The sequence below is a fragment of the Perognathus longimembris genome, chromosome 19 (genome assembly GCF_023159225.1).
Source record: "Perognathus longimembris pacificus isolate PPM17 chromosome 19, ASM2315922v1, whole genome shotgun sequence".
Lineage (NCBI taxonomy): Eukaryota > Metazoa > Chordata > Mammalia > Rodentia > Heteromyidae > Perognathus > Perognathus longimembris.
The window spans coordinates 20,001,677-20,123,572 of NC_063179.1; the positions used below are offsets into that span (position 1 = coordinate 20,001,677).

General features: G+C 40.2%; 4 protein-coding genes and 1 pseudogene across 7 annotated transcripts in view; 3 read left to right on the forward strand and 2 right to left on the reverse strand.

Annotated features, from left to right (window-relative positions):
* Positions 1–994, forward strand: part of Il7r (interleukin 7 receptor) — an 18,174-nt gene extending 17,180 nt beyond the window's left edge. Inside the window, exon 8 of the mRNA XM_048368430.1 lies at positions 326–994. Within this exon, the coding sequence (XP_048224387.1) occupies positions 326–829 (504 nt within the window). The 3' untranslated portion in view covers positions 830–994. The remainder of the gene's footprint in view (positions 1–325) is intronic.
* Positions 995–8,407: 7,413 nt separating this feature from the next.
* Positions 8,408–9,630, forward strand: LOC125367676 (eukaryotic translation initiation factor 4E-binding protein 1). Its single transcript, XM_048368359.1, has one exon. It carries the CDS (start codon positions 8,457–8,459, stop codon positions 8,811–8,813), a length of 357 nt encoding a protein of 118 aa, XP_048224316.1. The 5' UTR covers positions 8,408–8,456; the 3' UTR covers positions 8,814–9,630.
* Positions 9,631–25,077: 15,447 nt separating this feature from the next.
* On the reverse strand, positions 25,078–53,339 carry Capsl (calcyphosine like). Of its 2 annotated transcripts, XM_048368508.1 has the most exons (5): positions 53,278–53,339; positions 35,256–35,392; positions 29,913–30,090; positions 29,422–29,631; positions 25,078–25,730 (listed from the first exon to the last, which is right to left on the reverse strand). In XM_048368508.1, the coding sequence occupies exons 2-5, from the start codon at positions 35,390–35,392 to the stop codon at positions 25,629–25,631; spliced, it is 627 nt and encodes a 208-aa protein (XP_048224465.1). In that variant the 5' UTR covers positions 53,278–53,339; the 3' UTR covers positions 25,078–25,628. The 2 variants fall into 2 exon arrangements, with proteins under 2 accessions (XP_048224465.1, XP_048224464.1); XM_048368507.1 differs by lacking the exon at positions 53,278–53,339 and having other exon boundaries at positions 35,256–35,982.
* Positions 53,340–57,160: 3,821 nt separating this feature from the next.
* Positions 57,161–57,780, forward strand: LOC125367554 (annotated as a pseudogene).
* Positions 57,781–67,391: 9,611 nt separating this feature from the next.
* On the reverse strand, positions 67,392–118,410 carry Ugt3a1 (UDP glycosyltransferase family 3 member A1). Of its 3 annotated transcripts, XM_048368506.1 has the most exons (7): positions 118,039–118,410; positions 84,687–84,801; positions 72,395–72,654; positions 72,120–72,304; positions 70,402–70,633; positions 68,896–69,115; positions 67,392–67,780 (listed from the first exon to the last, which is right to left on the reverse strand). In XM_048368506.1, exons 1-7 carry the CDS (start codon positions 118,130–118,132, stop codon positions 67,504–67,506), a joined length of 1,383 nt encoding a protein of 460 aa, XP_048224463.1. In that variant the 5' UTR covers positions 118,133–118,410; the 3' UTR covers positions 67,392–67,503. The 3 variants fall into 3 exon arrangements, with proteins under 3 accessions (XP_048224463.1, XP_048224461.1, XP_048224462.1); XM_048368504.1 differs by having other exon boundaries at positions 72,120–72,654; positions 118,039–118,409; XM_048368505.1 differs by lacking the exon at positions 118,039–118,410 and adding an exon at positions 87,719–87,943 and having other exon boundaries at positions 72,120–72,654.
* Between the last annotated feature and the right edge of the window lie 3,486 nt (positions 118,411–121,896).

Here is a 121,896-nt window from a genome sequence, read left to right on the forward strand (position 1 = left end):
AAAGAAAACTAGATGTAGGTCAATGGAGAAAGGGAATTGAAATAAGATGCAAGTCTCAGGGACTCTAGGCTTCTCAGGAATGGAGAGTATAGCAGTGGTCACATCAAACCCAGCAGCACTGGAGAACATGTAGGCGATTCTTTGACATTCCCAGGAAAACCCATCAGAAAATCCTTTAGATTTTTTTCTGAATGAATGCTTGTCCACACCTCTCTGAAGACATCTTAATACCCCCCCCCCTCTCTCTCTCTCTCTCTCTCTCTCTCTCTCTCTCTCTCTCTCTCTCTCTCTCTCTCTCTCTCTCTCTCTCTCTCTCTGTGCACAGAATTTAAATGCGAGCTTCAATCCTGAGAGTTTTCTGGACTACCAGATTCATGAGGTGGATGGAATTCAAACTAGAGATGAAGTCGAAGGTTTCCTGCAGGACATTCTGCCTCGGCAACTAGCAGAATCTGAGGTGCAGGAGATTGGAGGGAGTGTTGGCTGCCCCAGCAGGCCTTCTGAGAATACAAGCATCACTCCAGAAGCTTCCAGAGGAGAATCACCCCACAGCAACCAGGCTGGAAATGTCAGTGCATGTGATAGCCTTATTACCGCCTCTCCCAACTCCGCAAACTATGGGGAAGGTGACAAGAATGGACCTCATGTGTACCAGGACTTGATACTTAGTCCCGGAACTACAAATAGCATCCTGTCCCCACCATTTCCCTTCCAATCAGGAGTCCTGACATTGAACCCAGGTGTTCCGGGACTGCCCATCCATACTTCCCTGGGGCCGAGTCAAGAAGAAGCTTATGTCACAATGTCCAGCTTTTACCAAAACCAGTGAATTGTACAAAATCCAAGACCATGTACATTGCAATCAACAAATCCAGCTAAGAGAAGAGTCTCTCTCTTAGAGCAAAACAAAGAGAGTCATTACAACCCCACTATCCACTCTTCAGGACTCTGAGCCATCACTTTGACATTCTGATTCAGAAGCATTCAAAACAAGACAAGAGGGCTGGGAATATGGCCTAGTGGCAAGAGTGCTTGCCTCGTATACTTGAAGCCCTGGGTTCAATTCCTCAGCATCACATATATACAAAAAGGCCAGAGGTGGCACTGTGGCTCAAGTGGTAGAGCGCTAGCCTTGAGCAAGAAGCCAGGGACAGTGCTCAGGGCCTGAGTCCAAGCCCCAGGACTGGCAAACACACACACACACACACACACACACACAAAACAAGACAAGAACATTCTGCTTTTATCATTTTGATTTTGTCTTAAGGATTGGAATGACAGAAGGAAGAAAAAAACATAGGTAAAAAATGAAGAAAATAGTGGAAGAAGAAAAGATGGATGGATATGTGCAATGGAGTAACAGAAGAAAGAAGAAAAGATTACTAATGAAAATTTATTTTATCAGGACTTGCATAGCCATTGCTGTGCAAATCCTCCTCACAGTTTGTCCCACAGATGTAGGTCAATTATAACTATTATTCTTTTTTTATAGATAATAACATTAAGGATGAAGGGTAAATCACTTTTCCAAGTTTCCCACTCAGTTGGGTTTGGGTATTGTAGAATCCATGTTCAGTCTACCTATTTCTGGACCTTTCTCTTAACTATGAGAAGTGAAGCTTGAGCACCAAGCTTCACTAATGACTGGGTAATGATATCACTTATTATCCAAATAGAGTCACTTTTGAGAGTCGAAAGGGGGAGTTCTCATCACTCCAGAATGACCAGCATAAACTGGGACTGTCCTAGAAAAATATAGACATATGTTTATTGAAAGAATACCAAAATGAGGAAGAAAATAGAGACAAGTGGATTCAAAAGGGTAAGCATCATGGTTAGCCGTGCCAAAGAAATAGGAAGAAGTCAAGAGACAGTCTCCAAACAGATTTTATTTTATTTTGCTGAACTTGAGTAGTTATCAAGAGTGTTCTCCCTTTGCTGCTACTCCCTTCATCTGCCTCTTGCATAATCAGAGAAGAACCTGTCACCAGCCCTGGACAGTGGAACAGTTGACAAAGAAATGTGGCGGGAGGTGCCTCTTATGTGTGTAGATATTACCCCTGAATTGTCCTTGGATGCTGCTACAAACTTCAGGAAGAATGGATTATGGCACTGCAGTAAGCAACCAGATTAGGCTATACTCGTGAAGCTATGGAAAAGATATATATTCTGGATATTTAACATTTGTCCTTTTACTTTCATTAGTCTAAATAAATGTCCAATTATTAGGTCAGACTAATTCAAGGCAGCTAGGCAATGTCAGCCAACCCTTAGCACAGGCAGTTAATAGAATCATCCCGGGTAGAGATGGCACAGGGAAACAAAGAATGATATATGTTCAAGGCTGTGTTTGGCATTTGTTGCTGTTAATGTTTAGCATTTCATCTTGTTAAGGGAAACTAAGTGATTTTAGTTGTCATGTTTCCTTTGTGCTATGAATGGGGATTTGAGCTGTGGTCTGATGGAGCCTGCCTATTGGCTTAACGCTTAGTCATAAGCAGACTATTTTACTTGAGGATAAATGTTTTACTTTTCAAAGTGCTTTTCCTCTACATCAGAAGTAGTGAATACAGTGCCCTAACCCCTTACATTTGCTTAGTGCTTTCGTGATTTTTTTTTTCAAAGCACTTCTGTAAACACTCTCATCTCTTTGACAGAGATTTATACAAAGCCTGCCAGACGCCATCCATAATGCTAGGCATAGGACATCAGAAGACAAATAACAATGGAATCCTACCTCAGAAAGTACAAAATTCAACAAAGTGACAGCTTGTAAACAAATTACCATAATACTTCAAGATGTTATAACAGAAGTATGTCAATTAGCGATAAAATACTGGAAGAATGACAGAAATTTGCATGCAAAAAAATAGAATCTACCAAGTATAGAAATAGGAAAGATATTTTCCATTAGGAAGGCAGATTTTTTTTTTTTTTTTTTTTGGCCAGTCCTGGGCCTTGGACTCAGGGCCTGAGCACTGTCCCTGGCTTCTTCCCGCTCAAGGATAGCACTCTGCCACTTGAGCCACAGCGCCGCTTCTGGCCGTTTTCTGTATATGTGGTGCTGGGGAATCGAACCTAGGGCCTCGTGTATCCGAGGCAGGCACTCTTGCCACTAGGCTATATCCCCAGCCCGGCAGATATTTTTTTATCTATATTTGAGATGGGAGTCAAACCTCAAAGAGAATATCACACAAAAATCTCATACCCAATCTAAATCTCAGAGCCCTGATCCACTGAGGTTGTTTGAGGGATTTATTTTTATTATCTTTGACTCATGGAGAAATTGGGACACAGAGAGGACACATAATTACTCACACTCACATGTCAAGTCAGAACTGGGAGCTCCAATTTTATAGCCTTCATGTACATAATCTCCTGAAGAAAGGAGAAATAACTCCAGGGCCACACTGAGGTCCCTCCCCGTCTCTGAAATCCTATGTTTCCGTATTGTTCCACAATTGTTATCATCTGATTTGGTATCTGTCTGTAATGTTTATTGAAGAAACTGAAAATCCATGTATTATAATCTATTTTTTACTTATTAACGGTTCCTGCTGCTATGCTTGATTATATATCCGGGAACAACATAAGATTGCTAACTGGTCCCCATCCATCCCCTTCTTGGGATTCATTAAGAAAGAAAAAGACTCTTGATTAGAGACAATGTGTAAATCAGAGATGTGAAACTGCTAGTTCCATGTAACATGAAATGAAAGGAGACATGAAATAAAGAAAAACAAAGGAGTCATTTGGTCAAACAACTATGCCTGGATCCAGAGGACCCACAGTTATTCAGTGGATTTCCTGTAAGGCTTTGCCTCTTAAGTATTACGGTTTCCATGGGAATTGGCCCCAAAACTCCAAGTAAGGGCAATTTCAGATGAATGTACTTATGTATTTTGCTCTTCAGGAGTTTCTGCAAGGCTTGGAACTGGCAGGGAAAATGGTAAGAAGATGTAGGTGGCTGGACATGTCTCAGAAGACATTATTTTTGTCTAACTCAGTAGTTTTCTTTGGAATTAATCGTAAATAGATCCAATGTTCACTACAGTGAAGGTCTCTGAACCAGCTGTGTTCTTTTCACATGCATTATTGACATTTGCAGAGCTGCTACCACGGATATAAAATACAGTGTTTGGCACCATCTCATATTAAATGCTATGGGACTTTTCATGGCTGTTTTGTCTTCTGTAACAATTTCAGATAGAAGGAAACTTACAACAGATCTGTCATTTTAGGGGTCTGGGTTCCTAGGAAAAAAATATAACTACTAGCACTTTGTTGAGACTCCACTGTGCACTATGCTAGGTTAGAGCAATGGTGCTGAAGTTAGAGCAATGAAATGGGTCGTCTTCAGTTACGATAACATGGGACCAAAGACACATAGGAACATTATAATATCATATCCTTGCTTTACCCAAAAGATCAGTCAGAATTCTTGGCTTTAAAAAATAAACACTCATCTCCCTGTGTGCATGACTAACTCCAAGTTCCACCAATCATACTGGACCCTTTTCCATAGGCTCTGGGTATAATCCCAACAAGTCTGATTTAATTGATCTGACATAGATTCTGTATCTACATTAATTTTACCATCAGGTGATTAAATGTTCAACTGCCAGAATTAAGAACCACTTTAACCAAATACCAAGAATTTCCTGCCATTTGAGAATATGTTTGGATTTTTCAGCATAACTCTCGAGTTTATGAAGATGCGAGGAAGATGCTTAGTTCAAATGCTGGAGTTCTATGGGCATAGAAAACAAACACTGAGGAAACACAATCAATGATTCTGTTCATAATTAATAAAATATGAACTGTTCATCAAGTACCAACATTTCTTCTTCACTACCAAATGGGGCACAGTCCACAGTGATGACTCAAACTCTGTCCTGCATAAAAATCACCTCTTACTCTTAAGTATTAATAGGGTTCCCAAACACAGGCCCATTGTTTTCTCTGTCTTAAATAATTCTCTGGATTTCTGTGGCTGGCTCCTTATATTGTGCGTTATTGAGTCCTCCTCTCAGAAGAGGCTCATCCTGTGAAACATGACCTCTTCTCTTCCCACTATTCTCAATCATGTCTTCTTTTCTCCTCTAAAACTCCTTTATGATTCTCATTACCTTGTATATGTTTTGTGATTGTTTTCATTTTTTGTCTCAATTCTGAAATTCAAGTAAAAGGCAAATTCTTCCATCCATTTTAAAATGAGCCTCTAGTAACAGCAGTGGATGAAAATGAAGAGAATAAATGTTTCTGATAAGGAGAACTTGGCACAAATACTTAGTTTCCTTGACTTAGACTCATTCTGGCCCTGTTTGTAGCATCCCTTAGGTCTAGCTCTCATATGACTTACTCTCCAACTCCACATAGGAGAATATTCTAAACAGAAATCTGATCAAGTCACTCCTCCAGCTAAAACCTTTAAATGGCTTCTCAGAATGGCATATGAGCCCTCAATACTGAAGTGTCTTCATGTCCCATGACTACTCAAGTGTTCACCAACTTAATGGCTTTCAACAACACAAATTATGCTCCTAAAGATGAGGCAATCTGATGTCCAAAATGATTTCAATGAGGCTAACATCCAGGTCAGTAGAGTTGCATACTTTTGGAGGCTTACAAAGAGAATCTATTTCTTGCTTTTCCCCTTAATAAAATCCAAATACATTCTCTCTAAGTCAAGGCCTCTTCTTCCATCTTTACAATGGTTTTGCTACCATAATACTTTCTCTCACCGTGGTATTCTTGCATCCCTCCTTTTGTTGAAATTCTTGTTATTATATTGGATGTACTCTAATAATGCAAAGGTAATCTCTCCATCTCTAGATCTTTAACATAGTCTTCCCTGCAAAGTCCCTTTGGGCTCCTGAGATTAATAGATAGAAATCTTTATGGTGCCATCTATTAGTTCCTGCCTGCCTCTTGTGTTTATTTGCCATCTTCATTTCTCTCAATCACTGGCCTTTCTAGTTACCATTCCCACAACCCATGCAGTTCATATTAATCTCTGAAGATTTACTTCAGGCATGGCCCTTTCTAGGAAGCCTCCTCTTATAAGCCAGGATACGGCTCTTCTCTGTCCATCTCTGTCATACCCTGTGCTTACTTCGCTTGCTGTCTCCCTTGTCTATAATTACTTAACCATCTAACTCTTTCATGTTTTACAGCCTAGAAGACCATGGTTGTTTGTGTTTATACCTCTTGCAAAACACAGTACCTAAAATCCAGCAGGCATTTGGTCATAAACAAGGAATGCTGGAATCAGGGAATGAATAAACATATTCGTGCATATTGTCATTCGAGAAAGAAGAACAGAAAGTTAGACAGACTCTTCAGAGAGAGTCAGGCACACCACATCCCTGAGAAGCAGAACATCTGGGCAGCCACGTGCAAGGAGTCAGTTGCCTTCTCCATCCACACTTCTCTCCCCAGCTGTGCTTTTAACCACTGTAACCACAGACATGGGGAAATTACAGAAACTGGGGAGGAGAATGGGGCGAGAACTTTCCAAATTTCATTTCTCTGAAGATTATCTGCAATTAATTTTGTTTGGATATGTATTTCTTTTAGATCCACATTGATTTCTTCCTTAACTCAGGATTTTAATGACTGGTGTGGGCATTCATGTAGAGCTTGTGATAAGAAGAAGAAAGTGTAATGTCTAAACCTTGAAAGGACTTAGGAACACACCAAGATTCCTTAAGACACTGTTAAAAACCAAACACAAAACAACAGGCAAACCTCCTGAGGATTGAAAAACAGTTTAACTATTGAATTGTGCTGAAACACTCGAGTTGATCTGGAAGATTCACGTGTAAATTTTTCTCTATTCTAGAACTTTTAAATCCAAAATCTCATGATTAACATTGTTCATTAGACACTGGTGAAGATGAGCTATACAACTTATGGGGAGGGTTGTCAGGAGGGGGAACATGAAGGAAAAGGTGACACTGTTCAAAACAAAATGTACCCATTACTTGACTTAAGTTACTGTAACTCCTCTGTATATCATCTTTACAATAACAATTAAAAAATCATCAAGAAGAAGGACAGCAGGACTTGTAGACCGAAAAGGCATTTTTATTCGAAATTTGTCCCTGTAGAGTAGTAACTACACTCAGCATTTGGTCAAAAAAATTATATAAAATAATCAGAAGCTATTTTACTATTAAGCATATCGACTGACTAACTTCTAAAGCCAAAGGAATTATTAGTTTAATTACACAAAAGTTACACAAATGCTATACTTATAAGCATATCATAAAATCCATAGTTATACAGTAATGTTTTAAAGAACTCAAGTATGGAGTTGCAAATATAGGTGCAACTGGTGATTAGAATCTTGTTTTTAAATAAAAGCTTCAGTAAAATGTAATCATTAATCTTTATTGCCAATAAGATTACTAAAGCACACCTATGGATTTGTGTCCAGAGAGAATTAAATGGAGGAGTGCTGTAACCTAATGAATGATTAAATGTGTTGGTGGACTAATAATATGTTAGCATTATTAAGAGGTGACGAAAGGTGAGAGATGGGGCCTAGTTTGAGGAAGAAGGTCAATGGGGCCAAGTCCTTGGTTGCTGTACATCCCTGACACCTTCCCATATATTTTCTCTTAGTCACCATGATGTAAACTGTTCTGCTCTGCCAGGTTCCCCCTCCTCCCCCCCCACCATGAGAGATTAGCATTTCTCAAATTGCAATCCAAAGTAAATTCACCTTCCTTTAAGTCATTTATATGAGGCATTCTGCAACAGCAATGAGAAAGTTTACACGTAAAATGTCAATAAAATGTAAACCACCATCAAATCAGTGGTTAATGATTAGAAGCACCCCACTAAGATCTTATGCCATCACTACATTTAAGATTGTTCTTAAAATGCAATTTGAGAATAAAACAAAATAAGGAACCTACATAGTGAATGGAAAAAAACTAAATTGTAATTATTGGCAGATAACATAGTATATTGAAATTTTTTTAATTAAAAGCTATTTTATTGCCATATATTTCTTTATATCTTTAACGTTGTATTGGAATTTCACTATTTAATATTTATCAGGGCTCCTAAATTCAAAATATAAATATGTATAACTATATTATGAATATATTATAGCTATTGCTCTTACATGAACCACTATATTTAAAAACTAACATGTAATCTTCCATATTATTTTATGTACAAATCCTATTTTTTGAGTATAAATAATATGGGGGATTTTTGTGACATGGAGAAATTTAAGGGTAGCATGTACAATTCCACTGAAGCAAACAATTCAGAAGAAACTAATCTTATAAGTGATTTTAAAATCTGGTTTAATACAAATTGACAGAATACTCAGTGGTATAGAAAAAAGAACCTGTATCAAGATTAAAGTAATTACAAAAATTTTATGTGTGGTGGCGCGGGCGGGCCGAAGGCGGGTCGCAGGGCCGCGTGCGGGAGACATGTCCGGGGGCAGCAGCTGCAGCCAGACCCCGAGCCGGGCCATCCCCGCCACCCGCCGGGTGGTCCTCGGCGATGGCGTGCAGCTGCCGCCCGGGGACTACAGCACCACCCCCGGCGGCACGCTCTTCAGCACCACCCCGGGAGGAACCAGGATCATCTATGACCGCAAATTCCTGATGGAGTGTCGGAACTCACCTGTGGCCAAAACGCCCCCGAGGGACCTGCCAACCATTCCTGGGGTCACCAGTCCTACCAGTGATGAGCCGCCCGTGGAAGCCAGCCAAACCCACCTGCCCAGCAGCCCAGAAGAAAAGCGGGTGACCGGAGAAGAGTCACAGTTTGAGATGGACATTTAAGGGACCAGCCGTCGAATGGAGCGGTGCTTCTGAGCCCCTCAGGCCCTTCTCAGGAGGAGAGTTCCGTTGTGGGGTCGGCCACCCAGCCTTGCCCTCTCACTCAGGGCACCCGCTCCCCTTCCTCTTTGTGAACACCAGCACATACCTCCTTTTGCCTCCGTTGGTGCAGGAGCTGCTACCCCAAAGGGGTAGCCTACACCCTGCAACCACCTGCCAGGAATTAGACACAGAGGAGCTCTTCTGAATGATCATCTGGCTCTTCCAGTCCCATCCTCTGGGTGTACCCCTTCTTAAGTTGGGGCACCTGGGAAAGTTCCCATCTACTTCTTTCCCTGAGATAGGAAATAAATTCCCCCTTTACTACTGGGCCAAGTGACTTGGCCCTGTCTGAGCTCTTTGCAACTCCACGTGATAACACCAGTTGCCTACTGTATGTTCAGTGCTTGTAACGTACTTTACATTCATTTCACTTGGGTCTCACACTGATCCTCATTTGCAGCTGAGAAGACTGGCTCAGGAGAAACCACAACACTTGGGACTTGAGCTCTGTTACTCTCCATCTTACTTTTCAGTGGCAAGTTCTACCTCTCTGTCAGGTGATACTGCTTCCAGCTCATTGCAAATGAGAGAAAGGGAGAAGCTAGTCATGGCCGGTGGGAGTCTTTTTGGTCTACACATACCTGATCTTCACTGAGTGATTCCTTTGTGTGAGCTCTTGTGTAGTGCCAAGATGAGGCAAGCTTTCTGCCTTAAGGATTTCACTGAAATGTAAGATTTATTTTCCCATCTTTTTAAATAAAAATTTAAAAAAAAATTTTATGTGTTTCTAATTGGTTGAAAAAGGTAGATTATTTAAACAATAAATTTGAGGCAATATATTAGAAATGTTTAAACAAAAAAGAATGGCCCCTTATTTCAAAATAAATACAATATAGATTCAAATTATGAGTTATTTTAAAGATGAAAATAAACATGGTGGAAGACATGAATGAATCATTGTAGGCTTTTCAGATATGGAAAACATTTCTAACAAAAACAGGAACCACAGAAGCCAAAAAGGTTGATATATTACATAAGTTTATGAACTTTTTATTACAAATAATATTTGTAATTTCCTTTTTGAATTTTAAAATACCCATGGCAATAAGAAGAGATAGAGTAATCTGCGGAAAATGTGATATTATGACAGAAAAGAACAAGAGCTAATGTCCTTGACACTTAAAGAGTCATGCAAAATGAAGAGTCCAAGGAAGAGAAAAACAAAACTACATTAATAGCAATCAAGCTCACAGAAGAAATCAAAGTAATTTTAAGATATGAAAATATGTTCAATTGCTTCAAGAATAAAACCACTCAAATGAAATGGATGTGATGTTTTTTTCTTTTTATACTACATCTGAAAGGAGATGCAAGTCAGTTCTGTTCAAATGAGTTTCTGCACCATGAGTTTTATCTTTCTTCTGAAAGTAGCATCCTACCCTTGCTTGAATTTTCAGACGAGATCGGGCGTGTTCAGGGTGGTATGGCCATAGATTTGCTTGAATTTTCACAACAAAGAAAAAAGAAGGAACTAAGAAGGCAAAGTGCCAGAGTTAAGATAACTATCCATAACACTTCAATCTATTAGCCAAGTAGATCATATGAATGAACTTAGAATCAAAGATGGAAAAGACATATTCCTTCCTGTACAGAAAGTCCAACTCACTTGACAAAGTAGGGTATCTATAGGAAGAGGTGAGGCCTCAAAGTCATTCATGCCATCTGCTATACATGCCATTTCCTATAGATAGATAGATATGAGGACCACTAAAGCCACATTCACCAGACACCACAAGCACTACCAAGGAAATTCTTCCTGTCTAATCCACACTGCAGTGGGAACACCATCATCTTCTTCCTCTCATTTAGTGAATGACTGTTGTCTATATTTGTCTGTACAGTAGTACGAAACTTCGGGAAAGAAATAAGTGGTTAGGTAATGAAAAGATTTCAATACTTGTAGATTTCTTAGTCTAATATCAAAAATGCATGCACATTTCCTACTGAAATTATCAAATGAAAAAAATAAAACCCATTTCTTTCCTTATCATGAAATGAAGGGGTTTCTTTTTAATGTGATAGATCCAACTGAAATGTGTGCTGTACTTTCCTCGACCAGTGGTGATCACTAAGAGAATGTCATGCTGCAATTAACCTGGAGTTGGCTCAGCATCTGTGCGGCCAGGAACAAGATGGGTACTTAGTGGTAAAGGAGGCATGGTAAAAGAGGAAAGAAATCAAGGATGTTGGAAAGTCAAGCAAAAATGTCTACTCTAAGAAGGATATTTTAATTATAAGAGAGAGACACAGAGAGAAAGCCAGGGAGAGAGAGAAAGAGAAAGAGAGAGAGACTGAGAGAGAGAGAGACTGAGAGACTGAGACAGAGAATATCAGAATGAGAATATACCTAGAAAAAAGGTCTAGAAAGCAGTGTATCAAGATGTTTAACAGTGGTAGTTTTGGGGAAAATGAATGAGATAGATACATGAACATGGAAGACTCCCATGGCTTCTTTGTCTTCTCTGACTTTCTTGAATTTGGGGGAGGGATCATTGTGTATTATGAATATTGCTGTTGTTATTATTATTATTATCATTATTAAAACAATACATTTTCAATGTAATTCTTAGTTGGAACTACCCTTTTCATTTTGCTGCAAAACAAAAAGAAATAATCTTTATAGTGATTTATTTGATTTTAAAAATGAGATTTTTTCCTAGAATCATACTGACATGATATTTTCTTTGTGACTTGGACAGTACAATAGTCTACTTGAAGTGAAATTGTAAAAGTTTAACATCTTCCAAAATTCTGAGAATTGTTCTACCAGATTACTGGATCTGAGTAGATTGTAGAAACCTGCACAATGAACAAACCATTTACAAAATCACAGCTGCAGCATAGAGACCTTGCCTGAGTTTCCATCTTGCTTAACCTTTCTTTGCAGAGTTCATTATCGAAATTGCAATAGTCACACCTACCTGAGTTTTCATCCTGCTGACTTGCTGTACAGACTTTTCACACTTTACCCATCTTCACAACCATATGAACCAATTCCTTCAAATCTCTCTTATTTTGCTTCTACACCCCCCCCCCCAGTTCTTCCTCTGAAGAATACTAATGTAGATAGCCTGGGACCCACAAAGTAAGCAGACAGTGTCTAAAGTAAAGGTACTTTAGTAACAGATGGTCTGTTGTAACTTGGGGAGTCTCCCAAAACTCTGCGTGGTTAGTATCAGAATTGAAATGTGCTAAATCCATTTTGGCTTAAAACAAAGTAATTGACATAACTGACTATGAAAAATGGGAAAAGGACATAAGAGATGTTTCTGAAAATACAGATGGGGGAAGTCTTAGATGCATTAATTGCCCAATAAGATGACCAGACTTTTCAGTAAAGACAAGGGAGCTGATGAATGTTTTCAGAAATGAAATGGACTTGAGGATCAGAATAAGTCCTTCTGGAATCACCATGAACAATAAATAAAAAGGTGCAAGACAGGGCAAACCTTGGGGAACTATTTCCATATTTGAAATAACATGAACTGTAAAATGCAAAGAAAAGAGAAATAGCACACAAATATATTATTAAAGTGCCTTTAAATAAGAGTGAATTTCTGTAGTTCCCAGATATAGTCTAAGAGCTTTACCAGTATGAACTCTTTTAATCCTTACCCTATAATATAGTGACTATTGTCATCTCCACTTACATGAGGAAACTACGATTTAAGAAGTGAAATGCTTTCCCTACTCACATTTAAATCGTCCAGACTGGCTCTCATCCACTCTCTTAACCAGTGATCTTCTGCTTGTTTTTTTTTTGTTTTCTTTTGTGTATTTTTTTTTGCAAGATAAATAACAAAGGTCCTTGGTTCCTACTCCAGAGAGTTGGAAGATGGTGCTCAGCTAGCTTGCTCCGTAGAACATGAGGATGGGGTGGGTTAGCAGAAGACAGGAAAGAATGTTTCATTTTTATTTTGAATGCAATGAGTAAGATATATAAATGTTTATGAGCCGAGCTCCTGCAATCAAAGAAAGATGGATCTTCTATTGCAGCTTTTCTGATAACTGGCATTATGTATTAGATATAATATCCTATTGATGTTTTGCTTTTTAGTGCGTTTTGCTTCTAAACTTTTTCCTACAGCCTCCATTTACTCACACTCGTTTTTTATTATCAGTTTGGTACATTTCCAAATCCACAAGTCTCCTTCTTCAAGTTTATTAGAAAATCTGATTAGCACTTCTAATTAATGGCTTCCAAATTACTGACCTCCAAATCAAATTGATCTTTTTGGACTGAATTTTACCCTTTAATATGATCATAAGAAAGCTCATTTAGGCTACATTAATGTAGCCTAAATTATATGGAAATAAGCAGCATTCAGAGAAGCAAAATTGCTGTGATAATTTATACCCAGTAAATTAGAAAAGAAGTATGCTACCCTTTTCAGGCTTTTATAACAAAATACCATAGACTGAGTAGCCCATGAACAACAACACAAATATGTTTCTGTAATTCTGAACTCCAGAAGTCAAGTTCAAGGCACTCAAAGATTTCATCAGGCTCAGATCTAGGTCTGTTTCCTAGTTGACATTTTCTCATATCCTTCCAAAGTTAATACAGTGAACAAACCCTATTCAGCCTACTCCATTTATGGGCATAATCTCTGCATGAGTTAAGCATTTATCAAAATACAGCTTCTCAATTCCATCACTGTGGGGAATAGTAGTTTAACATACTAATTTTGTGAGGACACAAAGTTCAGATCATAGCAAAAGATATATAAAACACTTGAAAGATACAAACATGCCCCCCACCCTTCAGTAGACAACTTAGGGTAGCCCCTTAGCGATTTCATTAACTTGTTTAATTAACAAACCTAAAGTGAAGGGAGTTTCTCTCTTACAGGCAGCTACTTAGCTTTGTGGTATCAAAATATAAAGGTCCAAGAGACTATTTTTGTTAATCCCCTCCAGGGACTTGTGAATAAGTATCATGGTCATTCTGGAAAAAATGAACACATTAAATTGTCAGCCTAATTTTATTCAATATTTTCTACTTCAGACCCATTGTTTTGATTCCTAATGACCGGGTAACTTCATGATTATTATTCATATTCCAATAAGGGATCTTGCTCTAGGACAAAACATGTTTTATTTGCGAACATGAATAACTACTTTCTTTCTAGTATATGTGATAGGATATATTTCCCCCAAAGAAATCACCTAAGCTTATATATATGAAGAATTCTATGCCTTTGTTATAAAGACAGATAAAGAATATGGTTCAAGATTTGGAAGATGATGAGAATTGGGTGACAAGTCTCACTGAGTCAAAAAGTAGCTTCTATGATTACATAAGATTTTTGTTTCTTTTTGCTTATTTGTTAAAATTACTAAGGGTAGATATGTTTTAGTTCTATACTTCTGGGAGAGATCTCACTCCTTATCTGATACAGAGACCGCCAAACATGCCTCCATAATCAAATGAAAAGCAATAAGGACTGTGATTTTTGAGAGGGAGAGACGGCTAACTTTCCACTAAAATTGTACTCTTCTCCCATGAACTAGAATTTCAGTGCCAAGAAGTTAACTTACAAGGACTACATTCCCCACTCTCCTGTATTCCTTTCACATATTGATATAATCATTTGAGTAGTGATCATTAAATGAAGTCCAACTGTAACTGATGTGTAAGACTTTCAGGCCAAGGCTTTTCAGAAAGCCACTTAACATTATCAGGAGCTCTCCTCCTGTTCAGTTGCTTAGGTTGTCATTGACTATGGTCCTCTAGAAAATGCCAGAACCACACAAAAAGGAAGCCTGCCACACAAATGGCAGAACAATTAAAAAGAAAAGCTTGTTTGCTGATGATGAGTATATATATACATATATATAGTGTTTCTTTTTCAAATGTGACAAAACTTTTTTTTATTCAAGAATATCATATAGTCTCTTCCTTGCTTCCTACTGAGAGCTAAGCTGTTATTCTCTCCCATCTTCCTACCCATCCTAGTCTTTGATCAGGTCAGGAAACATGAGGGTTCTATTTTCCATAGCAGATCAGTGGCATAACATTCCTATTTTAGCACTAAATGCTGCGAGCCTGTCAAATGTGAATCTCTTGAGACCTAGACCTGGTCTGACAAATTCAAATCTCTGAAGCTAGGAGTCAACAGGATTCAGTCCTGGACTATGAACAATGCTTTGATGAAGGTACATGGTCACTTATACAGGCCTGAAAAGTATAGATGTTATGTTGTCTTTATAAATTTCAGGACTCTCAAAACAAAGGAAGAATAACCATCAGTCAAAATTCACAAACTGTGATGGACAACTAGAGGGAGACCAATAATAAGTCAAACACTGAAAAAAAAATCGGAATCAAAATTTTATCAGGAGACCAAAGACAACAGCATCATAGGGAAGGTTGCTAAGCAGACAGAACGTGAGAGTCCACTCCAGGCTTCTGATTTGAAAATACCATGTTAGCAATATCCACAGTGGTTAGTGTGCCCAGGAAAGGCTGAGAAGAGCAGCTTCATCCTTCCATGGCCTCTCTCACTCTCACTTCTAGCACTTCTTTCTCCAACACGAAGAGCCTACAGGTATGCATAATCAACCTACAGCCACGTTTGTAACCTGAGAAGCAGTTACTAAAGGACAAAAGAACCCTGTTTTTGTGTAGGAGACTACAAGTGACTTCAAAAAAACTCCCCAAACAGGTTCAAAATGTATCTCTACAGTTTCCCCTAAAGCTCAAAAATCCACCATGGCAGCAGCCAGCCTTCCCCTTGTTCTCCCTTTCATCCTGTGAGACTGATCTAGTAAGTGAATCCATGCCATGCAAGCCTGGCAATCAACCCAGTGGGCCATCCAAACTCACTTCCTTTCTTCACTTAAGTCTCCTGTTCATACAATTCAGTATGTGTAAATCCCTACACTCAAATATGAAAGTAGAAAAATTCATACAATTCAGAATAAAGTGGTCTTATTTGGAGTGTATTCACCAAGAGACACAGCAAAATAAGTACACTCAGAAAATTTCACACAGTGAGATGTCCCTTTAATTCTTTAATTATCACCTTCACCCATAGAGTGCCATGACATCAAATGAGGAAAAGCTTTGGGGAAAGTCTACATTTACACCTACATGTGTAATATTCATTTTTAAAACTAAAAACCACTTCCCATTGTCAATTTCTGGTTCCATTTGCTTCTTTCTTCCTGTCCTTTTTCTTTAAAACTATATCAGCAGGCATTTGTAGAAATAAACACATTCCAGGTAACCAAGAAGGATTGTCAAAAGATCTATTGCTTTTAAACTTTCAGATCTTTCAGATAATTCATTTTACACTTGGTCAAAATCCTTCATACTAGACTTCTTTAAAGTTCATTCCCCTCACTGAGAGTTCATCATTTTTCAAAGAATGCTTAGACAAAATTCATAATCTCCAGGATTTTGTCATCATCAAAATGAAATAGGCATCAGTGTCAATGGAAGCACTAACACCTGCATAATAGTTCAAAAAGTCTTCTTTCGAAACCTGAAAGCATGTAAAGGGGGGAAGAAATAATATCAAATTATTTGATAATGGTTAAAAAAAATAAAAGAAAAGTCACTTTTTTTTAGATATTTTCTACTGAGTATAATTTGCAACCAGTGATCAAGTATGGTTGAGTCATTCAAGGAGAACCTGCTTTACTTTTGCCCTCTAAGGTGGCTTTCTGGCATGGGTGCATTTACAAAGACAGCCAAAGATTCTCCTACACCCTGGCCAACTGTAGTTCTCTACTCACTCATCACTTTTTTGCAGTAAAATATGATCTCTAGCTTTCTATTATACTATCCAAACCCTTAGCTAAAGGTGGCTATTTAAACCTGTAGTAATTAAAATTAAATATAATGAAAAACTCAACAATAAGTTGTACTAACAGTATTTTAACTGTACATTACCCACATGTTCTAAGCAGTGGGCATCCTACAGAGTGTAAAGAATATTTCCATCATCTCGTCAAGTTATATTGGGTAGCAAACGTTATTGAGTGTATGCTGTACAATCACACTGTGGTCAGCAATCTGTGTCTGTGGCTTCTGAATCTGTGGCTTCAACCAGCCTCCAATGGAATATACTCAGCAAATCAAAATTAGGTTTCTACTGGACATATAGCAATGGAAGAACATCATGCACAAAATTCTGTTATTTTATATAAAGGATTTGAGCATCTAGGAACTTAGTTACCTGTGTGGAGTCCTGGAATGAATTCTCTGTAGATTAAAAAGGAGGATTGTATTTTAGGGTACAAATGTTAAGCAATTTATAGCACAAATAAAGAGATAAGATGCACTTTAGGGAGAGGTAGTCTAGATATGTAGATAATAACAGAACTAGAGAAAAGGCCCTTGACAGAATCTTTTACTCTTAAGAATATAGAATCCATGATGTTCAATGGCCAGCATCAATTTGGGCAGAATATGTGTATTCTTTTAACTCGTGCTTTCTTTAATTTTTTTTATTGTAAAGGGGTTACAGTTACATAAGTAAGGTAATGAGTACATTTCTTTCCAAATAGTGTTACTCTCTTGTTTTCTCTCCCTCCCCCGTCCCACCCTCCCCCCAAGTTCATTTCCAACAGTGTCTACTGAGTATCACTATTGCACTGTTAGCCTGTGTTTTCTATGCTAGGCAAAGACATTAAGAACAAAGATACAGGTCTTTCTCACTCTGGAGATTACCCATTTTTTTGGTCTACTGAGAGTTTACTTCTTTCCCATCACTTTCACTTAAAAAAAAAAAAAGATAACAAATAGCTAGGTGCTGGAAGCTTATGCCAGTGAACCTATTTACTACTCAAGAGGCTGAGATCTGAGAATTATGGTTTGAAGACAGCTCAGGCAGGAAATTCCAGGAGACTCTTATCTCTATTTACCACCAAATAAAAGCCAGAAGCAGAGCTGTGGCTCAAGTGGTAGAGTGCTAGTCTTGAGCAAAAAAGCTCAAGGACAGAATCCAGGCGCTGAGTTCAGACTCCAAGACGGGAACACACACACACACACACACACACACACACACACACACACAGAGAGAGAGAGAGAGAGAGAGAGAGAGAGAGAGAGAGAGAGAGAACAAATGTAGCTGGAATCAGTCTTTGAGACTTCTCTTCCCCTCTAGTCCATCCTATTCCTAAAACAAGCAATAATTACACTATCCCCATGATCCTAGAAGCCCTCAGGTCGGCCTGCTGGAAACTTGATGGTTTGCTCCATGGGTACAGCCCATCCCTGGAAGAAAAGGAAAGCACATTTTCAAGGACTCACTTTGGGCTGTCAAAATAGTGATTTATAAGTAGGTATGTTGTGTCTTTTGTAAATCATGAGAGATTACAATGTGAATAGGGTCTTATTGTTTTCAAAGAAGATATTTCAACACTTGTAACTAAAATATCATTCCAACAGCATCTTTCAAAGGTCAAAATGCATCATTAGGGAAGTAAATTCTAAAAGAAAGCAAGACATGTAATGCGTTAAGAAGAAATATAAGAGGAAATACTTTAAATACTTTAAATGTTTGTTTTTTCCAATCTTAAGCTGAAGGGGTTCTATTAAATCAGAATCAGGTTAACTGCGAAACATAGTCTGAAAATATGAGGAAATGGTAGGTTGCATTTTATCAATTAAAACATATCTGAACTGGGTGGGGGTAATTCATGCCTGTAATCCCAGCACTGCAGATACTGAGGAAGGAGGATTGTGAGTTTGATGCTGGCCTAAAAAAAAGAAAGAAAGAAAAAATAGCAGCAGACACATTTCTCAGTCTCTGATTCCTAAAAATGATATCCCATTTCAACTAAGACAAGTTCTATACATAGAACTAGACATAGAACTAGATAAATTGAGGGGACAGGTAGGGCCTGAGATTGAGGTAGATAAGGAAAGGAATGATATTGATTAAGATACATTGTGCTCAAAATGTTCAATATGTTGAAGTTTCTGAAATCCCCTTATGCAACTAAAGGTAATTAAAAATTCTTGCTCTCACTGCAAATATAGCTCACCATTAGAATTATTTATCACTTACATCTTAAGTTCTATGAAATTTATTAACCAAGCAAAATACAGGTTTGAAATAGATTTTTATTCAACTTCTGCTTTGAAATACTATGAGGATAGGATTTACATATGGGAATATTTCACTGTGCAGAAAATAACTTGCACTACAATTATATAATAAAATATCACTATTGAGATGTGGTTTTACTTTAAAGGAATGTAGGAACATTTACATTGATTATGCAAACAGATATCTCCAAAGACCTGTAAAATATATGAAAAGGGAGAAACAGTCCTATACATTGTTTTTACTTTATTGAGTTACTTAGCAACTTGCTTTCCTTTTAGTTTTGAGTTTCAATTAAATAAAAGGGAATTTTCACTCAAGCATTTTCCAAATGACTTCAATTAATGGAACAGAATTCTCAGTGATTTACAGTATACACTTTTCAGCTTCAATAATCATCGTAAGTAAATGGATTTAAATGTTATTGCTAAAAGAGATTTTTGCCATGACTAAGTATGAAACTTGTGGAATGGTATTTTACTGCCCAGTTCCCTTGGAAACGAAAAGAATGGTCTAGGTTTGGTAAGGTAATGTCAGGCATTTGATAATAACCGGAGTCTGCGTCGCATTTTATCCCATCAACCTGGAAAACCTGCGACTCATGAAAGCCCTGGAGGAAACAAGCCACTCTGTCATCTGTCATTTTCTCTCTCTATTTCATGTCCCCATTCTGTGCTAAGGCTCACAGAGTGCTGTCATCAGTTTCTACATGGAGCCTGGGTGTTTCCAGATTTGTCATCAGCCCTTTCATGTTGAAGAGCAAGATGTTCCCAAATCAATACAACTTTCTGAGTGTCAAGTGCTAAGTTCAGTAAATTCTGTTATAAAGAATTAGAAGAATCGGATACAAACGGTAAAGGCCACCTCATTTTCAAGTTATGTTTTCCTGATGGAAGATGGAAGATCCATATCAAAACTTTAACCGATGGTTGGCTTATATTTTCAGAAGTTTCCATGCCTGGGAAGAAACTACCACTTCAGTTTTCAAAGGGAAACCAACTGGCTCTGGAGAGGCAGGTGTGAGAACTAAAACAAGAAGGACATGCTATTCTCAGAGAGGAAGAGCTGTTTCACCACAACCTCCTACCACACCAACCAAGACAGCAGAAAGAATTCTCACACAATCTTTCAGAAGCCCCATAAATCATTTGTTTATATAGCCTTTAACAGATTTCACCTATCATCTGTTTTAGACACATAACTTTAGACATTAACTTAGTGAGATTTTCTTATTTGAATACATCTTTCAAAAGTACGTAGTTTCTGTAGAAGCAACTTAGAGGAGAAAAATAGCACTAAAGAATACAGTTGTAGGGCTGGGAATGTGGCTTAGTGGTAGAGTGCTAGCATGCATGAATCCCTGGGTTCGATTCCTCAGAGCTACATATACAGAAAAAGCTGGAAGTGGAGCTATGGCTCAAGAGGTAGAATGCTATTTTGGGCAAAAAGAAGCCAGGGACAGTGCTCAGGCCCTGAGTCCAAGGCCCAGGATTGGCAAAAAAGGAAGAGAGGGAGAGAGAGGGTGGGGGACAGAGGGAGAGGAAGAGGGAAAGAAAGAAAGAAGGAAGGAAGGAAGGAAAGGAAAGGAAGGAAGGAAGGAAGGAAGGAAGGAAGGAAGGAAGGAAGGAAAGAAGGAAGGAAGGAAGGAAGGAAACAAGTTGTCAAATAGACCAATTACATGGTAATCTGCCAAACTCTAGACAAATTTATTTTTACTTTGAGTCATATTATTTTTAAGACTTAGAAATGTTGCCACATTTAATAAGCTCTTAACTTAAAGACCCTTGACACTTTTTTTCAAGTTAAACACTTCTAAGACTTAAAACATTGCTGTCTTACTCAATACATCCTTAATTTCAAAAAATACAGAATTAGTCTCAAGAATAGTCAGTAATTTCCAGTTTGGAAAATAGGGATTCGTATATTTTCATATATTTAGGTAATGAAAGTAGATATGCAGAAATCCACAATCTGTACAAAGGAAAGGGTGTAAATAGGATTTCATGAAACAGGAGTAAGAAGGTACCCACACACATCATCTAACAATACGTTTATTTAATACGATCTCTGTACTTAATTAAGTATCCACATAACTGACTGTATTTATAGATAGACTCATGCTTGTTCTCTCCTGGTTCAGTGAGACAATCTACATTGGCCAAGATAATTGGAGGGTTAAGAGAACTATTTGCCATCAATAATAGGAGGTGATTGTGTTTGTGTTGGCTTGATAGAATGTGTATGTTCATCAAATTTAATATGAAGTTACTCAACATGGGGCCATATAAAAGTTTCCAACTTTCCTGGCTTCAGGGGCTGGATGACACTTAGGGAAGAGAATTTTAACACCCATGATATTCTACCCCCTTTCTGCCTTCTTACATTTATTAACAGCTACAGGTTGTTAGGTTTAGCTTGAAAACCATTGATTTTGTATTTCTTCTAATTCACTGCTCTATCCTCATAAACTAGAAAGAAAGAGTATGTAAGCCAATAAATAGTTATATATAGGATGGATTTCAGTCTTTAAACCATGATACAAGCCAAGTGAATCACGTCCACAGCACTGTTGAGGTATGAAACATGACTTCCAAATAACACGGGGCAAGTACATTGCCATCTGGCCAAGTTACAACCCATCAGAGAGATGATGCTAGTGCAAACCAGCTCCATTGACTGGTCAAAGAATCCTTTCTCACTTTATAATTCAGCACGTGTTGGGTTTCTTATTTGTACTGTGAATGGACTTCAGGTAAAACATGCACCAGTTTTCCCTGGTGGCCCATTCTCTGGTATTCTTACAAAGGCTTGCCTTGAGTAAAGTTAGAAAGTGTTATACATGGTATGTTCTCATAGATTCTGACTTTTATCTTGGCTTATTTACTTAATTTCCTATAGGGAATCTAAGACCAACAAGAAGTGTTCCTGAGTGATGTTTCGTTTTCCCTTATATGTGGAAGCTACATTTTGACTATTAACCTGTAAGTAAATACGTTGGGTGGTAAGCAAGTACATGCAAATGTATTAACTGAAATACAATAGAGTCAAGGGAGATCTCAAAAGTGTAACTGCTTAGAAAGCCAAAAATCAAAGTTTAGCAAAATAAAACACCAGAAAGTGAGTATTGGAAAGGAATAGAGTAAGGTCAAAGGGAAAGAGGTAGATGAATGAAGACGAGGAGAAGCAAGGATAGATGCACTCAAAAATCCAATACATAAGCTACAAAATTAAGAAATTGGGAAAGTATGGAATATTGAAAGGGGTGACATTGGTCAAGCTATGTTATGTTCATAAACTGCTTTGTGAAGTAGCAATTCCTTTATATAACTACTTTAAAATGATTTTTTTCAAATTTAAAAAAAGACTTTTTTGTGTTTCATCTTATCACCAAAGAGGTTAGTTTTTAGATTGTGAATGGAATAATGTTTTAAAAATGAGTTGTACAGAAAGAGAAAATATAGGGGCTGGGGATATAGCCTAGTGGCAAGAGTGCCTGCCTCAGATACACGAGGCCCTAGGTTCGATTCCCCAGCACCACATATACAGAAAACGGCCAGAAGCGGCGCTGTGGCTCAAGTGGCAGAGTGCTAGCCTTGAGCAAAAAGAAGCCAGGGACAGTGCTCAGGCCCTGAGGTCCAAGGCCCAGGACTGGCCAAAAAAAAAAAAAAAAGAAAAGAAAAAGAAAGAAAGAGAAAATATAGCCATTCATTTGTTCACAAATATTTTGCAAGTGATTCTTCTCTCTTCCATGGCTACTAGAAGTAGAACTAAATAATGATCTGCCTCTGGTGATGCCATTTATCAAAGCTCAGATTGATTTGAAGTGACCCTTGGCCATCAGATTCTTAAGAAATCTTGTTTCTGGAAGGTAAGCCTTGATGGAATCTCACTCCTGGGCCCAAACCCCAAACAGCAAGAAGCAATTGCTAAAGGCAATTAGACATGACCAAATCCACTGTGGCACAGGTTATCTGTACCAGAATCACTCTGCCCCATGCCCACATGGAACAGGAAGCAAAGTACCACTGGGGGAAACAAAGCTGATAGCAGTAGCCCAGGCTCTGCTCAGAATCACATGCTCCCTCTCCAGTCCCAGTTCAACCAAACATGAGTCATACCAGAATCAGTCACAAATCTCTCTAGAACTGCAGGCTTACAATCAACCGTCTATGCTCAGCAAGCAGGAGATGGCTCCTGAGCCACAATTCCACATGTGGGTATTTTTTCCCACATATTTCTTCACCATTTCTTTTGGCTTTCTATATAATTTCCACATATGTCTTCATAGCATTTGGTGTTGCTTGGCCTACTAAACTCTATAGAAGCCTAATAAGTCCAAAGGAAAAGCAGATATGTACAACCCAATTATAATGCCCTGCTAGGGGCCCGTGCCCACCCTTGTAATCCTAACTACTCAGAAGGCTGAGACCTGAGATTAGCAGTTTAAAGTCTGAGGAGGAAAGTCCATGAGACTCTTGTTTTCAAATAACAACCAGAAAACCAGAAGTGGCACTATACCTCAAAGTGGTAGAGCATAGCCATGATCGAAAGAGCTCAGAAACAGTGCCCAGGCCCCAAGTTCAAACTCATGACCAAAATAAATAAATAAATGAAAAAAGAATAAAAGAAACAGGTACTCTATTAAATAATTGCTATAATTCTCATCTAGCAGTACTTGCTTTCCCAACTCTTAATTTAATATGTGTCTTGATCTCAACTTCCAAATCAATAAATTAAAATGTAAATAAATGAATAGCATAGAAATGGCAAGTGAGTTATGATCTTAAATCCAGAGCCACTTAAACACGTAAGATCTATTATGATTATGATTATGATTATGATTATGATTAATTGTAACCATTTGGTATAGGTATCAGGGCTTGAATTCAGTGCCTCATTTCCTGCTCAGCTTTGTTGATCATGCCTGGTGTTCTACCACTTGATCCACATCTCCATTCTGGCTTTTTTTCTTATTGTTTTGGAGATAGATCCTAGCAGCCTTTACTGTCTAGGCTGGCTTTGAGCCATGATCTTCCAGGTCTCAACTTCATGAGGAGCTAGGATCCTATGTGTGAACCACAGGTGCCCAGCTTAAATACACAGGATTATAAAGGAGAGCATTAACTCAATCCATCTCCCTGCAGCAGGGGTGAGCGCAGCCAGGACCACAGGCATGAGGAACAAGACAGGTGGCTGTCACCTTCAGCACTACAACCAGAGGCTGTGCACTGATTCTCTCCACAGCCCCAGAAGACACAAAACATGTGGAGAAAGAGCCATAGTATGAATATCTATTGAATAGTTGCTAAATAGTATTTAATAGCATTTTTTTATTCTTTTTTTTTTGCCAGTCCTGGGCCTTGGACTCAGGGCCTGAGCACTGACCCTGGCTTTTTTTTTTGCTCAAGGCCACTTGAACCACAACGCCACTTCTGGCCATTTTCTATATGTATGTGGTGCTGGGGAATTGGACCCAGGGCTTCATGTATATAAGGCAAGCACTCTTGCCACTAAGCCATATTCCCAGCCCTATTTAATAGCTTTTAAGTATGTATTTGGACTTTAAAGACAGTTAGGACTGCCCTAACATGTCTATGTGCCTTTCATGGGAAGATTCCCACGTGTCAACAATGGGACACTAGAGTTTATTGCTTCATGGCTTTAGTCCATGAAGTGTCAAAATGGAAAATCTGCCTCAGAATATGCTTCCATGCTAGTCCCAGTCACACCTAGCATCTTTGTGCTAATGGAAACACCAACATGGTTGCCAAAAACATGGAGAAGAGAGGCCAACATTCCATCAATGTCACAGGACAAGATGTTCCACATAAAACCTGAGCTTACAGCCCAGAAACCAGAGTGATTGTTTAACCACAGGAATGTTTTAAGTAGTCCTGGATCTACTGCTCAAACAAACTTCCACTGCTCTCACATCAATCTTTAATTAAGAAGAAGAAGAAAGAAAGAAAGAAAGAAAGAAAGAAAGAAAGAAAGAAAGAAAGAAAGAAAGAAAGAAAGAAAGAAAGAAAGAAAGAAAGAGAGAAAGAAAGAAGAGAAAGAAGAGAGAGAGAGAGAGAGAGAGAGAGAGGAGAGGGAGGGAGGGAGGGAGGGAGGGAGGGAGGGAGGGAGGGAGGGAGGGAGAAATCATCTTTTATCTATTGGCCAAACTAACAAACTAAGATTTACATGGGTGGTAAACAAAGAGAAAATACTCAGTTTGGTAACTGAATAAGGTGGCTTACGATGCAGATGCAAGAACGGAAGCTAACACATCGTCTTCTCTGGTCCCCAAATTGGGACTGAAACATATAAACCAAGGTATTCTCTCACCTAGAAATAGATGATCTAAAAGGAGGTTAAGATATACAATAGGAACCAGGGTAATGTTTTTCTTAATTAAAACATTTGAATTTTCCTTAATGACCAAAGAGAAAATTCAAAGTTGATTAGACACCTGCATGAGTCATCTATAACTCTAGGAGCTTTCTAGATATGATCTTTTTAATCCCCCTTTCTAGACCTAAGAAAACAGTTTTTCCTGAGTCCTAGAAAATGCTATCTGTCCACAAGGTAGAAACACTGGAATGAGCATGACAGGCAAATACGACCCTGGTTTGTGAGCTGGGGTTGAATCATGGGCTCCAGGGTCTTGCATTTAGAGCTTCCAGGCAGTTGTCATCATGATGATGAAGTACACGTCTGTGTCGATGGATGCACTCACGCCTGCATAGTAGTTCATGAATTCCTCAGGAGTCACCTGCAGGGGAAATGTTTGACACAGAAAGGAAACTTTGCTTCCCGCTCTTTCAAGGGAGGCCATCTTTCCCCTGTAAAGAGAAGTGGCACCGTTGCCATCCAGGAGGCTTCATGTGGGTGTGATCTTGCGTGAGCAAAGGTAAGAACACACAAAGCTGAAGATGCTAAGAAGAGTGACTCAGAGGAGGAGAGGAAGAAAGTCTTGAAAACATCCAAACAGGCCTACATGGAAAGAGAGGCATGAAGGGTTAGCTTTTCTTTAAAGGAAAGAGTCATTTGGTTAGGATGCCTGAGCCTGCAACTCAGAAAAGGGAGGCTATGTTTTAAAATTGTACTTAATACTGTCTTTCTGGGGCATTCCAGAAACATGCCCTGTGTCAGATAAGTCATATGTCACCTTTCAGACAATGGAGTTCTGCCCTGTGGGTAGTGAAACAAATTTCTAGTAAATATGCCTGGCTTATAAGTGTTTCTAAGATACAAATTACTCATTCATGGCTCAGAATGAGCAAAAATTTTATTTTCCATCCCTAATCTCCAAGCCTACCCCGGGTTATCTCTTCACCATATGCCTATTACTGTCTCAAACAATGTGCTTATGCATAATAGGATTTTATAAGGGATAAAATAGTATCTGTCTCACGTGTTAATGGGAGAAAGATGGTGTGTGTACTGTAATGCAAGCATGTTTTCTGATGCAAGTAGTTGAGCCAGAATGATCATTGTCTTCCTGGTTAACAGACCTAGATGGCTAGTTAATTTACCCAAAGCAATACATCATCTATTATGAAAGGATGAAGAAAAGTGATGGCAGCTATTTGGAAAATTCATTTTCTCTGGTTAACACAATTATTGGCACTCACAGGGGACCCAAAATATTATAAGACAGGAAACCCATAAGTAACTAAAAGCTTTCAAGCCTGTGGCAGCACAGTTTTCTCTCTCCAAGTCCTTGGAAATGTGCCTCTCTTCTAAAATCATAAGTCTTGCCAGGGCCTAGTGGTTCATGCCTGTAATTCTAGCTACTCAGATGTTGATATCTGAAGCTCAAGGCTCAAAGCCAGCCTGGACAAAAAAATTTGTGAGATTCTCATCTACAACTAATCAACAAAAAGACACAAATGGAACTTAGGGGAGAGAGAGAGAGAGAGAGAGAGAGAGAGAGAGAGAGAGAGAGAGAGAGAGAGAGAGAGAGAGAGAACTAGCTTTCAACTAAAACAATCCAAGTGAGATCATGAGGTTGTGAGTTCAAGCCCTAATACTGGGCACCAAACAAGCAAAAAGAAATCATAGGTGCTTACTGGCCTTCTTTGCTGAGATTATTACTGCAAAGATAAAAGAAGTCAAAAAGTCACAGGAGGGGCTGGGGATATGGCCTAGTGGCAAGAGTGCCTGCCTCATATACATGAGGACCTGGGTTCGATTCCCCAGCACCACATATACAGAAAATGGCCAGAAGTGGCACTGTGGCTCAAGTGGCAGAGTGCTAGCCTTGAGCAAAAAGAAGCCAGGGACAGTGCTCAGGCCCTGAGTCCAAGCCCCAGGACTGACCAAAAAAAAAAAGTCACAGGAGTCACAGATGTTTCCTTCATGACATTTTCCAGCCCCGCCTGGTAAAACAAGGGAAAACTTTAGGGGAAAAAAAAGGCATTGAATTGAATCAATAGTGACAATGGGTTTATCAGGGGTCTATAACTACAAATAAATAATATATGCACAGAAAGTAATTGTGCTCTATTTAAAAGAATTTTTCAATTCCTCTATATCAACAATTCCTGGTGCACTTGAAATCTGATTCAAAAATACAAATGTTTGAATCACTTTTCATAAGCATTTTCATTATGTCCTTTAATTGAGACAGCCCTGTAAAGTCATATGACTTTGCAAAGTTTCATCATCATGCTATATGAGACTATTGCATTTAGTCATTAAAACAACCATTTCTGAATATTTTAATGCTAAAGATCTCAAATATGATTGTGTATAAAAGTCAACGGGCTTATGTGCTAAATATGCAAAATATTAGGTTTTGTGGCTGCGAGGCAGCCATCTGAGTTATCAATATATGCTGCTGCTGATGATTGTAAAGAGTTGGATATTATTATAAGGTGTTTGATGTTCAGATGACATCAAATGCTGTAACTGCGAAAACCTCAGTAAAATTTGTAAGTAGTGAAGAGGTCATTGTGGCTGATTAAGATAAATGTCAAATGGCAGAACTGGAAACTTGAGTCAGACAGGGCTACTCTGACTGGAGTTAGAAGAACAACTGAGGTTTCCCCAGGCAACAAGGAGGAACCACCTGCAGAAAGAAGCAAGACACTCAGGGTCCATGGAGAATTGGGCGAGTTAGAGGAAGTGGCAGTTGGCTATTTTTCCAGTGACATCTTAAACATCAAAGGCCAGCTTCACAAAAAGAAACACACAGTCCTGTTATTTTTATATGAAGTATTTAACTTCCCTACAAAATCTAGGCTCTCTTTATTTTTACCTGCCTCCACAGCCTATAATAGTGAATACTTCTCCATCCTTGACTGGAAAAGAAAGGTCCCCTTTCTTTCCCACCTCTAATGACAAGCCTACTCATAAACTTCTATAGAAAATACAGAGGGAAATTCCATTTAGAAGGGGAAGGCTCATTTCTTCTTCCCAGAACCATGTCCCTTTCCCATCTACTGTTCCACTTACTCTGACAAGTGTGCCCAAAGGGTTAAAAGGTCACACACCCCAAGGTATTATTGCTGTCAAAGGAAGCCAAAAAAAGAACCCCACCACAATCATCATAACAGCAGACATGGATTTATTTATATTACGGATGTTGGTAAAAGTTTACATTTTCGGGCTGGGAATATGGCTTACTGGTAGAGTGTTTGCCTTGCATGCATAAAGCCCTGGGTTTGACTCCTCAGCACCACATACACAGAAAAAACCAGAAATGGCACTGTGGCTCAAGTGGTAGAGTGTTAGCCTTGAGCAAAAGGAAGCTCAGGACAGTGCTCAAGCCCTGAGTTCAAGCCCCCAGGACTGAAAAAAAAATTTTTTTTAAATTACATTTTCATTTTAGACAAAATAGTGGATCTATAATCCCCCAAAATCCTAAAATTTTTATTATCTTAAAGGTAATGACTAATGAAAATAGGGTAGTTGTTTTTATTTTCAAGTTCTCTGTAACTTAAAAATGAAAGTTAACTTTAAAGCATATAAACAAAGAATCAAGGTATATTTTTGTCTCTGGCATTCCTTTTACCAGAAGCTTCCTTTCAAAGGTATTTGCATAGATGCTCAAATAAGGAGACAAATGATGCCAGGTGGAAAAATGTAGAAGGCACCAAACATTTAGAAAGTCCTGTGATACTGTTTCCCAAAATTGAATTAGAGTCTCATTTTAAAACTCAGCATGTTGGATTGTAGTCTAGCCATGGGAATATAACTAGGTGACCTGGGCAAATCCACTAACTGCGAAGTAAGTGGAGAATCTAGTCAAAATACCACATAGGGACTCCCTAGAAAACATATGTGTCTGAGTCTGTGTGTTTGATATATGTGTTTTCTTACTTTAGTTTTCAACTTTCTGGATATTTTCTACAGAAATATATTCTTCTCTTCTTAACCAATTCAGTATCAATGTATTAAGATGGATAAAATATCTTGAACCAACAATTTATCCATTTAAATTTCATGAATAAACTTACCAATCCATCTTTGTCATAAGGTGAGTCAAAGTTATCCAGAAATTTCCTGAAGACTTGTTCTTCTGTCCATTCTCCATTTTGGTACTTTGGATGGTGTTTTACATTATATACCTCACGAAGATCTTCAATTGTTATAACACCATCTCCAGTCTTGTCTAGCTTTCTAAAAGCTTTCATAATTACCTCTTTCCTGGCTCTGGACATTGGAGGCTAGATAAATAGGAAATCACATTTGTATACATGCAAATGAGCTCTTCATGTATAATATGTGAAAGAGTATATTATTCCATTCAATAATATAAACTTATTCCTAAGCCTCTGAATAGAAATGCATTATAATTGCTTCAGAAAATCCTTCCGCTTATTCAGTCTTCTGCCCACCCCCTCCACAATGTATTCACAACTTCCGAAACACGAAACCTCAAAGTAGCCAAATCAAACCATGTGAAAGCCAAGCGTGACAGCTAACACTGATTCACAGAGCCACTTACTCTTAGTGTGAGAAGAAATTCATTGAAGTCTATTGTTCCATTTCCATCTTTATCAAATCGCCGGAAAAGTTCTTCAGCTTCTTCCTTTTCCATGACTACAGCATAATCATTTAACCCTTTCAAAAATTCTTTGAAATCAAGGGTTCGGTTGTTATTGTCATCCATAATTCTAAACACTCTGGAAAACATAGACACACATGAGAAAGGAAAATAAATAACCCCCACATGGAGTAAATACATGAACACTCTACAGATTTTGTTTTTATTTCGTGTGTGTGTGTGTGTGTGTGTGTGTGTGTGTGTGTGTCAGTACTAGCACTTGAACTCAAGAACCTGGACACTATGTATCCAAGACTGGTTCTCTGCCACTTGGGTCACAGTTCCATTTCTGGCTTTTGGTTGGTTTATTGGAGATAAGAGTCTCATGGACTGTCCTGTCCAGGCTGGCTTTGAACTGGGATCCTCAGATCTCAGCCTCCAGTGTAGTTGGGATTACAGGCCTGAGCCACCTGTGCCTGGTTGAATTTTTGCTTTTGTTGTTTGTTTGTTTGGGTTTTGTTTGGTTTGGTTTGATTCTTTTTTTTTTCATGTAAAATACAGACGTCTTAGACTCTTCTCTGTTCTCTCCTGCCAAAGGCTCTTATAAAGAAAAACATGCCTCTAAAACACACACACACACACACACACACACACACACACACACACACACACACACACACACATTCAATTGCACCATATAATTCTAATTGCATGGGGTATGCAATCGTTTTGATCTTGCCTGTGGCCTAAGGACCAGGAGCTGAGGTCTTGATCCCTAGCTGGTGACGCTAGGGGAAGGTGACAGAGCCTTTAGGAGGTAGGCTTAGTGCAACAAAGTTATGTCCTGAAGGGTTTGTCCTTGAAAGGAACACTGGAACCTTGGCCCCTTCCTGGTTTTCCTCCTCGCTTCCTAGTTGCCCTAAGAGAAATGGATTTTCCCCACTGCACACTTCTTTGCTGTTCTGCTTTCCCACAAGCCCAAACTCCATGCAGCAAATAGACTATTGAAGGAAACCTCTGAAACAATGAACCAAATAAACTTTTCTTCCAAGTATTATTATTATATTATATCAAGTATTTGGGGTTTTTTGTACAAACCTGGAGAAATAATAACACATGGAATGTTTTTTTCAAGCATCTCTCTTTGTTCATAAATCCCAAATTTCCCCATCTCCCAATGAAAGGGAAACAGAAAAGATAGGTAAGCCTTTTTAAAACCCTCTGTTACCATGTTCCAGAACCTAGAATAGAATGTAAACATGGTTTCTCATTTTCTAAAACATATTTCTATAAAGCACATAAAATGTATTGATGGTGTTTTAGCTAAAGGAAACCTCACTTAGAAACATTCCTCATGATATCCAAATATGCCTGACTGCCTTCAAATGTATGGTACCTGTATAACTATGTTCTGTGTTTAATTTTAATTCCTCAGGTCATTCCATCAATCTTGTCCTACCCTGCTAGGGTAGGACAAACTTGTCCTACCCTGCTATATATTTCCTTCTCCTCCACCATCTACCACCACCCTTATCACAGCTCTGAGGATTTTCTGTTTTCCTGGCATTCTAATAGGTAGAAAGATGTTTCAATTAAGATGCATAAGATACACCTTGATTTCAAGATCTACTGCTAAAATTGGTTGTAATCTTGCACATGGCTTTTGATTTTTCTAAATCTCTCTCACTTTTGTACAAAAGAGAACCGTTAATCTTTAGTTCCCTAACATCAATAATGGGTAATTTTTAGTCACAATTTATACTTTTTTCTGTTAGTTATATATCAAAATGACAGATTCATACATCATTTCATTTCAAACTTCATTTTTAAAAAGCACTCTTTGAATATATGCATTAAGCAGACTAAAACATAGCACCCACATGGGCAAAGACCATGACTGTTTAGTTACTGCTCAGTGTTTCCTATGTAGCAGTCATTTTGCCAATACCAATAGCTGGATGAATGAATGAATAAACCGACAAGTAAACAGCACTACTACAGGAAACAAGCTGATTAGTTTCATGTACAACGGATTAAAATCATACATTAGTAAAGCTCCTTGTATAATTCAACAAAATTAAACATTGATTTAGTGCCAAAATTGGACTAAGCTCTGTGAGAAGGAATAGATAGGTGAAGAAGTCAGCCTCTGACCTAAAGGAATTTGTTGTAGGAAGAAAAAGGAAGGAAGGAGGGTGGGGAGGGGGTGAGAGAGAAAGGGGGGGAGAAAATGAAGCTAAAAAATTAAAAAGAATGATCAGTAGCTTTGTGTGAAGAGAGAGGGATGAAGTTCAGGGCAACAGCAGTGTCAATGATTCATTGGGACATCTGGGAAAACTAGGGGATAGATACTGAGGAAGAAATAAGTAGAACTCACATGGAAAATTAAGTCCACAGAAAAATCTAAAGAATATTTAATGTCCTTAAATTCTAAAAAATTTGAGCTTTAGTATTGAGTTTTTCAAACAAAAATCACTCCCTGGTTTTCATAAGCAGTGACATTACCAAAGTAAAAGCTAAGAAACCCCTAGACATGCAAATTTGAATGAGTTGGAAAACCAAAGCAATGGAACCCATAAGAATACTATAGTAAGAGTCCAGGAAATGATACTGGGTGTTTTAGCATGAGCAACTGAGATAAACATTTTAAATGAGATCACAAGATAATGTAAATATACAGTCATCAGTGTGGTGGGTTGATGAAGATAATTCTCAAGTTTTCAGTCTGGAGATCTCTAAGAGTGGTAATTCCATTGAAAGCTGAGGAGCTGTCCAGGGAGCTCTGTTTCCAGGAAGGGACAATGGATTTTGATTTGTAAGGCAACTATTGAAGGTATTAACTGCATAGCTGAGGAGTTAACTTATTAGCTAGTGTCCTTTTGAGTTAAGAAGACGCAAAATCTGAAATTAGTGTAGAGATCAAAAGAAAACATAATGTCAAGACTACAACCCAGATGCCCCTCTACAGATGAATGGATCCAAAAAATATGGTACCTATACACAATGGAATACTACATAGCGATTAGAAATTATAACAAATTGGTATTCACAGGGAAATGGTCAGAACTTGAATAAATAATGTTGAGCCAGACAAGCCTAGAACACAGAAAACAAAGGGGCATGGTCTCCTTGATATATGACTGTTAAGGAGGGCGGGGGGCACAGTAGAGACCAGGCCTGCGAAACAATAAACTTCTTGTCAAATGGTATTTCCCACAGGTTTGGGTCAGCGACCTTACATTATGTATCTAAAACCAAACAACTACTAAACATAAAAAGGTCTAAAATAGACCTCTCAGTGGATAACCTCAATAGCTATGTACGTATGATCATATAAGAAAAGCAAACTCTATCATATAAGCAAACTCTATTGTTGATGTTATATTTAAAGTTCTAGGTGAATTTCCTTTGGCATATGCCAAGTGGCTACTGTATATGTTTTTCTTACACTGGGTATTGTATATATGCCTACCTGATCTAGGGAAGGGAAAGAAAACAAGGGTATAAGATATCACAAGAAATGTACTCACTGCCCTATTATGTAACTGTACCCCTTTTGCACAACACCTTGTCAACAAAATTTAATTCATAAATTAAAAAAAGAATAAAATTTTTAAAAATCTGAAATGACTGCCAATAATAAAATGTTCACATCTATGGAATAGGATTGTCTCAAGTTTTTCACATAAGTGTCATCATCATCTTTCACATTAAAAAAAAAAAAAAGACTACAAAAGGAGCCAGGGTAAAGATGAGCTACATCAAAGTGGGCAAAATGTCTGAAGAATTAAAGATGCTAGGTACAGAGTCTGGGGAAATACCTATATTTCTCAGACAATTGGAAATGACTGAGAAAGAATATGTACTGTGGAATACCACCAAATATCAAAATGAAAAAAATGATGAAGGTGCAAAAATAACAATTTCGGTCATCCTAATCTTGGCCAGAATGAAGTCTTAAGAGAATGTGGGAAGACTGTAATATGAGCCAATATTTCCCAGAAGAATGAGTGTCCTAAGGGTTGTCAGTTGGGAGTATGCAGCCTGAAGGCATGTTCTTCAAAGATAGATTTGGCTAGAAGCACAGAAATGAACAGGATCTTAGGGTTACACTGAAACAGTATTTACCTCTCAATAGCCCTAAAGGTAGGGACAGAGAAAAATAGATGTCCTCACTTGAGTTGAGGAGAGACTTAGGGAAACAGAGGCCAGTAAGACAAAAGGAGACAGACAGAATATTTCACAAAAAGGCTATGGACGAGATGATATCTACTTATGGTGGAACTGCTAAGACTCTATGAGGGTACACTAGTACCAGCGAGTAAAGAAGGATTTGATTGCATGCATCAGGCAGTGAAGGGCAAAGTGTGGATTCTCAGAGTTACAGCAAGGATGATTAAGGATGAAAGAGGTAGAATTTGGGGTGATACAATGTTGAAAGGATGTAAGATGATCTTCCCATTGGACGACAGCTTGGCTCCTAGAGTCTATGCATACATAGCCTAGGCCCCTGCCGGATAGAGCCAAGCTTAGTCTGGGAAGTGGGACTATTAAAAGAGGTATCCAATGTGCTTGTTAGCCTCTGGCTGGATGTGAAGCTTTTCACCGCTCTGGGTCAAGTTTGGAGAACCCAGCCATTGACATGCTATAGGTCTCTTGAATACAGCTTCTCACGAGGCCCATTTATTAGATGTTTACTTTCCTTACCTCTTAGTCCTCCATGGGGCCTGGAGAAGCTTGCTCGCTCAGGAAGCTATCAAAATGTGTACAAGGCCTGCTCTGGGGCAGACACTTGATTTAGTAGGCTCAAATGCCCAGGTTCTGTTCCCTAGACTCATGTTGTCTTCTCTCTTGCATTTCTCAATCCTGACAACTATTCACACTATCAGAGAGCACGATGATGGGACTCACTCCCGTGAGAGCCCTGCAAGCAGTGAGCTGTCCATCATCCCACAGGCAATCCATGACTCTTAGGGGTGAGGATGATTGTGCAGGGGAACTCAAACTCAGTCATCATGGCTGCCCTGCTGTTCCTTCCATCCTCTTCCACCCCAGCTTCAGGGATGACCTCTCTCATGTCATGTCAGGTGTCTCTACTACATAGACATGGTTCTCCTTTTATCTCAGACTGTCCTAGGGCCCCCCCCTCTTGTCACAAACACAAGCTTTACTAAATCAGAGACTGAAAACAAAAAGATAGTCATAAGAGACATGATTTGTCCAAACTCATGGAGGTGATATTAGCCTCTCCTAGATGTCTTCATTTTTTACTTCTTCTGCCACCCTCCCCCACCCCCATCCTACCTGCCAAGCCCTTTGATCCCTGCAGAGCCTCTGGCCAGGCACTGCAGCCGCAGTCTTTCGATGGGATCCGTGGCTGTTGTGAGCTTTCTCTTGGACTGGATTGCCATCTCTCGGTCGTGGCGTGCTGTCCCAGCCATCTGGAAGGAGAACCCACAGCGCATGAGTGGAGCTCAGCTCTGGGGCCTGCAGGCGAAGCAGCCTCTCTAAGGAAGACATGTGCCGTTCTCTTTGTCATAAATTATCTCCTATCTCCAAGAATTCTCATTTTGTTACTATGCTAATTGTGGGACTGGCATATTTATTAGTTACTTAGTCCTGAGAATACCTGTGTTCCCTAGCTGGGGCAACAGGTTTAAATGAATAGCTATTTCCCAATATGCTTTCATATTTCGGAAGTCCTCCTCCCTCCATACAAAAAAATAATAATAAGTATAATAGGGAAGGAAAGGGGAGCAGGTGACAAGGAGACAGAGGATGGCAAGAGGCCATATTAGACAGAGAAAATTAGAACAAAGCATGGCATGCACATATAACAGAAGTGACATATAAACTCCTTATTCTGTATAATTAATATGAGTTAATAATACAAAATAAGTTTCTAACTTCTTTGCACTCTCACTTAGTATATCTCTTTATTTAGAATTCTCTATATTCCTTTGCCCTATTTCTTCCTTTCTCTAAACTCTGTTTTGATGAATCTGCTTCACTGAAACTCTCAACACTTGCTTAGACATGGATGATCTTTACTAGTAACCATGACACTGTTATGTCCACCTGGGTTGGCAGGTTAATGTATATTAACACCTAACAAGGTTCAAGGATAGGAAAAAATTAACCAAAACTATCTCTCTGTCTCTTTCTTCCTGTCTCTGCCCAACTCTCTCTTTTTCCTTCCTTCCTTCCTTCCTTCCTTTCTTCCTTCCTTCCTTCTTCCTTCTTTATTCTCTCTCTCTTTCATTCTCTCTCTCTCTCACAAACACACACACGGTATTTTTTTTGCTATAGTTTGCTTGTTGTATTAGAACTATTCTGAAATAAGGGTGAGTGTGAGAGAAGTAAAATTCTGTTTCCCCAGAACTATTGCAGCAGTGGGGAAAAAAAAACGAGACAAGGAAGCTGGAGAGCTGAGTTCTAATCCTGCCTCTTTAACCCACCCCTGCTAACATCGGAGTCAGTCTACAAACCACTTGTCTCCTAGACAATGGATTAGATGGTCTTTAAATTGCTCCCAAACCTACTAGTCCCATGAATGTGTCCACTGATTGAATTAGAAAGACCTAGAGAAACCAGGTAATTTGAGTCAGCCAGACAACACTATGGATCCAAGGACTTCAGAGTGTTGAGAACACAAAACTTTTAAAGATCACCGGTGACCACATCATCATTTTGCACAGCTGGAAACTGAGCATGGCATAAATACGTGTGTGGCTCCTGGCAAGGCCTTCTCACTATGCCGTCAGCAGAATAGAGACAGCAGAGCACCCTGCACCACAGCAAGGGTGATGACACAGGTAGAGCTCTCTTTCTGTGCTTCTGAAACTACACTGCTGCCATCATAGCAGTCCCAATACCAGGAACAATGGAAATTGACATTTCAACTTCTAACGTGTGAACTTTGGGAGACACGTCTAATCAGACAAGAACAGAGGTTTGTTTTGTGAAATAGGCCCAAATGGGCTTTTGATTCCCAAGCAGGATTCTTTCTATTCCACTAGCTCTCTGACATAGTATAGGAGAGGTCCAAAGTACAACCTAATCATGCTCTGTAGTAAGTCAACAATGTAGAATCCAGGCAGACAAGTCACTGAGAGTCCAGTGTGCTGACCTGCTCTGCTTCCTGACATTGAGACCACCCAGTAGTGATGTAGCCTATTCCTATACAATCTAATTTGATAAATTCAAAAAAATTACATAGTTAACTGTCAGCCTACCATAGAACTTGAAATGCCCATTTAACCATGACGTTAAATCATTTACTCACTCAATTCATCAACAAAAAGAACTACTATGTTTTGTATACTGTCAAGGCAAGGTGCTGGAGCAAAAGCTGGCAGTGTGAAGGAATAGGCAGAGAAGCAAAGTCTTGCATAGCTTGGATTGTTGATCCTTCTGGGCCCAAAAGATTGTAAGAACCAAGAGGGACTTTAGACGAAGTAAAATCTCTGGTTAAGGAAAATACTCAAACCTCTACATTTGCATAATGTGACAGGATATGGGACAGAAATATGTCCCCAAATGCGTCACTAACATCACAGCACTGCTCAGCAGAAGAGTCTGACATTTGTGGTGTGGAGTCTGCCCAGCCAGGCTTGTGCAAGTCTGAAAAGGGGCTCCCAGCCTGATACTCGTGGCTGCAGCGCCACCAAGTGTTCACTCAGTGTCTGCACATGTCTGAGACTAAACATTTTCTGAATACTGCACACAGAGGTACCGGGCAAAGAGAATACAGCATTAGCAGCCTAGGGAGAATGTTGAACCTTGTTATTGAGTTGCAACAAATCACAAAATTAGAACTAATATGGCTTTGGAGTGCAGCTTTCTGGCAGTGTCATTTAGCATTACGGCCAATGGATGATAGTAGTTACTGGAGTGCCGGCTGTGACAGTTAACAGAAAAAAAGCGCCGCATATTTTAGACAACAGATGCGCCAAAGGCTTAGGCTAGTATAACTGGAGAAATGCAAAGATTTTGGTATGGAGACTAGGAGCACAAGGGAAGGGAGATGAATAGTTATGGAGATTGGGATGGAGAATGGGAAGCAGAAGCAAAAATCTTGTGGAAGGAGGAAACAGGCCCAACATCACAAAGAGCCTGAGGCAAGGGGTTGTGTGGGTAGACCACAATGGTTCTTAAAAAGGACAGGGCTGGACAACAGACAAAGGCCTAATATTCGTCATCTACAGAGAACTCAAAAAACTAACCCCCTCCAAGCCCAGTAAACCAATTATTAAATGGGCAAAGGAGCTAAAGAGAGACTTCACAAGAGAAGAGATAAAAATGGCAAAGAAACATATGAGGAAATGTAAAGGAATTGCAAATAAAAACAACCCTGAGATACCACCTCACTCCAGTTAGAATGGCCTATACTCTGAACTCAGGCAACAACAAATGCTGGAGGGGGTGCGGGGAAAGAGGAACCCTTCTCCACTGTTGGTGGGAGTGCAAATTAGTACAACCACTTTGGACAACAGTATGGAGGTTCCTCAAAAAGCTCAACATAGACCTACCCTATGACCCAGCCATACCATTCCTAGGCATGTATCCTGAACAACAGATCTCAGGATATCAAAAAGACGTCTACACATACATGTTTATCGCGGCACAATTCACAATAGCCAAAATATGGAAACAACCCAGATGGCCCTCTACAGATGAATGGATCCAAAAAAATATGGTACCTATACACAATGGAATACTACATAGCGATTAGAAATGATTAAATATTGGTATTCGCAGGGAAATGGTCAGAACTTGAATAAATAATGTTGAGCCAGACAAGCCTAGAACACAGAGAACAAAGGGGCATGGTCTCCTTGATATATGACTGTTAAGGGGGGGGGGGGGGGCACAGTAGAGACCAGGTCTGTGAAACAATAAACTTCTTGTCAAATGGTATTTCCCACAGGTTTGGGTCAGCGACCTTACATTATGTATCTAAAACCAAGCAACTACTAAACATAAAAAGGTCTAAAATAGACCTCTCAGTGGATCACAGTAGCTCAATAGCTATGTACGTATGATCATAAAAGACAAGGATAAGCAAACTCTATTGTTGACGGTATACTTAAGGTTCTAGCTGAATTTCCTTTGGCGTACGCCACGTGGCTACTGTATATGATTTTGGTACACTGGGTATTGTATATATGCCTACCTGATCTAGGGAAGGGAAAGAAAAACGAGGGGGTAAGATATCACAAGAAATGTACTCACTGCCCTATTATGTAACTGTACCCCTTTTGCACACCTTGTCAACAAAATTTAATTAATAAAAAAAAAAAAGGACAGGGCTGGAGCTGGGACTGGGGCTGGGAATATGGCCTAGTGGCAAGAGTGCTTGCCCCGTATGCATGAAGCCCTGGGTTCGATTCTCCAGCACCACATATGTAGAAAATGGCCAGAAGTGGTGCTGTGGTTCATGTTGGCCGAGTGATAGCCTTGAGCAAAAGGAAGCCAGGGACAGTGCTCAGGCCCTGAGTTCAAGGCCCACAACTGGCAAAAAAAAATTTAATTTTGCTTTTAAGTACCATGAAGCTATTCAAGAGCCCTTGCAGGATGGAATGTGAAATGCTGAAAATACACAAATGTCTGTCACTTCATGATTTAAGCTAATCCTTGGAAGAGGAGAGAAACAGTAAAACTGAGGTCTGTATTTTATTGGCTTGTCTTTGGTTCCTCCTAGTGGTGAAAAGAAAACTAAAACTATTCTCTCCTCTCCTCTCTCTCTCTCTCTCTGTCTCTCTCTCTGTCTCTCTCTCTGTCTCTCTCTCTCTGTCTCTCTCTCCACGCCCCCCCCCGTCTTGTCTAATTACTGAAGAGGCCACATGAGGAATCATAGATCCACACACCAGAAACACCAAACCAAACTCTTCCACAAGCTCTTATTGTAAAAATATAAAGGAAATGCTTTATCCTAATCTCTCAAACAGCTCATCCCTTTTTGTTTTTCTGATACTATACTTCTGCTTCGCCTCTTCCAGAAAATACACAGTGCTCAAAGGCACGGAGGAAATAGAAGCACAATGAACTTGAAGCGTAAGCACTGACCCTGTGTGGATGACGAGAGGGAGGGAAGCACAGAAAAGGCTACCCTGGAGGCAGAAGGGAAGTGATGGAGGGAAGGGCTTCTTCTGACTGACCTATTGAGGGTCACATAAGCTCCTCTAGAGCAGTAAATTCCTGCCAAACAGTGTGATTTTTTTCCAAAGGATTCCTTTGCCTCTTAATGTGATCAAGCCCACTTTCCTCGCAGCTAGACTATGTGATGAAATCTATTTTTAGGCATTTCTATAATTGTTAAATACAAGTACCACTATATTGGCCATTTGCAATAAAGAGGGACTATAATAGTGTCATGTAATTTACAACAGTCTACTATGTGAAAAGGAGAAGGGAAGAAGACAATGCAGAGAGCAAGCTGCTGACTCCACTAGGAGGGCCTCAAACTAGTTCTGGGAAAGTGGAAAATGTTTTCTTCCCCGCCAGCCCTCATCTGAGCCCCAGCTCTCCCATCTCTGCTGGCTCAGCCTTGATTCTGAGCTTCGTAACACTTTCTCTGGAGGAAGGTGGCCTGAAGGGAAACCTTACACTTTTATGTCGCATCAGTATCCATTATGAATACAAGTATAAATTTCTCCTACCATGTCACACCTGAAAGAGGTTCCAGCTGTATATCACACTCCAATGGTTTGAGCCAGGGCCAGAGATGCTAGTTTACAGCTATCTGCCTTCTCTCTCTTTAGCAGCCTGGGCTTGCTTCATTTAAAGGACCAATCCAGATGTTGTCTTGAAGTGTCTTATACCTACCTATTCCTTTATACATACTACTGGTCCTCTTCCATTCTTCCTCTTCTCTTCCCTCCTCTTCCTGCCACTCTTCCTCCTCATTCTCTTCCTCTTCCTTCTTTTTTCTTTTTTCTCCTTCTTCCTTCCTCTTCCTCCTCCTCCTCCTCTTCTTCCTTCTCCTCTTGCCTCTTCCTTCTCCTCTTCCTCCTCCCCTGCTCTGTCTCCCCAAGACTTGGCTCTCACTTCTGCCTCTTCTCAGCCTCTCAGTAGCACAGCCCTCCTGGTTCCTTACACTTTCCTTGCTCATGACCTATAAGTAATAAACCTTAAATGTGTTCCTATTGTGACACTGTCCATTTTGCCTCTCTCAATTACAGCACCGCAGCCTTCCTCGGGTTTTCTCAGGAAGTGAAGGAGAATACCGTCACACGGTAGAAATTCATTCCTTGCAGTCCTAGGGGCCAGATGTCCAATCCAAGACATGATTAGGGTTAGTGTTTGTTGAGAGCTGCTCTATCTGATTTCAAGGTGGTGTCTTGAGTGCTGTGTCCTCCATGGGGGACAAATGATAGGCTCTTCACATGACGGAAGGCATGGAGGGGAAGGAAGAGGCTCAATTTTGTTCAAGCTCATTCCTTAAGGTGGAAATTTCATTTGTAGAGAGGAACCTTTCTGATGTAGCTCCACTTGTTCATGTTATTGCCTCAGGGAGTAAGTTTCAAATCATAGCTCCAGACGCTGAGGGTGGCCTAGCATGTGGTTACAGAGTGAATGAATAGTGATGTCCCACCTCTGAAACTGAAATGAAAGACTGGACATGGAAACCCCAGTGAACCCCAGTGAACACCCAGCCAGGGTGAACGTTACTTCATCAAAGCAATCTGAGCTAAAGCAACTAAACAGGCCTTCAGCATTCTAGAAAACATTACTATGAGCCCTGCACTCATTTTTATCATTAGGGGGTATTATCGTAGTTCAGTGATTCTCAGTCAGAGATGATCTCACAACCTAGGCAACATTTGATGATTTCTGGAGACATTTTTGGTTGTTCCAATGAAATTGAAGAGAGTGATGGAATCTAGTGGGATGCTTCCAAACCTTCAATACACAAGACACATCCTGGCAACTAAGAAACATTCAGTACAAAATGGCAGTAATCCTGATTTTTTGAAGTCCTGCATAGGAAAAGGCTTAAGATGACCAGGGGAACTGTTGAAATCTGAAGTTGACCACATCCCTCACCAACTATAGGAAATTGATTGTGAGGAGGTGTGTTTCAATGTTTGCAAATGATTTAACACACGTCTTTAGAACCTAAGCTATAAGAAATCCAAAGACAGACACCCTTAAGTTAAAAAGAGTAGGACCTTGTAAGGAAAAATTCTAACAGTAGAGATAAAATAAAGACATGAAGACAGGGGGTATATAAACAAATATAGTTATTGCTGGCCATAATAATACATGCTTAGCCAAGTGCTTTCCATACATCAACCCATCACCTCATGTCATAGAAACTACTGGATATGATCATCCTATTACAGGAAGCCAGCAGACACCAGGAAGCCTAGTTACCAGCCTGAAACTGTGTCACAATAGAGACCAACAGATTCAGGGCTAGAAAGCCTATGTGGAGATACAGATAAACAGCTTTGAGAACTCAGAGAAAATCTGTGAAATTAGATGAAGGAAAGATATTTCTTTAGAGTAGTAATGGGATTCCAATGCAGTCAAGGAAAGAGACAGCTAGGCCCCTCATGAGTCCTTACTAAGAAGCCACAAACCCACTTCAGGTCCTCACTTGGGTTTTCTATATTTGCAACTCTGTGCAAACTTGTGGTTGAGATGAATATTTTTATATAGTCTTTTTTCTGGTTTCTTTATTTCATTCAAGTGATATGAGAAGAGGGCTTATATTGTTCACTAAACTCAAAATTATTTTATTGGTTCTCCCGAATCAATTAGTACATTACTACATACATAAGGATTTTTATTTGCTATTTTTCAACACTTTTTAAAAATTATTTCAATGTATGAAGCATATTTGCATTTAGATTGCATGCTTCTTCATGCCACTTACACACACTGGGAAAATAATCAAGCCTGGCATATTCCCAAATCTCCCCTGCCTAAGATTACGCATTTATACTAGATATTTAAGATTTGTGCTAAAAAATCTCTCAATAAGCATGATGTAGTTCATGTCAGCTACATCACAGCTTTGTATTCTTTCTACTGGTAACTCTTTCTACTTCTAAATCTTTACCTTACTGTCTCTGATAGATGCATTTAAAAATAATATTTCATAAGTACCATTGTCTTCTTGATATTTCATTTTAGTCATCCAACCAGGCCTGGTTCTCCTACTACAAAGTGAGGGAGAATTCTGTAAGGAGGTGCTAGAACCTGAGACACAATGTTTAAGATGATGCTCAATCTCAGGACCATGTCAACCCTGCACTTTCCCAAACCTGAAAATTAAAACCTTCTTATGTATTTTGTCAGTCACCCATTTTGCCCTACCCTGGTGCTGGTCCTGTATTCAATATACTTATTGAACATCTATTATAAGTCACACAATAGTGATTGATGCAACAGTAAAATTTCCAACCCTTAGAATGTCACATTCTTCTCTGTTACATATATATATATATATATTTTTTAATTAGCATCATTTAGTTGTACAAAGGAAGGACACGTCCAAATATACATACAATGTACTTTGACCAGACTTACCCACTCACTCTCCTTAATCCCTCCTCCCCACTTCCAAAACCAATCTCAAGAAGCTTCACTGTTCCCTTTCCACACATGTATAGAAAGTATTCTGATACTCTTCACCATCCTTCTTATCTGTTCATCCCCTTCCCCACTAGCACACATATTCCAGGCCTGTTTCCCTTTCCTACTGTTCATTTGTGTGACAGTGCGTGCTAATGGTTCAAAGGGCTCTGCCATGGTACCACCCTTTCATCCGCCTCACCCTTCCCCTGCTCCCACTTTCCCCAACCTTCCACCCTCTCTCATTCACCCAACAGCACTTAGCAAGTTCGTTTTTGCCATCCTCATTCAATGTATTTTGATCTCACTCCCTCTCGCTAACATTCACTCCCCCAACTCTAATCCCTTCAAGCATCCGTGCATCTGCCTAATTCATAAACGGACAAATTAACTCCTTGGAAGAAGTATAAGTGGCCAGTAAGCACATAAAGAAATTCTTGTTCAACATCTGAAAGGATCTGCAAATGCAAACAAGGCTGAAATTTCATCTTATTCCAGTCAGGATGAAAGAAGATTACATTCTAAGAGATCATTTTAATGAAGAGCCAGACTAAAGCCATTTTGAAGTCAGGCCCCACTTTACCACGCGAACCTGAGATAAGCAGGCCCTGTGAGCAAACCCAGGACAAGCTTATTAGGGCCCAGCCGGTCAAGAACTCTAACCGCCCCCGGAATGCCTCAAGCCCTGAGCCAATCAAATTTGTACCCGTGTCCTAATCTTGCTTGAATACCTGATTGCTGTAACTTTGTTTTTTGCCTTTATAAGCTCTGTAAAATCGCAACTCGGGGCTTCCTCCTAACCTCCGCTGTGTCGGAGTGTAGGACGAGGCCCGAGCAGCGGACCACTTGAATAAAGCTTGCTTTTGCATTTCGGAATGTCTGGCTCTTGGTGGTCTTCTTTGTGGTCTTCTCACGACTTCGGCATAACAGTTGGGGGCTTGTCCGGGATAACCCCAGAGACCCCCGAGACCCCAGACTCCGAAGGTAAGAAAACAGCGCTATTCATCTGTCTTGTCCTGTAATTTGTCTGTTTGTCTGTCTGCTTTGCTTCCTTTTTGAGGATGGCCATTCCGACTCGTATTTCTTGAAGGGGTTGTTGAAGCAGACATGCTTATTCGGCAATCCTGGGGAAACTGGGGGATGCCCCAGACTCTCCACCTTTGAAGGGGTACCCTTGGAACCCTGCCTTGATACTTATAGCGTGCGAGTCAGTTCAGTTTTTGGCCGGAACTGACCGGGAGGGCCTCCTAACCGAGACTCAACCCGGCCACCTTGTACTTGGGTCTACTCCTTCTGATTCTAGTTTACAGGAGACAGCGGGCCAACTTGGGAGATCTCCAACTCATAGCTTTTCTTTTTCTCAGGCCTGTGTGTTTTCCTCCTTTTGTATTAATTGTTTTGGGTTTTTTTAGCCTTTTGAACTGAACATCTGATCAGAGCTATGGGTAACATTCTATCTTGGGAACCTCCATCTAGCCCCCTAGACTTGATCCTAGCTCACTGGAAGGAGGTTAAGGAGATAGCTCAGTACCAAGGTGTGGCCCTTAAGAAGGAAAAGTGGGGGCTGGGGATATAGCCTAGTGGCAAGAGTGCCTGCCTTGGATACACGAGGCCCTAGGTTCGATTCCCCAGCACCACATATACAGAAAACGGCCAGAAGCGGCACTGTGGCTCAAGTGGCGGAGTGCTAGCCTTGAGCGGGAAGAAGCCAGGGACAGTGCTCAGGCCCTGAGTCCAAGGCCCAGGACTGGCCAAAAAAAAAAACAAGAAGGAAAAGTGGATCACCCTGTGCAAGTCAGAATGGCCCACCTTTAAGGGAACTAATTGGCCACCCGAGGGGAGCTTTGACATAGGTAAGATCAGGACTTTGCAATGCCTAATCTACACCCCTCATTTGGGCCATCCAGAAAAGAGAGAAACCAAGAAGGAATAGAAGAAATTGTACCCACCTGTCCTCCAGAGAGAAAGCACAGAGGAGGAAATGTTTCCCCTGCCATACTCCCCAACCCAGTTACAAGAAGAAGACTCTGAGGAAAATGTTTGAGCTGTGCCCTTCACTCGGGAGGGTACCGCCCAGTCAATTCCCCGATGCCGGCAGCCCAGGACACAGATGTGTCAGCCCTGAGTCCTGACCCGCAGCTGCCCAGGGGTGGACACGGGGCCAGCTCAAGCCACCCGCAGGCGGCGGGGAGTGATCCCACCATGCAGCGCTGTTATCTGTGTTGTTTGTGATTCTGACAGTCTCTTCTGTGTCAAACCTGCATAAGATGTACAGGCGACAGCTCACAATTAGTGTGAGTGTGCGCAAAAAGAAATCTGGGGGACCCCCACCCAGCCTTCTTCAGCAGAAAATTATTTGGTGTGCTAAAATGTTTTACTAAGACTACAAATATTTTACTAAGACCATCAAGCCCTGGAAAATGAGGCTGGAGAATGCTAAAATCATTTGTTAAAGGTTTTGTCTTAAAATATAGATGTTGCAGGAGTAAGATTGACAAAAATACCTCTTGCCACTGGAAAATGTACAGCCGATGCTTATTTTGCATGCTTTAAGATCTTTTGAATATGTATGTGTGTGTGTGCATGTGTGAGTGTGAACATGTTCAAGACTGTAGTATGATGCAAAATTAAGTTTAAGTTTAAATTCAAATGGTCAAGTTCGGCATTAAAAATGTTTTAAAAGATTAGTGCATTGTTTTTTAAAAAAAAAAAAACAGGAACTAGAGTTAAAAAAGGATTTCTCAGGGTTCTTTAACAGTCAAAAAGAAAAGTGGGTATCTTAATAAATTAAGACTTTCATTTAACAAAAGGCGAGATGGCGTGAATTCATCAGGCCCTATGGAGTCAGGATGGAGCCAAGAGAGGGCTTTCTTTCATCTTTGTTTTCAGGTGAACTTTGGAAACCTGGTGGTAAAAATGAATGATTTTACTGGAATTTCTAAACTGCCCCTTGAGAGGTACTAAGAATTGGAAAAGATTTTTTTAATTATTGAGAAGTTTATTTATCTGATGTGATCCGATTCCTGTGCTATTTTTGTAATTTGGATTTTAAAGGATATATATTAAACTAATGGGGATAGAAGTAAACTCTCATTAACTCTATGTATGTAGGAAGAAATGGCAAAATGGGCTAACGTTTCTCACTAATTTATTGAAAAGCTGAATGGATAAGTATTTCTTATTCTGTAATTGTAATTCTTGCATTAAGGAAAATTTGTCATTTGAGTTAAAAGGTCTTCATGCCATGCAGTAACTGGGACTGAAGAAAAAGAAAGGCTTCTTTTAAAACAAGCAGCCTGGAGGCAAAGGATGGCACCTGGTTTCAGAATGCCTGTGAGCTTCAGAGTTTTTACAATGCAGATAAAAGCTAAAGTGTTAGTGTTAAAGCAGAGGTTAGTAAAAAGGCTTTGGAAATCAAGAATACATTTCTAGATAAGAAATTTGGAAGTAAAATTGTCCTAAATGATTATTGCAAAGTGAGAAAAGGAGAATTATGGCTACCAAAATGTTTAATTGCCATTCCAGTTTCTTTGTAGGTTTTTTGTAACAGTTTCCAGCAGGCTCACAGAGGACAGGTGATTCCTACAAGTTTGTCAAGATGCAACAGTGGCCCTTAATAAGTTCCAGGTAAGAGCGTGCTGAAAAACTACTTCTGTGTGGACCACCTTGTTGCTTTTAATTGGAGTAAAGTGGCCTCTTGTAAGACTCATTGATCTGAAATGTGCAATTCAAAGCCAGCCCGGGCAAAGAAAGGTCCCTGTGAGAGTCTTCATCTCTAATCAGCCAGCAGAGTGCTGGGAACAGAGTCGTGAGTCAATTTGAGGCTCAAAGTGGTAGGGAGCTAGTCTTGAGCTGGAGAGCTGAGGGACAGCACTCAGGCCTGAGTCCAAGTCCAGTGGAAAGTCACTCATGGGACAAAAGTGATGGAGCATCCAGAGGCAGTAAGCCACTGCTTGGATGGCAGAGATGTTGTCAGATCCTAGAGTCACTCCTGTTTGGCCTTTCAAAAGTTAATCAGAGCCGGGAGGTCCTAGAAGAATAGTTCGTAAGCATGCCTTTCTAATGCCCATGTCTGTCTACTGGGCAGGAACTTGCCAGTCATCTGTGGTAGAGGGTAGTAAGAGGGTAAGAGGTTTATCAAATGGGAGGAGAGTTTAAAATCCCAACCCCATGCATCTACTCAAAGCCCTGACTGGCAGTGAGAATTTTAAGCTGGTACACCTGTTCAGGAAAGAAAGCTTGTAGACCTGAGATTGTGTCCTTATTGAGATCTGTTAAAGGCCTGCAAAGGTAAGGTAGGCATTTTTTTAGGTCATCAGAAATCAGTTCCCCAGCCCGTCAGGAAAAAGCTTTTACAAAATAGAATGTTAAAAGGCACAAATTTGTAAACCTGAAGTCACCTATCTGGGCTTCATATTAAAAGAGGGCAAGCGTTGGCTGTCAGATGCACGTAAAGAGACTGTGGTAAAAATCCCTGTTCCGAAGTCAGCCAGACAAGCCAGGGAGTTCCTGGGAACAGCAGGCTTTTGCCGGCTGTGGATACCTGGGTTCGCTCAGATGGCCAAGCCTCTATATGAAGCCACCAAAAACCTCCGAGAGTTTCATTGGACTGAGCAGTTGAAAAAAGCCTTTGAGGCAATCAAGACCTTCTAGAAGTCCCTGCCTTAGGGGCTTATTCACCGGACGTGAATAAACCATTCACAATATTTGTGGCTGAAAATAAAGGAATAGCAAAAGAGGTGCTCACCCAACCAATTGGACCTTGGAAACGGCCAGTCACCTATTTGTCAAAGAAATTGGATCCTGCCACCGCTGGGTGGCCTCCATGCTTAAGAATAATAGCTGCAGTAGCCCTCTTGGTAAAAGATGCAGATAAGTTGACTCTGGGACAGAACCTTACTGTGGCCACTCCACACGCTCTAGAGGGGGTGCTAAAACAACCACCTGACCAGTGGATGAACAATGCCCGTATGGTCCATTACCAGACCTTGTTACTTAACCCCACACATATCAGCTTCAGCGTACCTACAGCATTAAACCCAGCAACTCTGCTGCCGGATCCAGATCTTCAAGGGCCCCTGCATGATTGTGAGCAGATCCTGGCCCAAGCACATAGCCTCCGGCCAGACTTGCTGGATTCGCTGCTATCACATGCCCAGCACACCTGGTTCACCGATGGCAGCAGCTTCACCAATGGCAGCAGCTTCATTCGGGATGGAAAAAGGTATGCAGGTGCGGCGGTCACCACGGACATTGAGATAATGTGGGCAGAGGCACTCCCTCAGGGAACTTCTGCACAAAGAGCAGAACTAGTGGCACTAACAAAAGCCTTACAGATGGGAAAAGGAAAGACATTAAATATCTACACGGACAGCCGGTACACTTTTGCTACCGTGCATGTCCATGGAGCCATCTACCAAGAGAGGGGGCTACTGACAGCCGAAGGAAAGGAAAAACAAGCAGGATATTTTAAACCTCATCCGGGCCCTATGGGAACCAGCAAAGATTGCCATTATGCACTGTCCGGGTCATCAAAAGGGAGTTGATTCGGTGACTAGAGGGAATAACCTGGCCGACCAGGCAGTCAAGGAAGCAGCCCTCCAGCCCAGAGCAGAAGTATTGACTCTAGTAGACCCAGGGCCACGAGCTTTGCCTCCTGTGCCCCAGTATTCCCAAGAAGACTTGGAGTGGATAAAGAAAATTCTCATGGCCCACAAACCCCGGACAGAGAAGGAAACAATGACTGGTTGAAAACTTGTGAAGGGACACTTATCTTGCCACAAGGGCTGGGTAAGGGGAACCTTAAAAGAATCCACTGAACTTCTCACATGGGAACCTGAAGAATGCAGGACTTGCTCCGACACTCCAAAGTGAAAATTAGACAAGGAGATCAACTTATTGAAGATATTGTTAAAAATTGTAAGGCATGTCAGCTCACCAATGCCCAATCAACAAATATACTAAAAGTGCTCGCCTCTGTGTGGATAGGCCAGGCATGTATTGGGAAGTATATTTCACAGAAATTAAACCTGGAAAATTTGGATACAAATATTTGCTAGTTTTTGTAGACACCATTTCAGGATGGGTTGAAGCCTATCCGACAAAGCATGGGACTGCAAATGTAGTGGCTAAGAAGATCCTGGAAGAAATCCTACCCAGGTATGGCCTCCCACCACCATTGGGTCGAACAACTCACTGGCCTTCGTCTCAAAAGTAAGTCAGGGGGCTGGGGATATAGCCTAGTGGCAAGAGTGCCTGCCTCGGATACACGAGGCCCTAGGTTCGATTCCCCAGCACCACATATACAGAAAACGGCCAGAAGCGGCGCTGTGGCTCAAGTGGCAGAGTGCTAGCCTTGAGTGGGAAGAAGCCAGGGACGGTGCTCGGGCCCTGAGTCCAAGGCCCAGGACTGGCCAAAAAAAAAAAAAAAAAAAAAGTAAGTCAGGGAATAGCCGCTGCACTGGGGACAGATTGGAAATTGCATTGTGCTTATAGACCCCAGAGTTCAGGACAGGTAGAAAGAATGAATCGGACTCTAAAAGAGACCTTAACTAAATTGGCCTTAGAGACTGGCGCAAACTGGGTGTCATTCCTTCCTTTTTCTCTCTTAGAGTAAGAAATTCTCCCTATCAGCTTGGCTTTACTCCTTTTGAAATAATGTACAGGTACCCCCTGCTCATTATCCCTAGCCTTCAGACTGAATTGCTTGCTGATTTGGATGATACTGAATTTTTCTGTAAACTTGATTATTTGCAGCTCGCGCACAATAATATGTGGTCCCAACTTAAGGCATTATATGTGTCCACTTCTGTACCTACCCCCCATTTATTCAGACCAGGGGACTGGCTGTTCGTATGGAGGCATAACCCCAAATCCTTAGAACCACGGTGGAAGGGACCCTACATGGTGCTACTGACTACTCCCACCGCCCTCAAGGTAGACGGCATCGCTACTTGGGTCCATTACTCCCACGCCAGGCCAGCTGACCCCTTTGCCCTGGACGAAGACTACTGTGGTGGAACATGGGAGGTCTCCAAGCACCCGATTCAGCCGCTTTGCCTTCGCCTCAAGAAAAGAAAGTTAGACTGAATATTGTTATAATTTTCTTTTTGCCTTCTTTCCTTGCTACCCTGGCTAATGTTGATGCTATTTTGGCAGCTCACTCCAAAGTGGGGTGACCCCCTTATTTTAGCAAGTAGCAGGAGTCCTGTAAAGTCCCATGCAAGCAAGAAGGCATTGGTAGTTTTGGGCTTGCTCAGGAATATGGGTATAGCTACCCTACCCTTAGAGCACAGCTGAGAAGTTTACCATTCTATGTATTATTTTGTTGCTGACATTTGGATCCTAACACTATACAGCTAATGGTAAGTCTGTATAGCTGAAAGTTAATTTCCAGTTTGAAGTAATCCTGCAATCCCTTGGTAAAGTAGACTAAGGTTATAGGTTCCTGGCTAGGTAAGGTCAACATCCCTTTGTCAGCCTGAAGAAGCTAAAGAAGATGGATGATCTTCACCCATCAGCCCCCCTTTAAAAACAAGGGACCAGAGTTGTTTTTGGTTACTACTTTGGGCTCTATTGGCCCATGCCTTCTCTCTATATCATCCCCTAGACATGCAAGCCATTGAAATAGACAGAAGGGAAACATGATTGGCTCCCAAGTTACCAAAGAGAAAAGGGGAAAAATAAAGAGCCAGACTAAAGCCATTTTGAAGTCAGGCCCCACTTTACCACGTGAACCTGAGATAAGCAGGCCCTGTGAGCAAACCCAGGACAAGCTTATCAGGGCCCAGCCAGTCAAGAACTCTAACCACTGGGAATGCTTAACTCTAACCGCCCCCGGAATGCCTCAAGCCCTGAGCCAATCAGATTTGTACCCGTGTCCTAATCTTGCTTGAACACCTGATTGCTGTAACTTTGCTTTTTGCCTTTATAAACTCTGAAAAATCGCAGCTCCGGGCTTCCTCCTAATCTCCGCTGTGTCAGAGTGTAGGACGAGTCCCGAGCTGCGGCCCGCTTGAATAAAGCCTTGCTTTTGCATTTCCGAACATCTGGCTCTCGGTGGTCTTCTTCGTGGTCTTCTCGCGACTTAGGCATAACACTTAACTTTGTTGAGTTGGAATTACAAGTGATTTTCTAGGCTGTGAAAACTGGCTGGTTCAAAGGTCATTTTACTCACCCTTTTCTCTGCTCTATTAATCTTCCAGTTAGATGGTCATGAGAACAATTTCTCATGAAGAGAGTCCCAAACAGAAATATGGAAGAAAGTTCTGGAATAGTTCTCCTGTGCCCTTTGTCCTCCCCCTGCCTAGAGTTAATATGTGACAGCTGGACCTGTAGCAGTCATATGTAATTATAAAAGGAAGAGACAAGAGAATCACAAATCTACCACATCAAAGTCCAAACAAAACTCAGTCACTGAAACAATGTGACCAACCAACTGCCAGTTCTGTCATGTGAAAAACATAATACTTTTGTACTTCTTGTACCATTCTTGGTTAGAGCTTTGATACTTGCAGAAAAAAGGTGTTTCTAACTGATACAACTAGAAAATTCTTATTCCTGTAGCAATTCTAGAGCTTGACCCTAGATATTAACTTTTTCCTGAGTACATAAACTAAGCAATCCTGTATGAACAGATACTTGGCCTCTCAGAACTCAGGATGAATGATCACATCCCTCCATTAGAACCTCCTCTCTCAGTAGAATTTTTTTTGTCAATTATCAGCCTCTCTAGCACTTTCAATGAGGAGTGAGAACATTTGTCAGCAAATGCAAATTCAATGTGAACACTCAAGCTTAGTAAAACACAGGATCACAGGTTCTCCTGATAATAAGCATCCCTGGGAATGCTGGTAGCTCGGAAGCTATCTGGAACAATCACTTTACTTTCCTTCCCTAAGTCACTTTCCCCGTGGGGATTTTACCAGGAAATTACTGGCAGTCTATTTAGAGTTGGGTCAGCCTACCTACCACAGACAACATCTTAAAGAAGCAGAGAAAACAAAATGCTATATGAAAGCTAAGTAGAGACCTGAGTGCAAAACGCTAAATAAATCAATAAAACAATGAAAACAGAAAAAGGAAACAGCTCATTTCCAAATTCCCCTGTTTTCAATGACTACACTCTTGGAAATAACCAAGTTACTTCAAAATATTCCATTATTCAAAGGCAGAAAGACTACCAAGTCTGACTGTGATTTCAAAGCCTGTTTCTTATAGATGCAGGTAAAGCCACAGCTCTGCTAGCATAATGCCCCTTTGCCACCATTAGTCACTAAATGCACTTGCTCAGTAACTATTTCTCAATCTCTTGTGTTTCATTTGGAGTCATTGTCTACTTGATGATTTTATGGCTACTTAGAAATCCAGTGAATTCTTTGCATCCTATGTGCTCTTTTACTCATAGTTCCAGAAAGCCGAGAAGAATCTGTGGTTAGAAATCTAATGTCATACTGCTAATATGCCTGTTGGTGGCATATCAACTACTCATAACAGAAACAAGTCACAGACTCTGAAAATGAGTCATTCTCTTATGCAAAAGAAGTCTAGAGGTGTTCCAAACAACCATCAGAGTCTCAAACCACTAGACTGTTGACCCTACCTCCATTTTTACCTTCAAAGGCCAAGAACTCTCATCCATGTTTAGGTTTTGTTTTAGAGAGTAGCCATCTACTGCCTACTTAGTTAAAATAAGATAAAAGTGATCAAGTCAGCAGAATAATTTTTTTAAATATTGAATTACCTTCAGTGCTAACCTGTTGCCACGAGTTGCTTCAAACTGAAACTATGGACGCTGCAGTCTCCTGCTCCTGGGGAATCTGGTCCCCTCCCAGGCCCTGTGCTTCTGCTTTTACCTGCCTTTCTCAGGTGTGCTTGCTGCCCCCTGTGCCAATTGGATGGACTGAGAAGCCTGGTGCAGACTCAAAACCTAACTGGCTAAGCTCACTGTCAATCACTACTGTTGTCCTTCCCTTTGTTCAAGTTTATGCTGTTGTTGCCTAGTGAATCACTGTGACTGTGAAAACCTATGCCATTCGCTCTGAGAGTGAAACCAGCCAGAAGTTCTGCTTTCAATGGATTGATTTCTAGAATAGCACCAATTCTTGCTTTCCTGTGTTTCATAAAATAATTTTCCATCTTCTACGCAGTTCCTTCCTAACCTTTCTATTGTCTCCAGACAGTTTACTGCTACTGTAGGGTATCGCCAAATGGGACAAAAATCAAATTCTCAGGAGCAGCCAACAGTAATTATATGTAATCCAATGCCTTCCTATTTTCTCTCTCTGCACACACTGACAAGATGACTTTCCCCTGTTTCTTGGCTTCTGCTCTTTTCTTTTTACTTCTCTTTTGTTACATCTGTTCCATGGCAGGAAGTTTGCTAAATAAAAAACAGTCAAGTGGCCCTCTGCAAGGGAAACTTTCTATATTACACTTCCTTTCCTTATATCTATGGAATTCTTCCTCCCTTCACTACCTGCTTCCATGCTCCCTTCCACTGGGAGGTAATGACATAAAAACAGAGACCAGAACTACAAAGACCTGCGTACCACCATTTTACCTTATGGATAGCCTCAGGCAAGGGTGCTATTTGATTTCTAAATCACTAAAAAGGATAATATGTCTTCCTGTCAGCTTCTCAGTCATCCCTGGAGGTTAATAAAGAAAAAAGGAATATCCCTGGGCTTAATAAACATATTGGTTGAGGAGATTTATGACAGAGTGTATAAGTTTGAGGGCAAAAGAAGATCACTTGTTCAAAACTATGATTTTCTTGGTCTCTATTTTGAGGTTGGATGTGATTCTCAGAGGTCCTTGTCTACTGCAAGTGGCATCCACAAAACAATGAGAAAGTGTAAACACGGGGGGATCCAAAGAAGTTCTGTGTGTCTTCCCCACATATGCTTTTTTATTTATTTAATTGGTCAATTAAGAGCTTTTGATGTCACTATAAACAACACATGAATATGAGTCCATCTCAGTGATTGATTCTCTTCTTAATGCCTAAACAAGAGGCTCCCTGGGAAATCTTCCTCCAATTTCAGGTCTCATAACTACAGCAAAATGTAACTTATGAGCTGGGTGGGGCAACACATATTGGCAGTCCTAACATTTAGGGAAGCTAAGGTAGAGGGAGCACAAGTTTAGGGTCATCTCAGCCAACAAAATATTGAGAAAGAAAGTGACCTTTGAGATAGGAGAACAGCTGTTATTACAAAACAGATATAACAAAATGGTTCTTTCTAATACTAGCTTAACCTAGACAGATCATAAAGTAGTGATTCTTGAAATTGCCAATGATACTATATAAATGTTTCCCAATAGAGTCATAGTTTCAGCAGCAGAGGTCTGGTCTACTGAATCTAACATGATATCCAACAACTAACATAAGCATACCCTCTATATTGTGTATATGACTTGTGTGTGTTATGGTGTGTTGACTTCTGAAAGCAAACAGCAACAACAACAAAAACACCTTTTCTAGCTGGAGAGAAACTGCCTCTTTCCAGACTAGCCAGTTACTAGATATCAAATGTCCTCGCTGGGAGAATACTTTTGCTATACAAACTGAACAATCCAGAACCTTGCCCTCCTCCACCTCGCACGAATGCTCCAAGAGAAAATATGCCATTGCCTTCTTCTTTCCAGAGCCAGGTGCCAACCAACTGCTCTCGAAACCATAGCCCAATGGAATAGTTCAAGCTACCCAATCCTGAACTATCCACATTGCCCTGCCTTTCCATTAGAGACACCAATTAAAAACTCTGTCCTACATGTTTTCCCTTGAGTCCTATCTTCTGCCTGGAGATCACATTCGTGTCATTCCCACGTGGCTCTACCTAACATATCTCCTGTCTCTAGGACTTGTGAGAAAACAAACTTTGTTTATCTGATTCTGTCCTATGTCTTCATCTATGGACATACCTCACTGCTCATCTCATAAAACGCACACATACACACACAGTGAGAGAGAAAGAGAGAGAGGGGAAGATATAAATGCACTAACCAGTTTCAAAACCAATGTTTGCTGTTCTATGCATAAGTTACTGTGTTCTTTGTTGGAAAATATGAGTTCAATAATTAACTAAAGCAAAAGTAAACACAAAATCTTTCTCCCATGCCTGTACATCTACAGATAATTGACTATTGACCAAAGTTCTAAGAAGATACATTTGAGGAAGGACAGTCCTTTCAGTAAATAATGCTGGGAAAAAATGGTTATCCACACATAGAAAACTAAAACTCCTCAGTCCTACAAAAAGTTACAAAACTCAAACTCGGATGGATTAAATACCAAAGTACAAGCCCTGAAACTATGAAACTACTAGAAGAAATGAGGGGAAAAAATTTAGAAAATTGGAATAGGCAAGGATACTTTGAACATTAATCCAAAAGCACAAAAAACAAAAGTTGAAATAGACAAACTAGAAGGTCTCTGAAGCAAATGAACCAAAAAAAAAATCTGATGATGGGTCATATATAGAATATATACAAGTATAGGAAAGGGTTTCCATTCGACTAGTCTAGATTTCTAAAATCTTTCTCTTTAATACCATATGTTATTATAGGAAATAGAAATATGGGAACTCAAAGGAGAATCCTAAAAGCAGTCATTAGAGGGAAAAGCATGTATGAATCAATAACCCAAAAACCCAATCCTTCAGTTTGAAATGTATTTGACAAGACTTTAAGTCCTGAATTTTAAACAAGATTTAATTGAGATTTGAAGGAAAACCATGAGAGATTTGTGACAGCGTATATTCTAGAACAATCTTGGTGTCCTAAGGGAGGAGAAGCTTGCTTCTCCAAAGAACTACAAACCACACCATTCTCTTATCCTAGACCAAGATCCCAAAATGGGGCATTTTCTTCACTTTAAATGTCTTGGCAGCAACAATCCAGTAAGTAAAGAGTATATAACAATCTTAAACTATTAGGAGGCAGACTAATTTATGAGCTCAAGATTACATGGCAATCAAATTAAAGTGAAGACTCCTTAGCAACTGCTGTATGTAATGAAGAACTGCTTATTTATTACACATGTCTCACACAAAATACAAATAAAAATATCAACATTGATTGAATGACTTCTCTGACCTTTGACCAGGAGTGGAATGAGGCAAGAGAGCTCTCAGTAGCAAGTTAGAGGAAGCCAAACACTGTACTTGTACTACCTTTGAACACTGTGCCCTAAAGGCCTCCTGGCTTCAGTTTTCTTCATTCCAAGCAACCTTCCAGGCAGTCATAACCTATTCTCTAATGTCCTCTGAATGAAATCTAACCAGAGTGCTAAGGTTTTTCTTTGTGGCACTGGATTACCGGGTTTGTCTTTTCAACCTCCAGTAAAAACAGTATTTGGAAGGCAGAGGCCAAGCAACTTCAAAGGCAAAGTCAGAGTTTACAAACCAGAGCTTGGCTTTCTGTAGAAGATGAGACAAAAACTGACCTAGAGGCTTCACCAAGAGCTACTTGATTGCCATGTCAAACAAGGACAGAATTTTCCTTTGTCTCAAGGAGAAAGAAAGGCTATTAGAAAGTTCCACACTCTTGCTACAGAACTCCATTTGGTCATTTAGGTAGGAACCATAAGCTAGAACATAAGACAAAGGTTTTGGTATTTCCAAATGCCAAATGTTGGTTTTCCAAGCTTTTCAGCAATCAGCGAAAAGCTGAGATCTAATTCATCAAAATATGTTGGCTCTAGGAGACTTCAGCTTGGAAGTCAGGCTGCGAGCAAGGCCTGGGCTCGGGGTCTGCTCCACATCGCGTGGAGAGCACTGTCCAAGGAGGTGAAGGAGCATGTGGGCACCGACCACTTCGGGAACAAGTACTACTATATCCCGGAGTACAAGAACTGAAGAGGACAAACTATCCGAGAGAAAAGGATTATAGAAGCAGCAAATAAAAATGAAGTAGACTATGAAGTAGGGACCATCCCAACAGAATGGGAAGCTTGGATTAGAAAGACAAGAAAGACTCCACCAACTATGGAGGAAATACTAAAGAATGAAAAATATAGAGAAGAAATAAAAAGAAAAGGCCAAGATTTTTATGAGAAAGAAAAACTGCTTGGAAAGAGAGGAAGGAAGAGCTCTTGCCTTGGCCCATGCCAACTAAGCTGAAAGGCCAGGCCTCTGCTCCACACTTGGGAAAGGAAGAACCCTCGGTGGCGCCCACCAGCACTGGGAAAACCTTCCAGCCAGGATCCTGGATGCCACAAGGGGACAAGAGGCACAGCCAATGAATGCACTGTGGAAAACGCACTCACTTCCATGGATGTGACTATTTTAACAAATGAAAGCAGTAAAAAGTCCACTACTTTGTATTTCTCTTATGCAGTAACTGTACTCCATGCAGCTTAAGAGGTCACTTTTCGCATGGCCTAACTCCTTTTAGACTTGAATCCTACCCAGGACTTAGTCATTTTTATGTGTTATAAATTTGCTTACAGTTATTTCCCTTCTTTGATTTTAACCTTTGAGGTGTGTCCTGTACCTGTGAAGACCTAACAGGACACATCTTAGTAGCACTAAACAGCGGGCTCTCCCACAAGTGAATCAGGGTCTCAGAAGATTCCAAAGGACTAAACCATGAACATAGACATATTAATGTGTAAACATAAAATTTAGATAATAAAGAAACCATAGAGAGCTTAATGCAAAGATAAGACAAATGCAGCTTTTGAAAGAAATCAAATTAACAGGAGAAAATCAATCATGAAAACCTGAAAGCACAGCAAGGAGAGAAATGGGATGGTAATTGGAGTTCATGAGAAAATTACACTGAAAAGAAAAAAATGGGAGAGTTCTCAAAGCAAAAAGAAATTCCACTTATAATTGAGACTTAGTGGCTTGTATATTAAAGAAAAATATGGATGTCATATACAAAATTTACTTTTCGCCTGGAACTGCTAGCCCATGTCTATAATACTAACTACTCTAGAGTCTGAGATTCATGTGCTTGAGGTTTGTAACCAACCTAAAGAAGGAAAGTCCACAAGACTGCATGCCCAATTTCCCAGCAAAAAGCTGGGCTGGAGTATGGCTCAAGTGGTAAAGAGCCTGCCAAGCAAGTGCAAGGCCCTGAATTCAAACCCTGATGCTGGCAAAAAAAAAAATAAAAATATTTTGGAAGGTTTATATGTTTCCTAGATTTGGACAGTTAGGTTTTTATTATTTTAATATAGAGATATTTTTCAGTGTTTAACCTACAAGTGCTCAACAAACATTAAATCAATTAACCAATTTTTTATGCTCTCAGCAACGTAAGGAAATCCTTGGCTTCCTAATTCACACATGCATTAATTCCCCCACCCTTTTTTTGGTGGTTGTGTGGCTTAAACACAGGGCCCAAGTGCTGTCCCTGAGTTTTTTTGCTCACAGCTAGCACTCTACCACTCTGAGCCACAGCACCACTTCCAGTTTTCTGATAGTTAATTGGAGATAAGAGTCTCATGGCCTTTGCTGTCTGGGTTGGATTTGAACTATAGTCGTCAGGACTGAGCTTCCTGACTAGCTAGGATTACAGGCATGAACCAACAGTGCCTGGCTATATTGAAATTTTTACTTAAGAGCAAGCAAAGAGCAAGCAAATCGTCTAAGAAATACAAAACAGAAAAATATAACTTTTAGAAAATATTTACATTAAAGTAATCAAATGACAAAATCAGCATAAAATACTGATTGACACTGTTCCAGCCCTCTTAATAGTAAACAAAACACTCTGACTTGCTATATCATTACAAAGCAATAGCATGTTTTATCATAGAGGCAAAACAAGAAGTAGCCACTAGATAATATAAAAGGAAGTATACTTTGTAGTACAATTGGTTTATGATTTGAGTTTAAGATATTCTTAAAATCTTATCGTGCAAGGAAAATTATGTATGTTTTGTTGTACTAGTGCATTTCTATCAGCTTATTAACTGCATTCTAGAGACATCTTTTGCAAATGTTTGTCATGTAGTCTGTTTTCAAATATCTTAGCATATGGCAAAATTTACATTAAAAAATGTTCGCTCTAATGCTAACAAAAAATAATTATGCACACATACAGCATGTATATTGACATACCGGTAATTTTAATGTCATTATTTCTCCACATTTACCATTAGGTATTAGTTATAAAGAGCCTTGCCCTCATGCTCATTTATCTGTGTGTAGATCCTTACTGTTAGTAATGAAGCCTACTTTTATTTTCAGTAAGACAAACAAACGCATTACTATCACTACTTGCTGAATTGGCTCCAGAGGAAGTTTCATTGTTTTTAACCAAGTTCCACTTACGTATTCCTGGGTCAGGGCTGGGGATGTGGCTTCGGGGTAGAGTACTTGCCTAGCATGCACAAAGCTCTGGGTTTGATTCCTCAGTACCACATAAACATAAAAATCCAGAAGTGGTACTGTGGCTCAAGTGGTAGAATGCTAGCGTTGAGCAACAAGAAGCCAGGGACAGTGCTCAGGCCTTGAGTCCAAGCTCCAGGACTGGCAAAAAAATAAAAAAGAGAAAGAAAGAAAGAGATAAAGAAAGAGAGAAAGAAAGAAAGAAAGAAAGAAAGAAAGAAAGAAAGAAAGAAAGAAAGAAAGAAAGAAAGAAAGAAAGGAAGGAAGGAAGGAAGGAAGGAAGGAAGGAAGGAAGGAAGAAAGAAAGAAAGAAAGAAAGAAAGAAAGAAAGAAAGAAAGAAAGAAAGGAAGGAAGGAAGGAAGAAAGAAAGATATTCCCCTGTCCTAGTCTTAAATCTTAAATTCGTACAAAGAATTGTGGTTCCTTCTCATTGGAAATGGTGCTGAGAAACCACAATACAGGTTTCTTCCTTGCTAATGAAGTACAATGAATTTTTATTTATTCAATAGACAGATTTAAATAATATGTAGAGATATATAATTGTTAGGTTTTTTAAAGTAGGTAGCCAGTAAAGAAGAACGCCACACGGTATTCAGGCAGGAGAGAAAGTTTATTACCGAACTGCCGGCCTGTGGCCAAGGTGATCCCTGGCCTGAGAGAAGGGAGAGAAAGGAGAGAAGGGTCCACCCCACCAAGCCCTGCCTTATCTAGGGCAGGGGCAAGGGGTGTGGCCAGGTGGATTAGGATGTGACCTCAGGGAAAGGTTAGCTAACTGCCTCCAGGTCTGCTGGTTACACAGGTAACTAACTGGGTAGAGACTTAATGAGGTGGGGGCATCTACATGGAGCCTTCCAGGGACAGACCTTACAATAATGATCCAATATTTGTATCTCTATCTAAACCAAGCCTCTTATTTTTATATGAGATTATGAATTCATACTGATACCTTCAGCTAAAAAGTAACACCAATTGTTTTGTTGTTTTATTAATTTCTATAGTTCTCTTTCAAAACTAGAAGCCTGACTTTCTACCAAATGATTTACACACTTTCTCAATCCTGTGCTCTGAATGTAAATTCTGGTATGCCAATTCAAACAACTGTGAATTACAAACTTACTCAATAAACTGCAAGCTTATTTTGTAGCTCTTTTTTTTTTTGCAGGGGTGCGGGGGCAGGGAGATTGGTCTCATGGGGCTTGAACTCAGGGCCCAGACACTGTCCTTGAGTTCTTTTGCTCAAGGCTAGTGCTCTACCACTTTGATCATCAGCACCATTTCCAGTTTTCTGGAAATGGTTAATTAGAGATAAGAGTCTCCCATACAGGGTTTGAACCACAATTCTCACATCTCAACCTTCTGAGTAGCTAGCATTACAGGGAACCACCAGCACAGAGATTTTATAGCTCTTTATTGTGAAGATAATAGTTAAGACTTTTGTTCAAGAGTTGATTAATTTTTATGTTTTTGCTATATTTAGCATTTGAAAAAAAAGATGAACTTCATTTCTTTCTGTGCACATTTCATTGTGTTAGGTTTTTAAATTAGGTAGCCGGTAAAGGAGAATGCCACGCGGTATTCAGGCAGGAGAAAGTTTATTACCGAACTGCTGGCCTGTGGCCAAGATGATACATGGCCTGAGAGAAAGGAGAGAGAGAGAGAGAGAGAGAGAGAAAGCGACCCCCACCCAGCCCTGCCTTATATCTAGGGCAGGGGCAAGGGGTGTGGCCAGGTAGATTAGGATGTGACCTCAGGGAAAGGGGAGGTAACTGCCTCCAGGTCTGCAGGTTACCCAGGTAACTGGGTGGAGACTTAATGAGGTGGGGGCAGCTACATGGAGCCCTCAGGGAGAGGACCTAACATTCCAGCCTTTTAATAGTTATGAAAAAGGACGAAGACTCTCTCTGGCTGCTTCCTGCTGGCAAGGGGCGTCGGCATTAGGGGTAAAAGGCAGAAATGTGGCCCCTCCTGGAGAAGGCGAGCAGCAGGGTCCCTTGGTGGTAGATGCCAGTCCTTGAAGCCTGGAAGAAGTCTCATGAGGCAGGGGCTGGGAAAAAAAATATTAAGGCAAAAGGAAGGGCTTAGGGCACAAAATTAAAAACTGGGTGACTTGGCTAGTTCTTATACTCAGGTATGGACATTAGATGGACAAGCTACTATCTCTTGATCCCCCGGTTCTGGTTAATTTTGAAAGGGTGAGACAAAGTGACTCCATTTTGGATGCAATCATTTTCCTCTTACTCCACTCCATGATACTTATTCCCGGAACTGGCTGAGTCCCAGTGGCCTAGGTGCTTGTTGCTGGGATGGCTTGACCTCGTTGGCATTCACAGGATTTGAACTCAGGGCCTGGGCACTGTCCTTGAGTACTTCTGCTCGAGGCTAGTACTCTACCACTTGAGCTCCACTTCCAGCATTTGGCTGGTAAGAGATAAGTCTCTTGAGCCATGCTTCCAGCCTGGCTCTTCACTGATTAATTGGGAGATGGAGTTTGAGAGAGATTTTCTGCCCGGGCTGGCTTCAAACTGCAATCCAAGGCGTCTTTGCCACAAAAGCCCTTTTTGATTTCCAATTAAAACAACAAGGAGACCAAGGGGACTAGAGCTTACCTGTACCTTGTCAAGAATTGGCCAAATACTTGCCAGAATTCTGCAATGACAAAACTCAGTAGATGTGATGAGTTTTAGCACAGATATATAGCTAGATGGACATACTAACAAATGACATTTACACGGACATACACACTGTGCACATAGGTTTTACAGCATGCAAAAATGAATTTCAGCAGTAGACTCTTTTGGAATTCCAATAGTAAATGACATTTTTTTTTTGCCCAATGTTTTAAAACCACGTGGTCAGTTAGAAAAACAATTTTGCTAGCAAACAATGATTTTCAGATTATAAAATGGACAAACCATATTTTGATAAACTCCAGTGGGGTGCCATGTTGAGGGGGGTGGCAGGAGGACACAAACACACTAATAGAGAACAGGTAGCATGGCATATGGTGCCTGAGCTGGTGGTGCCTGTTATACCCAATATCCACCACATGGTCAATGCTAGAGAAAAGAACTTTTAGATATCTTTGCTGACAAAGCACAAAGCACAAAGCAGACATAGGGGCAGAGAACTGGAGCAGCAGCAGTTTCACTCACCAGGGTAGACAAGTGGTGTGGAGGTGGAGGTGGATGTGGAGGCCAGCAATGGTATTAGTGAAAAGTGCTGCATGGCGACTGGCAGCAGTTTGGTTCGCGGAAAAAGGGCTGTCAGGACTGGGGATACTCCCAGAAAAAGAAGAAAAATAGATGGGAATTCCGCCTGTCCTGACTCTTAAGCCCCATCCGAGTCACGGCACCATATATGTTAGGTTTTTAAAAGTAGGTAGCCGGTAAAAGAGAACGCCACACGGTATTCAGGCAGGAGAGAAAGTTTATTACTGAAATGCTGGCCTGTGGCCAAGATGACCCATGGCCGGAGAGAAAGGAGAGAGAGAGGTAGAGAAAGGAGAGAGAGAGAGAGAGAGAGAGAGAGAGAGAGAGAGAGAGAGACCCACCCAGCCCTGACATATCTAGGGCAGGGGTAAGGGGTGTGGCCAGGTAGATTAGGATGTGACCTCAGGGAAAGGGAGGTAACTGCCTCCAGGTCTGCAGGTTACCCAGGTAACTGGGTGGAGACTTAATGAGGTGGGGGCAACAACATGGAGCCCTCAGGGAGAGGACCTAACAGTAAGGGTCTCACATATTATTTTACTGATTTAAATATGGATCTGGTGTGTAACAAACTGACATTACCACTGCAACAAATACTATCTAAAGAAGAAAATCACAGACAGCTCATCCGCTTCCCTGTGTCCCCGCACCATGATTTCTGCATTCAATACATCCTCTTTCACAGGATTCTCTGCTTTATGCTTCCTGTAAGAATACCTGTGGAGGGCTGGGAATATGGCCTAGTGCCAAGGGTACATGCCTCATATACATGTGAAGTGCCAGACTTAGAAGTCAGGCCCCACTTTACCACGCGAACCCCACTTTACCAAGTGAACCTGAGATAAGCAGGCCCTGTGAGCAAACCCAGGACAAGCTTATTAGGGCCCAGCCGGTCAAGAACTCTAACCACTGGGAATGCTTAACTTTAACCACCCCTAGAATGCCTCGAGCCCTGAGCCAATCAGATTTGTACCCATGTCCTAATCTTGCTTGCTTGAATACCTGATGGCTGTAACTTTGTTTTTTGCCTTTATAAGTCCTGTGCAATTGCAGCTCGGGGCTTCCTCCTACCCTCTGCTATGTCGGTGGGTAGGACGTGGCCCAAGTTGCAGCTCGCTTAACTAAAGCCTTGCCTTGCTTTTACATTTCGGAACATCTGAGTCTCATGGCCTTCTTGGTGGTCATTTCCCGACTTGGCATAACACATGAAGCCCTGGGTTCAATTCCTCAGCACAACATATATAGAAAAATCCAGAAGTGGCGCTGTGGCTCAAGGGGTAGAGTGGCCTCCTTGAGCAAAAAGAACAGGAATAGTGCTCAGGCCCTGAGTTCAAGCCCCAGGACTGGCAAAAACATTGAAGGAAAAGAATAACTGTGGAGTCTCTAAAAAACACAGGGTACATTCTTTGCTCCTTAAATCCCTTCAATTTCACAAATACTTGGCATACTATGTTAATTCTTTTGCTTTTTTTTTTTACACAACACTATTCAACTTCGCTCTGTGTCAGTTTTTCTCTAGCTCACTCTATTTGAGGCAAAAAATTACTCCAAAGTGTAAATACTCTATAATTCCTTTAATCTCATTAAATATTAGGGAAATTCATTTCAGTTACATATTCATTTCCTTCTCTTCCTCCATTTCATGAATTTTCTTCTGACTTTTTACCAAGTAAACGTGGTTATTATGTTCTTTTCTATTTGACCATTTAATTAAACCTTTTTCTATGGCAGAGGCTTCTACCTGAGTGGAGGGGAACAGAGGAGGCTGGATGGAAGAAAGATAGCCTCTTTAACAAATGGTGCTGGCAAAACTGGTTCAACACATGCAACAAACTAAAACTAGATCCTTATGTATCACCATGCACCAAAATCAATTCCAAATGGATCAAAGACCTTGAAATTAAAACAGATGCCCTGAAAACACTAAAAGAAGGAGTAGGAGAAACAACTGGGCTCCTTGGCACAAGACAGAACTTCCTTAACAAAGACCCAGAAAGGCTACAAATCAAAGAAAGGTTGGACAAATGGGACTGCATCAAACTTCAGAGCTTTTGCATGGCAAAGAACATAGCTCGCAAGATAAACAGAAAGCCCACAGATTGGGAAAAGATCTTTACTGGCCATACAACGGACAAAGGCCTCATATCTAAAATATATGCAGAACTAAAAAACTTGCCTTCTTCCAAAACAAAACAGCAAAGAACCAATAGCCCCCTCAACAAGTGGGCTAAAGATTTAAAAAGAGACTTCTCTGATGAGGAAATGAGAATGGCCAAGAGACATAGGAAAAAGTGCTCTACATCACTGGACATAAAAGAAATGCAATTAAAACAACATTGAGATTCCATCTGTGCTGAAGCCAGTCTGCAGCAAAAGGAATTCCTGATTGAGGGGTGAGGATAAAAGAAAAAGAAAAGCACAAGAGTAAAGACAAAAGACAAAACATGGGGTTCGGGAGGTCTGCAGCTCAAGACTGTAGCTCAAGACTGCAGCTCCGTTTATTCTTAACTTCCAGCTTCTATACAGTTTAGGAATGAGGGAATGGCATAGAGTTAACTAAAGTTTAAGAAAACTAGAAGGCCCTGAAGTTGGTAAATAACAAGAGGCAGTAAAACAACATAAGGTTGAATGGTTAACATAAAACAGACTCTTGTGGACAAAATAAAACATCTCCGATTAGTGCTGTCCTTCAAGTAAGCCATGACCTTGCACGTCCTTGAGATAACAACATAGCCAGAGGTAAGGATGAACTTTGCTGCTGACTCCCTACACATCTCACCCCAGTAAGAATGTCCTATATCAAGAAAACTAACAATAATAAATGTTGAGGGGGATGTGGCCAAAAGGGAACCCTACTTCTTTGTTGGTGGGAATGTAAACTGGTGCAGCAACTCTGGAAAGCAGTATAGAGATTCCTCAGAAAGCTAAACATAGAGCTACCCTATGACCCAGCAGCCCCACTTTTGAGCATCTACCCAAAAGACCACAAACAAGAACACACTAAAGCCACCAGCACAACAATGTTCATCGCAGCACAATTTGTCATAGGTAAAATATGGAACCAACCAATATGACCCTCAGTAGATGAATGGATCAGGAAAATGTGGTACATATACACAATGGAATTTTATGCCTCTATCAGAAAGAATGACATTGCCCCATTTGTAAGGAAGTGGAAGGACTTGGAAAAAATTATACTAAGTGAAGTGAGCCAGATCCAAAGAAACATGGACTCTATGGTCTCCCTCATAGGGAATAATTAGCACAGGTTTAGGCTAGTCACAGCAGAGGATCACAACAGCCCAATAGCTATGCCCTTATGACAACATAACATGATGCTACGTGAAATGAACTCCATGTGATGGAAACGACTGACTGTTATATCACTGTTGTAATTACTTTCAACATGCCATGTGAAACTGTAGCTTCTATTGTTGATGATCCTCTTGTATCCCCTTCCTGTGATTGTACCTGCACTATCTCTGTATCTTATCTGAGTACATTGGAAACTGTGTATACTGGTATCAGAACTAGGAAAGTGAAAGGGAATACCAAAATCAAGAGATACAGGATAAAAAGACAAACGACCACATAAGCAATACTTGCAAAACTGTTTGGTGTGAACCAACTGAACAACTCATGGGGGGGAGAGGGAAAGGGGGAGGGAGAAGGGAGGAATGAGGGAGGAGGTAACAAACAGTACAAGAAATGTATCCAATGAAAATGTAACCTCTCTGTACATCAGTTTGACAATTTAAAAAAAGAGAGGCCACAAGTAGGAATAAAATGTAAGAATGTGCTCATCTTTTATATAAAGTGATAGAAGGAGAAAAGGAGAGAGACTTCAAAGTTGTGTGCAAGGGGAATGAAGTTGTCAGAACATATGTCAGCCAGGTACTGGGAAGATGAGAGCTGAGAATCCTATTTTGAAAGCAGCTCCAGCAGAAAAGTCCAAGACACCCTTAACTCCAATTAGCTAGCAAAAAGCCGTAAGTACAATTGTGGCTCAAATAGAAGAGCAGCAGTCTTGAGCAGGGAGGCAGGCTCTGAGTTCAAGCCTTAGTGTCAGCACACACACATACAGAGAGAGAGAGAGAGAGAGAGAGAGAGAGAGAGAGAATGCACAACAACAATAGCTATCAAAAAATAAGTTCACTTTGCCATGAAGGAGGGAATGCACGGGGTGGCAGGGCGGGCAGAGGAATATCTGTGTCTGCACAGAGAGGTCCAAATCAAAAGGAGCAACCCAAGATGTCCATGTGGTGCACAAAGATTTCTTTTAAAGAAGAAGATAATAATGAGGAGACAAATGCAGAGTAGATGGAGGGAAGGAGAGAACACCAGAGGACCCCAGGCTGGAAAAGGGGAAGCCTGCAAAGACCCAAAGAATCTCCAGCCCACTGGGCGGATACTAAGTATCACATCTTCTTCAGTTTCCAAGGCCCCTTCAGCCACTGGGTTAGCAGGCTCAGCAGCTTCCCACAAAGCCACAGGGTACCCAGAGTGAACCCCAGTAGGAACAGGAAGATGATGAGCAGATGAAACTCAGTCCACGGCTGCTGGAAAGCATAAGGCCTGAGGTGCTCTGCACCCTTTGTCTGAAGGATGTGATGAATCCAACCCACCAGGCGCTGCTCAGGGGTCAAGGGCTGGGAGAGCCTGATGATGCTTGCAGCCACCGCCGCAGACTTGTACCTGGTTGGCAGAAACAGATAGGGGAGCATCACTGTGGGTGACCATGAGACACAAACATACACACACACACACACACACATACACACATGTTTACCCTTCTAATTTCATAAGTTGCCATCAAAAAATATTTTTGGTGTGGCCTTGACACATTCAATGAAACTTTTATACAATGATCTATCATTAATTCATTCAGAAAGTGCAACACTATACAAAAGTGACTTCATCTGCAAAGACCAGGCCCTGCTCAAGGAATCTTCTACACAATGAGAAAATTATATTTAATGTAATATGTGTAAAATATATGTAAGAACTTAACTTTGCTAGACCTAAGAACTTCAAGCTATGTGTTCATATTTCATTCGTTATAACAAGACTTCCTTAATACTCCTGTGTGCAGGGTAGCATGTGAACCTTTGAGATCTGTATCAGGGTTGTGCTCTCGAAACTCTGGTGAGTTTTCTAATTTCCCTTAGTTATTTGGTTCATGTGCAGTCACTGTTCTGGGTTGGCAGTAATTTGCCTTGCATGTTACTGGGCCTCTTTTATGGCATCACCCAACCTAAATTCACTACCTACTTGGTACCAAACTTGGTGTTGGAACTGGGAACAAAGTGTTAAGGCAAAAGAACAACACTGTTGTCCTCAAGGAAATTGTTCTCTGCTTGTTAATGTTGGGGGACATTATCATTTAACCATGAAGTAGCTGTGAGCCTGAAGAAACATTAACAAAACTGTGATGTCATTGTGTTGTTAGAAGAGGAAACAACTGCACTGTCATAGATGAGTTCTCTAAGAAGGTGACATTGGATATGGGAGCTGAATATCATGAAGGATCCAGACCCCGCAGACCAAAATTTGATAGAGGATCTCAAGAATAAGTGATCTCTAAGAGACTCTGGATGTGTAGTTTGGGATTCTCAAAGCCACAATGTAGAAAATTATTCTCAATACTTCACCCAAATTGTTCTAGTATTACTCTCAGAGGATACAAGTCAATGTTTTCCATCATACACATGTATAACAATGAACGGGAAAACTCGGCTTACCAAAAAGTAGACACATATCATTACCCTAAGTGCTAGAAAAGCATCTAGCCTCAGTGATCAGCTGCTCACCTCTTGTCTTCTATAACTTGTTTCACTTTCAGAGCCAGTGTTTCTGCCGTGATGTTGATTACAGGAAGGGAGATGCCCAGTTGTTTTGCTTCTACATGGAACATGTTTGTGGGCTGGTCTCCATTAACTGGAATTCCCACGATGGGTACACCATGCTGGATAGCCTCATTAACACTATTTATTCCACCATGAGTAACAAACACACAGATGCCAGGGTGAGCTGTTGTAAATAAGAAAAAGAGAGTAGAACATTTTAGAATGTTTATTTTTCAATTACACAGGAAAGAAGAATAGAGAAATAACATAGTGACTTTTTGCATGAGAAATACACAAGAGTAGTATCAAATGAATAAAGGCTGTAAATAAATTCAGCCTCCTTCAGTAAAGAGACTCATCACCTTACCTCTGAGATCCAGAATTGTTGGGAAATCACCAAAAAAGCATGGCAAATTAAATATGTTCCTCAGTCTTTCCTCTGATCTTTTTGTTCTTTATTCTATCTTGTATTTTACCTTCCTCACTACTATTTATCCTCTCTGTTGCATTTATCACTGATCTCTCATAAAATTTATACTGCTTGGGTGGTTTCTTCTATTATGAATTCAGGGAATAACAGAATAAACACTTCTCTGTTTCCAATTTCTCTCTGTCTGCTTTATACATATTTAGAGAAATCTAAAATACTTATTACCACAAATTGATCCCAAACGGTGTCTCTTAAAGAATCCACTTGTGTCCTAGAAAATGAACATCTTTTCCAGAATAAACAAATAAATCTATAAACAGCATTGTTATTTAAAGGTATATAAGTTGATATTTAGGCCCTGATTTTGAGCTATAATCTGTACTTCATAAACTGTCACCCAGACATTGAGTGTACCTGTGAAAGATCTCTAAAAGGCACTATGACAAAGAACTCCTGTTGGAGTGTAAGAAGTTCTTGAGTACCAAAGAACTCAGTGGACGTAATAAGGTACCATAGTTACTCAAATAGCCTAGCAAACCTTCCAAACTTTTGAGATCAGTGTTGGGACAGTGTGCATTCATTACTTACTTTGTGGATTAAAATCATATGTACATGCATGTGAACATGGTGCCTCATGCTAAATAGTTACACAAGAACCCATTGAAAGACTGACAACACGCCACTGCGTTTATATTCTTGCAGTTCACATAGTGTCTTGAATTGTACTGGAGTGGCCATTCAGTGCCAAATACAGTAGGGCCAAGGTCACATGACAAATGGTTATTTCCATTTGGAAACTGGAGGACTGACTGGTCTAGGTTGGTAAACAAGAGGAAATGGCTGTTGAATCCCATGTAGAAGAATACCCCCAGCCCCAAGAACTCCAACAGCTGCTCCCATTCTCTTGCCCTCTGGAGGCTTGTCTTCATCTGTTAACATCTCCTTCTGTGCTTGATCAAGTGCCCTGCTGCACCAGAGTGAAGTGGTGCCTCCAAATCCATGTCAATGAAACAAGGGAAGCAAGCCTGGGCAGCTCTTACCCAAGAGGTCATTCTGAGGAATCCAATCCATAATTTTGACATTTGTAGCCAATTTCAACTCCTTGGGCCAAAGAGAACTCTGAAAACTCCATATCACTCCTTGAGGAAGGAGAGAAAAGCCATTGTTCATCTCCTCCAGTAATGTCTGGCTCTGAAAACTGCTCAATATTGAGCCCAGAGACACAAGAACAAAACCAGATTTTTCAAACTTAGCAATGAAGTCCTCCAATTCCTGGAACAAGAGAAAAACACAAAATGAGGTTACTAAGTTATTAGTGAAAGTTGATAGGGCTGATATGAAATGAAATTAGACAGTTTACTAAATATACCCAACTATTAGTGCCTTGGACTTACTCTCCTGAAATTTTTTTCAGAGCCTATTTCATAGGCCACTCACATGGTATGCACTGTGCTCATGTTCATAGTGTCTGGATTTCTTACAAGTTATTTTTCTAACACTGTTTACTCATTTTGTCATATAAATATGTTAACTAAGCAAGAATGAGTATGGAGAGGGATTTAGGTTATTATTCACCCCACAGTTTTTATTGTGCACAAGGAGGTATTTATGGCATAATGCAGCAACAACTGCTATAGGTGCTGAATGCTTTTGTCTTTTGGTATTTTCTGGAATGAAGTCAGGATGGTGAGAGGTATCGTTTACTGAAATCCTGAACCTAGGACATGCTTCCTTCTCATTGTACACTCCAGGACCTGAGACGTATGAATTTTTCAAGGGCTGGACCAGAAATGCTAATGGCTAGTGGAACATAGATGGGTAAGTTAGAAATGCTGGGAGGACATTACTGTCATAAGAATTGGAAGCAGGACAAGGTCAAGTTCTTTGACATTGCATCTAAACTTGCCTCTCCAATTCAGAAACTCCTTCCAGCAAAGACAACTTTCTTATCCATGTATCATCTCCATGTCCTTATATCCACTCAATACAAAATCAGGGGACAAAGAGAAGTCATTTGGTTCCTGGAAAATCCAGACCCTCTCATTGTGAGCTGAAAGGTAATATGAATTCCTCCTGTATCACCTGAGAATTTAAGTCATCCCTTTATAAAATTGTTTATATAAAATAATTATATAAAAAGATGAGTAAATAAAAAAATGGTTATATCTCCCAAGAAGTGGAAGAATAAATATTGTACAATTTCTGTGAAGTTGAACCTCAGTGCAGACAAGCAACCGTTGTAGCCAACGAACCTGACCTAACCACACTTGTAACCGCTCAGAGGTGCTGCTTCTGAGTCCAGGCCGTGCAGTGCATGACTTGGTCAGCTTTGACCATTCACTTTAGCTAGAGCTACCCCAGATAATGTCGTGAGCAAGTGAGAGGCAAGAGTTCTGCAGGATGGGGAGCCCTAACAGTGCTGTCCATTTCACTGTGATGAACTCAGATCCTTAGCAATTGTTTCATGTAACTGAAGCTCGCTGATATTTTATGTATACATATAAATACAAATAAAAATATCATCTTCAACTTAATGGCTCACTTAGTCAACTGCACTAGACAGTGGCTAACAAGACTTAAATGTCAGAGTCAGGGAAGACCCCGCACTCACTTGTACAATGGTGAACATGGGTGTCCTAAAAGCCTCTTGTGTCTCAGCCTACATCATTCCCAGGATCCCTTTGTCACATGGTGGTCCCCAATTGAGCACTGAAAGCTTCTGCCTAAAGTCCAGCCCAACTGCTACTGTTTGACTTACCTGTGGTAGTGGCATTACAGGTTTGTCTAGTAAGCCTCCAATGTGAATGGTATTAGGAAAGAGGGGGCACACAAAATCCAAGGCAAAATCCGAGTTCACAAACCAAATCTCTGCTTTATGTGGAAGACGAGACAAAACCGGCCTAGAGCCTTCTGCAAAATGCTGCTTGATGGTATTGTCAAAGGTAGAGTATATTTTCTTTTGCTTCATCGAGAAAGCCACAGACTTTAGAATGTTCTTGATGAGGCTCCAGAAGCCCCCTTCCCCATTCAGCAGTAGATAGTACACTGAAACATGAGACAAGGGACTTGCCAAGCCTAATTTACCACTATTATCTAATGCTACAGGAAATAAGCACACAAATGGTTTTCCAAGCTTCTCAGCAATCAGCAAGGAACAGAAATCTACTGAATCCAAAATTATCAGGTCCGTGTTCTCATTCCTTAAGGAGTCCAGGATGCCCTCTGAGCTTAGCAAGTCACTGCATAAAGTTCCAAGGCTTTCATAAAGCTTTACATAATGGTTGAAGTTTTCCCTGTAAATAGAAAAGCCATAGCAAATAGTTAAGGACATGTCTATTTCATAGTACTGGGAAGAATCTGAGACTCAAAGAGAATATACTAGATAGGTAACAGTATAGCTAGCATCCATACATATAATTTATCACTGTAGAGCAAATACTTCACAGTCCAGTTCTGGATATTTCTGTTCCCGAAAATGTTCCTTCTTCTTATCTTCCCATTTTCTCCACGGATTTAAACCCTCTGATGATTTAAATAGCAACTGCAAAATTTCTTCTACCCTGGTTGCCATCACTGACTATAATATTCTATATGCTCTTAATCATCCTATTATGTGATAGGCTGTTTAACTCTCATTATATAATGATGTTGCTTGGTTATACCATCTTCCTGACAATATATGTAAGCAATTTGTTAATAGCTTCTGTAATCATCAATGGCTAGTTTTTTCTAATCCTGTGTGTCTTGTATTTGACTGTTACCTCACACATAGCTTCCTGATTAAAAAAAATAATAGAACCCCAAATATTAGGTAAGCATGAGATTTTCATCTCTCTTGGCTAGAAGTCATGCAAATGAAACTGGCTCTAGCAGGCAAAGATAATGGTTAAGTTCACTCATAGCTAAGATTCTTGTCTATGGCACTATTTGAGGGGCCATAGAAAATAACCTTGGAAAGAGAAGAAGAATTTCTGAAGTCGGGTAGTAGGCCGTGGTGGTCTGAAGATAAGGCACCTTTTGTCTCAAGAAGGAATGAGAGGCCACACTTGTAGAGAGATCAGCCAAGAAGGAGATTGCTTGACATCCTCTGGCATTCTCTTCTTCACAGACACATCCAATTGAACTACCACTCCTACTCCAATTCTCTACAAATGTCTAGTAAGTACTGGGGAGAAAACGGTGTCTATTTTTTCAACATTTTGGAAGATACAGGTAACGCTGAGGGAAAAGGATCCCCAGACCACCTGGCATAGCGGCCTTAATCAAAAATGCCTAATCTGCAGGTTCCACTGCCGCACAAAGCCCTCAACAGTGCAGGGCAGCAGCCAAACTATAGTACACACACATGAGAAATATAACACTATGGTAAAATCCTTTTGTAGAGTTAACATATACTAAAAAATGAAAACATGAGGCAGCATCAGAGCCTCACACCTGTAATCCTAGCTATTGAGGAGATGAGATCTGAGGATCACAATTTGAACCCAGCCCAAGGGAAGAAAAGTCCATGAGACTCTTATCTCCAATTTATTACAGAAAAAGCCTAAGCATGCAGCTCAACTGGTAGAGTGCTAGCAGTGAACAAAAGAACTCAGGGACAGTGCCCAAGTCCTGAGTTCAACCCCCGGGAATGGCAAAAAAAAAAAAAAAAAAAAAAAAAAAGAATGATGTGAAAATAAAGAGAGTTGGCGGGGGGGGGGGGTGTCGGTGGAGCTACCAGCAAGATTGGAGAGAGCCAGTGGAAGGGTGAACAAAGGTCAATATGGTAAAGTTATTTTTTATTTTATTTTTTGGCTGGACCTGGGGCTTGAACTCTAGATCTGGGCACTGACTCTGAGCTACTTCTGCTTAAGGCTAGCACTCTACCATTTGAGCTACAGCTTCACTTCCAGATTTTTCTGTGATTAATTGGAGGGAGATAGGAGTCTCAGGGACTCTCCTGTCCGGCTGGCTTGGAGCAGCACTCCTTAGATCTCATCCTCCTGAGTAATTTGGTCGAAATATTTTATATTCATATATGAAAATAAAACAATGAAACTCATTGAAATTGTTTTAAGAGGAGAGGAAAGGGGATGAAGGAGAGTGATAGGAATGAGTGGGTTTGCTTGGGGGTACTTTTTATCCATGTATAGAGCTCCCTGTTAGAGCTAATAGATGGTAACATAAAGATTTATTTTAAAAAGAGGCTATGAGATAATGAATAGCTCAGCAAGCCTGTACTTCTATACCCCTGAACCCTATTACCATATATATGGAAGGATCACAGACTTAGAAACATTCCTTTTGCTGCATGAACTTTGGAATAAATTTTGTTACAAAGGGAGTTCTGCAATGGTTTAAATTGGGTTTGTTTCAGCTGTTCATGTACTGGGTGCTTCATTCTCTTTGAGGCTGTAAGGAAATCATGGGAATTATTCGCAGTAGGCCTCAATGACAAGTCAGGGGAGGCTCTACTCTCAGAAGAGATGCATGTAGTTCTCATGGAACCCCAATAGTTCTGTGTGAGAGTTATTGCAAATAACAAAAAAGAAAAACTAGCCCATTTCTTGCTCTGGTACTCTCAATTCCTGCTATCTTCCTCCTCAGATGTATTCCCACTGATGTGATTCTATTTGCTATAGTCTTCAAGAAATTCAAGTAGATACTGAATTTTTATTTGAAACAAATAAGTTGTAACTATATCCCAGAAGACACTATTGTCCACAACTCAAACCATAATTAAGCAAAGAAGCTATGATGAAGAGACAAAAACTGTGCTTTAAAAATGTGTAACCTATAACACAAGATGACACACATTAAGATGTCAGGTGAGTTTCTATGAGAACGATGGAGAAGAGATTGTGGTCTTGAAGCTTAAGTAAGAAAAAACTGTTTTGCCAGTGGCAGTGGCTCATGCCTGTAATGCTAGCTATTCAGGAGGCTGAGATCTGAGGATTGAGGTTCAAGGCCAGCCAGGGCAGGAAAGTCTGTGAGACTCTTATCTCCAATTAACCACCAGAAACCTGGAAGTAGCACTGTGGCTCAAGTGGTAGGGCACTAGCCTTGAGCTGAAGAGCTCAGGGACAGTGCACTGGCCCAGAGTATATGACCCATGACTTACAACATCAACAACAGTAACAACTCTATTTTGAAATTTCTGTTGGGCTTCACCTTGATAGGCAACTAGAAGTCCCTGCATTTAACAAAGATGGCATAGATTTGTGCCTGTCCTCTGTGGGAGATGAAAAAGAAACCATACCCTCAAAATGAGGGGAGAAAAGAAACAGGTCATCTAGCATTGCATATTATTAGGCTACTTTAATTTTTATAGTATTTTAAAAGTAAAGTTCATAAGCAAGAAAAATGTGTGTGTGTAAGCATTTTCTCCACTGGTAACTTTTTGTCAAGAAAAGTAGACAAAAAAATGATGAAAAACTGGTCTTTTTTCTCTTCAATAAATTGTCAGAGTCTAACCTTACTTCTTTCTTCAGTTTATAGTTGAAGCATAGCAAGAAAGAGACTGAAGAAGCAACTCTGTTTCTCCAAACTAGAAAGCACAAAGGAGAGCACACAAATGGAGAGAAGAAGAGATGAGAGAGAGAGTGCAGTTACAATATTCAATGCATATTCTAGGAAACTAGGAAAACGGAAGGGCTCTATGAATTCAGGAGGGATCAGAGAAACCTTCAAAAGAAGAGATATTGATCAGGGACTTCCGGGAAGACGGCGGAGGAGCAGCAGAACCCTAGCTGAGCTCCCTTCAACATCGCAGTTTTCTCACCCCATAGAAACTTTTACTCCTAGAAAGACATCCAGAGTAAGTTCTAACAGTACAGGGAATCTGGCCAGGAAGGAAAAGTCCACTTAGCTTGTCTGAAAACACAGATTTGAGCTCCAGGCAGAGTCCTGCAGCCGCGCCAGTGCCAGCGCCGGCACAGCGCCCTGCACAGCGCCCAGCACAGTGACCCCGCACTCCGAGTGGCTAAAGCACACAGCATGGACCAGGGAGAAATCCTCCAGACAGCGGCTGAACATGGACTGGCTGAAATCTCAGAGAAAGCGTGAGTACGGCATGAAAGATATTCTCACTCGTGCCCACAGAGCAGCTTCTGGAAAGTAGCCCTTCCTCCACCGCCAGAGCAAAGCGCCATCTTTGCCACTGGCATAGGGTCAGACCAGATTGGAACTAAAGCGGGCCTGGGGAAAGCGAGGACAAAGAAGCCATCTTTGAAAAGGGCAAGTGGGACTGACGAGTGAGAGCCAGCTCCGCCCAGGTGAATGACCCCTGCCCAGGCAGGAAGCTTGTCCTGGGCCGCTGCTTAGCCAGAGGTGCCTAGCACTGCCCGCCGGAATTTCTAAATTTAAAGCAAAAGCGGCAAACAGCTACCTGCGGCAGGGAAACACCAGATGGGGAAACAAACAGTTCCTGAGACAGATAAATGGTCCCATCACAGAGGAAGCCCTATTCCCAGCCCGAAATGGAGCTGAATTCCATAGCCAGCTTCGCCCAGGAGGCCGCCCCGCCCACGAGGGAGGAGCCTCCCCCAGGCAAGCAACTCCCAGCCAGGTAAACCAGGCCAGAGGTGCCCCGCCCTGCTGAGCCCACAGCCTATTCAAAGCCAGGCATTAAAGGCCAAGGCCCCACAGCAGACAGAGGAGCCACGGTTCCTGAGACTGCTCACGTCCCCATCTACAGAGGACGCCCAAGGCCTACCTGCAAGCTGTGCGAACCACAGAGACCCAGAATTGCACCAACAGGGGAGAAGGGTCAGAACAGATCCACCCCCTGCAAACTGAAAGCAAGTCAAACCAGCCAATCAGGAAAATAGACTGCAGACCATCGCAAGGAAACCAGAGACTGGAAAGACCTCCCAAACAAGGAGGACTCCATTTTTTTTTCAAACATTTTTTAAACATTTATTTATTTATTTATTTATTTTTGCCAGTCCTGGAACTTGGACTCAGGGCCTGAGCACTGTCCCTGGCTTCTTTTTGCTCAAGGCTAGCACTCTGCCACTTGAGCCACAGCGCCACTTCTGGCCATTTTCTGTATATGTGGTGCTGGGGAATCGAACCCAGGGCTTCATGTATATGAGACAAGCACTCTTGCCACTAGGTCATATTTCCAACCCCTTCAAAGTTGTTATTTTTTTAAATTTTGTTTCTTTTAATTTTTTCACTTCTGAAATGTCGTTGGTTTTTTTGTTTTCCATTTTTACCTGTTTGTTTTATCAAGTTTTTTTGGGGGGGGTTGTTCGTTTTTCTGGTTTTTTTCCTTTTTATTTTTTTCTTTTTAAAATAATTTTTCTCTGTTTTGTGCATCTGTCTTCCAGTATATTTTCTGTATTTCTCTCGGTGTTCTCTTTCTTTAAAAATTACTTTCCTATGAATAACACCTCCACTCTTTTCTGCTAACTCTCCATTGTCTATCATTTTAACCTTGTTCTTTCTACTGGTTCTACTCTTCTCCATATTTCCACGTCCCAGAAACTAAACCAACCCCCCCCCCCAATACATTTCACTCTATTCCCTTTACTACTTCTAACTTTCCCTCCTGACTTACTGCCAGGACCTCCAGGTTCCATTGACTCCTGGTCATTGGATAGAGGGTATCCCTGCTTAATCCGATTGAATCAAAGGGGTTCATACAGAAAGCCAGTCCTAAAAGAACTTAATATAAGAACAAGAATTGCTCATAGGGTTGTAACAGTAAATAAGTAACTACTGAATACAGGGCCCAGGATCGGTTGTTATATTGAAATTGTATTCTTTAGGAACACCAAATCTAATTTTAAAGACAGGTATACAAGATATCTGTATATAATTGTGAACTTATAAGATTTACACAACAGTGTTTGGTAAGGGCTGCTTTGGGTCGTAAACAGTGCTCACAGGTGCTTGTAGATTGGCATTCCCAATCCAAATGGGCAGAAGAAACACAAGAAAGATGGCAAACAATGGAGTCTTTTCTCCCACTCAAAACAAGCAGGAAACAGAGCAGTCAATCAAGGACATAGAAGAGAACCCTCAAAATGCTCTACAAAGTCTACTGATAAACATGTTAAATGAAAAGTTTGAATCAATACAGCAATCCTTCCATAAAGTAATAGATGATTTCATGGCCCCACAAATAGAAAGATAAATGAAATTCAAGAGTCAAATGAAAAGATAGCTACCCAGGTAAAAGATTTGAGAGACAGCACTCAAAACCAAATTAATGAAGCAAAAAAATCCATGCAAGACCTAAGAGATGACATGGAAATCATCAGGAAAGACCAGTCAGAAGGAAAAGAGATTCAAAATCAAATAGCTAGCCTACAGTCCTGACTAACTGAAGCAGAGGATCGAATCTCAGGAGCTGAAGATTCCCTAGAATCTATGGAGAAAGATAAAAAATCAATAAAAATCCAGTCCAATCAACAAAACAGATTGCTACAGGAGATTCAAGACACAATCAGGAAGCCCAATTTGAGGATAACAGTTATTGAGGAAAACTTGGAGAAAGAAGTTAATGGGATAGGCAACCTATTTAACAGAATATTAGCTGAGAACTTCCCAAATATCCAGAAGGAAAGGCCTATACAGATACAAGAAGCATTTAGAACCCCAAACTGACCAGACCAGAATAGGACATCCCACCAACACATTGTGATCCAAACAGGATCAGTAGAGTACAAGGAAAAAAATCCTTAAAGCTGTTAGGGAGAAGAAAACAATCACATATAAAGGAAAAGCAATCAGAATTACCCCAGACTTCTCAGCAGAGACCAGGAAAGCAAGGAGAGCCTGGAATGAGGTATACCAAACACTAAATAAAAATAACTACCAACCAAGAATACTGTACCCAGCCAAACTCTCATTCATAGCCGAGGGTCAAATAAAAGTCTTCCACAGTAAGGAAAAACAGAAACAACATATCTCCACCTAACCAGCTTTACAAAAAAATACTCAAACATGTTCTATACAGAGAACGTAATCAAGATCCCAGTGCAGACAGAGAAACGAACCCTAAATAGTAAACCAGAATAACAGATCAACAAATGGGAAGACTCAGCCTTGAACAAAATAGGGATAATGAAAGGAACAAATGATCAGCTCTCAATCCTAACTCTCAACATTAATGGACTTAATTCTCCAATCAAACGAGATAGGCTCATAAGTTGGATAAAAAATCAAGACCCATCTTTCTGCTGCCTCCAAGAGACTCATCTATCCAGAAAAAGTAATCATCTTCTAAAAGTGAAAGGCTAGAATCAAATCTATCAAGCAAATGGCCCCCATAAGCAGGCCGGAGTTGCAATCCTAGTATCAGACAAAATTGACTTCAAATTAAAAAAGGTAAGAAGAGACAAAGAAGGTTACTACATACTAATAAAGGGATCTCTCCTACAGGAAGATATAACCATCCTAAATATCTACACAAAAATACAGGAGCACCCAACTTCATCAAACAAACACTACTGACTATAAAAACACTCATAGACCCAAACACATTGATAGTTGGGGACTTTAACACTCCACTATCACCTCTGGACAGATCAACACGCCAAAAACTGAACAAAGAAACCACAGAACTAAACAATTGCATAGTCCAACTAGACTTAATCGACATCTTGAGAATATCCACCCTGCAACAACAAGATACACATTCTTCTTAGCGGCACATGGAACATTCTCCAAAATAGATCACACCTTAGGGCACAAAGAAAATCTGTACAGATTCAAAAGTATCAAAACCATTCCCTGCATTCTCTCAGACCACAATGGAATAAAATTAGAGCTTAACTCAAACAGCCACCACAGAAAATCCTACAATTCATGGAGACTAAACAACACACTGCTGAACCATCAGTGGGTCATTGAAGAAATTAAAACGGAAATTCAAATGTTTATGGAATTCAACCAAGATGAGGACACAAAGTACCAGCTCCTTTGGGACACAGCAACGGCAGGACTCAGAGGAAAATTTATATCTCTGAGTGCATATACCAACAAACTGGAGAAACAGCAAGTCAATAATTTAAAGAAGCACCTTAATTTCCTTGAAAGACAACAACAAGCCAAACCCCAAGTCAATAGACGGAAGCAAATAATTAAAATCAAATCAGAATTAAATCAATTAGAGACGAAAAAAACCATCGAAAGAATCAACAAAACAGAGTTGTTCTTTGAAAAAATCAACAAGATAGACAGACCCCTGGCAAACCTGACCAAAAAACGAAGTTCAGCACACCCAAATAAACAAGATCAGAGATGAAACAGGTAACATCACCACAGACATAACCGAAATTCAGAAAATAATAAGGGACTATTTTGCAAACCTTTATGCCAACAAATTCGAGAACTTGGAAGAAATGGATGATTTCCTAGAAAAAATTCATATCCCCAAACTCAACCATGAAGATTTAAACCTTCTAAACAGACCCATATCCAATATTGAAATAGAAATGGCAATAAATTATCTCCCATCCAAGAAAAGCCCAGGTCCAGACGGATTCACTGCAGAATTCTACAAGGCCTTCAAAACAGAACTCACACCAATATTTCTCAAACTCTTCAATGAAATTGAAAGAGAACGTTCACTACCAGACACATTCTATGAAGCCAGTATAACCCTCATCCCAAAACCAGGCAGAGACTCATCACAGAAAGAGGACTATAGACCGATTTCCCTGATGAACATAGACGCAAAAATTCTCAACAAGGGCTGGGGATATAGCCTAGTGGCAAGAGTGCCTGCCTCGGATACACAAGGCCCTAGGTTCGATTCCCCAGCACCACATATACAGAAAATGGCCAGAAGCGGCGCTGTGGCTCAAGTGGCAGAGTGCTAGCCTTGAGCGGGAAGAAGCCAGGGACGGTGCTCAGGCCCTGAGTCCAAGGCCCAGGACTGGCCAAAAAAAAAAAAAAATTCTCAACAAAATTCTGGCCAATCGACTTCAACAGGTCATCAAAAACATCATACACCACGATCAAGCTAGAGTCATGCCAGGGATGCAAAGTTGGTTTAATATACGCAAGTCAATTAATGTAATCCACCACATCAACCGGAGCAAGCTAAAGAACCACATGTTTTTATCTCTGGATGTGGAAAAAGTGTTCGATAAAATCCAGCACCCATTTATGCTAAAAGCCCTGGAAAAACTGGGATTCCAGGGAACATTCCTGAATATAATCAAGGCAGTTTATTACAAACCAACAGCACGCATAACTCTAAATGGTGAAAAACTAAACCCATTCCCTTTAAAATCAGGGACAAGGCAGGGATGTCCACTCTGCTCTTCAACATAGTACTAGAATTCATAGACAGACCAAATAGGCAAAAAGAAAATATAAAGGGTATCCAAATAGGAAAAGAGGAAGTTAAACTTTCTCTCTTCGCCAATGACATGATCCTATACCTAAAGAATCCCATAAACTCTACCCCCAAGCTACTAGAGCTGATCCAAAACTTTGGCAAAGTTACAGGATATAAAATAAACCCTCAAAAATCAATGGCCTTTCTCTATGCTAATGACCTGAAGATCGAGGCTGAAATCAGGAAAGCAACTCCTTTTGCAATAGCCCCCCAAAAACCATAAAATACCTAGGAATAACCTTAACCAAAGAAGTGAAAGACCGCTTTGATGAGAACTTTAAAAGCTTAAAAAACAAAATTAACTCAGAACTAAGGAAATGAAAAACCCTCCTATGCTCTTGTATTGGGAGGATTAATATAATCAAAATGGCAATATTGCCAAAGGCAATCTACAAATTCAATGCAAAACCCATTACTATTCCAACACCATTTTTTAGTGAAATAGAAGAAGCAATCCAGAAATTCATATGGAACAATAAAAGACCTAGCATAGCAAAAACAATCCTAAGCAGAAAGAACAGTGCTGGAGGAATTACAATACCCAACTTCAAGCTGTATTATAAAGCTATAGTAATAAAAACAGCTTGTTATTGGCACTGGAACAGGCCTGAAGACCAATGGAACAGAATTGAAGACCCAAAAATGAACCCACAGAACTATGCCTACTTAATCTTTGATAAAGGAGCTAAAACAATAGTTTGGAAGAAAGATGGCCTCTTTAACAAATGGTGCTGGCAAAACTGGTTCAAGACATACAACAAACTAAAACTAGATCCTTACATATCACCCTGCACCAAAATCAATTCCAAATGGATCAAAGACGTAGAAATCAAAACAGACACCCTGAAAACACTAAAGGAAGGAGTAGGAGAAACACTTGGGCTCCTTGGCGCAGGACAGAACTTCCTTAACAAAGACCCAGAAAGGCTACAAATCAAAGAAAGGTTGGACAAATGGGACTGCATCAAACTGCAGAGCTTCTGCATGGCGAAGGACATAGCTCGCAAGATAAACAGCAAGTCCACAGACTGGAAGAAGATCTGTACCGGCCATACGATGGACAAAGGCCTCATATCTAAAATATATGCAGAACTAAAAAAATTATTTTCCTCCAAAACAAAACTGCAAAGAACCAATAGCCACCTAATCAAGTGGGCTAAAGATTTAAAAAGAGACTTCTCTGATGAGGAAATGAGAATGGCCAAGAGACATATGAAAAAGTGCTCTACATCACTGGCCATAAAAGAAATGCAAATCAAAACAACATTGAGATTCTATCTCACCCCAATAAGAATGTCCTATATCAAGAAAACTAACAATAACAATTGTTGGAGGGGATGTGGCCAAAAGGGAACCCTACTTCATTGTTGATGGGAATGTAAACTGGTTCAGCCACTCTGGCAAGCAGTATGGAGATTCCTCAGAAGGCTAAATATAGAACTCCCCTATGACCCAGCAGCCCCACTTTTGGGTATCTATCCAAAAGACCACAAACAAAATCACACTAAAGCCACCAGCACAACAATGTTCATCGCAGCACAATTTGTCAGAGCTAGAATCTGGAACCAACCCAGATGCCCCTCAGTAGATGAATGGATCAGGAAAATGTGGCACATATACACAATGGAATTTTATGCCTCTATCAGGAAGAATGACATTGCCCCATTTGTAAGGAAATGGAAGGACTTGGAAAAAATTATACTAAGTGAAGTGAGCCAGACCCAAAGAAACATGGACTCTATGGTCTCCCTTATTGGGAATAATTAGTACAGGTTTAGGCAAGTCACAGCAGAGGACCACAAGAGCCCAACAGCTATACCCTTATGAACACATAAGATGATACTAAGTGAAAAGAACTCCATGTTATGTAAACGATTGTTATATCACAGTTGTATCTACTTTCAACGTCCCATGTGTATCTGTAGCGTCTATTATTGAGGATGTTCTTGTATCACCTTCCTGTGGTTGTACCTACACTATCTCTGTAATCGTATCTGAGTATATTGGAAACCGTGTATACTGGTATTAGAAGTAGGAAATTGAAAGGGAATACCAAAATTGAGAGACACATGGTAACAAAAGACAAACAACTACAAAAGCAATACTTGCAAAACTGTTTGGTGCAAGTGAACTGAACACCTCGTGGGGGGAAAGGGAAAGGGGGAGGAGGGGGGGGTATGAGTGACGAGTTAACAAACAGTACAAGAAATGTATCCAATGCCTAACGTATGAAACTGTAACCTCTCTGTGCATCAGTTTGTTAATAAAAATTAAAAAAAATAAATGAAGCTAATAAAAATGAACTCAAGATATGTAACAAAAAAAGAAGAGATATTGATCAAGATGCATCGTACTCATAAACTGAACATAATCCTTTAATATAAGTATTTAAAGTCAATAAAACTAAATAAAAACGAGAGTGCAGACTATATGACTGGGAATGAGTTAACTTTCTATTTCCTATGCTCTATCATTGAACTGTCCTCTGTGTTGTCTCTCTCTCTCTGTCTCTCTCTCTCTGTCTCTCTCTCTCTCCTCCCCCTCTCTCTCAGTTTGAGTTTTATTTTTTGTGCCAGGACCAAAGCTTGAACTCAGGACCTCATGCTGTCACTTAGCTTTCATGCTCATGGCTGCCCTGCCACTTGAGCCATGCCTCCAGTCTGGCATTTTGCTCTCTAATTGAAGATGGAGTCGCTCAGACTTTTCTATCTGTGATGACTTTGAACCTAAATCCTCCAGGTCTCAGTCAGTATTGAGAATTGCTAAGCTTATAGGCATTAGCCACAGGCACCCAGGTCTATCCTTTCATTTATCCAACCATCCATTCCTCTGCCATCTATCTTCTTACACATACTCTAGCGTATATCTATCTATCCATCCACGCTCTTTCTCATACATATCTCTTAAGACCACACAAAGCATCTTGCATCCATATATTCATATTATGACCAAAACAGTGACTTTGATTCAGCGAACCAAGCAAATTACCTTCCATGAAAAGATTCTTGTAAAAGGAATTCAGTAACCTTATGGTATTCTCTTTGATTGTCTTCATGTGGAACCCAACTAAGAACCTTGTACAATTTTCTCTCTTTTATTAAACCTAAAAAATAGTAATTGGTTTAAAAATTAAGTGTATCATAAATGATGAATCAACACTACTATGACTGCAACAAGATCATTTATTCCACTAATTTTACATCTATAGAAAAGTTTTTTAAGTTCTTTCTTTGTCTTGTTTCACTTTTCCATTCAATTGTTAATCTGATTATATTTATTAAAACTTTACAATGTCTCCAGGACTGCCATTCAATTTAAAGCCATGGAAAATCCCACTTCAGTTTTTATTTAATGGCATAGTATTTACTTTTACTTTGCAGATGAGGAAACAGACCTCCCTATAGAATACAATACTTAGCTTTTCCACAATGAGTAGAAAGGAAAAGAATGAGAGCTTTTACTCATTAAATCCTCCTTTCAAGAACTATCTTTTACTTATAGTTTCATTTAGAAATTGGCAAAACATTACATGTGAGCACCAAAAATTTTTGCTTCTTTCAATATCTCTGAAATTACATAATTTCTAAAACTATAAATTATTTAGTGGTTACAAAAATAAATGTGACGAACATACAGAAATAACACCAAAAGTTAATTAATAGACATTAGGATGGTACAATAAACTAAGATGGGAGTCAGGTAAGCAAAAATAACCTAGTCATGGAATTTTCCTACATCCAAGTTCCACTGCAAAAGAAAAAAGAATAGTCCATTTCCACCTGAGAAATATCCAAAGATTTGGTGAGATTAAAAGAAACTCTGGAATATCAACAAGTGAGGCATGTGATAAAATGGCTGATCTATGGTTCCACCAACTTATGTATAGATTTGTTGTACTTGGTGTGTTAAAATATTTTGAGCCTATAGGTTTCAACCATTTACCAAGATCATTGGGGAACATCATATTGAGACAAATATACCGTACTGCTCTGAAATCAGATGATTAGGCAGATATAAATTAAACTCTATGGAAAAGATATTTGTGAATGATATTGATTTCAACTAGTAGACAAACACAAGTGCTTTGAAGATATCTGAACAATATAAGAACAAAGTTAGACCTGACGTTTAACATTGGGATTTTAAGATTTGTCAGACATTTTGTCATCAAACTAATTTAATTTTCCATTATTTCCCAAAGTTTTTGGAAAACTCAAGCTCAAAAACACATAACTTACCCTGTTCACTGCTTTTTTTTTCTTTTATTATCAAGTGAAGTACAGAAAGGTTACATTCTCATATGTAAGGCAGGTAGATTTCTTATCCAACTTGTTACCTCCTCCCTCATTTTTCACCCTCCTCCCCCCTCCCCACTGTTTTTTTTTTTTATTTTGAGACCTTGTGTCTTATATATCCATCTTATTTGGGGAAGGAAAGATTAATCACACAAAATGGTGAGACAAAGGACAAAGTGTGACCAATGCAACAGTGATACTCACAAGACACTATGTTGGAAATGAACTCTCCAGCTTGGGAAAAAAGGGAAGTGGAGGGGAGGGAAAGGGGAAGAAAATGAGAGATGAGGTAACATTGACAAAATGTACTCTTTGCTTACGTAACTGTAAACCATCTGTATACTACCCTTACAATAAAATAAAATAAAATTTTAAGTGAAAAAAAATAGAAGCAACTTTTCTTCCCCAGTCATGGGGCTTGAGCTCTGGGCCTGACCACTGTCCTTGAGCTCTTCAGCTCAGGGGGAGTGCTCTACCACTTTGAGTCACAGCATCACTACCAGTTTTCTGGGAGTTAATTTGAGGTAAGAGTTTCACAGACTTTCCTACCCAGGCTGGCTTTGCACCACAGTTCTCAGATCTCAGCCTTCTGAGTAACTAGGATTACAGGTGTAAGCCACCAGCACCCAGCTGAAACACACAACTTAAAATCCTAGAATAATCCAATTAAATTGCCTCTGTGTCCTTATCTTTCAAGAGAGATCAATCATCTATATATTAGTTATAGTACATTAGATTCATTATCAATTAACAGCTATTGACATAAATATGTCTAAGTTAATATGAATAATTTCTTCAAGAACATGACGCCCTCTGGTGTTAGAGTACAAATAGTAGAAACTAGCATGTGATAGAAAGCATAGTGATCCTTACATTAAGGTGGCTGAACAATTCTGGTCAATTCAAATTTCAGTTACATTGCAGAGCAAAATTTCTCAAAATAGTGTATGAAATAAAATGACTCTCAAGGATGGGAGTGTCTCATTCAGTTTTATGTTGGCATAACAAAATACCTCAAATTGGGTAGAACAGTTATTTAAGGTTTTTAAGGTTCACAATTCAAGGTTTGACAACTGTTGGTAAGCTTTGCATGGTAAGCTGGGTAGCTGTGCCTCAAAGTGGTAGATGGAAGCATATTAGCAGAAAACATACAAGAGTGAGAGGTTACATGGTAAAAGAAAGAAGAGACCAGGCAAGAGCCAGGCTCACTCTTTTATAACAACCTACTCTCGTAGGAGGGGAAGGTGGGGTGCTAAATGATTTCCTGTGAAAACTACACTATTCCTACCAAGAGTGTCAGAGGTGGAATTTTCTAATGGAGAATCAACCAGAATTATTTCTGAGGTCATTCTCTGGTAATATATGCATTGCTGATAATGAGTCTATTGTTTTAGAGTAAGTGTAGTGCCCAGGGAACATTGAAGCACACACTAAAAAGAAGTCAAAATCATGGCAGGAAATGGAATACACCATGTGAAGCATGTATTAATGAGCCTAGTAGGTTTTCCAGCTTGTAACACACACACACACACACACACACACACACACACACACACACATTGATTCATCCCTTAGTATAACTAAGTTCAAAAATGATTTTTATTAAGCAGCTGTGCATAAAGGTACAGTGTTCAATAATATTAACTAAATTTTTAAAGATACAAAAAATGTTATCATTTGCTTTCTGAGGTAGAACAATATAGTAATTACTTTAAAAGAAGATACCTTTGTTCAAATGAATATCATAAAGAAGACTGATCACCTGATGACCATGCTCTTGAAGAATTTCAGACACTCGATCCATCAGTAGATAATGGCTTCCCCTAGGTATAAAACACAATCACATTTTTGTGACAGTAAGAATAAGTGTTGTGATGATGATGTAGGCAGGTTGGTGGCGAGAAGGAATAGAAACAGAGGCGAGGACATGTGGAAACAAGAAAGCTGTGTGGCGTACAGGTGGAGACAAACCCAGTCCTTGTATCTCCCTTTGGGATAACACCCAACAGCACATACAGCCAGAGCCTTGCAGTATGTCAGTTCTTCAGCAAATACCTTTGGATCCTGAAGACCTCTGAGTGAGTGAGGTGAGCTTCTCTGCACTTTGATCCTAGAAGTTTATCATTATGTCAGACACATTTTTTTAACTGATGTTTATGGAGAAATTATGTCCAAAAAAAAACCTGTAATGGTGGTTTAAAAAAATGATGTTGAATGGTTGTGGGTGACATTTTGAAGTTTTCTAATGGACAATTGGTCAGAATTATTTCTAAGCTCATTCTCTGGAACTATATGCATTGTTGGTAATGCATTTTTTAAAATGAGTCCTATAAACGGCCCTGGGAACAGGGCTTTGAGCCCAAGTCCTTTAGTTTCAGATGACTTTAGCATGAAGTCTCCCTTTTTGCAAACCTGAGTTTTAGAACTGTTCAATTAATTAACTAAGCACAAATATGAAGGCAGAAGAAGTCTAGGAGATGAGCAAAGTTTACTCGATACCTAAAAGTTGGGACATTACTTGTTTCTGATCAATTCTGGGACTCCAAGGAAATAGAAGGGTGACCCTGTGAGAGGCACTAGTTTTATTCAATCACTGTTCTGCTAAGCCATGCTGCATTCGGGGCATCAGTCATGAGTCTATGAATGTCATCAGAAGAGAAAGTCAGCTAAAGTAAGCAGAAATGGCAATCATCTGAAGTTAGAAGTTATTTGTGGGTAAGAAAAGCACCATGATAATTAAATTGGAGTAGTCTGTGGGGGGAGAGAAATGGACACCCATACTGCTGTAATAATGAAGGACATTAATGTGTAGTAATGCATTAATGTGTAGTTCCTGTTCACATTTTACTCAGCGTTAGAACTTGGTACCAGGGCTGGGAATATGGCCGAGGGTCAAAAGTGCTTGCCTTGTATACATGAAGTCCTGGGTTCGATTTCTCAGCACCACATATATAGAGAAGGCCAGAAGTGGCGCTGTGGCTCAAGTTCACAGAGTGCTAGCCTTGAGCAAAAAGAAGTCAGGGTCAGTGGTCAGGCCCTGAGTTCAAGCCTCAGGACTGGCAAAAAAAAAAAAAAATAGTATAAAGAACTTGGTACCAGGGGTGGAGGGTGGGGGGGTTGGGGGAGGATACCCAGAGGGCACGTTTATGGCAGGTATTAATGAGCAACAATGCACTGACCTAGAGTAATGATGAGAATTCCAGCACTGTACCCACTATTTCAGCTACTGTCTCCTGAAATAGAAAGGGGAGAAGCACCAAATGCGTTCAAGGAATGTTGTCCTTTCACTCATTATTTTGTTCAGGCTGAGAAAGCACAGATAGTAAATGGAGGCAGATTATTTTTAGCAGCGCATTTGGTTTTTGTTTGTAATCCTCACAGGATTCCAGGTTTTAAAAAATGTGTGTAAATTCTTTTTTTAAAAATAACTTATTCTTGTTTTTTATTTTTTCTTCTTTATTGTCAAAGTGAGACTTTAGAGAAGTATGGTGTGATCATGCAAAAGGCAGCTCCAGTATTAACCCCTTGTCTCCCTCTCAGAACAGGGGAAGAGAAATCTGATGTATACACTATCGTTCGTTCTCTCAAGCACTCCACCCCACAGATCTGTCTTTCTAACTGGGGTAAGGGAGAGCCCTGTCATTCCCGAAGGTGTGAAGAAGTGGCTTAACCAAGCTTCTCCCAATGCTCATTCTGAAATCTTGATCAATATTTAGCTTCCCTGTTCTATTCCACCTGAACCCAACTGAAGGTAATGATAATGGTCACACAAAAAAAAACTCCAAAATTAACATCACTATGAGTCTTGCAAAAACTTACTGAACCTTCAACTAAATAAAAATTGAAAGCCTAGGGCTCGGGATTGACTGAAATGCTCACTTTCTACTGGAAGCAAATGTACATCCCTGGGAAATTAAGGGTGAGCCTCAGTGATAGGGGTTTTTACTCCAGAACTAGAGATAAACCTCTGTGACCAGCCTTGTTTATTGGAGAATAGTTCAGAGCATTTAGACGAAAAAGGCAGAAAAAAAGGAAGGTCTTATTTTCTACAGAATGAACTCTATCCACTTTTGCCTTAGAATCACTTCTGAACCCAACAGTGCTTGTTCTATCTGCCCCATTTGTGATTATTTCCCTATTTGCCGAAGCCCAGAAGCACAGCAATCCCAGGCATTCAAGTTGCTGAATTTTCCAGGCCAAAACTTACCCAATATGTTAATTGTCATAATTTTAGCTGATTCCAAGAGCAAGATTCCAGGAAGAAAGAAGGCCAGTAGATTGAGCATCCTCAGCCCAGCCATGTTCACTCTGGTAGATGCCACAGATCAGACACAGTTGCTGAACACATGAACCCTAAAGGGCTGTAAGGAATTCTGCTCACTTCCGCATGAACTGATCTGGCTGGGAATTTGAAGAGCATGAGAGTACATCCTGCCTACCTTCTCTTTTCTCTGCCCAATGGCCTTCTGCTCCTTCTCCCTTGGTCCTTGCCCACTGGATGTTTTACCTTCCCCCTTCCTAAGCAAAGTCATTGGAGAAAAAACCATGGAAAACTAATTATTCACCCTGCTTTGTCTGTACACTCTCTTACTGTTCACCTAGAGAAAAAAAAAACCAGGAATTTAGAGAACTTAGAAATTATTTACAGATTTTTGAAGAATAAAAGGGATAGTTCATTGGAAATAATTGAACCTAGATCTCTTTTGGAATTCTTTCCTCAATCTATGAGATGCCACCTCCTGTGTTGTAATGTCTTTATGACTATAGTTCTTAGTCCTTACTACTATTGCCCTGGGTACCAGTTAAAAATCCCCAATTATGTTCGCACATTTATGATCTCAGAAACTAATGCAAAAGAAAACAGCTACTATTGTTTAGCACCTCTTTATAAGATACTAATTCATCAAATTCTGCTAAGTCCATGTCTTACCTGAAGCCTTTAACCTCTAAGGTTAAGGCCATACTCTGAGTGAACGTCATAAAACACAAGTGGGGGTTTGCCACAGTCTATCCAACCCTAAACTCAGGATGGCTGGGAGCAATGTGATCTATAACTTGTATTCTCTTCTCAAACCTAAATGTTTCAGGAAAGTTTTCCAATATAGCTTTAATCGCTTCCATATGAGCATAAGTATTGTGCATCATACGTCAACAAGTCCTTTGATAAACCTGAATTTAGGCTTTAGTTTCGTGTGTGTGTGTGTGTGTGTGTGTGTGCCTGATCTGGACTTGAACTCAGGGTCTGAGCACCTTCAGGGTTATCATTCTACTTAAGCCACAGCTCCTTTGCCAGTTTTTCTGGTAATCAATTGGAGATGAGTTGCATAAACTTTGTAGCCTATACTGGATTCAAACTGTGATCCTTGGACATGAGCCACCGGTGCCCAGAAAGGATTTCACATTCCTAAATAGTGTACATACTTTATAGTCAGGCAACTGTGAAGAAAGTAGGGAAAAGAAGGGGAAAAAAAGAAAAGGAGATAAGGGGCTGGCTATACCAGTGTTCACATATCTTCAATCTATCTATTCTTTATTTTCCTAGTGTATTATTATTATTATGGTTAGTTTTAGGTGTCATATGGTAAAGCATTATCTCTTTTTTTTTTTGCCAGTCCTGGGCCTTGGACTCAGGGCCTGAGCACTGTCCCTGGCTTCCTTTTGCTCAAGGCTAGCACTCTGCCACTTGAGCCACAGTGCCACTTCTGGTTGTTTTCTATATATGTGGTGCTGGGGAATTGAACCCAAGGCTTCATGTATACGAGGCAAGCACTCTTGCCACTAGGCCATATTCCCAGCCCAAGCATTATCTCTTGTGAGTATGTTTCCAAAGAGAATAGTGCTTCAATTGGTGGAATCAGGAAGAAAAGTTCATCCTTGTCCAAAGTGTTTGGCTACCATACAATACGCTGAGGGCACAACTAGAACAGAAAAAAGGCTAACATTGACCAGCATGTATGTATTCATAAACTGCTTTGCTAAGGAGCAACTCGTTTGTATAACTACTTAAAGATTCTTTTTAACAAAGGCAACAGAGAAGTGAATTCCTGCCTTCTCTCTCTGGAACTGAGATACCCACTTTCCCCTCCCCTAAGACATTTAAATACCTTTTTTATAGTCTTTAAATTCTGGGGGATTATGTAGTAACCCCTAGGTGCTCTGACCATCTGCATTGGACTAAGCCATGTTGCCAACTCCCATGCTTCTGCAGATGGCATAAGGTGCAAGTTACTCTCAAACATTCTTTCATCTCTCTCTATTTCTCTCTCAACACAGGTATAATTATATGATACATGTAATTACTTTTGGCAATACACATAATTACATAATGATTTGTCTCCTAACTCTAAACTTGCTTATTTACCCAGTGATTATACTTGAAGTTCATCAGATGTCCATCTTATCTTCAGCTGAAAATAGAATCAAATACTACAAACAAAATATCTGCAAATCTGAATATTTCCACCCTCATTAGGATGTCAGATAGCTAACCAAAATAAGAGAAGCAAATGTGTCTTAGGTTCCTGCCACATGCTCCAAAGAAAAGGACTGGAATGGGAGATAGAGGGCCAAGGATCAAGCATGCTAAATAATTAGGTATGGTGGTTTAACTGATTTTTTTATTACACTTGGCTCAAAGAAATTTCAGTGCTAATCATATAAAGATGTGGATCCGTTTCTGCTAATTTTGGAATGTGTTACAGTGTAACTGTAATATTTAAAAGGAGACTTAGAGATGTATCTCCAACATTGGCAGAAGTTTTATGATACCTAGAGTTTCTATCAAACTACTTTGTACAAACAGAGTGGAAAACTGAGGAATTATCAAATATAGAAAGGAGAGAAATTGGGCTAGGAATATGGCCTAGTGGTAAAGTGCTTGCCTCGTATACATGAAGCCCTCGGTTCGATTCCTCAGCACCACATATACAGAAAATGGTCAAAGTGGCACTGTGGCTAAAGTGCTAGAGTGCTAGCCTTGAGCAAAGGAAGCCAGGGACAGTGCTCAGGCCATGAGTTCAAGCCCCAGGACTGGCAACAAAAACAAAAATAAAACAAAGAAAAAGGAGAGAAATTAGGTGAGGATTTAATAAGTATTAAAGCAGTTCTACATCTATCATGGTTGAAATTCCTTTAAGAAATTGAGAAACACTCCTAATAGCATCTTGACAATGAAGATTACCACACTGTGAATATATAATATCTACAAATATTATTTCCAATATATATTTATGACTTGACATGAAAGTTTATAGAAGAAATTAAGGCACAAATGATATTGTTTAGTTGATTCTTTGTATGTCTTTCTCTTTATTGCATTGATTTCTGCTCTAATATTTATTGTCTCTCTTCATTTGCTAATCAATTTTTTTATCTAAGAGCTTGAAGAATATATCATGAGACTATTTGAGATCTCTCCTCTAGATTTATATGCTCATACCCCCACAGCCTTTCCACTATAAAGCTGCATATTTACTACACTTCCTCAAGGCTGTTGAAACCACTTTCTATATCTCAATATAGCAATAAAAAGTTCAACAATATATTCTATCCATTGCCCATTGCAAAAGTCTCCTAATCCCAATATATCTTCATCTTGATCTTTAAAGTATAAAAATAACATCTAACTAGCTAATCCTATAATTTTTTTTGTAGTATTCTTCAACTGTTCCACCCATTATGTGTAAAAAAAAAAAAAAAAAAAAAAAAGACCTTAATCATAGCCAAATTTCCCCAGCATTACCATGAGGATATTGTAGGGGGTACTTTCTCCCCAAGTGGAGCACACTAGGACAGTCATTCAATATATATGATGGGCACATTCCTAAAATCCATATATACATGGAGCTCACAAAGGATGTGAGTTTGCGCCATCACAAAGCAGAAGGCAGGGAAGTCATTTAAATGAAATTTCTAGAAATAATTGCTTGTTCAGTTTAATGACACTCCATCACTATTGACAGCCTACTTTCAGAATGACAACCTGAAGGAATTCCTAGACTACATTCCCAACAAATTATGAAAATTTGAGAGAAAGGGCAAGGGAAAGAAAGGAGAAGAAAAAGAAGGGGAAGAGGAGAGAGAAACAGACAGAGTCTAGAAGTATGTCTAAGGTATCCAGCAACAAAGTTAAAAAGAATTCAAACATCCAGAATTTCACAGAAAGCATCTATCTCACTTTTTTTCTCCCAAACTAGGGGCAGATTCAGAATCAGGGACATAGGCTGATAAAATTCAAAGTATGTAAAGTGAAAATATAATGCAAAGACATCTTTTGTCTTCAATCTCAGTTCCTATGCCATAGGCTTAAGATATTTTTCACACGTCGACAGGAGACCAGAAGGCAGAGCATTTCACAAACACTTCTATAATAGTTGTATGTGCGAACGTGGCAAAGCTGTAGGACAAAGCTATTTAATCAAACACCAATAGAAGGTATTGATAGGAGAGTGCTTATGGTCACCATCTATAAAGAATTTAAATAAAACTGTTGCAATAATTCAGTTGCCTAGTACAGGCATTTAAGATGCTCCTTTCAATCATTTCAAATATCTGAAACTGACATACCCAAGAGGGAAAATGAAATGCTTCAAGAAGATATTACAGTTCATGTTTGAGACTTTCCAGTTGTCTTGCTTGCCCTAATAAAATTGAACTTTCTAGCACCCCAAATCATAAGAACCAAATCTTACAAACACACATTAGTATCATTTGTGTGTCAATGTGTGAGAATGTGTGTGTCTATGTGTTTCTTATCCCTTTAGTTCACCTGTGGAACATCAAATTAGGTCTGAGTTTCCATTTTATGACTGGTTATATTTTAATCCATTAAAATTCTCTCCAGTGTTAATCAGAGTAACTTAGTGAAGACATGTAAAAATTACCATTGAGCACTGCTAAGAAAATGCTTAGAGGAGACACTCTGGAATACTTTAATCAACTAATGAATAGAACGATGACAGCTGGTTGCTCCTAACTTAACAGAGAATATGACGAACCAAAAGGATGAGACAATAGTTTCAATGACCTAAAAACTTTTTTATATTCTCCGAAGAAAGTACTCATCACTGCAGCTGCAGGACTCATGTATCTGAAAAAGAAAACTCAGATTCCTCCATAGAGTAACTGAATTATAATAAAATCGACCTCTTTAGTTTTTTGCCTCTCCACATAAATTGTATAAGAAGAATTTTATGTCCATAAAACAACTTACTAGGATTTTGAACTATACTGTAGTCTATCTATAGGTGAAGTTAGTAAGAAGCCACATTTTGAAAATATTGAGCATCCCTGTCCACAAATATGGATTACCTCTCTACTTAGTAGATTTCTTTCTTCAGAGCTTTGTTGTTCTCACATGATGCTCATATATAGTTAGGCTGGCTAGAGTTCTATCCCTCTCATTGGCCTTTTCAAAGAGTAAGAGTGCAGTTTTTTTTTTTTTTTTTTTTTTTTTTTTTTTTTTTTTGCCAGTCCTGGGGCTTGGACTCAGGGGCCTGAGCACTGTCCCTGGCTTCTTTTTGCTCAAGGCTAGCACTCTGCCACTTGAGCCACAGCGCCACTTCTGGCCACTTTCTGTATATGTGGTGCTGGGGAATCGAACCCAGGGCCTCAAGTTTATGAGGCAGGCACTCTTGCCACTAGGCCATATCCCCAGCCCCTAGAGTGCAGTTTTGTTTGCTTTTTTTTCTACTATTTTACCATTTTAAATTACATTGGATTCTACTCACATTTTTATTATTACTTTTTTTTAATTATAAACACAAGACAAAGAACTATGAAATAAAAAATATGTGTTTAAGTATTTATTTTAAAACACCTCTTATATAAAGTTTGGTAAATTTGAAAGGAAGATGTCTATTTTAAAGAACTGTATCTCAGAGAAAGTAAAAGGCATAAATAATTAGCAAAATTCATTGTAGCTTATAAAATGTAGTTTATTTTATGCAAAGTTACATAATTTCCTTTATTTTAACAACTACTCACATAAACACTTCAAAAAATTCATTACATCACAATAAGTTATGCTAGTACAAAGAAACTACCAGTCAATTTAGTTTGTCAAAATCAAACAGAGAGAACATTATTCATAGATAAGACCAAAGATGCTACCTCATCTAGCATTTTGCAGCTTTTTCCAAACATTTGTTGTAAATGTAATGAGAATCTGCACAGAAAAATGATCAAATCCACAATACACTGATAAAATAGGAAACCTCTGTCATTACATATGAGATAGTAAGAAGTGAGCAAAGATAAATTTGGCATCATGCATCAAAAATGAGCATAGTTGACAGTTTGAAAACTTTGGATGCACATCTGAAGATTTACCTTCGATTTTTCTAGTCAACTGAATTAGATGAAGGCAAAATAACAAGCACTTTATAAATGCAACACAGAAATTAGGCTTTTGGTATACTTTGCTTGGATACTGGTAGTTATAAAAAGATAGTGAAGAGATGTAGGCATATTTCAAGCTCACACTGGAGTACTTACTAAACTTAAGAATATTGTCCCTAAGGAAATAGGTCTGGTCAGATGTTATATAAGATGTTTAAACTGGAGAAAGATGGCGCCGACAGAATAGGGAGGCACTCCGACTCACTCCAACTGAATAGCGAGCTGGGAACTCCAACACCCAACACCCCATCAAGAACCCAGCAAAACCAGCAGTCAGAAGCAGTGGGGAAACGCAGGAAAACAAAAAGGAGCAAAAAAGAAGAACCAAATACCTACACGGAGCCGGAGAATCTCTGGGGCACCTTCCCCCACCAGCCGACCCTGGCCCAAACAGGGCCAGGCTGGGAAAGAGGAACCTGGCGATCGGCAGACAGGCTGCCAGGAGCGCAGAATTCATATAGCAGGAGACCCCAGTCCACACCGGGTTCGGACAAGGGAACCCAGCGCTGCAAAAAGAGGGAACCGGGGAAGCCACCACGACACTTCGCCAACCCCTGAAGGGCCAATGGCTGCACGGGACACACACACAAAGCAGCAACTGTGGGTCCCCCATTACCACCTCCCCCAACGGGAGACCAGCTATCAGAGACCCAAGCCCGATAAAGAAGCTAGATCCCCCCCTCCCCCTCCCCACCCCGAGGGAACAAAGAACCCCCAAATCAGGCGGGGAGCCCCCATCAGGCGCTGGGAAGTCAGTTTAGCAGGGAAAGGGCGGAGCAGCCCCAAAGCCCCACAGGTTCCTGAACTGGCAGAACCGGCCCCGCCCCCTTCCCAACAGGGGCCGGGGGATGGCCAGCAGGGCAAGCCCCACCCGAGGCGCCTGGACCGCGCAGACTCTTACAACTAAAATCACAGGCGCTGGTGGCCAATACCAGCCCAGCAGGGTCAACTGGGCCTGAACATGTCCCCCCCTTGCAGCGGAGGTGAGGTCTGAGGGTGCCAAGCCACACCCAGACAGTCGATCCCACTGGACCCCAACGGACTCGCAGGAGTGCGCAAGCACAACCCAACAACCCCGGGGCTCGCTCTGGGAGGCATATCCCGCTAAAGTACCTGTTGTAGTGGACACACAGCGCACAGGAGGGCGGGGCACCCGGCGACAGCGCCCACTCTGGTAGGCGTACCCTGCACTGGTGGGCGGGGCCACAGCGGCAGCACCTGCTGTCGTACAAACGTCTACACAGAAGGGAGGGAAGAGCTACAAACCAAACCTGAGAAGCCATCCACAGATTTCCAGATGCGCAAATCACAAAGAAACATAACTCAGTTCATCAAAGGGCAAGCCAACTCGCCAGCTCCAAAAAGCAGCATGACTGAAGAGGAGATGGAGACTAAAAAAGCAAATGAGGCCATGTTAACAGGAATGAACGATAGCGTCAGAAATGAAATCAGAAAACAATTCCAGGAGTTTAGAGCAGAAATCTGGAAGGACACCCAGGAAGCCAAGAAAGAAATGGAAGCAAAAATGGATACAATGCAAGCCGCCTTTAAAGAAAATCTCCACATTCTGAGAATTGAAATGCATGAAAAAATAGATTTAAAATACAACTCTTTAAAGGAAGAAATTTCCACGATCAGAGCTGATATGACAACCATAAATAGCTCTCTGACATCCATAAACTCCGCAATTGAAACCATAACACAAAGAGTTGACCATATAGAATCCAGAATCTCTTGCCTGGACGATGAAGCAGCTGACAACAACCAGAAAATGACCACACTCCAAGAAAAGGTGAAGCTTCAGGGAAGACTAATCCAGGAACTAATGGACAAAGACAAGAGACATAATCTGCGCATAATTGGAATAGAAGAAGGAGCCGAATACCAGAACAGAGGGCTTAATCATGTTCTCAATAAAGTTATTGCAGAAAACTTCCCCAGTCTCACAGGGGACCCCATCCAGGTAACCGAAGCCTATAGGACACCTGGCAGGCCAGACCCCAGGAAAGCCACCCCAAGGCACATAATATTCAAGACTACAGACCTCAATAATAAAGAGCAAATTCTGAATTCAGCCAAAGCGAAGAAGGAAACTTTTTTCAATGGGAAGAGGATTCGAATAACATCCGACTTATCCACACAAACTTACCAAACTCAAAGTGAGTGGAAGAACACCATCCAAGTACTTCAGAATAACAATTTACAACCTCGGATCAAATATCCAGCAAAATTGGAGTTCACATTCGAAGGGAGAACCAGATCTTTCCACACCAAAGAGGAGTTGAAGGAGTATGTGAATAAAAAACCAGCCCTACAGCGAATTCTAAGAGGGGAGCCCCACCCAACAGAGACCGTACAAGACACACAGACAGAAACAGAAAGAAACTACAATAGCCAAAGCCCAACAGAAAGAACAGCTCACTAAAGACAAGAAAAAAAAGAGAGAGGAAAAAACAGCCCAACAAGAAAATGGAAGGAGCAAAAACACTCTTATCCTTGATCTCTTTAAATATAAATGGTTTAAACTCTCCGATGAAGAGGAGCAGAGTGGCAGAATGGATTCGCAAACAAAAAGTTGACATCTGCTGTCTACAAGAGACCCACCTTACAGCAAGGGACAAAAACAGGCTTCGAATGAAAGGATGGAGCAAGATCTACCAAGCAAATGCACCCACCAAAACGGCAGGTGTAGCCATTCTGATCTCAGACAAGCTGGACTTCTCATTAAAGTCCACTCAAAAAGACAAAGAAGGACACTACATATTAATACAAGGAAAAATCCAGAATCAAGAAATCACGGTGATAAATGTATACTCACCGAACAAAAGAGGCCCTACATATGTCAAGCAAATTCTCACAGAATTACAGAGCAAGATAGACGCAAACACAATCATAGTGGGTGACTTTAATACTCCTCTCTCTCCAAGAGACAGATCCAACACCCAGAGGATTAGTAAGGGAGCTGAGGACCTAAATAACACCATTTCCCAAATGGATCTAACAGACCTATATAGAACTTTTCACCCTACAGAGACCCAATACACCTTCTTTTCAGCAGCCCATGGATCATATTCCAAAATAGACGACATCATAGCCCACACAAAGAACCTCAGCAAATACAAAAGTATTGACATCATCCCATGTATTATATCTGATCACAGTGGATTAAAGGTAACCCTCAACAACAAAGGAAACCACAGACACTATACACACTCTTGGAGGCTAAAACCCACGCTGCTATCCAACACTTGGGCCACAGACCAAATTAAAGATGAAATCAACGAATTAATTCATAAGCCACAATGACAAAGAAAACACATCACAAAGAAACCTATGGGACACAGCTAAGGCAGTACTGAGGGGCAAGATCATTGCACTCAGCACCCACATTAAAAGAATGGAAGCAGAACAGGTGAATGCCCTCACGATGAAACTAAAACAACTGGAGAAACAAGAAATGACAGAATCTAAAACGACTAGGAGGGGAGAGATCACAAAGATTAAAGAAGAGATAAATCTGATTGAAAATAGAAAGACCATTCAACAAATAAATAAGACTAAAAGCTGGTTCTTTGAGAAAATAAACAAAATTGACAGACCCCTTGCAAGACTTACAAAAAAGAAGAGAAGAGACTCATATACGTAAAATCAGGGACTCCACCGGAAAAATTACAACAAGTACACACGATATTCAAACAATCATAAGGAGCTATTTCCAAAACCTCTACTCAGCAAAAAAAAATAATTTTACAGAAATGGATCAAATCTTAGAGAAGCACAAACTGAACCAAGAAGAAATAAATCAACTAAATAAACCAATAACTTACAGTGAGATACAGGAGGCAATCAAGAACCTCCCTACTAAGAAAAGCCCAGGCCCACATGCATTCACCAAAGAATTCTACAAAACCTTTAGTGAGGAGCTAATACCAATACTCCTCAAACTCTTCCGTGAAATAGAAACAGAGGGAGAAATCCCAAACTCATTCTACGAAGCTAATATCATACTCATTCCCAAACTAGGCAAAGATCCAACAAATAAAGAGAACTACAGACCAATATCACTAACGAACACAGACACAAAGATCCTCAATAAAATATTAGCTAACAGGATCCAGAAACTGATCAAGAAAATCATACATCATGATCAAGTAGGCTTCATCCCTCAGTCACAAGGATGGTTCAACATCTGTAAATCAATCAACGTAATTCACCACATAAACAGATCTAAAATTAAGAATTACATTGTTATCTCAGTCGATGCCCAAAAAGCCTTTGACAAAATACAACATCCATACTTATTAAAAGCTTTGGAGAGAACAGGAATAGATGGAACATTACTCCAAACAATAAAAGCCATATACAACAGACCAACTGCTAATATCATATTAAATGGAGAGAAAATTAAATCATTCCCCCTAAACTCAGGAACAAGACAAGAATGCCCACTCTCCCCACTTCTTTTCAACATAGTGCTGGAATCCCTAGCCATAGCAATAAGGCAAGAGGAGGACATCAAAGGGATCCACATCGGCAAGGAAGAAATCAAGTTATCCCTATTCGCAGATGACATGATCTTATATCTGAAGGACCCAAAAAACTCACTACCCAAACTCCTACACCTAATAAACCAATTTGGCAAAGTAGCAGGATACAAAATCAATCCACAAAAACCAGCAGCTTTTCTGTACACCAGCAATAGACAAACAGAAAAGGAAATTATGGAAACAATTCCATTTACAGTAGCCAAAAAAAGAATAAAGTACCAAGGGATCAACTTAACCAAGGATGTGACGGACCTATTCAATGAAAACTACAAAAATCTAATAAGGGAAATCAAAGAAGACACAAGGAGATGGAAAGACCTCCCATGCTCATGTGTAGGCAGAGTCAATATACTGAAAATGGCCATATTGTCCAAATTGTTATACAAATTCAATGCAATACCGGCAAAATCCCAGCCATATTCTTCACTGAAATAGAGAAACCAATCCATAAATTCATATGGAACAGCAAAAAACCTAGAATAGCCAAAGCAATTCTAGGCAAAAAAAATAGTGCAGGAGGTATCACAATAACAGACTTCAAGCTCTACTACAAGGCCATCATAACAAAAACAGCATGGTATTGGTATAAAAACAGATCGGAAGACCAGTGGATTAGAATTGAAGACCCAGAAATAAAACCGCACTCTTACAGCCAACTGATATTCAACAAAGGAGCTAAAGACATACAATGGAATAAACATAGCCTCTTCAACTACTGGTGCTGGGAGAACTGGGCAGCCATATGCAGAAAAGACCCAAGCCTATCACCATGCACCAAGATCAACTCAAAATGGATCAAGGACCTCAACATCAGACCTGAATCCTTGAAACTACTGAAGGACAGAGTAGGAAAGACACTAGAACTTATAGGCACAGGAAGGAACTTCCTGAATAGAGTCCCAGGGGCACAACAAATAGGGGAAAGACTCAACAAATGGGACTACTACAAATTAAAAAGTTTCTGCACAGCTAAGGTCATAGCCACCAAAATAGAAAGACAGCCAACGATATGGGAAAGGATATTTACCAGCACAACAACAGACAAAGGCCTGATATCAGTCATCTACAGAGAACTCAAAAAACTAAGCCCCTCCAAGCCCAATAAACCTATTAGGAAATGGGCAAAAGAGCTAAAGAGAGACTTCACAAGAGAAGATATAAAAATGGCAAAGAAACACATGAGGAAATGCTCAACATCCCTGCTAGTAAAGGAAATGCAAATAAAAACAACCCTGAGATACCACCTCACCCCAGTTAGAATGGCCAATACTCTGAACTCAGGAAACAACAAATGCTGGAGGGGCTGTGGGGAAAGAGGAACCCTTCTCCATTGTTGGTGAGAGTGCAAATTAGTACAACCACTTTGGAAAAGAGTATGGAGGTTTCTCAAAAAGCTCAATATAGACCTACCCTATGACCCAGCCATACCACTCCTAGGCATCTATCCTAAACAGCAAAACCCAAGATATCAAAAAGACATTTGTACTTCCATGTTTATTGCGGCACAATTCACAATAGCCAAAATATGGAAAAAACCCAGATGCCCCTCCACAGACGAATAGATCAAAAAAATATGGTACTTATACACAATGGAATACTACATAGCGATTAGGAATGGTGAAATATTGTTATTCGCAGGGAAATGGTCAGAACTCGAACAAGTAATGTTGAGTGAGACAAGCCTAGAACACAGAAAACAAAGGGGCATGATCTCCCTGATATATGACTGTTAACAAAGGGAGACAGAGAGACAGTAGAGACCAAGTCTGTGAATACTGTATATGTTCTTGATACATTGTATATTGCATGTATGTCTACCTGACCTAGACAAGGGATAGAAAAACAGGTCGTAACATATTACAAGAAATGTACACACTGCCCTATTAGGTAACTGCACCCTCTTTGCATAACACCTTGTAAAAAAAATTATGTTCAATTAATAAAAAAAAGATGTTTAAACTATTTAAGAGCAACACAATTAATTAATTATGAAAACATTTATAAAAATTAAATATCAGGACATAATATCACTAATAGAGCTCTTTTGTATTTTTGCCAATCCAGGGACTTGAACTCAGGGCCTGAGAACTGTCCTTGAACTTTTATTGCTCAAGGCTAGCATTCTACCACTTGAGCCACAGAGCCATTTCCTGCTTTTTCTGTATATGTGGTACCATGGAATGGAACCCAAGGCTTCGTGTATGCTCAGTCACACTCCCAGCCTTCTTTTGTATTTTTTAATGCCATAAATTATAAACATATATTAGATTATAGTGATTTAAAAGATAGGTATACATATTTCCTACCTTCTAAGATGAGAAAAATCCTTCACGGTTTCAAAATGCAGACAAAAATAAATGCATTGGATTGCCTTTAACAAAAAATAAATAATGCAGTCTCTCCCCCACGGTTTGATATACTAAGTAGGGAAGATGTTAGCCAGCATTCATTTGACAAATGTAATTCTAAGTGGGTAGACAAACAATGTTACTAATAGTATTACCACCTTGAAACTGTATTGTACAGTTTGATAAATTATGATTTCACATAATATATGTCTGCCATAGTAAGCTACTCTTTGCACTCCTGCATCAACTGCAGAAAAATTCTCTTTTTAGAAAATGATCTGGGATAAAGATAAAGATACCACACAAGAAAGATTTTTCCTAGAAAAAGAGTAATTTTCCCAAGGAGTGTATTAAAACAAGTATATATTTAGGACATTGATAAAAACGATGTCAATCGTCGTGCTCTAGTAAAAAGGTAAAAAAAAAATGTAATAGCAAGACTTAACTAAACTTAGATAAAACAGATTTTTAGTTAAGCCATGGTAAATACAGAAAAAAAGTCGAAGTGAGGACATGTTCCCCCTGCGATGGAAAGCACAGACAGGATAGCAGGGGCCCTGCTGGGAGGATGGCTCATGGGCTCTAAGTCAAGAAAGATGGCAGTGATGCTTGGTTTCCCAAATGTCTGGGCAGGAAAAAGTTACTGAGTTAGAAATACCCCATCAGAGGGGCCCTCATGTCAGAAGGCCTTCTATAACTGTAACCCTGTTACATGGCTCCATCTCTCTTAAGGAAAGTTTTAATGATGTATATTATTTATGAATTCCTCTAAGTTCTTAATGTTGGGTTTAAAGCATTTTATGCAAAAAAATATTATGCTAATATGATTCATTTCGCTGAAGTGGCCACTTCAGTGACCTAAAAAGTATACATTGAAATGCGTGTTTCACATTTACATTCAGACATTGCTTACTCATCTACCAAAAGCTGTTTCACTATGTTAGTTACAATACTGCTACTTCAAGTAGTGGAATGTGTGGTCAGAAGTAGTTCCTTTTGAACCCACTGCTCATCAAAAACAAATACATATACAAAACAAAAGAAAAATGTTAGCACACTGAATATTATATTATAACCAGAGGTATCAAAAGAAATGATAAAGAGAGGTAGAAAAGAAGCCTAAGTCCATTTACTTCTTAACATTTGGAATTGAATATAATATGATCCATTAAACATGGGATATTCAATAATGCTAAGGTTCCTTTGGGACATGTGTTGTCCCTTAGTACAATGACACTTTTATCATTGCAATTTTCAGGAATGGTCCATTAAAATCACAATACAAAACTTACCTTGCTGAACTGTGTGAACTGTAACATAGAGAGTGTATTTTTCTTTTAATACAGTAGTGAACTCATCATCATTCCCTATCTTCTATAAAGTATAATACAGAATGAAATTCATTCCTCAACATACTAAATATACTTTAAGAAACACACATGTTGACTTTCCTATCCACATTTAATTTGGATTCATGTTCCACTTAGAACTTAGTAAAGGCCCCAAACTAATCACTTGACAGTATTTTATAGTGTTTGGATTTTCAAATTCTCTGATTTATCTTTATAAAGAGAAAGCTTTAAAGCTTTACCACTTTTGTGAAATAAGGACATCATGTGTGGTGATGTTCACCTAAAGTCATTTGAATTCATTGGGAGCCAAATTTAGTAGTAGAACTTTTGCTTATTTTGTTTTTGTTTTTTTCAAAAATGCTCTACTGATATCAAGTTACATATTTTAAAAGTTATTTAGCCACTTATAGGTGCTTAGTGAAAATTACAATTATTACTACTTTCTGCAATGGTTATATTGAACTACTGGCTTATTGAATATGCATACCTAAAATATTTAGAAGAATAATTTAGAAAAGTCTAATCAGATACTTATTATCATGTAAGAAAGACATAAAAAAAACTAGTTGCCAGCTTGGGAATAAGGCCTAGTAGCAAGAGTGCTTGCCTCATATACATGAAGCCCTGGGTTCAATTCCCAAGTACCACCTATATAGAAAATGGTCAGAAGTGGCACTGTGGCTTAAGTGGCAGAGTGCTAGCCTTGACCAAAAAGAAGCCAAGGACAGTGCTCAGGCTCTGAGTCCAAGACCCAAGACTGGCAAAAATCTAGTGGCCAGAAGTAATCCTTTAAGAAATGCACTTCACATGTAAGATGTATGAATTAAGTAATTCAGTAATAATATTTTGCCACAGATGTCATCACATGGTAATAACCTTCTCAAAATGGAATCATGGATGTGAGGGCGATCTGGCCTTGCTTTTGCATTTCGGAACGTCTGGCTCTTGGTGGTCTTCTTCATGGTCTTCTCACGAGTTAGGCATAAAAGTTGGGGGCTCGTCCGGGATAGCCCCAGATACCCCCAAGACCCCAGACTCTGAACGTAAGAAAACTGCACTGTTCATTTGTCTTGTACTGTAATTGGTCTGTTTGTCTGCTTTGCTTCCTTTTTGAGGACGGCCGTTCTGACTCGTATTTCTTGAAGGGGTTGTTGAAGCAGACACGCTGACTCGGCAATCCTGGGGAAACTGGGGGACGCCCCAGACACTCCACCTTTGAAGTGGTACCCCTGGAACCCTGCCTTGGTACTTGTAGGGTGCGAGTCAGTTCGGTTTTTGGCCAGAACTGACTGGGAGGGCCTTCTAACCGAGACTCAACCCGCCCACCTTGTACTTGGGTCTGCTCCTTCTGCTTCTAGTTTACAGTGGTCAGTGGGCCAACTTGGGAGATCTCCAACTCATAGCTTTTCTTTTTTTCGGGCCTGTGTGTACAGGCGACAGCTCACAATCAGTGTGAATGTCCACAAAAAGAACTCTGGGGGATCCCCACCCAGCCTTCTTCAGCAGAAAATTATCTGGTGTGTTAAAATGTTTTACTAAGACTAAAAATGTTTTACTAAGACCATCAAGCCCTGGAAAATGACGCTGGAGAATGCTAAAAATCATTTGTTAAAGCTTTTCTCTTAAAATTTGGGTTTTGCAGGAGGAAGATTGACAAAAATACCTCTTGCCACTGGAAAATGTACAGCCGATGCTTATATTGCGTGCTTTAAGATCTTTTGATTATGTGTGTGTGTGTGTGTGTGTGTGTGTGTGTGTGTGCATGTGTGAGTGTGAACATGTTCAAGACTATAGTATGATACAAAATTGAGTTTAAGTTTAAATTCAAATGATCATCAAGTTCGGGCATTACCAAATGTTTCAAAAGATTAGTGCATTGTGTTTTTTTTAAAAAAAAAAAACAAAACAGGAACTAGAGTTAAAAAAGGATTTCTCAGGGTTCTTTAACAGTCAAAAAGAAAAGTGGGTACCTTAATAAATTAAGACTTGATTAAACAAAGGGCAAGCTGGCGTGAATTCATTAAGCCCTATGGAGTCAGGATGGAGGCAATAGAGGGCTTTCTTTCACCTTTCTTTTTGGGTGAACTTTGGAAACCTGGAGGTAAAAATGAATGATTTGACTGGAATTTCTAAAACTGCCCCTTGAGAGGTACTAAGAATTGGAAAAGTTTTTTAAATGGTTGAAAAGTTTATTTATCTGATGTGATCCGATTCCTGTGCTATTTTTGTAATTTAGATTTTAAAGGACATATATTAAACTAATAGGGATAGGAGTAAACTCTCATTAACTCTATGTATGTAGGAAGAAATGGCAAAATGAGCTAACGTTTCTCACTAATTTATTGAAAAGCTGAATGGATAAGTATTTCTAATTTTGTAATTGTAATTCTTGCATTAAGGAAAATTTGTCATCTGAGTTCAAAGGTCTTCATTCCATGCAGTAACTGGGACTGAAGAAAAAGAAAGGCTTCTTTTAAATCAAGCAGCCTGGAGGCAAAGGATGGCACCTGGTTTCAGAATGCCTGTAAGCTTCAGAGTTTTTCCAGTGCAGATAAGAGCTAAAGTGTTAGTTTTAAAGCAGAGGTTAGTAAAAAGGCTTTGGAAATCAAGAATACATTTCTAGATAAGAAATTTGTAAGTAAAATTATCCTAAATGATTATTGCAACGTGAGAAAAGGAGAATTATGGCTACCAAAATGTTTAATTGCCATTCCAGTTTCTTTGTAGGTTTTTTGTAACAATTTCCAGCAGGCTCACAGAGGACAGGTGATTCCTATAAGTTTGTCAAGATGCAACAGTGGCCCTTAATAAGTTCCAGGTAAGAGCATGCTTAAAAACTACTTCTGTGTGGACCACCTTGTTGCTTTTAATTGGAGTAAAGTGAACTCTTGTAAGACTCATTGATCTGAAATCTGCAGTTCAAAGCCAGCCCGGGCAAAGAAAGGACCCTGTGACAGTCTTCATCTCTAATCAGCCAGCAGAGTGCTGGGAACAGAGTCGTGAGTCACTTTGAGGCTCAAAGTGGTAAGGTGCTAGTCTTGAGCTGGAGAGCTGAGGGACAGCACTCAGGCCTGAGTCCAAGTCCAGTGGAAAGTCACTCATGGGACAAAAGTGATGGAGCATCCGGAGGCAGTAAGCCACTGCTTGGATGGCAGAGATGTTGTCAGATCCTAGAGTCACTCCTGTTTGGCCTTTCAAAAGTTAATCAGAGCCGGGAGGTCCTAGAAGAATAGTTCGTAAGCATGCCTTTCTAATGCCCATGTCTGTCTACTGGGCAGGAACTTGCCAGTCATCTGTGGTAGAGGGTAGTAAGAGGGTAAGTTTATCAAATGGGAGGAGAGTTTAAAATCTCAACCCCATGCATCTACTCAAAGCCCTGACTGGCAGTGAGAATTTTAAGCTAGTACACCTGTTCAGGAAAGAAAGCTTGTAGACCTGAGATTGTGTCCTTATTGAGATCTGTTAAAGGCCTGCAAAGGTAAGGTAGGTATTTTTTTAGGTCATCATAAATCAGTTCCCCAGCACGTCAGGAAAAAGCTTTTACAAACTAGAATGTTAAAAGGCACAAATTTGTAAGCCTGAAGTCACCTATCAGGGCTTCATATTAAAAGAGGGCAAGCGTTGGCTGTCGGATGCACGTAAAGAGACTGTGCTAAAAATCCCTGTTCCGAAGTCAGCCAGACAAGCCAGGGAGTTCCTGGGAACAGCAGGCTTTTGCCGGCTGTGGATACCTGGGTTCGCTCAGATGGCCAAGCCTCTATATGAACCACCAAAAACCTCCGAGAGTTTCATTGGACTGAGCAGTTGAAAAAAACCTTTGAGGCAATCAAGACCTTCTAGAAGTCCCTGCCTTAGGGGCTTAGTCACCTGACATGAATAAACCATTCACATTATTTGTGGCTGAAAATAAAGGAATAGCAACCAATTGGACCTTGGAAACGGCCAGTCACCTATGTGTCAAAGAAATTGGATCCTGCCGCCGCTGGGTGGCCTCCATGCTTAAGAATAATAGCTGCAGTAGCCCTCTTGGTAAAAGATGCAGATAAGTTGACTCTGGGACAGAATCTTACTGTGGCCACTCCACATGATCTAGAGGGGGTGCTAAAACAACCACCCGACCAGTGGATGAGCAATGCCCGCATGGTCGATTACCAGACCTTGTTACTTAACCCCGCACATATCAGCTTCAGCGTACCTACAGCATTAAACCCAGCAACTCTGCTGCCGGATCCAGATCTGCAAGGGCCCCTGCATGATTGTGAGCAGATCCTGGCCTGAGCACATAGCCTCCGGCCAGACTTGCTGGATTCGCCGCGATCACATGCTGAGCACAACTGGTTCACCGATGGCAGCAGCTTCATTCGGGATGGAAAAAGGCATGCAGGTGTGGCGGTCACCACAGACATTGAGATAATGTGGGCAGAGGCACTCCCTCAGGGAACTTCTGCACAAAGAGCAGAACTAGTGGCACTAACAAAAGCCTTACAGATGGGAAAAGGAAAGACACTAAATATCTATGCAGACAGCCGGTACACTTTTGCTACCGTGCATGTCCATGGATCCATCTACCAAGAGAGGAGGCAACTGACAGCGGAAGGAAAGAAAAACAAGCAGGATATTTTAAACCTCATCCGGGCCCTATGGGAACCAGCAAAGATTGCCATTATGCACTGTCCGGGTCATCAAAAGGGAGTTGATTCGGTGACTAGAGGGAATAACCTGGCCGACCAGGCAGTCAAGGAAGCAGCCCTCCAGCCCAGAGCAGAAGTATTGACTCTAGTAGACCCAGGGCCACGAGCTTTGCCTCCTGTGCCCCAGTATTCCCAAGAAGACTTGGAGTGGATAAAGAAAATTCTCATGGCCCACAAACCCCGGACAGAGAAGGAAACAATGACTGGTTGAAAACTTGTGAAGGGACACTTATCTTGCCACAAAGGCTGGGTAAGGGGATCCTTAAGCGAATCCACCGAGCTTCTCACATGGGAACCCGAAGAATGCAGGACTTGCTCCGACACTCCAAAGTGAAAATTAGACAAGGAGTTCAACTTACTGAAAATATTGTTAAAAATTGTAAGGCAAGTTAGCTCACCAATGCCCAATCAACAAATATACTAAAAGTGCTCGCCTCTGTGTGGATAGGCCAGGCATGTATTGGGAAGTATATTTCACAGAAATTAAACCTGGAAAATTTGGATACAAATATTTGCTAGTTTTTGTAGACACCTTTTCAGCATGGGTTGAAGCCTATCCAACAAAGCATGGGACTGCGAATGTAGTGGCTAAGAAGATCCTGGAAGAAATCCTACCCAGGTATGGCCTCCCACCACCATTGGGTCGAACAACTCACTGGCCTTCGTCTCAAAAGTAAGTCAGGGAATAGCCGCTGCACTGGGGACGGATTGGAAATTGCATTGTGCTCATAGACCCCAGAGTTCAGGACAGGTAGAAAGAATGAATCGGACTCTAAAAGAGACCTTAACTAAATTGGCCTTAGAGACTGGCGCAAACTGGGTGTCATTCCTTCCTTTTGCTCTCTTAGAGTAAGAAATTCTCCCTATCAGCTTGGCTTTACTCCTTTTCAAATAATGTACAGGTATGCCCCGCTCATTATGCTTAGCCTTCAGACTGAATTGCTTGCTCATTTGGATGATACTGAATTTTTGTGTAAACTTGATTATTTACAGCTCGTGCACAATAATATGTGGCCCCAACTTAAGGCATTATATGATTCCACTTCTGTCCCTACCATCCATTTATTCAGACCAGGGGACTGGCTGTTCGTATGGAGGCACAACCCCAAATCCTTAGAACCATGGTGGAAAGGACACTACGTGGTGCTACTGACTACTCCCACCGCCCTCAAGGTAGATGGCATCGCCACTTGGGTCCATTGCTCCCATGCCAGGCCAGCTGAGCCCTTTGTCCTGGACGAAGACTACCGTGGAGGAACATGGGAGGTCTCCAAGCACCCGATTCAGCCGCTTTGCCTTCGCCTCAAGAAAAGAAAGTTAGACTGAATATTGTTAAAATTTTCTTTTTGCCTTCTTTCCTTGCTACCCTGGCTAATGTTGATGCTATTTTGGCAGCTCACTCCAAAGTGGGGTGACCCCCTTATTTTAGCAAGTAGCAGGAGTCCTGTAAAGTCCCATGCAAGCAAGAAGGCACTGGTAGTTTTGGGATTGCTCAGGAATATGGGTATAGCTACCTTACCCTTAGAGCACAGCTGAGAAGTTTACCATTCTATGTATTATTTTGTTGCTGACATTTGGATCCTAACACTATACAGCTAATGGTAAGTCTGTATACCTGAACGTTAATTTCCAGTTTGAAGTAATCCTGCAGTCCCTTGGTAAAGTAGACTAAGGTTATAGGTTCCTGGCTAAGTAAGGTCAACATCCCTTTGTTAGCCTGAAGAAGCTACAGAAGATGGATGATTTTTACCCATCAGCCCCCCTTTAAAAACAAGGGACCAGAGTTGTTTTTGGTTACTACTTTGGGCCCTATTGGTCCATGCCTTATCTCTATATCATCCCCTAGACATGCAAGCCATTGAAATGGACAGAAGGGAACCATGACTGGCTCCCAAGTTACCAAAGAGAAAAGGGGAAAAATGAAGAGCCAAACTAAAGCCATTTTGAAGTCAGGCCCCACTTCACCACGCGAACCTGAGATAAGCAGGCCCTGGGAGCAAACCCAGGACAAGCTTATTAGGGCCCAGTCGGTCAAGAACTCTAACTGCCTGGGAATGCTTAACTCTAACCGCCCCCGGAATGCCTCGAGCCCTGAGCCAATCAGATTTGTACCCGTGTCTTAACCTTGCTTGAACACCTGATTGCTGTAACTTTGCTTTTTGCCTATATAAACTCTGAAAAATCGCAGCTCCAGGCTTCCTTCTAACCTCCGCTGTGTCAGAGTGTAGGATGAGTCCCGAGCCGCGGCCCTCTTGAATAAAGCCTTGCTTTTGCATTTCCAAATATCTGGCTCTCGGTGGTCTTCTTCGTGGTCTTCTCGCGATTTAGGCATAACACTTAACTTTGTTGAGTTGGAATTACAAGTGATTTTCTAGGCTGTGAAAACTGGCTGGTTCAAAGGTCATTTTACTCGCCCTTTTCTCTGCTCTATTAATCTTCCAGTTGGATGGTCATGAGAATAATTTCTCATGAAGAGAGTCCCAAATAGAAATATGGAAGAAAGTTCTGGAATAGTTCTCCTGTGCCCTTTGTACTCCCCCTGCCTAGAGTTAATATGTGACAGCTGGACCTGTAGCAGTCATATGTAATTATAAAAGGAAGAGACAAGAAAATCACAAATCTATCACATCAAAGTCCAAACAAAACTCAGTCACTGAAACAATGTGACCAACCAACTGCCAGTTCTGTCATGTGAAAAACATAATACTTTTGTACTTCTTGTACAATTCTTGTACCATTCTTGGTTAGAGCTTTGATACTTGCAGAAAAAAGGTGTTTCTAACTGATACAACTAGAAAATTCTTATTCCTGTAGCAATTCTAGAGCTTGACCCTAGATATTAACTTTTTCCTGAGTACATAAACTAAGCAATCCTGTATGAGCAGATACTTGGCCTCTCAGAACTCAGGATGAATGATCACGTCCCTCCATTAGAACCTCCTCTCTCAGCAGAATTTTTTTGTCAATTATCAGCCTCTCTAGCACTTTCAATGAGGAGTGAGAACATTTGTCAGCAAATGCAAATTCAATGTGAACACTCAAGCTTAGTAAAACACAGGATCACAGGTTCTCCTGATAATAAGAATCCCTGGGAATGCTGGTAGCTCGGAAGCTATCTGGAACAATCACTTTACTTTCCTTCCCTATGTCACTTTCCCCATGGGGATTTTACCAGGAAATTACTGGCAGTCTATTTAGAGTTGGGTCAGCCTACCTACCACAGACAACATCTTAAAGAAGCAGAGAAAACAAAATGCTATATGAAAGCTAAGTAGAGACCTGAGTGCAAAACGCTAAATAAATCAATAAAACAATGAAAACAGAAAAAGGAAACAGCTCATTTCCAAATTCCCCTGTTTTCAATGACTACACTCTTGGAAAATAACCAAGTTACTTCAATATATTCCATTATTCAAAGGCAGAAAGACTACCAAGTCTGACTGTGATTTCAAAGCCTGTTTCTTATAGATGCAGGTAAAGCCACAGCTCTGCTAGTATAATGCCCCTTTGCCACCATTAGTCACTAAATGCACTTGCTCAGTAACTATTTCTCAATCTCTTGTGTTTCATTTGGAGTTGTTGTCTACTTGATGATTTTATGGCTACTTAGAAATCCAGTGAATTCTTTGCATCCTATGTGCTCTTTTACTCATAGTTCCAGAAAGCCGAGAAGAATCTGTGGTTAGAAATCTAATGTCATACTGCTAATATGCCTGTTGGTGGCATATCAACTACTCATAACAGAAACAAGTCACAGACTCTGAAAATGAGTCATTCTCTTATGCAAAAGAAGTCTAGAGGTGTTCCAAACAACTAGAATGTTAACCCTACCTCCATTTTTGCCTTCAAAGGCCAAGAACTCTCATCCATGTTTAGGTTTTGTTTTAGAGAGTAGCCATCTACTGCCTACTTAGTTAAAATAAGATAAAAGTGATCAAGTCAGCAGAATAATTTTTTAAAATATTGAATTACCTTCAATGCTAACCTGTTGCCACGAGTTGCTTCAAACTGAAACTATGGACGCTGCAGTCTCCTGCTCCTGGGGAATCAGGTCCCCTCCCAGGCCCTGTGCCCCTGCTCTTACCTGCCTTTCTCAGGTGTGCTTGCTGCCCCCTGTGCCAATTGGATGGACTGAGAGTCCTGGTGCAGACTCACGACCTAACTGGCTCAGCTCACTCTCAGTCACTACTGTTGTCCCTCCCTTTGTTCAAGTTTATGCTGTTGTTGCCTAGCGAATCACTGTGACTGTGAAAACCTATGCCATTCGCTCTGAGAGTGAAACCAGCCAGAACTTCTGCTCTCCGTGGATTGATTTCTAGAACAGCGCCAATTCTTGCTTTCCTGTGTTTCATAAAATAATTTTCCATCTTCTAGGCAGTTCCTTCCTAACCTTTCTATTGTCTCTAGACAGTTTACTGCTACTGTAGGTTATCGCCAAATGGGACAAAAATCAAATTCTCAGGAGCAGCCAACAGTAATTATATGTAATCCAATGCCTTCCTATTTTCTCTCTCTTCACACACTGACAAGATGACTTTCCCCTGTTTCTTGGCTTCTGCTCTTTTCTTTTTACTTCTCTTTTGTTACATCTGTTCCATGGCAGGAAGTTTGTTAAATAAAAAGCAGTCAAGTGGCCCTCTGCAAGGGAAACTTTCTATATTACACTTCCTTTCCTTATATCTATGGGATTCTGCCTCCCTTCACTGGGCTTGAGCTCTGGGCCTGACCACTGTCCTTGAGCTCTTCAGCTCAGGGGGAGTGCTCTACCACTTTGAGTCACAGCATCACTACCAGTTTTCTGGGAGTTAATTTGAGGTAAGAGTTTCACAGACTTTCCTACCCAGGCTGGCTTTGCACCACAGTTCTCAGATCTCAGCCTTCTGAGTAACTAGGATTACAGGTGTAAGCCACCAGCACCCAGCTGAAACACATAACTTAAAATCCTAGAATAATCCAATTAAATTGCCTCTGTGTCCTTATCTTTCAAGAGAGATCAATCATCTATATATTAGTTATAGTACATTAGATTCATTATCAATTAACAGCTATTGACATAAATATGTCTAAGTTAATATGAATAATTTCTTCAAGAACATGACGCCCTGGGGCTGGGAATATGGCCTAGTGGCAAGAGTGCTTGCCTCCTATACATGAAGCTCTCAGTTCGATTCCCCAGCACCACATATATGGAAAACGGCCAGAAGGGGCCCTGTGGCTCAGGTAGCAGAGTGCTAGCCTTGAGCGGGAAGAAGCCAGGGATGGTGCTCAAGCCCTGAGTCCAAGGCCCAGGACTGGCCAAAAAAAAAAAAAGAACATGACGCCCTCTGGTGTTAGAGTACAAATAGTAGAAACTAGCATGTGATAGAAAGCATAGTCATCCTTACATTAAGGTGGCTGAACAATTCTGGTCAATTCAAATTTCAGTTACATTGCAGAGCAAAATTTCTCAAAATAGTGTATGAAATAAAATGACTCTCAAGGATGGGAGTGTCTCATTCAGTTTTATGTTGGCATAACAAAATACCTCAAATTGGGTAGAACAGTTATTTAAGGTTTTTAAGGTTCACAATTCAAGGTTTGACAACTGTTGGTAAGCTTTGCATGGTAAGCTGGGTAGCTGTGCCTCAAAGTGGTAGATGGAAGCATATTAGCAGAAAACATACAAGAGTGAGAGGTTACATGGTAAAAGAAAGAAGAGACCAGGCAAGAGCCAGGCTCACTCTTTTATAACAACCTACTCTCGTAGGAGGGGAAGGTGGGGTGCTAAATGATTTCCTGTGAAAACTACACTATTCCTACCAAGAGTGTCAGAGGTGGAATTTTTCTAATGGAGAATCAACCAGAATTATTTCTGAGGTCATTCTCTGGTAATATATGCATTGCTGATAATGAGTCTATTGTTTTAGAGTAAGTGTAGTGCCCAGGGAACATTGAAGCACACACTAAAAAGAAGTCAAAATCATGGCAGGAAATGGAATGCACCATGTGAAGCATGTATTAATGAGCCTAGTAAGTTTTCCAGCTTGTAACACACACACACACACACACACACACACACACACACACACACACAATTGATTCATCCCTTAGTATAACTAAGTTCAAAAATGATTTTTATTAAGCAGCTGTGTATAGGGTACAGTGTTCAATAATATTAACTAAATTTTTAAAGATACAAAAATTGTTATCATTTGCTTTCTGAAGTCGAACAATATAGTAATTACTTTAAAAGAAGATACCTTTGTTCAAATGAATATCTTAAAGAAGACTGATCACCTGATGACCATGCTCTTGAAGAATTTGAGACACTTGATCCATCAGTAGATAATGGCTTCCGCCTAGGTATAAAACACAATCCCATTTTTGTGACAATAAGAATAAGTGTGATGATGATGTAGGCAGATTGGTGGCGAGAAGGAATGGAAACAGAGGCGAGGACATGTGGAAACAAGAAAGCTGTGTGGTGTACAGGTGGAGATAAACCCAGTCAGTGTATCTCCCTTTGGGATAACACCCAACAGCACATACAGCCAGAGCCTTGCAGTATGTCAGTTCTTCAGCAAATACCTTTGGATCCTGAAGGCCTCTGAGTGAGTGAGGTGAGCTTCTCTGCACTTTGATCCTAGAAGTTTATCATTATGTCAGACACATTTTTTTAACTGATGTTTATGGAGAAATTATGTCCAAAAAAAACCTGTAATGGTGGTTTAAAAAAATGATGTTGAATGGTTGTGGGTGACATTTTGAAGTTTTCTAATGGACAATTGGTCAGAATTATTTCTAAGCTCATTCTCTGGAACTATATGCATTGTTGGTAATGCATTTTTTAAAATGAGTCCTAAAAACGGCCCTGGGAACAGGGTTTTGAGCCCAAGTCCTTTAGTTTCAGATGACTTGAGCATGAAGTCTCCCTTTTTGCAAACCTGAGTTTTAGAACTGTTCAATTAATTAACTAAGCACAAATATGAAGGCAGAAGAAGTCTAGGAGATGAGCAAAGTTTACTCGATACCTAAAAGTTGGGACATTACTTGTCTCTGATCAATTCTGGGACTCCAAGGAAATAGAAGGGTGACCCTGTGAGAGGCACTAGTTTTATTCAATCACTGTTCTGCTAAGCCATGCTGCATTCGGGGCATCAGTCATGAGTCTATGAATGTCATCAGAAGAGAAAGTCAGCTAAAGTAAGCAGAAATGGCAATCATCTGAAGTTAGAAGTTATTTGTGGGTAAGAAAAGCACCATGATGATTAAATTGCAGTAGTCTGTGTGGGGAGAGACATTTACACCCATACTGGTGTAATAATGAAGGACATTAATGTGTAGTAATGCATTAATGTGTAGTTCCTGTTCACATTTTACTCAGCGTTAGAACTTGGTACCAGGGCTGGGAATATGGCCTAGGGTCAAGAGTGCTTGCCTTGTATACATGAAGTCCTGGGTTCGATTTCTCAGCACCACATATATAGAAAAGGCCAGAAGTGGCGCTGTGGCTCAAGTTCACATAGTGCTAGCCTTGAGCAAAAAGAAGTCAGGGTCAGTGGTCAGGCCCTGAGTTCAAGCCTCAGGACTGGCAAAAAAAAAAAAAAAAAATAGAATAAAGAACTTGGTACCAGAGCGGGGGCGGGGGGGGAAGAGGGTACCCAGATGGCACTATTATGGCAGGTATTAATGAGCAACAGTGCACTGACCTAGAGTAATGATGAGAAATCCAGCACTGTACCCACTAATTCAGCTACTGTCTCCTGAAATAGAAAGGGGAGAAGCACCAAATGCGTTCAAGGAATGTTGTCCTTTCACTCATTATTTTGTTCAGTCTGAGAAAGCACAGATAGTAAATGGAGGCAGATTATTTTTAGCAGCGCATTTGGTTTTTGTTTGTAATCCTCACAGGATTCCAGGTTTTAAAAAAGTGTGTAAATTCTTTTTTTTTAATTAACTGATTTTTATTTTTTTCTTCTTTATTGTCAAAGTGAGACTTTAGAGAAGTATGGTGTGATCATGCAAAAGGCAGCTCCAGTATTAACCCCTTGTCTCCCTCTCAGAACAGGGGAAGAGAAATCTGATGTATACACTATCGTTCGTTCTCTCAAGCACTCCACCCCACAGATCTGTCTTTCTAACTGGGGTAAGGGAGAGCCCTGTCATTCCCGAAGGTGTGAAGAAGTGGCTTAATGAAGCTTCTCCCAATGCTCATTCTGAAATCTTGATCAATATTTAGCTTCCCTGTTCTATTCCACCTGAACCCAACTGAAGGTAATGATAATGGTCACACAAAAAAAAACTCCAAAATTAACATCACTATGAGTCTTGCAAAAACTTACTGAACCTTCAACTAAATAAAAATTGAAAGCCTAGGGCTCGGGATTGACTGAAATGCTCACTTTCTACTGGAAGCAAATGTACATCCCTGGGAAATTAAGGGTGAGCCTCAGTGATAGGGGTTTTTACTCCAGAACTAGAGATAAACCTCTGTGACCAGCCTTGTTTATTGGAGAATAGTTCAGAGCATTTAGACGAAAAAGGCAGAGAAAAGGGAAGGTCTTATTTTCTACAGAATGAACTCTATCCACTTTTGCCTTAGAATCACTTCTGAACCCAACAGTGCTTGTTCTATCTGCCCCATTTGTGATTGTTTCCCTATTTGCCGAAGCCCAGAAGCACAGCAATCCCAGGCATTCAAGTTGCTGAATTTTCCAGGCAAAAACTTACCCAATATGTGAATTGTCATAATTTTAGCCGATTCCAAGAGCAAGATTCCAGGAAGAAAGAAGGCCAGTAGATTGAGCATCCTCAGGCCAGCCATGTTCACTCTGGTAGATGCCACAGATCAGACACAGTTGCTGAACACATGAACCCTAAAGGGCTGTAAGGAATTCTGCTCACTTCCGCATGAACTGATCTGGCTGGGAATTTGAAGAGCATGAGAGTACATCCTGCCTACCTTCTCTTTTCTCTGCCCAATGGCCTTCTGCTCCTTCTCCCTTGGTCCTTGCCCACTGGATGTTTTACCTTCCCCCTTCCTAACCAAAGTCATTGGAGAAAAAACCATGGAAAACTAATTATTCACCCTGCTTTGTCTGTACACTCTCTTACTGTTCACCTAGAGAAAAAAAAAACACCTTTAAACTAGGAATTTAGAGAACTTAGAAATTATTTACAGATTTTTGAAGAATAAAAGGGATAGTTCATTGGAAATAATTGAACCTAGATCTCTTTTGGAATTCTTTCCTCAATCTATGAGATGCCACCTCCTGTGTTGTAATGTCTTTATGACTATAGTTCTTAGTCCTTACTACTATTGCCCTGGGTACCAGTTAAAAATCCCCAATTATGTTCTCACATTTATGATCTCAGAAACTAATGCAAAAGAAAACAGCTACTATTGTTTTGCACCTCTTTATAAGATACTAATTCATGAAATTCTGCTAAGTCCATGTCTTACCCGAAGCCTTTAACCTCTAAGGTTAAGGCCATACTCTGAGTGAACGTCATAAAACACAAGTGGGGGTTTGCCACAGTCTATCCAACCCTAAACTCAGGATGGCTGGGAGCAATGTGATCTATAACTTGTATTCTCTTCTCAAACCTAAATGTTTCAGGAAAGTTTTCCACTATAGCTTTAATAGCTTCCATATGAGCATAAGTATTGTGCATCATATGTCAACAAGTCCTTTGATAAACCTGAATTTAGGCTTTAGTTTCGTGTGTGTGTGTGTGTGTGTGTGTGTGTGTGTGCCTGATCTGGACTTGAACTCAGGATCTGAGCACTATCCTTGAGCATATATGCTCAAAGCAAACATTGTACTTGAGCCACAGCTCCTTTGCCAGTTTTTCTGGTAATCAATTGGAGATGAGTTGCATAGACTTTGTAGCCTATACTGGTTTCAAACTGTGATCCTTGGACATGAGCCACCGGTGCCCAGAAAGGATTTCACATTCCTAAATAGTGTACATACTTTATAGTCAGGCAACTGTGAAGAAAGTAGGGAAAAGAAGGGGAAAAAAAAGAAAAGGAGATAATGGGCTGGCTATACAGTGTTCACATATCTTCAATCTATCTATTCTTTATTTTCCTAGTGTATTATTATTATGATGGTTAGTTTTAGGTATCATATGGTAAAGCATTATCTCTTTTTTTTTTTTTTGGCCAGTCCTGGGCCTTGGACTCAGGGCCTGAGCACTGTCCCTGGCTTCCTTTTGCTCAAGGCTAGCACTCTGCCACTTGAGCCACAGCGCCACTTCTGGTCGTTTTCTATATATGTGGTGCTGGGGAATCGAACCCAGGGCTTCATGTATACGAGGCAAGCACTCTTGCCACTAGGCCATATTCCCAGCCCAAGCATTATCTCTTGTGAGAATGTTTCCAAAGAGAATAGTGCTTCAATTGGTGGAATCAGGAAGAAAAGTTCATCCTTGTCCAAAGTGTTTGGCTACCATACAATACGCTGAGGGCACAACTAGAATAGAAAAAAGGCTAACATTGACCAGCATGCATGTATTCATAAACTGCTTTGTTAAGGAGCAACTCGTTTGTATAACTACTTAAAGATTCTTTTTAACAAAGGCAACAGAGAAGTGAATTCCTGCCTTCTCTCTCTGGAACTGAGATACCCACTTTCCCCTCCCCTAAGACATTTAAATACCTTTTTTATAGTCTTTAAATTCTGGGGGATTATGTAGTAACCCCTAGGTGCTCTGACCATCTGCATTGGACTAAGCCATGTTGCCAACTCCCATGCTTCTGCAGATGCCATAAGGTGCAAGTTACTCTCAAAACATTCTTTCATATCTCTCTATTTCTCTCTCAACACCGGTGTAATTATATGATACATGTAATTACTTTTGGCAATACACATAATTACATAATGATTTGTCTCCTAACTCTAAACTTGCTTATTTACCCAGTGATTATACTTTAAGTTCATCAGATGTCCCATCTTATCTTCAGATGAAAATAGAATCAAATACTATAAACAAAATATCTGCAAATCTGAATATTTCCACCCTCATTAGGATGTCAGATAGCTAACCAAAATAAGAGAAGCAAATGTGTCTTAGGTTCCTGCCACATGCTCCAAAGAAAAGGACTGGAATGGGAGATAGAGGGCCAAGGATCAAGCATGCTAAATAATTAGGTATGGTGGTTTAACTGATTTTTTTATTACACTTGGCTCAAAGAAATTTCAGTGCTAATCATATAAAGATGTGGATCCGTTTCTGCTAATTTTGGAATGTGTTACAGTGTAACTGTAATATTCAAAAGGAGACTTAGAGATGTATCTCCAACATTGGCAGAAGTTTTATGATATCTAGAGTTTCTATCAAACTACTTTGTACAAACAGAGTGGAAAACTGAGGAATCATCAAATATGGAAAGGAGAGAAATTGGGCTAGGAATATGGCCTAGTGGTAAAGTGCTCGCCTCGTATACATGAAGCCCTGGGTTCGATTCCTCAGCACCACATATATAGAAAATGGTCAAAGTGGCACTGTGGCTAAAGTGGCAGAGTGCTAGCCTTGAGCAAAGGAAGCCAGGGACAGTGCTCAGGCCATGAGTTCAAGCCCCAGGACTGGCAACAAAAACAAAAATAAAACAAAGAAAAAGGAGAGAAATTAGGTGAGGATTTAATAAGTATTAAAGCAGTTCTACATCTATCATGGTTGAAATTCCTTTAAGAAATTGAGAAACACTCCTAATAGCATCTTGACAATGAAGATTACCACACTGTGAATATATAATATCTACAAATATTATTTCCAATATATATTTATGACTTGACATGAAAGTTTATAGAAGAAATTAAGGCACAAATGATATTGTTTAGTTGATTCTTTGTATGTCTTTCTCTTTATTGCATTGATTTCTGCTCTAATATTTATTGTCTCTCTTCATTTGCTAATCAATTTTTTATCTAAGAGCTTGAAGAATATATCATGAGACTATTTGAGATCTCTCTTCTAAATTTATATGCTCATACCCCCACAGCCTTTCCACTATAAAGCTGCATATTTACTACACTTCCTCAAGGCTGTTGAAACCACTTTCTATATCTCAATATAGCAATGAAAAGTTTAACAATATATTCTATCCATTGCCCATTGCAAAAGTCTCTTAGTCCCAATCTATCTTCATTTTGATCTTTAAAGTATAAAAATAACATCTAACTAGCTAATCCTATAATTATTTTTGTAGTATTCTTCAACTGTTCCACCCATTATGTGTAAAAAAGAAAAGACCTTAATCATAGCCAAATTTCCCCAGCATTACCATGAGGATATTGTAGGGGGTACTTTCTCCCCAAGTGGAGCACACTAGGACAGTCATTCAATATATATGATGGGAACATTCCTAAAATCCGTATATACATGGAGTTCACAAAGGATGTGTGTTTGCGCCATCACAAAGCAGAAGGCAGGGAAGTCACTTAAATGAAATTTCTAGAAATAATTGCTTGTTCAGTTTAATGACACTCCATCACTATTGACAGCCTACTTTCAGAATGACAACCTGAAGGAATTCCTAGACTACATTCCCAACAAATTATGAAAATTTGAGAGAAAGGGCAA

Excerpts from the sequence above, each read along its gene's own strand:
- LOC125367676 (XM_048368359.1), top strand. The coding sequence starts at position 8,457 with ATGTCCGGGGGCAGCAGCTGCAGCCAGACCCCGAGCCGGGCCATCCCC.
- Capsl (XM_048368507.1), bottom strand. The coding sequence starts at position 35,416 with ATGCGCTGTGGGTTCTCCTTCCAGATGGCTGGGACAGCACGCCACGAC. Across the intron at positions 29,632-29,912 it reads AATTTCTTCTCACACTAAGA|CCTCCAATGTCCAGAGCCAG; the intron begins GTAAGTGGCTCT and ends CTATTTATCTAG. Across the intron at positions 25,731-29,421 it reads CTTATGACAAAGATGGATTG|GTGACTCCTGAGGAATTCAT; the intron begins GTAAGTTTATTC and ends TTTCCCCTGCAG.
- Ugt3a1 (XM_048368504.1), bottom strand. The coding sequence starts at position 118,132 with ATGGCTGGCCTGAGGATGCTCAATCTACTGGCCTTCTTTCTTCCTGGA. Across the intron at positions 84,802-118,038 it reads TATGACAATTCACATATTGG|GTTTAATAAAAGAGAGAAAA; the intron begins GTAAGTTTTTGC and ends ACTATTTTTTAG. Across the intron at positions 72,655-84,686 it reads CAAGAATCTTTTCATGGAAG|GGAAAACTTCAACCATTATG; the intron begins GTAATTTGCTTG and ends TTCTATTTACAG.